General features: G+C 36.4%; 1 protein-coding gene across 15 annotated transcripts; it reads right to left on the minus strand.

Annotated features, from left to right (window-relative positions):
* Window positions 1-35,147: 35,147 nt before the first annotated feature.
* Window positions 35,148-114,495, minus strand: ZPLD1 (zona pellucida like domain containing 1). 15 transcript variants are annotated; one of them, XM_077883741.1, is made up of 18 exons: window positions 114,353-114,495; window positions 113,392-113,538; window positions 109,355-109,422; window positions 108,858-109,020; window positions 106,947-107,168; window positions 99,441-99,526; window positions 99,091-99,238; window positions 78,502-78,552; window positions 78,307-78,420; window positions 63,933-64,153; window positions 60,780-60,961; window positions 59,285-59,357; window positions 55,199-55,296; window positions 53,766-53,846; window positions 45,947-46,118; window positions 44,514-44,622; window positions 38,114-38,143; window positions 35,148-37,702 (listed from the first exon to the last, which is right to left on the minus strand). In XM_077883741.1, the coding sequence occupies exons 8-18, from the start codon at window positions 78,524-78,526 to the stop codon at window positions 37,527-37,529; spliced, it is 1,281 nt and encodes a 426-aa protein (XP_077739867.1). In that variant the 5' UTR covers window positions 78,527-78,552; window positions 99,091-99,238; window positions 99,441-99,526; window positions 106,947-107,168; window positions 108,858-109,020; window positions 109,355-109,422; window positions 113,392-113,538; window positions 114,353-114,495; the 3' UTR covers window positions 35,148-37,526. The 15 variants fall into 15 exon arrangements, 14 of the variants coding, with proteins under 14 accessions (XP_077739867.1, XP_077739869.1, XP_077739866.1 ...); XR_013372091.1 differs by lacking the exons at window positions 109,355-109,422; window positions 113,392-113,538; window positions 114,353-114,495 and having other exon boundaries at window positions 35,148-37,078; window positions 37,471-37,702; window positions 108,858-109,097; XM_077883743.1 differs by lacking the exons at window positions 109,355-109,422; window positions 113,392-113,538; window positions 114,353-114,495 and having other exon boundaries at window positions 99,091-99,202; window positions 108,858-109,096.
* Window positions 114,496-144,179: the final 29,684 nt, after the last annotated feature.

Consider the following 144,179-nt stretch of genomic DNA (forward strand, 5'->3'; position numbering starts at 1 on the left):
TCTAGTCATTTGAGCTTAAAGTCAATGCCTCATTAGGCCATTTCGTGAGTGGTTTATTTATTTCTGTCATCTCCTGTTATGGATGGAAGCGCATTCAGTACTCATTTATAAGAATACTCCACACAAAAAAAAGATCACTTGAAGTTCCGATGCTCCTAAAGAGCACTGTTTATCAAAGTATTTGCCCAACTCCCTGGTAAACCTCTGAGGATTATCAAAGAAAACTATGAAAGCCAAATTCTAGTGGAGGAAGGTTGGCAATGAAGAACCTGCCTGCATCTGATTCATACCCTGAGGATCCATGATTTAAAGTGAAACCGATTCCCAGAAGTTTCCAAAGAAGGGCAACTATTAAAAGGAGGATTTGCAGACTGAGTCCACTCACACTCGGGTAAGGACTGATGGGGTCCAGACACCAGTGACTATGGTAAATGGTGGAACAGTTTAGGGTTAACATGAGTGTGAGATAGAATGTTTTCAGGAGGAAAATTTTCTAGCTTTGGTTAGACACGACTCTTTTGGACAGGATGCTGGCAACTGTGGAATTACCCTATGATTTAGTGTTATGTACCTCCTCAATAAAAAGTAATTCATCATCCTGTAACCACTCTTCAACTTCACACTCCCCCACACCCCATCACACACATATACACACACATAAACACACCAAGATTTGCACAAGGCAACCAAATATCTAGCACTGAGGCTATTGGCAAGCCAAGACAAGATAATCAAAACTAAGTAGAAAAAAAAAATGTCTTAGGAGCAAATAATACAGTATGCTTGGATGAATTTGCCTTATGTAGACTTTCCCAAAATGTATATTTCCAGGCAGATGCTTTGGTTCTCATTGTTTAATAATAAAAGGAAATATAGGAAGAGCTAAAAATGGCTTACAGGGCAAGGACTTCGTGCTAGCAAATGTAGGTGGATTAGTTGCACATCTTGCATATTCCCAACCCCCCACAGAAACCATACTTGTTTTCTCTAATGCCCTGCATGCCCACCAAACCAAGACATAAATTAGATGCCAGAATCCTCAATATATACTAATTTTCTGATTAAATTCATGAGTAATAAATAATTTGAATATACATTTGGATCGGCTAGTTTTTCACCATGATGGATAAAATTATTTATTTCCCTTTGGTGAGTTAAAGGCATACAGTTCCTTAACAGCCTTGCCTGAATCTACTTCCATAAACATTCATTGTAAGTCTTATTTTAAAAGCTCTAGTGTTTTCCTTCCCCTAACCAAGCTATAAAATTTGGCTCTGTCTTGTTTAATGCATCCCCTCATCTCATTACCATATCCTGTTCATATAAACATTATAAATAAAAATTTAAAAAGAAGGAACATTACATTCATGGCTTAAACTTGTGTAAGTTTTTATTTAAACATAGAAAATTAATAAGTATTAAATGAATATGCTATGCCTTGCTTATGTTTGAAAGCATAATTCCTTTAAAAAATTTTTTGCAAGTAGGTAAATACTTTATGTGACAGCTTCTATCCTAAGTTCTAATTATTCTGTATGAAGATAGGTAATGTAATAATTAACCACCTTCAACTCCTGAACAGGAAATCCCAAGTGCTTTGTTCCTTAGTATTGATAGATTTAGGAATCATTAACCACCGTAACTCTTTGTTCCATAAGTAGTGATAAAGCTAGTATTCTTTTTTTGTATTCATTTTTTTATGAATAATCAAACTCTACATCTGAAACTAATGATGTGTTATATATTGGCTAACACAATGATGAATGATGTGTTATATACTGGCTAATTGAATTTTAATTTTTTAAAAAAAACAATATTCTTTTAAGAGCTAAGACATATTTTGTATAAGATTATAAGTGAAATCATTTTTAGGATAAGCATTTAAAATATGTGGAGTGTTTAAGATTTTAATCAAGCACAGCTCTGGACCACAGTGCATAGGATATGAAATATTGATGAAATCTTAGTTGATGAACCAGCACACTTAATGATACATTCCATTCCTATTTAGTTGATTAACTAAAATCTGAGAAATTTGAAGTAAACAAAAACAAAAAGGTGGGGCTTGTATTATACAAACTTTCAGATAACATTTCCCTTTTGATGGATATGGGAAAAAATGAAAAAACCTAAAAGGTACACTTACTTAATCTTTTTATCTTAAGCAAAACAGCAGGTACTGGGGTCTAAATTCCTTAAAAAAATTTAACAAAATTTAGATTGCCCTATTCATATTGAATAAATTCTCTTAAATCCATCTTCATTTCTCTCAAACCTTTATTCCTTTACTGTCCGTAATAGGACTCTTCTTGTGGAAAGTGATACAACCAGGTTAAACTAACTCAAGGAATATCAAGAGTGTTTGTTGGTCAGCTCCAACAATGGCGCTTAACCAACAGACCTCTGAAATATACAGACGTTGGAACAGTTACAGTCAGACCACTGACCACAATAAGGAATCTCTCCCTCTCTCTCTCTCTCTCTCTCTGTCCATCTTCCTCTCCCTCTCCCCATGTTTATGAATGCTGGCCTAATTCTTCTTCCTCACTGTGCATGGCAGAAAGCCTAGGTACCCACAATTCCCATGTTTAAATATCTTACAAGTACCAGTATACCAGTATAGTATCAGTATATAGTACCAGTATAGGACTTATTCTACTTAAAAATAAAAATTTCAGAGGTTCCCCTATGCCCACACCTTTGTAAATTAACTCTCCTCTGATTGTCCTATTTCAACTGCGTTATAGGTTTCCTATTGTGACTTTGTTTTAGACATGCAATCAAGAATCACCATACATTTCAGAAATAGCAATGCCGTGAAAGAGAAAAACAAATTAAAGAAAGAGAATAACTCACTCAGGTCAACAGTTAATAAAGCAAGGAAAACAGGATTTTACTGCAATCCAAGTAAAGGGGATTTTTGCTTCTAGATATGATGAAGTAAATAATACTAATCACTCGCTTCTGTCATAAATAATTATAAAACTGGACACAATGTATGAGGCCACTGTTTGGGCATTAGATAAAAGGAGTGCAATACTACAAACCTCGAGGAAAGGGAAAGCTCATGAGTCCCAACGATCATCCCAGTTTTCAGTCTGGAGATATTTCCTGACCTTGGCACAGTGAGCTGGAATTCAGAAAGAATATGGAAGTCCTACTGAACTGAGAATGTAGAAATCAGGGTTAAGGGTAGCTGAAGCAGCTGGAACCCAAGGGACAAGAAGACAGCTGTGCAAGGAATGTGCAGAACTCTGGGGGATCAAGACAAGTCCTTCATTAAGGGCTAGGCTGCACATGTGCAAAGCAAGACTTCCATAAGACTTACCAGAAAACAGCTAGATAGCACTTAGAATTTAACATTAGAAGTTGAATAGTGCTGGAAATCAGAGTCTGCTTCAAGCAAAAAGACCTTTTAAACACTGGGAGTATTACAGGAATCCAGTTAAGATGTTGTAATCTTTAGTATGGACTACTCTAGACCTGTCCAATAAAACCAAGAGTCAAGCCCTGACAAGAGCCTCAGAGAACATAAAATTTGGAGGAATTTTAATTTGGGCAAGTTGGAGCATCTTGGCAAATACCTTATGCTTTTGTTTTGATCTGTATTAAGCAAGTGAAAATCATGTTTACACAAGTTCAAGGTATTTCATGAATAATTAAATTTCTTTACTAGAACAAAAATCAAGACACTTAGAAGATAAGAGAATCCATATTCTTTACAATGTATTATCTAAATTGTTTAGTACACAAGAATAAATTATAAGATATGCAAAGAAATGGGAAAATGTGATCCACAGTCATGCAAGAAAGCAGCCAAAGAAACCAGCCATGTGATAGCCTTAATGTCGTCTTTAGCACATCAAGATATTAAAGGAACTATTGTAGAACTCAAAGGAAAGATAGGGAATATATTAAAATATGGTATTTATGAACAAGCTGAAAAGGATCCCTAGCAGAAAAATGGAAATGTAAAATAATAAAAGGACCAAATTGAAATTCTAAAACTGGAAAGTAAGTGAAATGAAAAAGAAAAGCACTAAAAGGACTTTAAGCAGATTGGAGATCAATGAAGAACTCAGTAAATTTGATGATAGGTCAATAGAAATTATCCAATCTAAAGAATAGCAAGAAAATTGAAGAAAACTGAAGAGAGCAATAGTGACCTCTTAGATGACAGGAAAACAATCTTTTTTTTTTAAAGGTTTTATTTATTTATTCATGAGAGACACACAGAGAGAGACAGAGACCTAGGCAGAGGGAGAAGCAGGCTCCCCTCTGGAAGCCTGATGCAGAACTTGATCCCAGAACTCCAGGATCATGACTTGAGCCAAAGGCAGATGTTCAACCATCGAGCCACCCAGATGCCCTGATGACAGGAAAATAATCTTAACATGTATGTCCTAGAAGAAATTGTGAATGTAGCAAAGAAGTATTTGAGGAAATAATGGCCAAATTTTTCTGAATTTTGATGAAAAACATTGACCTATAATATAAGCTCAGCAAAAGCCAAGTAGGTTAAATACAAAGAAAATATCTAACTACACCAGGGGGTTGAACTACTAAAAAGCAAATATAAAGAGAAACATTTGAAAAGTAGAGAAAAGAGGCACATTACATGCAGGGGGAGAATAATCAACTGGCAGCTGATAATGACACAAATTATAGCTGATTATTACTCATGAGAAATAATGGAAACTAGAATAGAAGAAATTTTGAAATGCTAAGAGGAAAAAAAATCATCAACCCTAAATTCTGTATCCAGTGAAAATACATTTCAGAAACAAGAATGAAATAAAGACATGTTCAAATAAGGTAAATCTGATGAAATTCATTACCAGCAAGACTGCACTACAAGAAATGTAAAAGCCAATATAACAAGGATACTCAAGGTGAATAAAAATAAAAACTTAAATTATATTAAAAAAAAAAAAAAGGAAATGTAAAAGGATGTTCTCCAGAATGCAAGAGAATAATGGCAGGTGAAAATTCAGGTCTATTGGAAGGAATACAGAGCACTGGAAATGGAGGAGAGAGGGGTAAATATAAAATACTACTTTTTCTTGTCATAAATTCCTTAAAAAGCAACTGACTCTATAGGCAGAAATAACAACATTGGAAGGTGGTGTTTATAACGTTTTCTGAAAAGAACAATGTGAAGATAATAGTACAAAAATGGAGAGGTGGGTAAATGGCATCATACTGTTATAAGTTCACTACATTTATCAAGTGGGAAATGGGAAGTGTCAGAGATGACAAAAATGGGAAGTAGGAAGTCTTGCGATGTTAACTTCATATAGACTTTGGTAAGTTAAGCTGCACATTGTTGGGCCTAGAGAGACAAAAACAAAAACAAAACTAAAGATGTACGGTTAAAAAAGAAAAGGAATAGATACAATAAAATTTTATACTGAAAGATATTGAATTAACCTCAAAGAAGGCAGGAAGGAAATAAAGGGAGAGAAAGCAAAAGGGACAATGGAGAAGAAATGGCAAAACGATGGACATAAGCCCAGCCACATTAAGCGTAAATTGACTAAACACTTCAATTAAGACAGAGAGGTGTCAGTCTGGATACAGAACAAGACCCAACTGAACAATGACTCCAAATGATGCACTTTATATAAAAAGACACATAGACTGAAAGTTAAAGGTTGAAAACACTAAAGAAAGCTGGAATGGCCATATTAATAATAGTCAAAGAGTATTGCAAGAGATAAGGAGGGATATTTGATAATATTAAGAGATAAATTATAAGGAAGACAGAAGTCCTAAATATATATTGATCTAGCAAAAGAATTTCAAAAACAATGGCAAACTAAAGGGAAAAGTAAACAAACTCTACAACACAATTGGAAATTTTCATATATCTTCTCAGTAATGGATAGAAAAAAATAAAAAACAAAATTAAATAAGTAAATATTTAGACAGTCTGAACAAGGCTCTCAACTGTCCTAATTGACATTTATAGAATACTACACCCAAAATCTCCGGAATACATAGAGCTCCTGGAACATCCCCCAAAATGGTCTATATGCTGTACAATAACATTAGTCTCAATAGATTTCAAAATATATAACTTGTAGAATATTTTCTCTGAGACCATTACAATCAAAACAATGAAATACATAGAAAGCCACCCCCAATTTATTTGGAACTTAATTACGATGCTTCTGAATAACATTTAAATCAAAGCAGAAATCACAAGGGAAATTAAAGAAAATTTCAAAATGAAGGAAAATGAAAACATTACATGTCAACTGAAAAAGCATCTAGAAGGAAATTCAGTTTTAAATGCTTCTATTAGAAAAGGAACATGTAAAATAATCTAATAGTTCATATTAAAAAGCTAGAAAAACAAGCAAAGTGAAATCAATTAAATGAGATGAAAGAGGTAAAGGTAACAACAGAACTCAAATAAGTAGAAAACAAAAAAGAAAAGGTGATGAATAAAAGGTTGGCTTTTACAAATAGTAATAAAATTGATAAACTTTTTACAACATTAATTAGGAAAAAAGAAGCAAAAAGTATCAATATCAAGAATAAAAACAAGGATATCATTTTAGGTATTATAGGCATGAAACATCTAACTGAATATTATGAAGAATTTATGACAATAAATTTGATAGATTGAATAGAAAATTTCTTGAAAAACACAATTTACCAATTTCAAAACAAGAAAAAATAGTAAATCTGAATAACCGTATATTTTTAAAATTATTTTACAAATGAAATTTCTAATAAAATAAATCTTTCCCCAAATAAAACATCAGACCAAGTTGCTTTCACTCATAAATATAATCAAACATTGAAGGAAAAAGAAATAATACCAACTAATCCAAATTTTTGTTTAAAAAGAGAGGCAGAGTTTAAAAAAAAAGAAAAAAGAGAGGCAGAGGAAAAAAAAAAATTCTAACCCATTCCATGAAGCCAGCATAATCTTGATACCAAAGCCAGAGAGATACTACACAAAAGGAAAACTTCTCCCACTATCCTTCATGACCTAGACAGAAAAATCTTCAAAAATATTAGAAAATCAAATTCAGCGATATATGTGAAGGATAATACAAAGATAAAGCAAAATGACAGAGAATGCAAGGTTAGTTTCACATTTTAAAAAATCAGTTAATGTGAATAGCCACACTTACAGAATAAAGAACATATATCACATGATTGTTCCAACAGTTAAAATCCAAAACCCACTGCTAATAAGCCTCAAAACCTAAAAAATAGGAACAAATTTTCTCACCCAATAAAGAGCATCTTCCAAGAAACCATCAACGAACATAACAACAGTGGAAGACTGAATATTTTTTTCCTTTAGATTAGGAACAGAAGGTAACAGCACCACTTTTACAGTATTGAAGGTCCTAGCTGGGTGATAAGACGAGCTGCATACTGAAAACCAAGAAGTAAAAAAGAGTTCTATTTGTAGACAACGTATTTATCCACATGGAAAATTATTTTTAAAATATTTTTTAAAATCCTGCATTAACACAATTTTAGAACACTTGCAGTATGAAAGGTCAATATGAAAGACCAATGGCATTCTGTAGGTCAGCAATAAACCTCTGGAACTTAGACTTTAAAACACAAAGTCATCAAAAATGTGAGATATTTGGGATCCATTTAATGAAAGACATTTAAAACCACTACATTGAAAACTTCCAAACATTGCTGAGAGAAGGCACAGAAGCTGTGAACAAGGGAAACACGTTCGTGAATTAGTCAAGTCAATAGTTAGAATGTCCTTTCTCTCTCATTGATCGGGAGATTCAGCACAATCTCTAAACAACCCAACCTCTTCTTTTCAGACACTGACAAGTTGATTCTAAAATTTATATAGAAGTGCAAGGACCCAGAATAGGCAAGACGCTTCTGGAAAAGAATAGTGAGATGAGTTATTAAATTTACTTTTAAAACTACAGAAATTCAAAAAAAATTAAAAAAAATAAAACTACAGAAATTCAAGACTATGGTAGTATTAGCATAAAGGTAAGCATGTAGATGGATAGGCAGGGGTACAGGGTCTCAAAATAGACCTATACGTATAAATCAATTGATTTGGGAGCACCTGGGTGGTTCAGTGGTTGAGCGTCCGCCTTCAGCTCCGGTTGTGGCCTGAGGGTCCCGGGGTCGAGTCCAGCATCAGGCTCCCCGCGGGCCACCTGTGTCTCTGTGTCTCTCACGAATAAATAAAGCAAATCTTTAAAAAAAACAAAAAACAAACAAACAAAAAAAGCAATCAATTGATTTCAACAAAGGTGCCAGCATAATCTAATAAAATTATGATATTCTTTTTGGGAAAACATAGTCATAGTTTTCCAACAGCGGCACCTGGAGACGGACTGTGGAGGAATCCTGCTCGCGGACCCGCTGATTGGGCCTTAAGAACCAACGTGACCGCCCACAGGTCACAGGTAATTGGGCAAAGCTGAGCTTCATTCTGCACTTGCCCAGCTTTCTGTACTTGATTTAATGCACTGAGTCACTTTATCCCTACATTTGATTTAAAGTAGCATATTAAGTTTTTTCTAACTGACATGTACACAATTGGCAGCTAAGCTGCAGCTGTATTTTTTCCTTTTTAAAAAAAATTTATTTATTATTTAAGAGGGAGAGAGAAAGAGAGCAAGAGCAAGGGGAAGGGGAAGCTGGCTCCCTGTTGGGCAGTGAGCCTGATGGGTGGGGGGCTGGGCGTCTGGCTCCATCCCAGGACTCTGGGATCATGACCCCAGCAGAAGGCTGAGCTCAACGGACTGAGCCACCCAGGTGCCCCGTGTTATATTTTGTAAAAAAAAAAAAAAAAAAAAAAAAATACATGGAATGAGCATCATAAAAAGAGGGGTCATTTTGAAAAATCCCATGGACTTAGGTTACACTAGTCTACTTCCTTGTTTGATGATAGAACTTCTTGGTGGAAAAAAAAATAATGTTTCCATTAATTAGATCTAACCTGCTTCAATTATGAATGAAGGACCCCTAACAGAAAATTGATTTTTGTTTTATAGGATAGCTAAGTGCAAATAGAACATATTCTTTTGTAAAATAGGTTGTCTCTTATCTAAGTTATTTTTAATTGCAAAAGCCCTTTTTGGTGGATTCATTTCTTAATGAGATTTAGCTTGATTTGAGTAAGAAAAAAAAAACTGTATAAATGCCTCATTTGTTCCTGCTCATTTGAGTAACGGCCAAAGTAATATTGTCTCAAAGAGACTTTTTTTTCAAATGTGGTTTATGCAGTAATAAGTTATTGATGTCGACGCTCACATTTCTAGTCATCATTACTACAAATCCATTCATTCCCAGTTGACACACAGGATGTGCTCAAGGTTTAGAGGCCCTACATGGAACAAATTACATATTCCCTTTATTTCCAATTTAATTTTCACTGAATCCTTTTTTGACAGTCTGTCAATTTTTCAAAATGCCCTTCTTCCCAAAGAACTGAAATACAAAAATAGGACAGAGAAGGAAAAGTCATGTTATCACCAACTGCCTTTTAAATACAAAAGCTATTATTGGTGGCAGATGGATTTTTGTCCTGAAGAGCTTCATCTTCCTCTTCTTTCTCCCGCCAGCACAAAATTAAGCTTTGGTAATTAAATATCTCAGTGAATTTGGATTGTGAAAAAAGACCAATTTGTACTTTGGACCATTTAGCATTTATTGTCCATGAGAGATAAAGGTGGATGCTTTAGTCTGAACTATGTTAACTGTCTACAAAGCAATTTCAGGAGATGATTGTAAATCCTCCGATATAACTCATACCCTTTCAATCAGGCAGGAATTCCCTTTCTATTTGCACAATTTCACCAAGTATGTAGGAAAAAGCCTTGAATATTTTCATCTTTATTCTCTACTTCGAGCGATTTAATTTCATAATGGTCAAATTTGATTCAGTATTCACGGTTCCCATTATTTTACTTACTTGTCCTTTATAAACAGAAAAGCATGGAGTAGCAAGAAAAAAGTACCATAGAGAGAGACTCCGTTGTATATAAAATTATTCGCATTCTGTGGAAATCGACACATCTTCAAGTTGTGTCTCCTGGCTTGCTCCAACTTTACGACCATCACATAAAGGAGATGAGTCGTCATTAATGTAATTATTCAAGCAGTAAGAGTGGCAGTAATGACCTTCAGAGAAAAGGACTCAACTCTTGGGGTCCCTGAATTCTAAGTTTCAGATATAACAAACATGCATTGGCATATTAATGGGTGCATCATACAATAGTTTTTACTTCTCTATAACTGGATTATACTAGCCATTGCTTCAGAAGAATTTCCTAACTGGAGGGAACATATTGCAAGAGAATGTCGGTGGGAATCATGCATGTATTTCAGAAGAAAATTCTGCCCCAGAGCATGCTTTTTAAAATGACAAACTACCAGAATCTGAAATCTGTCCTTTGCCATGATGATAAAAAGCACCACACTGAGTGCTGAGGGGTTCTTGTGCACTATTGAGCCAGTCTTTTCAGTTGCCAATCTTTATAAATGTCTTCTTATCCCCTTTAATCTGCCCCTGGTTCTGCTGTCTAGTACAACTGGAATCATATATGGTTTGTGACTACAGGGAGCTTGCTGGGCATATGAGAAAGCCCTAACCACCCCTAGTCGTCTTCTCCATTTGAGAGTTCCTTCCTATTAGCCTGAATAGAAGGTTACCTGATTGTATGTTGCTATAGTAAAGTGTGTTTTCTCCCCCAGTATTCAATTACTGAAGTTGCTTAATCAGCAACCGCTATAATATGATGGTTGTTGTATCGTTTCATGCACAATTGAATGTTCTGGGAATCTGTGGATCCTTATCCAAGCGCTTTGTAAATAGCACCACCTAGGGACCTACCCAAATGCATCCCGGCATTTCAGTCGAATTCCTTCCTGGCTGCTAATTGTTGCGCCCAGTATTAGGGCATATTCTTTATTCAAACCTGCGTTACAATGTGGAATTGCTCTCCTGGAGAGGCATCTCCCTGCTTGTAGGTAAGAATGAGAAAGTAGCCTTGTCAGAGCAGGAATATACAATGGCTTGGTTCCAGGAGTTAGGATCTGTATGTCAGCTGTTTACAAAAGCTGTCTGAGAAAGCCGGCTGTCCAACACCTGGAAACCTCATGGCCCATAGAATGCTGGCAGAGTAAAGAAGCCACTCATCCCAAGGGATGCAGCCCCTCCCACCAGAAGAAGGGAAAGAAGCTCCCTGGTGTCCCTGCTGCCTTATTGTCCACATAACCCACACCTGCTGCCTTATTGTCCACATAACCCACACCCAAACCATTCGAGACTGTTTTCTGTTCACTGTACCACACACCTGTTCGGAAGAACAGTCCTTAATAAAGCATTGTATCATGTGGTTTTGAACTAAATCAGCAAAGCTTAAGTTAATTTCAAGACTTTGCTCCAAGAGTTACTCATAACCAAACCTTCAATGATAAAAGTTACACTCTAAGTTATCTCAAAAGCCGGGAGAAAAATCCTGAACTACCAATGTTTTACCATCAAAGTAAGACTGACTGCCTACTATCAGCCAACAGTCCTAAAACACAAAGAAAAATCCCTTAAGATAACTTTGTCTCTGACATACATTTAGTGGACTCTATCCCATTAGACTCTTTAAGAAGGTTGACTAGAGGAACATGTGCTCAGTTGGTTTTTATTTGGTTGCCCTTTTGATCCAAGGGCCAGAATACTCTTAGCAAATCTTCGCCAGCACCGTAGTTGTGACTTAGTCATCTTCTGTGCTATTACAATCATCGATTTCTATACTAGTATATGTGTGTCTTTTTAACCAGTGGCAGCTTGAGCAAAACAAGAAAGATGAATTGTTCACAAAAAAAAAAAAGAAAGATAAATTGTTTTAGATATGAAGGAATTCTAGGTGGGTACACTCCATGCCATTAACTGACACCACACTGGTTGGAAGGCTGCTGCTGTTTTTATGTTTCTGAACACACATGCATCCATCTTACTTCATATGTGTCTCCAAAGGAAACTTGAGTCCTATAGGTATCTCCTTCTGCATGAAAGTAGTCATTCTAGAAAGGCAATAATTACCACCTAGTTCATTTGTTTTACAGATTGGAAATCGGACTGATAATATTTCCTAAAATAAGCACATCGTGTCATAAAGAAGATAAATCACCACCTTCAAAATGGACATATCTGATTTCGAAATAGCACTTACAAGGTCTCTGGGATAGGGTAAGACCAAAAAAGTGCCATTCTAGTAGCAGAGCTTGTGACTGATAGCCACATCACAAGTTGAAAATACATTACAAATACATTCTATGTATTTATGCTTGAGCTGCTCTGCTCCTAAACCAGAGTGTTTCTGTGTCAATATACTGCAGCATGAGTCAGTGCTAAGTTGATGCGACTGTATGTTAATGTTCACAGATTTACTGAGGCATCATATTAGGAGAGTGATTAGGTTTGGTATACATAACACCATGGTGTCAGCAATGTTGATGTTGGCTCAGAAGCCATTCAAATTAGCATTGCTCATGGCATTTTTTATATACTAAGATGTTGCTCATAATGGCAATATTGAAGAAAATACTTCTTCTCTAGGTGTCACACGACACCCCCAACTGTCAGAGAAACAGATTAAGCAGTTTAAAGGCAGGGTTTGGAAAACAAAGGGACAGAGCATTAGGAATTATGCAATCATTTATAAGTGACTGCTCCAAAATTCTTGTGTTTATATTTTTATTGCAATTTTAGGCTGTGTTTACATTATGAAGACATAACTCTCGTGTATGCTGTTGGGTTTTAGAGAGGTTTCTTTCAGACATTTACATTAGGAATTCAGTTTTGAAATAAAAGTCATTCCCACATTAGGCTGATGCTGTTTATTAAAATGAAATTAATGCCCAAGCCCCCAAATTACTCTGGTGGTAATTAGCCAAAATCAAGTACTAGAATTTGTAATTTAAAAAAACCGAGCTGACAAATAATCTTTAAAAGGAGACAGTCACGTAATATAGATCAAATTTTAATAAATTTACTTAGTCTTCTGCCATATCAAGAGCTGTGTGAGACATTTCATATTTTCCCAATAATAGCAGAACAATAGCACATTAAAGAATCTCTCTTTAGAATGAGATTTCTCTGCCGAAACAGGTATTCAGTTGAAATTATTTACATAAACTCTTCATTTCCAAATGCTCCTTGCATTTTATAATATACTCTAATTTTAGTCATCACAGTGGAAAATAGCATTCCCGTTTTCCAGCTGAGTAATTGAAAAAACAAAAGGATAAGTCACTCATCTAAGGTCACTCAAATGAGAAAGGGCATACATATCTAAACAAAATTTGCGGCCAAGGGCAGCCCCTTTGGTTCAGCGGCTTAGTGCCACCTTCAGTCCAGGGCGTGATCCTGGAGTCCCGGGATCGAGTCCCACCTCAGGCTCCCTGCATGGAGCCTGCTTCTCCTCTGCTCTGTTTCTCTCTCTCTCTGTCTCTCATGAATAAATAAAATCTTTTAAAAAAAAATTCATGGCCAAAACACCTACAATTTTTCAAACTCACCATATGACTCCTCTGAGTTTTCCTTTTGTTAGCTATGTGTGAACAAAATCTCATTACAAAACACTTAAGAGTTTACAAGAAACCTTAACATACTATTACATATAATCCCCACAACCCTGAGAAGGTGGGTATTTTTAATCCTATTTTGCATATTAGGAAAATGGAAGCTTAAAAAAGATAAATTGACTTCTCCAAGGTCACATGTATAATAATTGGGATAGAAAGGCATTCAGATTTCAAAAACAGCATTCTTTCTTCTTCACCCTAATTCCTGTTGACTTTTCCTGAGTCCTTGCAGTCTCTGCCAGGAAAAGCTTACTCTGTCCTTCAAGATCTGTCTCAATACCACCTGCTCCGCCAAGTTCCTAATGCCCCAATGTTCCCATAAGGAATGTGCAAATATGTTGCATATTATTTATAATATGTGGCTTATTTATTTCTCTAGAACAAAGTAGTAAAGGGAAATGCCTGCATATAACACTTGTTCAATGTTCAATGAACTTTGACTGAACAAATGGGTGAATTAATGAATGGAAACATTAACTAAGGGAAATAATTACTTTATTTTTTTTTTTTCACATAATGCCTGTGTGGCTCAGTCAGTTGACCGTTCCTCTTGATTTCAGATTATTTCATGACCTTGTTGTGGGATGGAACCCATTCTCAGTGGGGAGTTTGCCTCTCTCTCTCTCTCTCTCTCCCTCTCCTTCTGCCCTCCCCACCCTGCCCATGCTCTTTCTAAAATGAATAAATAAGTCTTAAAGAATTTTTTTTCACATAACAACAGTCATGGGACTGTTGACAGGATGCTGAAAATATTATCTGGCCTCCCCTCCTGGAAAAGGAGTATCTGTGGATCTACTCCAGCTTGCGTATGGGAGGGCTAATGTTCAGCTGTGGCAAAAAGCAAAGTGGGAACTAAGTCCCACCTCCAGGTAAGGGTTGTCTAGGAAGCAAGTTCTGAAAATTCAAGTCTACGGGAGCAGTCAGGGGTGAATACTGGATCTACAAAACTGTATATACTGTAGTTTTAACAGAAATTTCTCAATGAAGCTTTTTTTTTTATTGACTCAAAAGATGTTTCTCCTGTTTTAACTTATCCACACAGGGTCCCAGAGCATCTAATACAACTAAATTACCCTCAGCATTTGCAAACTCAGGTAGAAGTACAGAAAAGGCACTATTTGCTTGTGGCCTTACAAGACTCTAGGTCTTTGAGAGCCAGGCCTGTGTCTTGATCATCATTACTTTCCCGGTACAAAACAAAGTGCCTGACATTTGAGAGATAATTAAGGACTTTTAAATAAAGAAACAACCAAAAGCCCAGATTACTATAGAGGAGAAGGGGTCCTCTATGTTGAGTCAGCTTGTTCTCCTCCCAAAATGCTTTGCAGGATGAGATCAACTTAATAACTTTCCATGGTACAGCACCTGGTCCTTAATCTTGAAGACGGTGAGGTCTTATTTTGTCATCACCCATAGGATGATCTGTCTCTCAGATGCAGACTCACATTAACTTCACAAAACTGATAAATAAAACTAGAATGACCACAGATTTATCTTGGTATAAAATCTACTTGATTCTGTTTCTCAATTCTGGCTGACACATTATCTCCCTAAAGACAAAATATATGAAAAGCCCAATCATAATCCAGTTTCCTAAATGAGAATACAATTGAAAACTAGGAAAATCCTATAAAGTTACCACCTTGACAAAAGGGCAGGGAGAATTTAATTCATTGGCTACAGGTCTTTGCCCACTCACCAGACTATGCCCACATTTACCCATTTCCCTCCCTAATTCTCTGTTTTCTTTGTCTTGGAAGAGGCTGTTAGTGCTCTCTTTGATAAAGTCACTCTTAAAAAAAAATATATATATATATATATATATATACACACACACACACATATATATGACATTAACGTATATATGTTAATATATCTGTGATAATATTTTCACTGGGTTACTGTCAAGTCAAGTAGGCATGGGAGCTACTCTGGCAGTTCTGTGCATTTCTCAGTTCTGCTGGCATTAAAATTTTACTCTTAGAGCAAGGAAGCCTATCGGATTTTTCTCATTTTAAAATGAGAAGCCCCACTGTATCATGAAGTCCTAACAGCAATGGGATGAAAGAACAATTAACAGAAAAAAAAAATGTTTCCCAGTAGAATTTACTGAGGAGAGAGGCTCTTACAATGTCAAGAGAATTGTCGTTGAGCCTTGCTGGAGTCCTTGGTACTCTCCAGACCCCACAGATGAAGCCAGTTGACTTCACCTGCAGTGTAGATCTGCAGGTCTGTGATTGTAGGCAAAGGAGATTTAAGTTCTTGTCCTGCATCGCTTGGTGTTCAGCGCTCTCTGAACTCCTACTAGAGTATGACAACTGAGCATCTCAGGTTGCCTAAGAGACCATGTTCCATCATGTGCCCTAGTATTAGATACTCTGTGAGACAAGGGGCACAGACAGCCTGACATGACCCTATGGGTTGGGACCTGGAAAAAAAAAAAAATACTTTGACTTAAATTTCCTCCCTTCTTCTCTTTAATCTCCCTTTCATCTCCTCCTGTCAGCCTCTTAAAGAGCAACGTGAAGAATCCAAGGGAATAAGGGGTATCTGAAACAATGCATTTTACAAGGTAAAAATGCAAACAAGCAGTGGGACTTTGGTCAAGTTCCTTTTCTAGACTCAGTTTCCTATATTTAGAATGGGAATAATATTAGCTACAGAATTACAATAATAATTAAAGGAGCTAGTTCATGGAAGAGTGCATAGGAAAGCACCTGGTATGTAGTAAGAGCTTTAAATATACCATCTGTCACTGTTGCAGGTGTCGTTTTATATTGGCCACCACCCTAATCCTCCTTCAGCCCCAAACCACTTTGAACAGTCCTGCCTGCTAAGCTCCACCTTCCTGAGGTTGGATTCCTATTCATGAATCCTGGCTTATTAGGCAATCCCTTCTTATCCAAGATCCAAGTGTCCATTGGTGAATCACTGCCTTCCTGCCTTCCAGATTCCCCATAATTAGGGTCCACCTGACCATTATCAACATCTTCAGCTTTTCTGCTAAGAACTGCTTTACTAACCTACTCACTGATGAACCCTGCTGAATATTAGTCTTCTTACCATAGGTTAAGAATAGGAGTAGTCCCTAGGTTTGGGACTTTCTAACTCCATGTCTTTGTTTTCAACTGGCTTACACTTGGTATAATCATGTTCCAAGATATGACAAGGACAAGAGTTTTATTTTTAAAGGCTTGGTGTTATTTAGAACCGTATGCATTTCTGTAGCATTTAAGAGTGACATTTAGAGAATGAAAGGATGCACCATTAGGAATTATGGGTCTATATACAAATGAATACAAATGCAAACACAAAATGCCTTGGTCATTCCCTGTTTCCTTCCTGAGTCTATGGTTTATGGGTGAAGGCTTCATTGGTCACAGAAACCATTTTGGAAGGATCATTACCAATTGCATAAAAGTTTGACAGTCAAAACATATTAGGTGATTGTTGGCCATAACTTACTGAAAATATGAGCATAAGTGGAGCAAAGCTGAGACTGGGGGATTGTTCTGAGACTCTGAATACCAACAATATATTTGAATCCAGTAATTTACTATTGCCAACTTAGTATGGCTCTATGAAGCACTTTATTGCTGGCTAGAGTGATCATTTGATGGGTGAGAGGTTTTCGTTTTATTTTACAACAGGTTTATATGTTTTTCTTTTCTTGGCAACGAGATTCTACTATTGCTTTTCTACTCTCAAAGCCCTACTCTCCTCTGCCCAGCTTGGGGCATTAGGAATTGATATGGAAAATGATTTTATCTTCACTCTAGGAACGTGCCACAGAAATGAAGCAGAAAGACTGGCTTTGTTTTCTCAAGGACCAAGAATCTAATAAAAAAGTGAGCAGCCAGAGGGATGAGAAAGGATGAACCTGAGGGAGTAAGACATCTATCACTTATGCTGGGCACTGGAAAGTGCCTAAATGAACATAATTTATACCCCAGGATTTCTCAGTTTGATTTAATTTCTTTGTGCTCTAAATGGCTTAGTGTGACATTTTCCCTATGGAAGGTAAAAGTACAAGATTGTAATTGGGAGTACATAAATAACGATGTCCGTAATAAAGGATAATCAGAAGATGCGAAATCCTTACCCAGTGCTGCTGATTCCTGGCCTTGAGGCCTTGCACACATATTTGCCAAGCTTCAAATATGGCTTGTGATATAAACCAGAAACAAAGAATGATCATGAAGTGTATTGATGCTATCCATGATTAATAGTAGATCACACCTTTGAAAAATGAGAAATGGCATTATAATTTAAAGTTTCTTTAGTGTTATATAAACAACATGGGGAATTAAATGAATTTGAATATTTAAATCTGGAGGAAAATAGTTATTTCAGCCATTTGTCAGTAACTCGAATTCTGTGGTCTTTCTTTGGTCTGTTGATTGAGAATTTTAAGTGATGGAGTAATCACTTGAAACTGGTAGGATTCCCTTAGATTCATGTAGAAGGGCTGCTCACAGTGGTCTAGATGAAACACAGAATCTAGGGAAATGATGTTTTCCTAGACCACTGGACTTGTCCCTTATAATGTAGTGTAGCACCTAGACAATAATTAGCCGTGAGATTTTAGACTATTCATTTAGACTTAAACTCCAACTGTAAAATAAGAAGTTTGGTTAAGATGATATTTTATTTCCTATTAACAAGTATTAAATTAGGGGATTCTGAGGTCAGATAGCTAACATCCTCTGGAGTGGCAGGACCACCAAAGGAGCTGAAGTTTATTCTCAATCTCATGCAAACAAAGCTCTAATTTTGATAACTACATGATGTATGTTTGGTGGACAATTTGGTGGACAATTTCCTTAATATCTAAGTTCCTTGAAGAACTAAAAAAGAGCTCTTCTTAGAAAGTTATATTTATTATTATCAGTTTCAAATAGAACATAGTGTCAAGTATTCATTTTATGTACTTTTCTCAAGCCATTTGCTCCTCCTTCTCCTCTTAGACATTATATTTCTTTCATGTCACTCTTCATCAATTTCCTGCAATTGTCTGCTCACAATTCAGTGCTCACAAATGAAATGAGTGTCTTCTCTACAATCAAAGATACTTAATTCCAATGCATATGTCATCATGCTTTGGGTCATTTTACTCTAACACCTTTGTTAAAATCGAAGAACCCCTAAGCAAAGGCACTCAACCCTACAGTGACTTATACAATCTCTGATGTATGTCCTAGGGTTAAATATCTATTCATTGTAGGTGCCCTGCACAGAACCATGATCATCTGTCTAGGTGAGATCATTTTCCTGAGAAACTGGAATACAAATATAGAGATACAGTAGCACAGGAGAAGACACATAGAGAATTCGCAATAAACAGGATCCATGAGACAGGAGTAACCGTGAGTAAAGCCTGAGGTAAGCCTGACCTCAGTCAAAAGCAGATACAGAAGTAGAGAAAGAATTGGAGAAAGAAATTGAATTGAAGATTAAATCATTACTAGAATTGTTTTGGACCACTAGGGCAGCTTGAGTTTTTCCTGAGTTCTAGTTCTCCGGGAGGCCTGATTATGTAGCTGCTGACAAGACTTTGTTCCTGACTTCTCTGTGTGAATTCTGACCAAAAGGTGCATACTTTTTGTTTTTTTGTTTTTTTAAAACCTGCAAACTTTCTCTATGCAACCTGAGTCTAACATAGGTAAGCTTGTTGTATCTGGTCCAAAATGGGCTTGTTCCTAAATATGCAAGATCCTAGCGTATCTCAGCAAGGGTACACAGAAGGGAATGACAGTCAGCATTGGTCTGTATTTACATCTTCAGTAAAGAATTTTAATAAGAGAATAAGAGGTAAAGGAATCTAAAAGTAAAAGCTAAAAGTTTTTATGATGTAAGTATTTCATAAGTTGCATTTATCCCTGCTAATCCCATTCATCATTAGCAGAGATATCCAAGATTGAGGTGTAATGAAATTATTTTGTAAATAGAGTTGGGTTAATGTTATTATTGCTTTCATGAATCCCTGGTATCAGCGGTATGGCTTATCATTCTTTACCAGAGAATGTCAAAAGAATTGTATAAATTAGACCACAGAATGCTTACTCTGTCTGCTAGTTGCTGAAGTATTTATCAGTGTGCTAATTAGAGTCCTGTTTATGAGGCTGAAAATGCTCAGGGCCAATTTCTCACGTAGCTCCTGTTGGTGGGCATGGTTTCCAGAAAAGCATGGTTACATCTGGTGTGTACCTTGTAGCTCGGCATTGATATTTTATTCATTTTATAGCTAGCAGCAGTTTAGAGGGAAATATCTTTCTGAAACAGTGGATTCAGTACAAATAGCAATGTAGCTATGATATGGTTGCTCTGTTCTATGAAGTGGAAAACTTTAAAAGGAAAACCTGTGTGATTTGAATATCCTTGTAAACCATGTTTAATGCACCTTTAAATGAAAGGAGAGGGGTTGATCACAGAAACAAAAGCACTCAATACAGCCTTCACCCTGATCTGACTCAAAGTAAAACTCATGGGACGCCATGAGAATTAAACCATTATTGTAGGGCCATTTCAGGAACCAAGGAGCCCAGAACAACATTTTGACATATGGGGAAAAAGAGGCAATGCTGTCTCCACTCTGATTTAGTTTGTTAGTCATGCAATGAGTCAACAACGAACTTGTTTTGCCCAACATAATTGTCAATTTGAGGATGAGTATATTTTCTTTTTCCTTTAGTCTCTCTATTATTTTTCTTAAGATTTTATTTGTTATTCATGGAAGACACAGAGAGAGAGAGGCAGAGACACAAGCAGAGGGAGAACAGGCTCCCCACAGGGAGCCCCATGTGGTGCTGGATCCCAGGACTTTGGGATCACGCACTGAGCCCAAGGAAGCCACTCAACCAACTGAGCCACCCAGGAGTCCTAGTCTCTCTATTCTTATGCTTTAATTGGTATTCACAACAGTTGGGATTAAGATCATGCATTCCTCACAGTAGAAGATGACTAGTTTTTATTGACCATAGGGCTGGGTAAGATGCAACTGTAGCTGCTGACCAATTTCACTCATTTATTTAGAAAGATGGATGGCTCTGGCTGGATTTGAAAATCCGTAAAGGGGCAATGCTATTTATCTAGTTAATTACCCCATCCAAGGTACGGCAAAATCTTATAACAGTATCTTGCCCACAGCCATCAATACTGTGGTCCCCAAATAACCCATCCCATTACATTTTACACACAGTTCACAGTAGTGTCCTGTGATTTGCATGAAGAATGAAAGAAGATTGGAGAAGCCTGAAGGGATCCTCACAATGTTACCTGATTAATAGATGTGGTAAACACTGATAATCCTGAACCTTGGTGGTGATGAAGGCCGAGAAAGTATTTTCTAACTTGGCCTTTCAATCTTAAACATCTCACCCAGAAAAGCAATTTAGGGCTAAAGAGAACCATAAAACACTGGGGTAGAGGTGGAATGCAGAAAATGAAGAGAATGGCCATTGATAAAATGCCTTTTTTTTTTTTTTCTGTGATGAATTTTCACCTTACTCTGAATACCAAGTGGACCAGGTCAGGCTAATACAAGTTGTCATCAAATGGCAAACAAGATTCAAGGAGTTATGGATGTGCCTTTTTGTTGTTGCTGTATGACAGGGGGTATTTTTCATAGGTCTTAGTAAAACACTTCAGAACAAAGACTAGAGTCCACAGTGACACTTTTGGTAGTTTCTCCCTCTGACTTTTATCTATGACCTTCACCTAACATTTTTATCCTCGTGAATTCTGGTTAAAATAAATATCAGAAGAAGGTACAGCCTAAGAGTAGTACATTAAAAAAGAAGAAGAAGAAGAAGAAGAAGAAGAAGAAGAAGAAGAAGAAGAAGAAGAAGAAGGAAGAAAGAAGAAAGAAGAAAGAAGAAAGAAGAAAGAAAGAAGAAGAGAAAAGCAAAGTCAACCTCTCTCCTCTCTGAGTTTGGGGACTTTTTTTAAATCCAGCCACTGCTCTATCTTTAGTTTTATTTTCTTCTTTTAACTATAGCTCAGTACTAACAAAGACACCTGTAAATAAAAATATTTACTGTCTCTTTTTCTGATTTAGGACCTTCCTTGTGAAAGATGTTGCACTGGGCACTATAGAATCAGAGGGAAAATGGTGATCTAGTCCTTATCTCCCAGACTGAGCCTATGTTGTAAATGACAAACTAAGAAAAGAAGAGTGAATATGGATATAGTCTAGAAAATGGGGAAGAGGTAAGAAGAAATTGATTTTTTACCAGGGGGATCCAAAAAGGTTAAACAGATAAAATAAAATTTTAAGTAGGGAATTGAAGAAGAAATTTGAACAGTGGAAAGAGAAATAGGCAATTTGGTACAAAGAGAAAACATATGAAAAAATTTGCGAACATATTTATCCAATTAAAGAATTGCTACCTAAATGAGGCAAAGTTAGAACAAATTTAGAGGAGAGCATCTTTTCCGAAGTGCTGGAGAGCAGGGTATTGGTGGGATGTGAAAGGAAATATTGATTAATAAATGTGTAAAGAGAGACAATGACCCACTTTGATGGAGTGTGGGTCCATGGAAAGAGAGGGACCATGGAAAGAGAATAATCTAAAAAGATATGCTTTAAAAGGTATCTCTGTTAAGAACGGATTGGAAGGCCGAGTGGCAAAGATACCATTTAATTAATGACTAGCGTGTTGGCAAATTTCAATGAAATGTTTAGAGTAACTAATAATTGTTTTGTGTGTTAAAATTTACAAAGTTCTCTCACAGACATTTTCTCATTTGAATACAGCCTGATATAAGGTAAAAGGACAAGACTGTATATAAAGCACGGATGTGAGATATTGTGGAGGCTTAATTGAAGACTCTGACCACTGATTGAATGGACAGTGAGAAAACTGGCCAAGAACCTGAGTCTAAGGCGAGACATCCCCATCAGCAGCAGCAGCAATAACATGTGGAGGACAAACTAGGTATTAGGCCCTGTGCTAAGACTTCATATTAGATGATCTCATTTAATCTTCACAATAAGTCTATGTGCTCACCCTTTGTCACAGATGAGAAGACCAAGGCCTAAGGGATATTAAAAAAATTTGTCCAAGATCAAGTAGCTAGCAAGTGGCAAAGCCAAGACTTGCCTGAATCTGAAGAGGTCGTAATACCGGTCAGTGACAAGCCTAAAAGCAAACTCTGTTTATTACCAGCATGTTTTATGTAGGACATGCAGATCTTATAAAAAGTTTAATTTAAAAAAAAAAATAAAAAAGTTTAATTTCACTTTTTTTTTTCCCCAGGTTATTCATTATTTGATTCAAGGATAAACAGTACTTTCTTTTCAAGTAGGAGCCAGGAGCCTGTCAGATTTTTATTACAATGGCAACAGATCCCATTTAAAGAAACTTGGCAATCTTTCGCCACACTAGATTTTGATTCAAATGGTGTGCCAATAATGGGAAGCTTTTTCTGCCAAGATGCTGTAGCATCATGATAGAGTCACCTTTACTCTCAACCACCGGTTAGATCAAAAATCCTCAAGCCCTGAGTGAAGAAAATAATTTTCCTTTCACCACCTCATCACATATGACAATATTTGCATTCCCAACATCACCATGTGCAGTCACAAAGTCATTTCCAACATGCCTGACTTTGAGCACTCTTGTATGAACTATCCTGGGTTTCTTCTGGAGCCTAACTTAAATCTTCGCGGCCAGTGGGACCACTTAGAAGTTACTGCTTCAGTGCACTAAGTGGGCCCTTGGCGGCATGAAACAATTAATGGCTTGTCCAGAAATGCTTGGTTATAGCTTAAATCAAGAATAAGAATGAGGCTTTGTCTTGCTGCATCTTCTACAATGTATTTTTATAGGAGTGTAAACGTGTACACATCAGATGGATTCCTATGATGTCTATCAGTGCTCTGCTTAAAATCTCAGGCTGCCTAGTGAGTGTTTCTCTTTCTCTATATATTTAATTAGCCAATTATGTTCTCTAGAGAGAGGTCGCATTTGAAAAGACCTATGCAAAGAAAGGCTAAAGGTGCAAAGTCATACTATGATGAGAATTTAGTGGCTCTGGTTAAAAAGATAAAGCCGCCCGGTCACAAAATATTAAAGAAATGATGAGCATCTGCTTCCATAAAGTAAATAACGTTTCTCATCTTGTCTTTCCCTTGTATAGGTGTGTCACTTATTTTATTCATAAATTTTTCCTGTAGTAAGAGAGGAAATAAACAACGGTCTGCGTGAAAACTCTTTCCAGAGAAAGCACTGGCAGGGGGAGATAGTCTATTTAAAGAGTATTGTGTCTTTGGTTAAGCAGGAAATGAATTTGCTACAAAAGGTTGGAACCCGCTCTGATAGAATTGGAGGTAATTAAAATCTAATGGTAGAACTAACCATTTAAATTGCAATTTAAATTGGTCAAATAGGATTGAAATCAGAATACTTGACAAGCTTAAAATGAAACTATAAGAGATTCACTGTGTGCATGCGAAATATTTGCTTACTCTGGATTGAAATGCACATTGCATGGATGAAATGAAATACTTTCTAAATTTATATGACTTTTCATTAGTATAAAAAGATGGTTGTGAGGATTTGCATCTTACAACATATAATGACAAAGAACAACTGGCATAAAATTAAAGGCTTTCAATAACAAACAAAAGATGATTAGGTATTTGCTGCTTATGAGATCTTATTATTTTAGTATGTATACTTTATCATATAAAGTCTGAAGATGGGAATTGCAAATTATCAAATTACATTTATGGCTGATTTAACCTAAGGCCACATGGTTAGGCTTAACAGATATTCTCACTCCAAGTGTGGAGAACTTACACTTACAATGCATATGTTTCCACATGTAATTATACTACTTTTTTTTAATTTGTTAATATACTGAAGTAGTTTGACATATGAAGTAGAAGAAATGTAGCTTTGCATTTCTTACAGGAAATTAATAAAGCATAATAATAAGGAATCTAATGGAAATTTAGAGAGATTCTGATATGCCAAAGTAAATGTAGGCATCCTAACTTTTTACTCAGCATTCTTTCTTTCCGACATATCACTAATTCCTCCCACTTTGCATACTACCTCAAACCCTGGGTACAAGTTACTTTTATTACTGACCACCACAAATTACTTGTAATACCACCACATTACATCCATCAGACTTCTTCTTGTTCCAAATAGCCAGGGAAAGGGTTTTTCAGGCCTCATTGGCCAATAAAATCTAGACCTCTAAATAAGGCTATGAAGTGAAATACGCTGATAGAAGAATAGTGAGAGCACTAACAGCAAAAACACTTAATTGGAATGGTTTTCAAACTAAGGCTATTGTTGTTTGTCATACACTTATGCATACACCTCCCCATGTAGATACACACATGTGTGCACTTTTAAAAAACATTAGATTCCTGAGAATGTTGTATCTCAAGGCAATGAGTGCTTCATTCATAGTAAGAGACTTGACCACCATATAACATAACTGCATAACCTCAAGGGAGATCATTAGCCCAAGAGGGAAAGGGAAAAACAGGGAGGAAAAATGTTTCAATCGAAATAAGAAAACCTGAGTCTCGCTCCATTAGCTTTATTAAAATTATAGACAAGCAGATGTTCATGAAAGGCAATGTATTTATGTATTTTCCCATAGAAACAATGTTGAAATTGAGAGCTGTGTTCTTGACAAGAGACTTGGCATAAAAGTAAGCCTAGCTCAGGCCAATGATGTCATAAAAACAAGCATAAAATTCTTCCATATATTTAATAGTAAAATTATGCTCAGAGTCCAATAAAATGAGCATAAATATCCTATACACATTGATTATACAAGAGGGCACTCTGTGCTATAAAGTATACATGCTGCCCATAAATAAAATTGTGCTATACTATAAATTAAAGCTACTTAAAATTAATATGCTAGCTATAATAAAAATTAAACATTTAATTAACAATATTTTTGCTTGCCTTCTTAGAAATGCTATGATTTGAATGGCTTGGGTCTCTGAAATTGCTGCCTAGGGAAGTTTGAAATGACTTTTTCCTCTTCGAAAGATTCTCTTTCTTGACCCACATGATCCAGGCTGTAAGAGATTCTGAGACTGCTCAGCAGACTACAGCATAAGAGAAGTAAGCTGAGAATAAGCATAAATAAGAGTCCACATGAGCAGGGTCCCCTGGGGTTAGCCAACCATCTAAAATTCAAAATCAAACCTAAAGAGACTTAGACATCATTTCAGCTGGTGTAAAATTCCAAGGCGGAGAAGTGATAGAGGAGAAGAAGCTTCCAATACTGGGGCTTTGGTTAAAGAGCTCTGTAGCTCATGATTCCAGGAGGATAGGACCCAGGGAGCAGCTGATAGGAATAGAGGCAGAGGAAAGTGCTGTGCAGGTTTTCAGAAAAGTAGAGAACTTTTGGGGGATCACAGTCGGGGATTAGAACTGACATCCAGTCACAAGAGGTGACAAATATCAGGAAAGAGATCTTCCTGTTGGACAGATGACCAGAGAATTCCAAGAGATCCAGTGGCAATGGGTCTGAGAAGAAGCAAGACAAACTCGTGACCCTATCACCACCCATGGTGGTGAAAAGGCCCCTAATACTGCCATGTTTGTCCTCCTTGGCTCTCATCTGGGTCTACAGTAACCTGCATTTCTTGCCCCAACCTGGAGCAAGCAGGGACCTGCACTTCACCCAACGCATGGGCACTCAACTGTCATTCGATGCCCCTGACCTGATGCTCATAAATGGAGTTCTTGTTTCCACAGTCTCAGTGGTAAACATTCTAACAAATTACCTTTGTATTATACAGCATATTTAAAGTAATATCTATAGCTTTAGTCTAAGTTTTTGAAGAAGAGCCAAAACCTTGCGAATTTGGTCCTTTTGTTCATTTGTTTCTTACTGGTTAAGTAATTTGCTCTTCTCTCCCGTCTCATTCTAACAAGAGCACTAAGGCTGCCAAAGAAAATACAAATAGGAAGCTGGGGGATATGTTTGGAAAGGAGGAACAATATCTGTACTCCTCTGCCCTGATGCTATGCCATCTAGGGAGGTGTTTATGGTTTGATAATATGCATATGGGTTTGAAGCTTTTCATTTCAGTTTTTAGAATCGCATTCATTACCTCACTTCATTTGCAAGATCTCAACACAGACACAGGGGGGATTCTTATTATCCCCACTTTACAGATGAGAAAACTAACTTGGAGAAGCAGTAAGTGGTAAATGCAAATCCATGTTTTAAAAATTGAGGCAGGGATCTTATATGGCTTCTTTGCTCAAGTCCTTTCACATGGTAGATCCTTAGAAATATTTGCTGATGAATTAACTGACAGCTGATTTTTCCACCAAAGTACTGTGTTTTAGGGTACAAGCAGGATAAAGAAGAAAAGTGAAGGCACAACAGGGCTGAGGAGCGAGGATAATGGTAGCAGCTAACATGGATTGCACGCCTGCTATGTGTCAGTCACTGAGTAAGGGACTTATACATTTATTCTTTAGAACCGCTTGTGAGGGGCACCTGGGTGGCTCAGGAGGTTAAGCATTTGCCTTCAGCTCAGGTCATGATCTCAGGGTCCTGGGGTCAAATCCCGTGTCATCAGGCTCCCTGCTCAGCAAGGAGCCTGGTTCTCCCTCCTCCCCACTCATGCTCTCTTTCTCTATCAAATAAATAAATAAAATCTTTAAAAATATATTCTTTAGAACTGCTTGTGAAGGTAAGTAGCATTTTCTTCCACATTGTACACGTGAGGAAACTATAGGATACGTTTCAGGAAAGACATCCGAACCCAGGTAGGCTGACTCACAGCCCATGCTCTTCACCTCTCACCGCTGTACAGGAACAAATGAAGAAGTCAGAAGTCACAATAACAGCAAAGATCAAGTGCAACAGTAGGGAGAAACCAGGCAAAGTGGACCATCTAGTATCTTCCAAGTGCTAGACCTTTATACAGATTGTCCTCGGCCCTCAAATTAACCCCATTAAATTAATTAAAGAATGAAGTCATTTGACTGAAGTGGCCAATGTGAGCAAACCCAAATCCAAGCCTCTGAACGCTTCAAGATAATGAAATAAAAAAAATAAAAAAAAAAGATAATGAAATCAAAATGCTGAGGACAACCAATCATGAACAGCCAGCTTTCAGCTGAGGTTTTCAGCCACAATCAATGGATATTTTCTTTTCTTTGCTTCTGCTTTTTTTTTTTTTTTCATAAGTCTCTTCCACTGGTTCCTTTCAGTGAACTGTTCCAAACACTTCTAGTCTGGCACTGCCCAGTTCAAATAATTCATGAAAATAAACTCTTAAAGTTTTTTTATACGCCTCCCTTTGTCATTTAACAGCCCAAAGGTTGGTGTGAGAGTCTTCTCTTCGTGGATAAGGAAACTGAGGTTCAAAGAAGTCAAATACCTTCCCCAAGTTCACGCAGCTAACAAATGACAGAGCTATGATTCAAATCAGGTCTGATTCCAAAGCCCATATTTTTTTTCTATTATATAAGATTTCCAGAGACCGAACGCATACAGTCTAGACGATAGAATTGTTCCACGTGCAGGAGCAATCTGTCTCTAAGGAACGTGGTACAGACAGCGAAGGAATTCCATATGTGCATGTCTTTGATCAAAGAACAGTCTTTCTCTAACTGGAGAGTTCATCCCCTTTATCTAAGCACACAAATTACTGGCACCAGAGACTAAACAAGGAGGCATGAGGGAGAAAGCACACACCTGCCCTGTGAGGTCAGCCGAATCAGCCCTGGTGATCAGTAAGTGGAAAGTCTTATCAATCACATTTCCAGTTGTAGACACTACGTAGTGTGACTCCTTCTTCCTATTAGGGAATATGCAGATGGTGCCATATATCTCTGGTGTTCTCCTTTCAACTTTCTGGAATTGCCTTCGATCTTATTCTAGAAACATGGTTCTCACACTTTAGCATGCAGCAGGATCAACCGAAGAGCTTGCTAAATAGAAAATGTGGGGCTCCATCCCCAGAGTTTCTAACTGAGTAGGTCTGCCTTGGGTCCTGAGAAGCTGTGATAAGGCTGACAGTGCTAGTTGGGGACCATATGTTAAGGACGATTAGTTTCCAATTTATTTCTTTTTAATACAGACCAATGTTGGCCATAATGTGATATCAGATATCAGGAAGGAGCAATCTATTCTAAAAGTAAAGTGTTCAATTCCTTGACTCTAAGACCCTCCCAGAAGCTCCAAGTACTGATTTACGGAGCTTATGCATTTCATAGTAAGTTCTACATTTTCCTGAGCACAGAAAGCACATATAGAGATGACAACTAAGATAAAAGTTAAAACCAATTAGTGCTTATTATACCTTTACAATTTATGCAAAAGTCCTCAAAACTCAATTTTTGTCCTACATGGTTTAGATTCCTTGGGTTAGCCCTGGTAATCAATATAATCTGGAAAGTTTCACCTTATCAATATTTTTGAACTTATTTTTTCTGCCAATATTCAGTCTGAAATAAGGTTTTGCTCATGTTTTGCAGATGATTTTCAAAAAAATAATTTTCATAGCTTCACTGTGAGCATTAGACTTTTATAGTTGTCAGGGCTCAGCTAGGGAAAGCTATGACTGTTTCATTTTGACAGTTCCTTTGGAACAATTATTTAATGTGAGCATTATTTAAATGTGAGAGTGGAATGAATATATCTTGGTGTGGTTTTTAAAATTTAGTCTCAACATCTTATCTTCCATCTACATTTAAGACAGCACATTATTCTTTACTTCTTGCCTTCCATTTAGAGTTAGCACAGAGTTTAGATACTGGGGGAAGTAATTTAGACTGAAGAGCAAAAGATATACACATTCATGTGCTATCCTCGGCTCTGTTATTCCCTTAATCCCATCTGAAGAGAGAAAAATGTTGATTTTTAAGCTGAAGCAAAACGTGATATCTTTTGAACGGTACAGGTGACAATTTAGGAAAAAACCACACAGTCTTTAAGGCATTATTTCAAACCTGCTGGGTATGTGTAAAGTTACTCTTGCTGGCTGCCATTTGAGGCAATATCCACTGCTGAGAAAAAAAATTTAACCCAAAGAGTTAATAAATTAGTGGAGGAAAGCTGCCCCAGTCTTTTCCCTCAGACCTGAAGGAGTCGGGCCTTATATTTATAATGAATTTCCGTCCACCCATTCCCAGGAATACTTAGCAGGTAATGGAAGAAATGTGAAGTGTCAGCAAAGTAATTAACAGTGTTCTGAAGGGGAGATGGGGTGAGGCAAAGATGCAGAGAAAATAGTTATTTGTTCACTTCAAAATCCGGGTAGTGTTCAACTGAAGGGGGTAATCTGGAGAATTTCTGTATCTTTTTCATAGGCCATCTCTCTCAAGATTCGGCGGGCAGTGGCATTATACTCATTCTGGAAATTGCCTCTATGTTCAAATAGCATTCATTACAGGCAGCTTTTCTCAGATCTAAAGGGCAGGGGGAAACAGATTATTTGTAAAATAAAAACATAATGCTGGCATGGATGTCTTTCCCTCCCGCCCCCCTCAGGGTGAGAGGGAAAATGCCTGGATGTTGTTTTCAAACATTCCAGCCATCAACTCCAGTGAGCGTAGACAAACATAATTTTCATTGTTGACATAATGAAGATGATGATGCTTTTCAACCATTTCCCAGAGCATAAACCCTTCTTCAGTGCGAGCCCGGCTAACCATAACGAATGCTGGTGATGTGGGAAAAACAAATGCACAAATGAAAAACAATGAGTCGGATAGCTCATTCATTGCTGTCAATAGAAGCCAGAGTCCCCCCAAATCCGCTTAGTATCTGCCATTGTATAATCTGAAGTGCAGTGTAGATCATTTGCATATTGAGTAAAATGTTAAAATTAACAATTGAATAAAATGTTAGGCATAAGCAAAGCATTTACATTCTCACTGTCTCTCAGAAAGTTTTGGGTTTGCTCCCTTCATGTGTATGTTTATTAAAATAGGTACAAATATTTTTCTCGGTAGCTGAAATAAAACACAGTTTTTTAAATTGATGCGATTATCTCAGGAATATATACAAAACATTTTTTTCAACTTCTAAATCATTAGAAAACGAAAAAAAAAATGCCAGAGAGTCATATAAGATTAAAATTAAGACCAATAATTTTTCCTTACTGACCATAGTTGACATTCCTGCCAATTTCCTTCTTATCTTTTTTTTTTCTGTGTGAGCTTATATTATAGATACGGTCCAGTATTCCTTTTCCTTTTCATATTCCAGCATATTCTTATTTGGTAAAGGGTTTTTTAATAACTGATTTTCAGTGTCTACATATTCTTATATCACAGAACAGTCATGCAGTACATCTAAGAATTCTGTATTTGAAAACATCTAGGTGGCATCTAATGCTTTTTTGTTCAAAATAATAGTGATAAACATCTTGTACATAAATCAACGTATCTAACATTCTAAGGTTGTGAGTAAATGAGGACATTATTTGAGTGGCACAGGCTTAAGTCAGACCTCCTGATAATTCTGGGCACGTGGACTCCCACAGTACATTTCCCAGACACCCTTGCTGGTAGTATGACCATGTGACCATGTTCTGGCCACTAGAATATGAAAGTGTCCTGTGGCAGCTCCCAGGAAACTTCCTTACACGACTGATGGTATAGCCCTTTGCCTCTACTTTTGGACCTTTCTCTCTTTGGGATCATGGTATAAGGACCGCAGATCAAGGATGGTGATGTGTAAGAGAAATTCTCATTACATATCCTTTGACAAATTGGAAAAAAAGCATTAAGGTTTTGATAAATCTTTTGATGAGAGCTAGTGAATCACCTTTGTTCCCTGTTGTAGTTCAAGAGTGAGGGTGATGCCCACCCCCCCAAAAAAAAAAATCGTGATTTATCTCTGTAGGATTGAAGGGAGATTCGAGTCCAGTGCGCATGGTGCATTATTCTCTGTCACCTCATTTTAGCAGCAGCAAAATATGTGTTAGCAAAACGATATCTTTTAAAAAGCAAATAATTTCCAATCCCAGGTGGTAAATAATTCCTAAAATGTACTATATTTCCTCTCTAGTAATTTTTCATTTTAGTCAATTGTTCACTACTGGGGGAAAAAAAAAGGTGACAAACTACATACAAGAGGAGAAATAGCTTAAGGGCCTTTAGAACTGAGGCAAAATTGTGTGAACTTGTCAAACTACAACTCTCCCAGGATCTTCCAGTGTTCGTTGATTAGCCAAACCAGCAGGGCTATTCAGTACCGGATTCCATCTTGGGCAATGCTAATGGAGCTCTACTCTTGATGAAAACTAACCTCAAAATTTGGGCTACATTGGGCCATTAAACCTCTATATAATGACGGCACTTCACTTTTCAACATAGAAAATGAAAGAGAAAATTGAGGTAATTATGTTGGCAATTTAAGTAAAACAGAAAATATCCAGATACTTGAGGCAAAGAGAACTGGAGACCTGCACTATGTAGATAACAATCTGAGCTCTTGATTTCACTTTTTGAAGAATAGAAAGCATTTTGCAAATGAAGTTTACTGAGCAGAGATTTCCAAATCTTATGTCAAGGACCTGGAGTAGAAGGCCCCAAACCGGTTCTCTCTCTGCTCTCTCAGCAGAAAAGTGACCTTAACCACGTCTGTTTTTCATTTCTCCTGTGTCACTCACATTTGCAGAAACTGATGCTGTGTACCAACAAGCAATCAGACAAGGTATTCTCACAAACATGGAAAGGTGACATCAGGGAAATACAAATCAAAACCACCATAAGATCCCACCTCACACCAATGAGAATGGGGAAAATTAGCAAGACGAAAAACAACAAATGTTGGAGAGGATGTGGAGAAAGAGGAACCCTCTTGCACTGTTGGTGGGAATGGGAACTGGTGCAGCCACTCTGGAAAACTGTGGAGGTTCCTCAAAGAGTTAAAAATAGACCTGCCCTACGACCCAGCAATTGCACTGCTGGGGATTTACCCCAAAGTTACAGATGCAGTGAAAAGCCGGGACACCTGCACCCGATGTTTATAGCAGCAATGGCCACGATAGCCAAACCGTGGAAGGAGCCTCGGTGTCCATCGACAGATGAGTGGATAAAGAAGCTGTGGTCTATGTATACAATGGAATATTCCTCAGCCATTAGAAAGGACGAATGCCCATCATTTGCTTCGACGTGGATGGATCTGGAGGGTACTAGGCTGAGTGAAGTAAGTCAATCGGAGAAGGACAAGCATCATATGGTCTCATTGATTTGGAGAATATAAACATTAGTGAAAGGGAATAAAGGGGAAAGGAGAGAAAATGAGTGGGAAATATCAGTGAGGGAGACAGACCATGAGAGACACCTAACTCTGGGAAACAAACAAGGGGTAGTGAAAGGGGAGGTGGGCGGGGGTGGGGGTGACTGGGTGACGGGCACTGAAGGGGGCACCTGATGGAATGAGCACTGGGTGTTATGCTATATGTTGGCAAACTGAACTCCAATAAAAAATATACAAAAAGAATAAATTAAAAAAAAGAGAGAGGTGACATTTTTATCCAGTTTCTACTTCCTTGGAGCCTCTGGAGCAGATGGGCCACCATCAGGAGAAATATGGGTAACAGCTACCAGAGATTCTCCTTTTGTCTCCCATTAATGAACTCATTCCCATTAAGAAGGTGTCTCTCCTTCCAGCATCTGGCACTCCCCCTGCTGCATTTGCCCCCAATATCTCTGCTCTGCTGTGTTATGTTCTCTACTGCTTCTGGCGGGTTGTCATGGCTGATGTCATCCCTCACTCTGCTCCAGAGCCAGCCCTGCGGGATGTGGGTGCATCAGTACTTTGATGCCAAGCTTTCCTCTGCCCTCTTTCTCCTGATGCTCAAAAGGATAATTTGGCACAGCTTTGGAGCTCATCACTGCCCATCTACTCAAGGCCCTATCCTTTCTCTATGTGACCCATATTGCTAGCTAACATAAAAGAGAACCCTCTGCTCCTAATTCCCTACCTTTGGACATTGTTTCAAAATCATTGCAATCATAGACTGCCAAATTGTGTGACAGTTTTCTTTTTCCATTCCCTTACCATTATTGGATTGATTAGGACTTTTGGTTTTCAGAAGTGTGATATATTAATGGTGTGTTTGCAAGTTTACCATCTGTGATGTTCATTTTGTATCAACTTGACTAGGTCACAGGTCATTAGACATTTGGTCAAATATTACTCTGGGCGTGTCTGTGAGGTGTTTCTGGATGACAATAACATTTGAGTAAATGAGTCAACAGATTTGCCCTCCCTCGTGTGGGTGGACTCCATTTAGTCATTTGAAAATCTGGATAGAACAAAAAGGCTGAACGTCCTGTGACTGGGAGAGAAATATTTCCACCGGACTGCCTTTCAACCTGGGACACAGGTTTATTCCTGTCTTTGGAACTGAATGGAAATAATAGTTCTTTGGGGGTTCTTAAGCTTGCTTGCTAGCTTGCAGACTGGAAACACACCATCGGCTGTCTTGGTTCTCAGGCCTTTGGACCCAGGCTAGAACTCCACCACCAGCTCTCTGGGCCTTGCTAACTGTAGATCTTGAGACTTGCCAGACTCCATAATCATGTAAACTAATTCCTTAAAATAAACCTCTTTATATATAGTACATATGTCCCATTAGTTCTTTTTCCTCTGGAGAACCCTGGTTAATACAACAGGTAGCCCCCTGGCATTTGTTTTCTTTACTACCCAACTACATTTTTCTCTAAATTACAAATTTGGATTGTTTTATATTAAATGTCTCCTCACTTGTAAATAATTGAGGAACTTCATTCTCAAAGGCAATTGATCTGTGATCGACTTGCTTTTTCCCTTATAAATATAGAATGAAAGCCAACGTGTGCTAGCCTAATAGCCTCCACAGTCATAATAGAAGGCTCTCCATCCTATTAAAATTCTCTCCTGCCAAGTGCTCTGGAAATCCTTCAAATTATGTCTCATATGTGTTCACAAATAAGTATCTCCTAGGACTTCTCCTGCTCTTTTCTCACTTGTAGAAGTTTACTACATTTTCCACGCTGACAATGTCATGAAAGGACATCATTTCTGCGATGTTCCCAAAGCTAAGTGCCAGCATTTGAAGACCCAGAGAAGTACTCACTTCTATAAGATTAGATTCTCCTTGAATCAAGAAAAGTTTTTTTCCTCAACTCTATGTCACTTCCCAAAACAAGGAATGACAGCCAGAGTTTGGTGGAACTGTCATGAGAGCCCATGAAACTCTAGGCAGAAGCTGAGCTCCTTGTCTTTCCAGTTCTGACTTTCCCCTCAAAGTTTTAAACATTATAGGCTCAATTTTAATCAGTGCTCAAATTCAAGGTAAAGTACACTTCTTTACCATCAGCTTCTCCTGAACAGGTCTCCTGACGCAGAGCCATAACCAGGAAGCTCAAAATGGAGAGAACAAGCTTCATCTAACTTCAGAGATCGCTGCCCTTTCCTGTCCCATTAGGTAGCTTCTATTAAGTTCAATACTTCTTAATGCTTGTGAAAGCGGGATGAGTATGTTGAGACTAGGAAGGAGAAATGTCGTTTTTTAAAAAAACCAGATGATTATTTTAAAGATATTCATTTATAATTATTTTATTAACAATTATCTTTTACACATCATCAGACCTTACCCCTGAAGTGCAAAAAAAACAAAAACAAAAACAAAACAGCTTGAGGTATTAAAACTGAAGGAACGTTTGCACATATTTTGTAAGGCTTTCACACTAAAGTAACCCAAATATTCAGTGCAACTAAGTACTACATATAACTGCAGTTGACGAGAACAAAGCTATATATAAAACAAACCTGGTCTGTCTCATTATAGCTCTGATTCTCCCATTTATGATGAAAGGGTGGCAAAGAAATAATGTGAGATGTAAGTGGCTTGCAAAATGATGTGTCCATTACTCAGTTTTCAAAAGTGGTATATAGAATATAAAAGGTCAGCACTGGAACAGCAGTCATCCCCAAAGCACAAAATCAAACTGACCAACCGGTTTTAATGATAATGTTCTATTCACAGGATTTAATCCTCAGATTAATGGAGATTCACTTAAAGTACCTGAAACAGATCTACCAGACTAACACTATCCATGCACATGAAAGGTCACATAGGTAGCATGCATGGTCTTTCCTTTTTTTTTTCTGTAGGATTTTTTTCCCCTTAAAGTAGAAAACAAAATTTTAATACAGATAAAAGTTCAGAATGGTCACTTCAAAGTGATTTTGAAGTAACACAGGGAAGAAGAGGTTGGCTTTTTAAGTGTTACTTTTTAATATCAAATAAATTATCCAAAGACTTTCCAGATCCCATTTCACTTTGACTGTATCCACACCTTGAAAAAGAGAGGTGAGGCAATCATATGGCTAATTATCATAATAGAAACACTTTCTTCTGATCTGTTCAGGCAAATTGGAGAAAAGGTGTTTTTTGATTTGGTGATTGATTTAATTATTAACTTCAGAGCATAACTACTTCATTTGAAACAAATTTAAAATTGCATAATGATTTGCATATAGTATAGTAAATTAAGTTCTGAATAATGGGTCACAAATATTGAATAGAAATTAGTCTCTACAGCAGTTGTAATAGTTAGCATAGCACTTCTGGTAGCCACACATGCTAGGTTTTGATGTTTGTCACTGAATTCTTCTATTCAGTTGTGTAGATAGACTGAACAAACAGAAGGTTGTTTTTTTTTTTTTTATAAGAACATTGGCTGCTTAAACCTTGGCTTTGAAACTTTTTTTTTTTTTTTTTTACAAAACTGATAAAGGATCACATGCTTCTTGCAGTTTATTATTATAGGAAAATACTGTTTATTCCGTGGCAATCATGACATTTTCAAGAAGACACCTTAGAAAGTAGGGCTCCTCCAGATTCTTTGTTTAGCCAGCATCAGAAATTTGTGGGAAAAGGACATTTTTTCAGAGACTCCAACAATGTTCTGCAAAACGAACTTACCCAGTTTCCTCGTTGTCACGGGGGGGAGAAAAGGAAACTAGGTTCTTAAATTCCCCCATGGGAACACTGTACTTATGTGTGGGGACAGTGTCTTCTCCCACAACTATGGTTTGTTTTCTCCTGTAATGGCTCCTGAATGAAGAATGATCTTTGCCTTTGCCTCACTGCTGGAAACACAGCTGCAAAAGCAGCTGAGTTGTTTACCTGGGAGGAGAGTCAACATGTGCTGATGTTCTCACTTGAACCAGGAGAAAACTGATCACATTCATTTCTAACCAAATGAATAATGTTCTAGGGTCACTTAGTATCCTTTAGAGATTAATGACTATTTTTACTGTTTGCTACACAAGTAGATGCTCTAGGTTAAGCTACATTTCCCAAGAGTTTGTTGTTTTGTTGTTGGTGTTTTTTTTTTTTTTTTTTTTTAATGAATGTCATCAGACATGGAAATCAGCCAAAAACACAGGTTATAGAATGAGTAATTAAATCTCAGGTGTCCAAATTGGCCAGTCCAATTAAAACATATCCCCAAGCTGGAATTATCTGGAATAAAACAAAAAAGGAACTTTCATTTTAGGACCACATACACAAATCTAAATGCCATCACATTGGGTTTTAATGCTTAGGGGGGAAAATGCAACAAATGTACTTTTTTCTATGCCTACCTTTTATCTCTATAACAACCATTAATCAAAAGAAAATTAAAATAAAATGAAATATGACTGATCCTGTATGATCTAAGTCCTGAATATTGTTTGCTTCTTCTCATTATACCCACTGGTGCCAAACAAAAAGAACTGGCCACATACATAGTGACAAGAACAATATCACCACAATTCTTTTGCTATCATTAGGCTAACAAGCTACACTGTGAAACCTATCAAACCTACAAATATCAAATGCTGGCTGGCATTCAATTTGGATGAAACACTGACCAGTCACCCATGCTATGGTCAGTGAATCCTTCTTTCAAGAGGAGGGACCATTACAATCAATCAAAGACTGGGTTTCTTATGCCATTCAACACCAAATTGGTGGGTGTCTTCCTTTGTAGAAGGGCCAGTGAGCACAGGAGAAGAGAAAAGCTCATGACTCCCAGAATGACCATTCCCGATATCAGTGCACTGGTGACAGCATTCAGCTGGAAAGGAGGTTCATTTGGAGAGCCTGCAAGCAATAAAACACAGTAGAAAAATCCAATATCAGATTTATCTAGCCTTATCCCCATTTATACCTGAAAAACATCTGTCATTAGTATCTTGTAAAGTAACAGCATGAAGTTGATTCATTCTATAATCTATTTGACTATAATTCAATAACCAAAGGATTATGTGATTTAGATATCTTGTATCCCATAGGCAGGCAAAAAAAAAATCATCTATAAAATGCTATAAAAATTGACCAACAGGTCACATATCAATTCGGAAATCCTCAGTGAACTGTTATGTAAAATATAACACATGCGTAAAATCAGAACTCATTATATTTAGTTGTTTAGAATTTTGCAACTGATCGTCAAAAAATACTAAAATTTTTGAAAATCATACTTTTATTTTCAATATATGTTCATTATCTTACCAAGCTGTGAATTGTTGGTTGGAGTCTCGTCTGGGAGAGAAAAGAAAAAGAAAAGTGATATTGTATCTCTAAATATTTACTTATGCTTATTATAATTCTGTGATTACTTTTTACCTATATGTGCCCTCATCTTCACCCACAAGCTCCTTGGGGAAGACAATAATGAAAATCATCCTAAATCATTCTCTTTCTGTTCCACGTGTCTGAGATTTTATTTTATTTTATTTATTTTATTATATTATATTTTATATTTTATTATTATTTTATTATCTTTCTATTCCATAAGCCCAACCCTGCCACTGCCCCGGGCATACAAATATAATTGCAAAATATTATATTCTTTCCTGCCAACTTTGCTTTGTCATTATCTCTTTAGTCACGTTAGTGGGGGCAGTAATTGTTAACAGCTATTACATTTTTATAGCCCTATAACCTGCCATTTGTTATTTTGTTTTAGAGAAATATTCATTATTTAGTGCCGCTCTATTTTAAGTGTTGCCTATTTGCCCATCATAATCTGCAAAAACATCATTTTAAGTTCCAAAAAGATAAATTCACACTTAATAACTAAATGAAAGGAAAACATGGCTCCTAATCTTGAGTTGTAGGGTTTTTTGCATCTGTTAAGTAAAAGATTAAAGACATCAGTTTTTTACTTGTTCCTGGCAAACATAATAATAGATGCAATGAATGGATTCACCTGGTTTCCCAACCTGTGTTCCTCATTTGGTAGTCATATAGCCATTAACCCCGATCATGCACAATGAGTGGATTTCCTTTTAGTTCTTAAATACAAAGTATATATGTGTCTGTGAAGGTCCATTATTTGAACCATAAAATGTGTGCAGTTGACTGTTCGATTTTGGAGTCTAAATATCATTACAATTATCATGTGTGTAATGCCATACAGTTTACAAAGTGCTCCTTCATGTTATCACATTTTGTCCTCATAACAGCCTTATGGTTTTGATATTATCGCTACCCCCATTTTACAGATGAAGACACTTCCATCTGTCACAGCCTCCATGATAAAGTAAACAGGTTTAAATAAAAACTCAGCTTCGGAATTCTTTTTCTAAAATAATATAAACTAGCCAAGTATGGAAAATATTTTTAGTTATAAAGATGAATATCTTAAGCTATGAAACCCCAGGATTAGTATTTGAAACAATTGATTGGGAGAACCTGATGTGATATTTATAGGCCATCTGATGCCATGTCTTTTAAGACACATGAGTCTTGGTAGAAATGATGATTCTGCTGTTTGAGCCTGAATTACAATGCCCCAAATTAATAAGAGTGCTTATTTATAGTATTCTTTAGAATGGTGCAGTGCACCACTATAAGACAAAAAGAAAAAAAAAGCCACAAATTTTCATTATAGGACACCCTTAGGAAAACCCTAACCTCCAACCAACACTATTTTGTAAAGACATTTGTTTCTCATGGAAATGGATGGAATGAATGAACTGTGATCAATTCTTCCAAAAGATTTCCAAGATAAGTTGCCTCACTGGAACATGGAGAATATCTAATGCTCTAAAGTTCCTTTTTCAAAGTTATTCTTTGTTTACAAGTCACACTTATTTGTTTTTTTTTTTGGGGGGGGGGGTTAAAGAATAGAAACTCCTCCCTCCTATGTGTCCCAAATTAGGTGAAAGTGCTAGGACTTGGGCATTTGGGTAGCTCCGTTGGTTAAGCATCTGCTTTTGGCTCAGGTCATGATCTTAGGGTCCTGGGATATAGCCCCACATCTGACTCCCTGCTCAGCAGGGAGCCTGATTCTCCTTCTCCCTGTCTCATGCTTGTGCACTCTCTCTCTCTCTCTCTCTCTCTGTCTCAAATAAATAAATAAATCTTTAAAAAAGGAAGTGCTAGGACTGGATGCCCACACTATTTTCTGCATCCTGAAGTTAATTAAAGAGGTCAGAATATCCCCTTCTCTCCCACATTACCACAAATGCTTCTGTAGGAACAATATCCCAGGTATCCCTCTCCAGGCCTGGGCTGCGGGACAAATCTTTACGTGAGACAAACTGTCAAATGCGCTATACCAGCTATAGGTTCTGGGACTATAAAAAAATGAAACCATCCTACCTCTGGCAGATGGCTAAAATCAAAGCAGGTAATATTTGAATATTATTTGGAATTATATTTGATAGTGGATAAAGGTAGAGAGAATCACTTTATGTAGTAGCTGTTTCTGGTGTCCTTCAATTTCCATTATCTTGCAACTTGGTCTAGTCCCAAAGGACACTTTCCAGATCTTTTCCACCACACACTCTGTTTTTTTTCTCTTATACCTACTTGGTCTTACCATATACATATATATTAAAAGAAACCTTCTGGAATTGGAACAGATTGGAATACTAAACTTGATGGGCTGTTCAAAAAACATGCAGCTCGCTGAGGACCCATAGGAAGAAAATAATGGTAGCAATACCATAGCTGTTTGAAAGCCAGAAGCAGCAGATAAATTCTTTTTCTCTGCTTTTCTCTCATATAAGTAGTAGAAATAAATGGAAAAAGTAAACATTAGCACAAAGATATATACAGAATAAATATTTTTCCTTTTTTAGCACAAGCAAACTCTTTTTTAATTTTTAGCTATCTACCTATATGGTAAAATGGACTATATATGTCAAATTCAGAACTCCTGAACTTTTTTTTTAGAGAGGGAGGGCTGAAGGAGAGGGAGAGAGAGGTTTTTTAAGAAGATGTATTTATTTTATTTGAGAGAGAGAAAGCAGGGTGGGAGGGGCAGAAGGAGATGGAGCGAATCATCAAGGCCCATCTCCCCTATGGGCCAAAATAGGGCTTGATCCTAGGACCCTAAGATCATGACCTGAGCCAAAGTCAAGTGTCGGAAGCTCAGCCAACTGAGCCACCCAGGCGCCAGAGAGAGAGAGAGAGAGACAGACAGACAGACAGACAGACAGACGGACAGAGAGTGTTAAGCAGGTGCCACACCCAGCACAGAGCTGACCGGGGGCTCAATCTCACAACCCTGAGATCATGACCAGAGCTAAAATCAAGAGTCGGAAGCACAACAGACTGAGCCACCCAGCCACCCTGAGAAGTTCCAAACTTTATCCCTTCCACTGTGTGTTACATTTGTCAAGTCTGTCTCTACTTTTGAATGTTAAGATCCTTGAAAGCAGAGACTATTCTCTAGTGTGTTTGCAGTTCCTAGCAGAGTGTCTGTCCCATGTGGAGATTCCAATGAATTTATTAACTCCCCATAAAACTCAATGACATGGGTTGACTAGCTTGGCTTGGACTTCTCCATTGGAATTTACATAATAAAACAATTAGGTACTATTGTTTCCCGGTACTTGCAGTTGTGAATTTCCAGAACTCTACCCCATGATAAGCATTCCCCTAGTGAATAGTTAGCAGCATGTGAGGGCATAAAATAAGAACACTTCAGGAGGGATGCTTGGGTGGCTCAGTTAAGCACCTGCCTTTGGCTCAGGTCATGATCCCAGGGTCCTGAGTTTAAGTCCTGCATTGGGCTCTCTGCTCAGCAGAGACTGTTCTCTCTTTGCCTGTTACTCCCCCGTGCTCTCTCCCTCTTTCTTTCTCTGACAAATAAATAAAAGCTTACAAAAGAGAATACTTCAGGAATTTCGAGGATTTTAAACTTTGAAGATATGAATATTTTGCTAAATCAACCAACAAAAGGATTTACAATGTTGGGTAAAAATAACCAGAATGTCCTTGATTTCATTAAAACAAAAGTACTGAGCTTTAACAACTTATTAAACTTGACCTAAGTCAGATGTCCAGGGGAAAGGAGTGGTTCAATGAGTAAACAGAGCAAAACTCCCAAGTACCAGAGAGCTTTGGAGAGAGCAAATCAAGCCTGAAATTGGACTTGTCTATATAAAATCGGCCATAGGATCTGAAGAGATAAATTCTAGCTGACTTAAGATAAAAATAAAGTGAAACTTAGAAAAGAAGGTAGCCCTGGTCATTAAGCCAGACATTACGTTTACATAGAATTTTCCTGTGGATGGATATAGCTTGATTTCTGAGTTCTGTATTTATGCAGAATTGAATAATATTTAAATTATGATACTGTAGTATCATAATGTAAACATTGTTATATATGGCCTTCCACACAGTAGGGTCACCATGATTGCCCCAAAATGAGCACCTTCCTATGGCTATTTATCAAAATTATAAAAAATAAGTCTGCAGAGAGAAAGAGAGGAATGAAGAGCATCTGGAAGGTTTGAACATGATTCTTTGGGGGCTTTGATGATGAGGAGACGGAGGTAACCAAGACAATACTACTGTGTTGGAAAATGAATGTTAGGGTGCCTGGGTGGCTCAGCCGATTAAGCATCTGCCTTTGGCTCAGGTCATGATCCCAGAGTCCTGATATCAAGTCCTACATCAGGCTCCCTGCTCAGTGGGGAGCCTACTTCTCCCTCTGCCCTCCCCCGTGCTCATGATCCCTCTTTCTCTCTCTCTCTTTCAAATAAATAAATAAATAAGATATTAAAGATAAAAGGAAAATGAATGTTATCCTTGAGGTGAAAATAGGTTGAAATTGGAAAGGAAGAAATTCAGGCATGACATCAGAGGCACTATGATCAGGGCATTAGCTCTTTAAGGTTTTAGCACAGATATTTTGGGCAACTGGATATGGTGTAGGTGAACCCTACAAAACTGCATGGCTGGTTAGCTATGGTAGTATTAGAAACTTCTAGTTGGTAATCTTTACTGGGATTTGAGGGTCTTAGAAATGTTGGTCTTTATAAAAAATTTATCTTACGCTAACAAATTAATCAAAATGTATAATATTTAAATTTGATTTGACCCGGGTAAGAAAGAAGCAAGGAGGCTAATGAGGAAAAGCCATCTACTCAACAAGGGCAGAGAGATGTCACTTTCAAGGTTTTTTTTTTTTTCTTATACAAAACTGACTCTAGATATGTTCCACAGAAATAAAAATATTTTTTATTGTGCCTACCCAAAAGCATTCCTAATTATTGGTAACAAGAGTTTCCATGCAGTGTAATTCTATGAGCTATTTCTGACAGCCGGACAGAGATAAGAATTGGGCCTTTCACAAACCACAAACCAGTCATTTTCAAACCACTCAAAACACATACCAAACCTCAGGGAGTGCAGACTAAGTCTGAGATTTCGTATTTAATAAATTTCTGCATTATTTTTAAAAACACACTGGCTTGTTTTTAAATAATGCTGTCTACACAAACACAGAGGAGTGAATAATTCAAGCAATTGTCTAAACTTTTTAGGCCCAAACCACATTTTGCTTAATTATCTATTTCAGGCAAAACTTTCTTTTCACCGTGGAACAGGAGTTATGGGAGGAAAATGACGATAACTTATCCAAAACATAATAATAGCCTTATGGCTCATATAAAATTGAGAAAAAACTGTTACAATATAATCCAGACCATAATTCTGCTTTTTTTAAGACAAAATTTATAGCTATAAAGTTAGAATCTTAAGGCCAACTTCTGCAGACCCCTCATGTTAGAAATAAAGAAATATTTGCCTTGAGAAGTGACATAAAATCGTAAGTCACATAGTTTGTTTAGATAAAAGCTGGAGCTAGAACCAGTTTTTCTGAACCAGTTTGTGTTATTTACATTGCACATCTGTTTTATCCAATTGATTCTGAATGTCTCTGGGTTCACACTGATACAAAGCAATTTTCCTTTGGAGAGTTTGTGCATAAATGCGCATGCACACTTTTATTATTTGTGTACATGAGAATATATGTATCAACAGTGTGTCTATTAGATTCATGACTGTGATTGAGTGCGTTGGAAGGGGTGTGAATTATTCAGGATCCTGGGAAGAAACAAATTACTCACATGGGTACTTAAACTTTTTTAGAAAAGCTTAATAGGACTATTTATAAAGATATAGGGAATTCACACAAAAAAGTCAAGTTCCCTGGGCTATGGGTCAAGGGGGGAGTTTCCAGTTCTGTGGGGAAAGTTGTCTGGGAGAAGTTGTGTAGACTTCACGTCCATCCCCTGATTGAGCCACCCTACTGGCCATACCCAATGGATGGCAAAGCAGTGGACGGGTGCAGTTCACATGGGCCCATCTTCTGGGGCTGAGAGCAGCTCAGGAAAGGGGAGAGTGACACACGTCCAGCAGGTATATCTGTGTGTGTGCATGCGTAGCACGTGCATGCGTGAAAAGGGAAATATTGTAAAGACAATTTTGCCCTTTGTGTGAAAGTTGAGTAAACAGGAAACTACTGTGAAATTAAAGTTGCTTAGCAGTTTATCTTGTTTCACAGTTAATTAGTGCTGTTTAGAAACCACTTTGAGTCCTCCTTAGAAGCCAAGTAATAAGCCATTTTGGAAGAATCTATTACTACACACAAAAGGAGGAATGTTCCTACCACTCCGAGTAATGATGGGACCAGCAGAGAGGACGGCGTTTCCAGACGTGCTGGGGGGGCTCCAAGTGGTCCTCCTCCCCGCATCCCTCCTTTCTCTGTGGCCGCAAATCTGAGGTGTTAATGAAAACAAATGAGATTCCACACCGGCACAAAATTGGTTCTTTATGGCCATTTGGAAAGCAGATTCTTTTGGAAGAGATACCACATGTTTAATTTTATTCATTTACTTCTGTGCATTTATTTAATTACTTTGCATATAACTGCTACAGCGTTTCTTATCCTGGCTTGGGCCACATTTCTTATTTCTTCCCGTTATAATTGTGCTTTGCCTCATTAATTTACATAGCTCAGTGGTTCTCCTGAAAAAGAGCTGTGTTTATCAAACTTTTCTACTTTTATCTCTCTCAAGCCTTTAATAAATTTTTTCCAGAAGTGTCGGTCAGCACAGAGTCAAGGTAATGTGGACTCACCATTTAACCCCATCTGACATAGCTGGTTAGGACTCAAGCCATCACTTGTTGTGAAGAAATGCATGAATTTGCACATGAATAAAAACTTATTAAAGCTATTTTAAATAAAAAATGTGGCTTCATTTTTTTTCTTCCGGTTAATATGGATGTGACCTTAGGGGCCTGTTGGAAATATATATATATATTATATATATATATAATATTAAATAATAAATATATATTATATATTATATAATATTATATATATATAATAAATATATATTATATATTTTTTTTACTATTAAATGGATCAACATTTTAATGATGGCTGTATGCAATTCAGATCCACACCTTTTCTAACCTGTAATCCAAGGGATTCCTGAGCCATCAGTCCCAAATCTACCTTTCTAGTGTCAGCCCTTCCCCCTCCATAGGTTTTCCACTCATCCTCTAACTCTAATCCATCACCTTACTGAAAGCTTGGCAGTTCCCTGGTTACTCTGTCTATGTGTCTGTGAATTTGGTCAACCTATGACATAGAGTGTCTCTCACACTCTTGATTTTATCGCTTCAGGGTTTCTCCACCTTCAAAATCACACCCCGGGTTTCACATCTTCCTCTTCCATCAAACCTCCCAATCTCTGGCTCTCTCACAATGGTGAATACTGCCTCTTACCACAACCCATATATTTCTGCCTTTGGCCCATAACATTTTTGTCTTATTTTCTTCCATGACTATGTCATGGTCTTCAAACACAAGCTAAATGAGTTCAGAATTTATGCACACGTGTCTGTATTCCCAGTATTATGTTTGGCACAAAGTAGGCATTCAGTAGATCTTTACTGGATGAATAAATAAACTCTACTTAAAACCATCTGATCTGACACACATGCACTTTTGGTACAGAAATTAGTTCCTAACACTTGACAACCTTTCAGCTTAGATCAATTTGACAATTTAGAATAAAGTTGCTAAAAACATACAGGCATAAGGAAGGGGCAGTCATCAGCTCTGCAGAGCTTGGTAACACAGTGCAGGAAGACGGTGGACATTTTCTGATTCTTGTGTTTCACAAATCGGAACACTTCAAAGGAAAACCGGCCCTGCTGGCTTCTGCCATTTTCAATGACGGTGGTCTGAGGATCTTTGTCACAGCTACATTTTAGGGAATGTGAAAACAGGACGTTACTGGAAATTACAAGCCCAATGGAAATGGTAAACTAATTTCTTGCAGTATTAAGAGCTAACAAAATCATGCCGTGTTACAGATATTTAATAAGAGCATAAGCTAACTCAACAAACATGACGAGTGACCTAGATCGTAAAATTTAAGGAGATCAATTTCTGATTATAATAGTACCATCAAATTTTAGAGGGATTATACTCTCATAAGGTTCAAAAATCCAAACAGTATAAAATATATGTAGTGAAAAATCTCCCTCCCATCGTTGCCCTTGTCCACATCATTCTGCATCCACATTCAAATCTGCCAGAGGTGACCTCACTTGCTGTTGCATCCTCCCAGGGTATATACATAAGTATAGAAGCTGAAGCAATGAATTCCTACTGTTTACTCCTTCTTAAAAAAAAAATTAACACGCTATCTACATTATTTTGTACCATACCTCTTTTAAAAATTTAGCAAGGGATTTTGGGGATCTTTCCCTATGAATATTTATCAAGACACCTCATTCTTTTTGCACACTGTATAGTATTCCATCACGCACATGTGCCAGCGTTTACATTATCGAGTCCCAATTTATATACCTTTGCATTGTTTTGAATCTTTTGCTTTTTTACAAAGTAATAATGAATAGCCTTAAACATTATTTTGAATATATGCAAAAGACTTTGCTACATTGCCCTCTGTAAATCGCATTGCAGTTTGTACTCCCCCAGTAAAGTATGAAAAAAAAAAAACCCTCATTTCCCCCAGAGCTACATTAACAAAGTGTATGATGGAAGTTTTTCTGAATTGTTTACTATCGGGTAGGAAAAATAAACTGTCACCATATAATTTTAAATTTGCATTTAAGTCTGTGGAAATGACTATGTGCATCTTTTCGTATACATTAGAGCCATCTGTATTTCTTTATCGGAAAATTGTTTTTGTCCTTTGCCCAAATTTCTATTTTGTTGTTGGCTTTTTCTTTCTGATTCCTGCAAGTTCTTTATGTGTTAGGAACACTAGTTCTTGTTTGTTATATAAGCTGCAAATTGCTTGACTTTGTTGCTTAGCTTTGGACATTTCTTAAGTGCGGGTGCGTGTGTGTCTGTGTGTGTGTGTGTGTGTGTGTGTGTGTTCATACATACACAAGAGCTTTATTTTTATGTTAAATTTTCAATATTTTATTGTATGGCTTTTAGCAAGTCATGTCTTGTTTCACTGTGCTTTACTTTATTGTGCTTGCAGAGATTGTGGTTTTTACAGATTGAAGGTTGGTGGCAACCCTGCCTTGAGCAAGTCTAGTGGTGCCATTTTTGCAGCAAGACAGCATTTGCTTACTTCCTGTCTCTGTGTCACATTTTGGTAATTCTCACAATATTTCAAACTTTTTCATTGTTATTATATTTGTTATGGTGATCTATGGTCAGTGATCTTTCATGTTACTATTGTAATTTGGGCTTCCTCCACCCCCACCAAACTCTGCCCCTAAAAGACAGTGAATTTAATTAGCAAATGTGTTCTGACTGTTGCACGGACCAGATGTTTCCCCATCTCTCTCCCTCTCCTCAGGCCTCCCTATTCCCTGAGATGCAATAATATTGAAATTAGGCTGCTTAATAGCCCTACAATGGCCTCTAATTGTTCAAGTGAAAAGAAAGGTCACACATTTCTCATTTTAAATCAAAAGTTAGAATTGATTAAGCTTAGTGAGGAAGGCATGTTGAAAGCTGAGACGGGCTGAAAGCTAGGTCTCCTGGACTAACAGTGAGCCAGGTTGTGAAAACAAAGGAAAAGTTCTTGAAGGAAATGACAAGTGCTATCCCAGCGAATGCAGGAATGATAAGAAAGTGGAACAGACTTAGTACTGATATGAAGAAAGTTCCAGGGGTCTGGAGAGAAGATCAAACCAGCCACAACAGTCCCTTAAGCCAAAAGCTAATCCAGAACAAGGCCCTAAGTCTCTTCAACTCTAGGAAGGCTGAGGATGGTGAGGAAGCTGCAGAAGAAAAGTTTGAAACTCGCAGAGGTTGGTCATACATGGATATCTACTGTCCAGCACTATTTTTAAAATCTCTGTTTATCCTACTGATTTGTGATGTCACAGTCTATCACACTGTAAATTCTTACCATGTGTTTTGGAACTATTTCTTATCTCACTACTCTAATTTTGTCTATGTGGCTAATCTCGCATGATGTCACATTCCTTTAATAATTTTAGAACTATTATTAAGTATAATATTGGGTTGGGCCATTTCCACGTTTTGGGGTATTTTGTGGATTTGTTCATCCCTTTTCCTGATTAGGTTAGCTTGGAATTATTTGTTTTTTCAAAGAACTTACTTTTTTCTTTACTTACTGCAAAATTTTGGTTTGTATTTCCAATTCAGATCCAAGTGTTTAAAACTGCCAAGTCATAGCGACTTTCTATTTCCATGTTGTTAAGTATTGTCAGCTATTAATATATAGCTCATTTACTATGTCATTCAGATCTTTTATACCCTTACTTAATTGTTGGCCACCAGAGCTGAGTTTCCTGAGAGAAGGGAATTAAAGTCTCTCATTTTTATTATATTTCTGATTATGTCTTTTTATAGTTCTCCTCATTTCCATTTGACAAAACCTTTGATTTCATCCAGGGCATCCTTTATGTCTGTATTGGATTCCCTTGGCCTACCTTCTATTTCTATTTTTCCTACTCTAATCCTTTTTATCTTTTCCTTTATATTTGTTTCTTTTTATTTGCATTGCCTAGTTTTAGTTGCTCTGTCCCATACTGTGCTTTCTGCTGTGTCTATTCTCCCTGGAACACCTAATTATGTCTTCCTTCTGTCTTATAGAAATTTTTCTGTAGCACATTGTTTTTTAGTTCCATCCATTTCCCTTTACTCATTTTTATAGCCTTCTCTTTCATTGTCCTATCCTTTCTTACCTGAATTCTTATAATTCTATCACCATCACTATGTTTTTTTTTTAAGTTTGTTTGTTTGTTTACTTTTTTTTTATTTTTAGAGAAAGAGAGAGAGTGCACAAGTAGGGGAAGGGACAGAGGGAGAGATAGAAAATCTCAAGCAGACTCCCCACTGGGTGTGGGGACAGATGCAGGGCTCCATCCCACAACCCTGAGATCATGACCTGAGCCCAAATCAAGAGTTGGACACTTAATTGACTGAGCCACCCAGGCACCACCCACCATCACTATGTTTTTTTAAGAGAACTTCATTTATACATTAGAATTTTCTAATAAAATTTCATCTTTTCAAAGTGTTATATAAATGGAATCATGCAATATGTAACCTTTGGGGATTTGATTTTTTTCTACTCAGTGTAATTATCTGGAGATGCATCTATGTTATAGAAATCAATAATCCATTAATTTTTATTTAGGAGTAGTATTTCATGCTATAGATATACTGCAGTTAGTTTAATTACTTATCTATTAAAGAATATCCATTTTTTCCCAGTTTTTGGCTATTGCAAATAGCTAAAAGTTGGCTATTGCAAATAAAGTTGTCATTAATATTTATGTATACATTTTTTGTGTGAGTCCCTTATATAAGCCTCCTTATCACTGAGAAAAATGTCCAAGAATGCAATTGCTAGATTGTAGGGTAATTGCATATTTAGTTTTCTTGCTTATTATTGTATTTTTAAGTACTAAATTTCTCATTTTTTTCTTCCTATGTCTTCCTTTTCCATTCAGAGACTTCCCATTTCATTGTCAAGGCTTCCTATTTTTCCATTTATTAAAAGCACGTTTGCTATTGCCTGTTAAAACTTTCAATAATGACTGCTTTAAAATCTTTTTTTTTTTTTTTTTTTGGTAATTCTAAACTCTGTCACATTTATTTTTGTCCTTTTCCGAATCATCTTGAGATCTTCCTGATTGTTGTTGTGACAGGTGATTTTTACTGAACCTAGGACATCTGGACAATTATCTTATGAGACTCAGAATCTTACTTAAACCTTATATTTTAGCTGACTTCCTTTGCCAACACTTCATCATGGAAGGAGAGATGCTGTGACATTAGTGCCAAATAGGACTAGAATACCAGAATCTTTCTTGGCGTTTCTGGACCCAAGGATTGGGGATCTTGTTAATGGTAGGGTGAGAGTTTCTACTCCCCATTAGGCATCTACTAATATCTGGCTGATTAGCCGAGGTAGGAGTGGCCTCCAGCAACGCCCCGAGGACTATGGCCTTGTTTCTGTGGGGCAGTAAGAATAGTCCTGACTCTCCACTGGGACTTCTTTGACATGAAACTAAAGGGGCAAGTAAGGGTATTTCATTATTGCCTGGTGAGAATAGAAGTACAGAATCCCTACTCAGCCTTCTCTGAAATTATCCTATAGGGGAGATTGGGATGCCTTGTTAAGGCCAGACAACTGTGGAAATTTGGCTCTCCACTCAGCCTTTGCTGGCCGGGGTGGAGATGAAACCACAGTCCATTTTGTGGTGTTAGACTAAGAGTAGTACAATTATTGTGCAAGTTTTCTGCTTACTAGGCTGTTCCTTTCCTGGTCTTTTGGCTTGAGAGGACAGGCTTTATCATCATTCACTTATTCATTCATTTGGACAGGTTTATCACCTATTCATTCATTTATATCTGTGCCCACTAATATTTCTGAGTTACTGACTTCTTCAGTTCTAAGTCTAGGATACATGAAACAAAAAGAACACCCAAGGAACTCACCACAAATTGTCATTTTGACAATTTTTTCCTTGCCTCCTTGCTCTTTTTCTCCTTCTCTTCTTGTCCTTCTCTGTTTTCCCTGTTTTAATTTTTTTTCCACCTTTTGACCTTCATCCATATCTCTCACCCCCAAGTCCCATATCCGGCAACCACTAATCTGTTCTCTGTATCTATGATATCTATAAGAGGTTTTTCCCCCATGTGATATCCATTCACAATTTCTTTATCCATTCATCCATCAATAGACACTTAGGTTGTTTCCATGTTTTGGCTATTGTAAATAATGCTGCAATGAACATGGAGGTCCATATATCTTTTTGAGTTAGGGTTTTCATTTTCTTGCATAAGTACCCAGTAATGGAACTGCTGGATCAAATGGTGATTCTATTCTTTTTTTTAAGATTTTATTCATTTATTCAAGAGAGAGAGCAAGAGCAAGAATGAGTGGGAGGGAGGGGCAAAGGGAGAGGGAAAAACAGGAAGCAGGGAGCACAAAGAGGGGCTTGATTCCAGAACCCTGGGATTGTGACCTGAGCTGAAGGCAGACACTTAGGTGGCTGAGCCACCCAGGTGTCCTGCCTATTTTTAATTTTTTGAGGAAACCTCATAGTGTTTTCCATAGTGGCTATACTAATTTCCAATCCCACCAACAGTGCATAAGTATTCCCTTTACTCTACATCCTCACCAACACTTGCTATTTCTTATCTTTTTGATGTACCCATTCTAAGAAGTGTGAGGTGCTATCTCTATTATAGTATTAATTTGTATTTCCTTGGTGATTGATGGTGTTGAATATCTTTTCAGGTACCAAGTTGGCCATCTCTATGTCTTCTTTGGAAAATACCTATTCATGTCTTCTGCCCGTTCTTGAATGAGGGTGTTTTTCTTTTTTGTTTTTTTTTTTTTTTTGGTTTTTTTTGCTGTTGAATTATAGGAGTTCTTTATATTTTTTTAAATGTATTTATTTATTTGAGAGGTAAGGGAGAAGGAGAAGGAGAAGGAGACAGAGAGAATCTCAAGCAGACTCCCCACTGAGCATGGAGTCCAACATGGGGTTCAATCTCATGATCCTGAGATCATGACCTGAGCTGAAATCAAGAATAAGACATGAGATCTACCACTTCTGAGGCTCTGGTCATTCTTTATCCCTTCATTCTCCACATTCCCCAGGGCTGTTGGCTTGTTGGGTTTCAGCTCTGTTCCTAACAACTCCCACTCAGAGTGGTACCCTCTCCTTCTGGGTGTGCATTTCTCTTGGCTGTTTATGAAATCTGCTACTACCCTAACCCCTCAACATTGACTTTTCTTCCCTGCTTCTCCTGCCACCTCTTCCCACACTGCTTCCTGCAGACCTCCCTCTGCACCATTTGGTCTTGATCTTAATTATTTTTATCAATACAAACACATATTTTGGGATTTCTCAGTTTTCTTTTTCACCTACTTTCACTGCAACTGACATTTGAGAAACTCATTTAGTTACTCATTTCACTCTCTATAGTTCTGATAAGAACAATAAAGAGATTCAACCCTAAGCCACAGTCATACTAGAAGTCTGACAATCATATTCCAGATTATCAGTATGTGGTCATTATAGAAATTTTGGAAAATAAGAAAAACATCAAAACAAAATGATTCACAATCCTACCATGCATAAATAACCACTGTGAGCCTACTGATGTATTTCCTTACGGCTTTTCTATTATATATTATACAAATGAGGTTCATTGTATATATAATTATATATGCTGATTCTCTCACCTCATATTTGATTAATTTAAATTTTAAAGAACTATATATTACCAAGGAAAAAAATACTAAGAAGCCAGAAAGGTAGGAAATAAAATAGAACCAGTCTTATTTTTTCCTGTTTTAGAAGTAACTTTATATAATCTAATGCTTCTGTGAGATCTCAAATCACTAGCTCTCCATAACTCACCTAGCCATTTCCTCATTGCTGAACACCCAGTTTGCCCTCAAGTTTTACTATCTTAAATATCAGTGATAGATCAGAAAATCATAAATATTTTATAATATGCTTCCAAATGTGTGAATATTCAATCAAAGAATATGGAATATTTTAAGGCTTTTGATACAGACTAACTTTTTTTCCCCAAAACATTGCCCAAATTAACACTTCCAGCAATAGGATGTAAGAGTGTCAGTTTGACCTAGCCTCTGACCATCCTCTTAACCTTGATTAACCAATAAAACATATTCTTTTGGTTTCCCATCATATTGCTCCCATCATGTGTCAATAAGCAGCAGTGATCTGAGCCAACTGCATTTTATAAGCATGATTAGAAGCCATTGCTTGACTCTCAAGTCTGCTCTGCTGTCAGATAAAAATGCTGAAAGGAAACTGGGATGATTGAATGTTTTTATGATCAATGTCCCCTTTCCCCAAATGTAGATTACATTCACTCTATCATTGTCTATTGGGGAATGAAGTTGAAGTTATTGGCTCTGATAAAAAAGGAGTAGTAGGCTTATATCATACTTTCATATTAAATACTGATAAATGAAGAAAAGCATTTTGGGGTCTAAATTATCTATACCATTACTTTAATTTTACTTTCCATGACATACGATGAGACTGTCTAGCTGTGAATAAATAGTACCTCCCCCTGCTTTTCTCTGATTACCAATAATATCCAAGCCGTGCTTTTTCTAAGAGAGCGAAATATTCCCATATGTCCTAAACATGAATAAAACATCTTTGATGGACCTAACTTACTTGCAGTTTCATTCAACAATAGCTTTATCAGCATTTTTGTGTTGAAAACTCTTCTCAAGTCTTATGCTTCCAGCTTTGTAAGGACTAAAAGCTCAAAATGTAACTTTAAACTTAAAGCTATAGAAGTACCCTACAATTTGTTTATCTATCTTGGAGTTTTCATTTCAACTATCTACAACTAGGATTTTGCTATCAATACAAGACTTACCTAAGGAAGAGATCATATCGAATATCATCATTTGGGTTCCCTGATGGGGTTGTGTAGCAATAATCCATTAAGACATTCCATCTGCAGAAAGAGGCAAGCATAGCCGAGAGTCAGAACCTCCTTTTGGATATTAGTTACTAATCCAAGGGAAGTAAATATTGACAAATGTCTTACCCCATAGAATAGGATCATATTTTTATTAGTTATTTCAGAGGCTTCTTGATTATTAAAATGTTCTCCTAAGCTCAAGGTGTTTAAAAATCTGCAGCAAACTGCCATCCTATATCAAGTGGGGCTAAGGTTAATATCACACAAACACAAAAATTGTGTATAAGAAGAAACAAAAGCCAAAAGTGAGCTACAGAGATGCTTCTATGTTCACTATGAACAACAGCCTTTTGTTTCCAGAAATTACTATATCCAACAAATGATGGAAGATATTATACTATATACAACAAGGAGTTTGGTGCATAAATCATACACTGAAAATTATGCCAGAATCAGTGGTGGCGCAAGTGGGAGGTCTATGATAGACACTGTTTTAGATAAAAGAAAACCATGAGGCAAATACACAGCCTTCCTCCACAAGACATACTGTGCCTAGGTTTATGCATTATTTCCTTCCAACTCTGCTGTTATAAAAATTACTAGTCTATGGGAAGTAAATGCCAACATTTTTTTTTAAATCCTGCATTTGATAAGATAGTTTTAAAGATCCAAGAACAGAAATACTAAGAAGAAAAAAAGGGAGGAATTAAATTTCCAGAGTATACTGGAGAATACTCTTCAGGATACAAAGTTTATGTAATAATAGGTGAGAAACCCAAAGTAAACCACGTACACATTATAATGTTATTATAGGGTAGGATGGGATCCTCAGCTTTAGAATTCCCTTTCAATGTTGATCATTCTGGATTATCTAAAATGTGATCATATGAAACTTGATCATATGAAACTTCATTGATTTAGGGTTTTTTATGGAGATGTTTCTGAGGATCATTTTAAATAATTTTGGCCCAGATCATTATGGGGAGAGTTCTTTTGTTTTTAATAAATTTTTATTGAATAGTAATATACACATAGTAAAGTGCACAAATCTTCAGTGGTCACAAAATGATTGCATGTGATTCATCATCTTTCAGATGAAAGAATAGAACATTGTGGTATTCCAGAAGATCAGCCCATTCCCTCTTCCAGTAATTCTCCCTCCTTCTTTATGGGAAGACTTGTTATTTTCCAATTAATGACACAAAATAACTGTCATTCCTTAATCTTTGCAATTTGTTATTTCTATTTACTAGCATTCCTAAATGATGTGGCAATGACAGTATTTTTTAAATTAAAAATGAAATGAGCAAACTTTATGATTCATGAGGCTTTACGTGGTCAAAATGTTTTAGCCAACAACAACAAAAAAAGATGTTTGAAAATACCTGCCATCCAGATTAGTGGCTTGTACAGCTGCAAATACTTTGGTTTTCAAAGGTAATCCTATACTTGGGATAATTAACTGCTGACTGTAGGTTGAATCCTAATGGTGAAAAAAATGAGCAATTAATCTGTCATTGTCTTCCAAACAATACATTTACCACTTAAAACAATAATATCATATAAAGAGGGGGCAAGTCAACATAAATAAACAGAATCAACAGCAAAAAGGATCTAGTTAATCCTCTAGTTTCTCAGAACTGTTCTTAAACGATACCCAAGTAACAAATTCATTTCTGTAAATAAATATTTTTGTTTCTATAGCTTATCATATATAATGGTTAATGTTCAGTGTATTTAAATTGCATTCAACAGTTAATAGTGGTTAGTTTTTAATTTAATAATCAATTGTGGATATAGAGTTTATTTAAATTAATACTTCATTTATTTAAATTACATTAGTGGCTAATACTCAGTTTCTTTGAGTTATGTCTATTTTAGTTTAAACCCTTTGCCATTGGAGTCGTAGGTCTTTACACTCTTGATAATCTCTCATTTGCCCCAAATCACTTATCTGACAATCTGAAATTACCAAAATGTATTTGAAAACCCCAAAAAAGACCAGCGTGTCCTGCAAGTTGCCAAAATGTATGCCATGGAGTTCCTTCACCTGATTCCTTGCCAATTACTTATAGAACAGTGTCTCGGGACTTCACTTCCATCTCTTTACCCTTATTTTATAACAGTTCTAGAGAGCCTATTTATATCACTTCCCAATTTACAGTATTAAAGCAATAGTTTAGAATTGAGAAGTGGTAACTTTAAAAGTTTAAAAAAAAACAGAAAAAAACTGTAGAATGCAAAAAAACAGAAAAGAAAAGAACTTCTAAAAATGTAAGCTATTTAAGAAGCTGGAAAGAAAGCAACAGATTTTGAATTTTTTAAATTATGGCTTGCACACTTTATTTTTGAAAGAGTGGCACTTTATTTTATTCCCAAATAAAGACAGATAAATGAGGGATTATATGCTGTACTTTTTTTCTATATTTCTGTGATAAATGGTAATAGCTCCCCAACCATTTCTAATAGGTAATATTTTTATCTTTTTCAGCTCCCTTTGCAAACTTCTCCAAATATTCCACACTTCATTAAATATACAGATCTTTAATCTTATATTTGCATCCGCAGTGTCCAGAAGAGTTTTTACTTTTTTACAAGTATTATACTGCTAAGTCATTTGCAAATGATGTGACTCAGCTGTGGTTTAGTCATGAATCATCACATTTTTCCTCCTAAAATTGCTTCAAAAAGTATTTTTTTCCTTTGGTTTGTATAGTTGCTTTTTTATGCTTGTTAGTGCAACATTGTACCTAAAGTCAACTATATTTATTTTAGACTTTTTCTTCAACTTTTAAGAAACATTATTACTATGATACTATTTCAGACTTAATCTTTCTGTATTTGCTCAGAAGACACTAATATTTAGGTATAATTCAAATTCACAAAGTCATCTTCATTTTCCATTTCCACAGAGAAGAAAACTGATACATTTATATTACAAAAATAAGACCACAGTTCAACTTGAAATAATCCACATACATGGAGATCACATAGCCAATTAAAGTCATCATTTTTTATAAATAAAATTTTCTTAAGTATATTTACTAGCTTCCAGAACACATAGAAATAAACAATTGGATGAATCCAAATTAGGCACAACTTTTCCTTTCCAAAGAATGAGAATAGTAGCTATATAATGTAACTTTTCATCATTCTTATGGATTAAAAATAAAAAACTCTGCATATGAAATAGGAAGATATGACCACTAATGGTTATAAAACAATACTTAGTCTGAAATTCTGCAATAAAATTACATATGGACAGCTAAATGTTAGTGTTCCAAACAATTATAATAAGTATGATTTTGGATCAATATGTGAAAGAAAGGAAATCCATTTTTTTCTAGTGTAAATTACTAGGATTTTTTTCCTTGTTACTACCACACAATTGACTATATTCCCTAGGCTGTACTTTTCACTTTGTGACTTATTTATTTTAAAACTGGAGGCTTACATAAATTACTAGTTTGGTAATATCCTGTAACATGGCACCATATTACAACCATGTTAAAAAAATAGTTGGGGGGCAGTGAGAATCTTCTATTTTGTACATTAATGATGGATGTATGTCATCGACATTTGTCAAAATCCACAAAATGTATATGAAGAGTGAAACCAAATATAAACTACCGATTTCAGTTAATATACCAATGCAGGTTCATCAATTGTAACAAATATACACCAAAATCAAGTTGTAAATAATAGAGGAAATCCAGGTCAGTTTTTCTGTAAACCTAAAACTGTTCTAAAAAGTCGTCTGTTCATTTAAAAATGTATTTTGTGGAGAAATTGTCAAATTTCATTACATAATTGTTCAGTAAATAACTTTTAAAATTCAATTAATTTTAATTCAATCATCAGTGACACCTTTATTGCAAACTAGGTAAAAATTAGATGTGTTTATTCTGTTTTCTGAATTATAGTCTTACAATCTATTCTCGTCAGGGCTCTTAGGATGTTGAATCTTATCAAATATAAAGCACAAGACATCAAAAAAAAAAAAAACATGTTTTGACACTACCTATTTCCTTTACTGTCTGATATCAAACAATTGGTTACCTTTTTACCATAGAATTAAAATCTTAAGGCTATCACCAAATCATAGGCTTTTATTTAGCGTTAAGATTCTAGAAAGTTTTTGAAGGATTATGCCTAGTCATAAAAAAAGAATACTATTTCTAATTATAAAGGAAAGACCCTCAGAGCAAAGCTCTCCCCAAATCTGCACTTCTAAATTTTTATTTTCTGCTTTTCCAGTAAGAGAATAGTTTAATTTCACACACACACACACAAAAAAGGCGTCAATCAATGCCATGTGGGCATATTTTTTTTTTTTTTTTTGAATGAGGAAGTATCATCTTTGTTTCACTCAAATACAACAAATACTGAATCCAAACCAGTCACCTCAATTCTACCCCAGGGACCTTACACATATAAATCAACAGATAGGAATTTTCCAATTTAAAAATATTGCTCAAAACAATAATAACTATCTGGCCATATTGGGAATGAATATTGTCACGTATTTGCTGAGTATTGTGGAACCAAGTAACTTGGCAGTTTCTCCTTGCAGAAGAAAGTTTAGAAATGACAGAAAGGCAATCTTCATTCCAACACATTTTAATTTGTTGTTTAGAACTCAGTGGTGTCAGACTACACACTTATAAACATGATTTTTTTAAATGCCTTTGGAAAATGTCCTACTACAATATTTATAGCTCATTATATTCAAAGTATAAAGCACTGACTTTTAAATCAGTTGCATGAATTATAACTCAGTGCCATGATGACATGAATAATAATGTAAAAATCAGATTCATAATTTACAAAAATGTTGGTTGATAGATTGAAAAATTGATATTTAAATCAGGCATTTAAAATGTATGAATAAAAATTTTTAATCAACATGAAAATATCATTTGGGGGATTAATGTTAGAGTTATAAATAGAAATCCATGTATTTTTCACGTTTTGCTGCCACTGTCGATATTTACATGACAAGAGTTTAGACAATACCATGTAGTCGACCCAAATTATTTCAAATGTGATAGAATTATCATCAGCCAAAGCCCATATGGAAAACATTAACACATTCGTCACCAAGGAAAGCATCATTTGGACTCTTCCTATCTTTTTATCACAAAAATATTACTTCCAAATTCTTGACCCTATGGCTACATACACATGTGTGCAAATAAATATATACATAAAAATGTAGATAGACATTTGGAGTAGCTATGTAGAATCACATTTACAAAAAAAATCTAAGTCATTTATCAACTTTTAGAAAGTAATAGTTTTTAGTATATTTATCACTAAGATATAAAAAAATGCTAGTAAGATGCATAAATGCTACCAAAGTATAACAGGGTTAATGTGGCTCTTGGTAGCCTTTCATATAAAATCCACCCACATAAATGGCTCCTCAGAACGGTACAAGAGAACATGACATCCTTCACCTATCAACTCACATTATAAAGGAGCAGATTCAAAGTGCTGACAAATGTACCATTGTTCTCTCTCACAGAAATAGCCGCTGAGGACCTAAAACAGATTTAGAGAAAGGAAAGCACTGATGAGATTCTAAATTAAAAGTTTCAGTTATACATTAATGTTGGATTTAAGGCACTAAAACTCTTGAGTAAGCTTGACATACTTTTTAACTAGGCCCGGAATACGCACACTATTTAAATCACTGAACAGATAAATAATCAAAAAGCAAGAGAGACCACATAAAGACAGACTGTTCTTTATGGTCTTTTTCTTTACAAAGGCATCTTTCCATTTTGCATTACATATATGAGACTTTTTAAAGAAGAACGTCATTCCAATAGCATTGGAATCTGAAACAGACATGCTTTCATCAATCCCATTAGACGTTTCATGAGATCAGGGATTTTGTTTTACTTTGTTCATTGGTAGAACATTGCATGGCACATAGTAGAAGTATGATAACTATTTATTGAATAAATGAATGAATTTCCATGTACACGGCATCTCAGGAATGTGTTTACTGAGGAAGAGAGGGGAGCAGACTAATCCATGACACCCTAATGACTCACTTCCCTCTACACCTGCATTGTTTTGACTCCAAGCCTTTCTTGCTTTCCCAGCCTTGCTTTTCACCCAGGTATTTATCATCATTGTGCCATCACAACCAGCTGTGATCATTTTTTTTTTTAACTGAAACAGAATGTGGCCTCTACATTCACTCATGACTGAGATTAAACAATAACTACGCCTTTGTGAAAGCAAATTCTAGCACCGAGGAGAGAAAGTTTTTACTCAGCTACCCCATCTTTTCAAAACTATTTGACAAATCCAGATGACTATGTTGTAATGTGAATAGAGCCCTGTCTTGGAGTAGGTACTTTGGGAAAAATAAATGAATGCATGACTATAAACAAAAGGCTGTGGCCTCAGCGCATATCTGAAGCTCTTTGGCTCTGAGTGTTGCCACCGCTCTTTGGGAACCATCAGCACCTGTGCTGTGTCTGCAGCAAGAGGCATGCAGTCCTCAGATTCTGAGGCAGCAGAGTCCAACCACTGAGAGCAGATGGCAGAGACTGAAGCCAAACAGGACATAACAATGCAGTAGCTGTTCTATGCACTGGAAACGGGACAGCTCTTCTGGACTGCATAAGTACACAGAGTTCTGAGCTTCTTGGGCAATTCTGAAGGGTGTGAGGAAAATCCCAGGTAGACATCCAACCAGTTTGAGCCAGCTTTAATTTTGGGGGAAATATATATATATATTTGATCTGTTGATATGGGTCATAACAATGTTGGATAGATGATAGATGATAGATAGATAGATACAAGACTTATTATGGTTTCCATTACTTTGAGTTTGGCTATTCTCAACAAACCCTGCTATCTTTATAAGTCTCTTGAAGATTAAAAAAAAAAAAAAATGACCCAAACATAAACACAGAATGTGAAAGCAAGGATAGAATGTGAACTTACGAGGCAAGCTGGGTATTATTAACCAGGTATTCCAGTGGGTAACTACAACTAAATTTGTAAAGAAGCCCAGGTAGATAGCTGATGATTGTTGGTGGGTCTGGAGTATCAATGTATCCCGAAATATTTCCTATTTGTACTGAAGTTGTATTTCCATAAGCACTGACTCCAGGAATTGTGGATACCTGTTAGAATAGTAGATCAAGTTCAGAGATTTAATAGCTACCTATAAATCTAGGCATTTCGTATGCAAAATAAAACATTAGACCACATTAGTTCTAGGGTCTGTTTCAACTGCAGCATGCCATAGCTTTGAGATTGTATACAAAATAAAGCTATTTATAAGTGATTATATGTGTCTTTTAAATGAAACTTCATATTCACCGAAGACACTTTATTCACATTTCACAAATAAGAAAGGAGAGAGATTACATGTTCAGAGTGCTACAACAAGTAATTCAAAAATGTTCATGAGTAAGGTCCAAATTCTGTGGCTTGTCTTAAAAGATTCCTGTTAATCTTGTTTTTGACTTTGGCTTCGTATCTTTGGACTCGTGCTCTTGGTTAATAATGTCCCAGCTGTAGGACCCTTCTTGTGACTTTGCACATGCTCCCTCTGCCTCTCTCTCCCCCACTTCACCATGACATGTCCTGCTTCTCCCCTGGATCTCATGTTCCCTAGGAAAACTCCTGACGTAGGTAGTGCACATTTGCATCATAGGAGTCACAGTGCATAAGCAGTCTGCTGAACCAGCAGTCCCTTTCCATGTAATCAGAGCTCTTTGTGGGTAGTGACTCCACTTAGCCTTGTTTTCTTTGGCACGGTCATCACCACACAGTGACACCAGCATCTTGGGAACCCTGAGATAAATTCTGAACAAATGAATCAAGGCCATACATTTTCTAAGAGTCAATCTGAGGGCCTTACTCTGTGGTACATGTATGGAGACTCTTCTTTCTTTCCAGGGCAATAGTTCATAGATGGGTTTCAGAGGGATCATGAACTCCCAGAAGTTATATCAAAATATTGTCCATATGTGTATTTTCCCGAGACTGATTAGGTTTCATTGGATTCTTCAATCCCACTAAAATTTAAGAACCATCATTTTGGGAATAGTCAATAATGTTCTCGAGTTTCATAACACCGTAGAGCCTCCCATTATGTCAAAGGCAGTATGACTCTCAATAAATACTTTTAGCAGATATTATGGAAACCTGTAATACTTACTTTCAATAATAGAATAAGCTTTTTGCATAAACTTATAAGCACATGGGCAAAGCTGAGGCAATTTCTAACTAATTTTTGAGCAGAGCTAGAATCATTACAAACGAAAACATGTTTTTATTCTAATCCAATGATGTAATAGTCTACTTAACTTTTCCTATGTAGGATTGTCCTTGGAGCAGACTCCAAAGCTGGTGACGTCCATGCCAAAAATGAAAAAAATAAGCGCATCTTCCCCTTCCTCCCACACTTCCCTGACTGGCTAACTAAATATACTAACTCTGTGAAAACAAAACAAACAACACACACACACACATACGTATATAGCCATTTTTATATCCAAATTATTCAGATTTTTTTTAGATTTTTAAAAAATAAATAGCATGTGCACATGCGAATGCATGTACACACACACACACACACACACACAAACACACACACAGATGCTTTGCCTGGCATCACTCCTGAATTGTTTTCTTGGCAGCAGGGCAAGACTTAAATCCAAAGAAGAAAGTGCCATGAAGGAGAGATCGATCCCAAGGTATGGTGGGAGGAGGGAAAACTTGGGTCTCCATTTAGGCTCCTCCTTCCACCAGGAAACACAGACATGTAATAAACAGCCTGCGTCACTCTCCCTCAGGCCCACCTCATAACCTCTTTGCGCACAACTCAGAGAGATAAACAAATGTTTTTAATAAAAAGAGTCAACAATACTTATGCTACAGGCTTGGAAATGGTCAGGGGCACAATATTCTAAATGTCCTCTGGGAAAAGATAAAGAAGGAGATCAAAGAAATCTTTCTCCTGTCTGCCATCTCCCATCCAGTCTTAGAAATCCTTCCCTTAGAGAAATTAAGCCTTCCCTTTTAATTTCAAACAATAATTTATGAAGAGGAAGAGCCAGTTTCTCCACATTCACTGGGCTAAGTGGTAATGCTCATGGTCTCCTTTTTGCCTGTGTTAGGATTTACCCATAAGATTATATTTAAACAAGCAAAATGAAAAACAGAACTCAATGAATTTCAGTGTAACACCCCTCAAATAACAATATTTATATTTGAGTTAATTTTAATTCCTGGGAGAATCAATTTCTTATTCAATTCCTTTTCTTCTTTTTTCCTTTTTTCTTTCTTTCTTTCTTTCTTTCTTTCTTTCTTTCTTTCTTTCTTTCTTCTTTCTTTCTTTCTTTCTTTCTTTCTTCTTTTTTTTTTTTGGTGCTCAATGCAAGCATAAATAAATGAATAGCATAGATTAGTGGTTCTCATTCAGGGTGGAAATGTTTGAAGCAGTATTTTGATTTTCACAATGACTAGAGAGGTTTCCTTTTTTGAACAATATATTGGGATTTCATGAGTAAGTTTGGGTATGAAAAACATTTGGAAATTCAAAGGACAGTCCCACATGGCGAAGAATATCACACTGGAAATGCTAACAGCCCTCTTCCACAAAACATTGCTGTGGGTCATTCATCCCATGGTAAAACTTGGAACCTGGAAGATTCTGAGTTTCCCATTCTATATTCCATCTTTCTTTCTGAATGAGGTCACTAAGAAGCAACGGGCCAAGGGATCATTGCCAAACTCACCAGAACAAACAAATTTTGTATGATAAGATAGTTCCATAAAAAGCATGAGAAGCATAGCTAATGATAAGCTGTAGGGGCCTACTCATCAATGTCACTCACACAACTAATGCTGTTTAGAAGAGCACAGCTGAACTCATGCCCCTCAACTGCTCAGCTACAGTAAGCAGAACCATTACTGGGAAATAAAATTGTATGTCTGAAGCCTCCAACAGGCAAAGGAAGTGACCTGTTCAGTTTTATTGGAGTTTTTTCTTGAAAGATAGACTGGGTTTCTGATTACTTCATGAAATGGGGAGACTTTTTGTCGTGACCCCAAACCCAGCACATAATTTCACACTTGTCTTACCACTAAGTTGTTTCCACAGCCCTCCAAGGTGCTGAGATTGATGATGAAAATGACCACTGCGGGGAAGGTGTTGTTATTGATGAACCCCCTGCAGTGGGAGTCCCCATGCCTTCCATTCAGTGCCAGATCGGTTTCAGAATAACCCGAGAACAGCACGGTGCAAAAATTAATCTTCATTGTAATGGCCTGCACCCCACAGTAAACACTGATGTCTCTTTCAGCTGAAACAAAAAAATATATATATATATATAAAAACCAGTCACAAAAGCACAGCACAGGGTACAAGAATAACTATAACATCTTCTAATGTATTTACTCATCCTTCTAGTCTGTTTAACTGATTCCTATAGTTAAATGTACTATAATCCATCGCTAAAGTTGTTAAGAAAAGTAGCCAGGAAAAATAGTCCTAGATTTAGTTGTTAAGGAGTTAGCAAATATCTCTGTTTCTTTGTGTCTGGTATACTGTGGACGTGCATTAAATGTCAGTTGAGTATTACAGATGATTAGAGAATCTAGTGGGGAAAAAATCAGGTTACAGAGAAAATTCAGAGCTAGAGTAACTGAATTATTTAGATAACCTGTCCAGAGTAGTGAGACTCACTACAAATGATGCATCTTCCCAAGTGTAAGGAAGAAGCAGTTAAAAATCCACTGTAAGCCGTATTGCTGAGCACTTTGGTATTTTGTAAGCCATCTCATCCAGGATGGAGAAACAGAAGCTGTCCATCAGAATTCCATTTTATTTTGCCTATATTAAATTTACTCTACAGAGAAAGGAATGAAAACAAATGTGCTGATACTACAAAAAAAGAGGCATAGCCTGCTCTAAGAAAATTTTGCTAATGACTATGCCAAAATAAAAGGAATGAACTCGACGTGGAAATTTAAAATAACATTTTCACAGCTTCCTTAACTATTCCATGAGTTATCAGTGATGGGATCCATTCTAGGTCAATAAAGGTGAGTGTGTGTATACACACAAGCTTTTCATATCTTTATTTAGTTATTTTTCTATATGTAATGAGAAAAATATTTGTAGCAAATGGAGAGGTTGGTTGGGAGGCAATGTCCCAGGGGCAGAAGCTTTTACTTTTACTGTTTTTGGTAACTGTTATAAGCTGAATCATGTCCTGCTCCCCTCATAAAAAAAAAAAAAAAAAAAAAAATACACTGAAATCCTAACCCCCAGTCTCTCAGAATGTGACCTTATTTGGAAATATGGTCATTGTAGATGTAATTAGTTTGGCTGAGGTCACGCTGGAATACGGTGGGTTTCTAATTCCACATGACTCGTGTCCTTATAAAGGAATGCCATGTGAAGACACAGTTGGAGCCACACATCTACAAGCCCAAGAATGCCAAAGATGGCCTGTGAAGCACCAGAAGCTCGAAAGAGGCAAGGAAGGATTCTTCTACCCAGAGTGTCAAGGGAACATGGCCCTGCTGACGCCTTGATTTTGAACTTCTAGCCTCTAGAACTCGGAGGCAATAAATTTCTGCTGTTTTAAGTCACCCTTCTTGTGGCATTTTGTCGTGGCAGCATTAGGAAATTAATACAGTAACCTAACCACTTTGTAACATCCCATCTTACCGCTTAGATAAAGAATCAAAAACAAGCATCAGGTTGTCAAAACGTGGACACAAACAAAACAAAAACCGACTGAACTATTTGGAGAAATAAACTCTTTTCTTCAAAACAGGAAAAACAAGCACACTAAAATAAATGTTTAGTAAAGGAGATGATGTTCACCTAAGTAATAAATAGTAATAAATGTCATTTTATTTGCTTAAGTACTTCAAATCTAATCTAAGGGTAACAGTGTTCAACAGCATGTTTCTTTGGAGTATTCACTCTGCATACTGATTTTTGCTGGCAAAGTGAGTCATATTTTGAGAATGTGAATACGTAAAAATGAAAATTTCGGTTTGGGTATGACATTAAACTCATTACAAAAAGAAAGAAAGTCTTTCTCATGGTTAAAGATGGAGAGAAAGATGGAAAATCTTTTTTAAAGCCAAAAGGCAAATACTAGGATAGTTATTATAGAAAACTCAAGCAATATTCCCTTCATAGGTAGAATTCAATATTAAATACATAGGAAATAATAAATCCTACTTAAAATTGGGTGAATATCTCTACTAGCTTTTAGCAACATTAGCTGTTTAAATTAGCAACCGTAACTTTTAAAGATGTTCTTTACTAAAATAATAGAGTTTATTTTAATAAATGTTTGTCCACAAACTCCAAATTAGATCTTATATTTATTGATTGTTCTGCATTGACATGCTATTCCTTGGCTCGTGCCACTGTCATCTCTAACCCTAGAATATTAGGTTAGCTTTTCCTAACTGGTTCCTTTATTTATACTTTTAACCCTCTCTAATCAGTATAGCTATTAATACATGAATCCAATCATGTCACCTCCGCTCGGGTCTTCAACAGCTATTCATTTCACTTATGCCAAAATTCTAAATCTTGAACCAGGTCCTCAAGACTCTCCATGACCTGCCATTCCCCTTAACCACTGTATTCACATCTCTCTACCAACCCCTTACTCCCTACCTTTGTTTCACTAAATTTCTTTCAAGTTCTTTGAAGGCATCATACTGAGCGATGAAAGCCAGAATAGTTGCTACCCCCTGGGGTAAAATTGTTTAAAATAGAGGAAACAAGGAAATATATGGGGTGATAACAATGGTATTTGATCTGGGCAGTAGTTACATGACTGCATATATGAGTCAAAATTGCAAAGCTCTCTCCTTAAAATCAGTGTAAATATATAAAATTATTTTATATAAACGATTCCTCAACAAAATGCTGTGAACGTTTTAAAAAGCCTAACATAGATTTGCAAAGGGCCTTTAATCCGTGCTCTTTGCTCTGTTGAGGCTGCTCTTCCTACCCCTACTCCTCCTGGTCTGGTTAACTCCTATTCATTCTTCAGGTCTCAAATTTCATTGTCCTCTCCCCAAAGACTTTCCTGATCCCAAATCTAAATCATGCCACCCCATTATGCTGTCATATTGCCTTAGAATCATGTATATATTTGTGTATTTTTCTATCTGTCTTCTCTATAACCTGGAAGTCCCAGAAGGCAGGAAGCTATAGCAGTCGTTGATATATTTAATTATTAACTAAGTAGTTATTTTACCATATGAAGTGTTGGAACAATAGACTGCACTGAAGATTTACAAAGCAGTGGTATTTGTTCTCGAGTACATCATAGTCCATAAGAGGAGATAGGTGTGGCCCAGTTTGACAGAAAGACTGGGCAGAGAGCTATGGGGTGGTACAGAAAGCACACCCCACCCAGACCAGCTGGTTAGGAACAGTCTCCTGGAGAAGATGCCATTGACGTGAGTTTTGAAGCATCAGTAGAGTTAGCAATTTAAAGGAGTGGAAATTTTATAACACAGAGGGGAGCATGAGTAAAGACACAAGTGTGAAATAAGCTCAGGCTTGGCTGAGAGCTGGACAGTTCTGTTTTCACGAGAATGTAGGATACAAAGAAGAAAATGGGAGAAAATGAGGCCAAGTGGCAAACACCGTGGCAAAATCATAGGAAGCCTTTTCAGACAGGAAGGCTTTTCGGTCTCTGTAAGGTAACAAAATACCTACCTCAGCCTCGGATCAAATTCTTAGTTACCCATGAGTTTACTAAGAACTCTCTCTCTGTCCAGTGGAATCAAGACTTGGTATCACTGCATTACTTGGACCATCACAAACGTATAGAAGTGAATACGTACCATTAAATATGTTACAAAGGAGAATTATCATTCTCCTTAATTTAAGCCAACTAAAGCCTTCAGCTTCTTTACCTTTGTTTGAGAGGAATTAATGGATACTTAAAATAGCTTCATAAATGGCAAAGATTACTTTGTTCAGATGTAGAGCTCTCTCTAGTTTTCTGCCTCTAACCGGAGACTTGTAACTCCTGAAATGGAACTGAATTTGCTACAAGCTGATCCCGCTAGGAGATATGATAACAAGCTAAAGGCTTTTTGCAGTGGAAGAAAAGAAATCTGTTCAAATCCACCCATAACCCAGTTTTCTTAAGACTTTTCACTATCCCTTCTGAGAAACACAGTTTTTTTCCTGGTTGTAGATACTAAAGACATCCATTCAGCACAACTTTTCCATTTGTGAGGCTTTGAGGAGGGAGAAAAGAGACTTTTAAGTTGCCAAAGGGCAATTTCTGCCAAAAGAAGAGAGTTTTTTTTTTTTTTTTCAGAGCTAGTAAATAACGGTCGCTCTCAACAACTAAATTTTGTTGAGCCTTTTTAGTGTCCAATCTCTGGTCTGAATTGCTCTATCCTTTTGAACAACACCTGAGTATTAAACAACTCAATGCGGACAAGTTAAAAACAAAATCAAGAAATAAATAACTTTAGATTTTTGGCTTTTAGTTTTGTTTAAATATACTAAGCATGTTTATAATGACAGGCCAGCTTACAGAGTTTATGCGCAGTTATACTGCCAAAATAGCTATTTTTCCCCCTGACATTTTAAAGATTTATTTATTTGAGAGTGAGAGTGGCATGGAATGGAGAAGGGCACTGGGAGCAGGGAGAGAGTCCAAAACAGACTCCACGCTGAGGACGGAGCCCAATGTGGGGCTCAATCCTTTGACCCCAAGATCACAACAGCAGCCAAAACCATGAGTCGGATGCCCAACCAACTGTACCACCCAGGTGCCCCTCCTCTGATATTTTAACCAATCTAAGCTTTTCATAAGAATTAAAAATACATAGTATTAAATCAATTTCAGGTAAAAATAAAGAAATGCTCTGCACTTCTCTCACCTACCAATCAGGCCATGAGTTTGTCTCACCTTTCCTTAAACTATGCAAATTTTAAATATCCTGCCACACTACCAGCCATCTATCTCACCACATATTTAAAAATGTGTCCAGATTTGGAGTTTATAGAGTATTGTTACCATATAAGTGGGAGTAAAGAAGAGATGAATCCAATTCTATATATATGAATAAAAACCTCATTCTACTTCTTCATTCCCAATAAAGTTCCATTCCTAGAACATCTTAACTATACTTTTCTCTTTAGACACAATTACTGACAATATATTTGTTGCATATCATTCATATATCTGCAAGTATATCTAACTTTATTCTTTTTTTCAACTATTCCACACTCAACTAGCTTAAATCCAGTGGCATCCAGATGACACTAAAGATCCTGTGCTTTTGATAGACTGAACGATCTCCATTTCATCTTGATACTGTTACATTTGAGACCTACATTTACTTTCCTTAACATCAGAATATTTATTTTAACATTTTCTAATTATTACCTGGAATAATAAGAGCACAGAGCAATACATTATTCAAATAATTTGCATACACATATTCTATGATACAAACGGCAACACCCCCAAAAAATTGGGTTCAGCCCCACAGAGCAGTGGCTCAAAATATTCTTTTACCACTGATCTGAAAATGTAAAAATCTCCACATGAATATCAGGAATTCTGGGGTCAATGCATAATATAAAAAAAGAGAAAAAATGTGATGTACACATGAGTTTAAAACACAATCACCGGGGGATCTCTGGGTGGCTCAGCGGTTTGGCTCCTGCCTTTGGCCAAGGATGCGATCCTGGAGTCCTGGGATCGAGTCCCGTGTCAGGCTCCCGGCATGGAGCCTGCTTCTCCTTCCTCCTGTGTCTCTGCCTCTCTCTTTCTGTCTCTATATCTATCATGAATAAATAAATAAATATTTTTTTAAAAATAAAAGTAAAATAAATAAAACAAAATCAGTGCCATCAGTTTTATACAACCCAGAGGCTACTGTTCCTATTTATTTTCAAGATCTAGACTATATGCTGCTTCATGTCAACAAAGTATTTTTTAAAACTACATATATATATATATGTTACATGTCAGTCTTTTTGCTAGACTCCAAAGATAAAGGCTTTAGTAACATTCCTTTACTTCAAGATGCTCATGTTCAATTAGAGGAAGCAGAAAAACTAGACAATTATAATACAGCCTGATAAAAACATGAAAGAGGTGTATATACCATGTTGTATACAACCATGCCTCTGTAAGGGAGAGGTATTTGGAAGGGATTGTGGAGAAGAAATAAAATCATTCCAGGGCATTAGGCTGCTGTCAGAGGAGCTTGTGGCTCTTGATCTTAGGGTCATGAGTTTGAGCCCCATGTTGTGTAAAGGATTACATACATATATACGTGGAAACGAAATCATTCTAATGGACAAAATTGATAAGAAATTGATTAGATGATAGCACGAAGAGAGAGAGTCAAACTGATAACTCAAATTTCCAGCTTTGGTGGGTGACTTGATCATTCCCTGAGATAAGGAATAAAGGCATGAATAAAGAGGATGAGCTCAGTTTTTGAGAGGCTGAGATATATATGGGACATTTCAAGCAGAAGTGTAGAAAAGATGGTCATAAATACGAATCTAATATTTGGGGGATACAAAAGAGCAAAAAGTATAAATGTGAGAATCACCAAATACTCAATGTATCACAAATAAATGGTAATAATGGATGAAATACCCATGATAGTATTCAGATAAGAAGAGAAATAAGCTGAGAATAGAAAAATAATATCTAAGTTGTCCATTAATGAGATTTTCCCTCATTTCCCAATGGAAGGTAATAATTTGTGCTCTGTTGTATCTCTTTGACTGTGAGGCTACCACACTGCTTACATTGTATCTGGGAATGGATATTTGTTCTCCCAGTAGATTATGAAGTCATTGGAAGCTCTGGATATTCCCAGGTGCCTAGTGAATACACAGCAAATGTCTATTAAAGCATATTTAATTCAATTCCTTCACAAACAGCATACATGGTTTCTAATTTATACCAATAAGTTCCAAGATTCACAAAGAAAATATATGTGCAATTAATATGGTTTCATCTTGACTATTCATCCGGAACTCATATTTCCTATCTGTACTCTGCCAAGTGCCCGAGATGATTCCTGTTTTTAGAGTTTTAGACAGACATCAATATCTTTAATGTCACATATTTTCTGACTTCCAATTGACAAAATTCAACCCATTAAATAATATCAAATGAATAGATTTTTTCTTTTTTTTTAGTTGCTTAACCTTTCAAAATACATTAGTCTTGGTAACTAATTATTTTGCCTCATTACTAATAATGATTTTTAAAAATTATTTTCCCTTTACAGTGATAGATTTTTTTGAAACCTATTGTCATTAATAGCAAGTGCATGACAGCCACCTGGGGTTGACACAAAGCTAGCAAGACATCATGAGTACCATGCTCGATACAGCACTTCTTATGCTTCATGGTGCATATGCATTACCAGATAATCTTATTAAGGTGCAGATTCTGATTCAGTAGATCTTGGTGGGAGGTGGGCTGATTTGTGTGTTTCTCACAAGCCCCCAGGTGACGCCAATGTTGCAAGTCTCTTAGCTGAACTGCTTAGTCACACCTATCTACTTCTGGCAGAAGCTAACCCTTAGGGTAGACTCTATCTGGTAGGATTAAGTACTCCCACCAAATAGCTATTTGTATGATTTACATGTTAACAAGAATGAGAAGTTGGGATGAAAGGGATGAAAGAAAAGGAAAAAGAGAGGAGGAGGAGGAGAAAGAATCATGAAGGAGATGAATGTATGCCTAACTCCTTTCCTTCTCTGAGGAACTAACTGGTTTCGAATCTCATAAAAGAGGGCTCATAAAAAGCTTTGTGAGCTTGAGTCCAAATAAATCTATTTTAGTACTAAGGTGACCGTGGGTGAAACAAAGTTGGGAATAGGTTTGGTCTTTTCCTACCCCCATCTCTCCCCCATTGCATAAACCAAGCAGTTTAATAACTGGAGTAGCACCTCAAATGGCAAGTACACTTTGGACACTCTCCCAAAACCAAAGGAGACATGGGGTGGGGTGGGTATCTGTTGTGAGTAGAGGGAGGCTCTGTGCAGGTCAGATGCAGATATAGGTAATCCTGTGACTATGACTGCACCTCGATTCATGGGCTGGATTACAAGTCCTTCAAAGTAGCATTGGGTTGAAACTGAGAGTATGAACCAAAACCTATTAAATATAATAGGAAGAGGCTTTTTTAAAAGATTTTATTTATTCTTGAGAGACACCGAGAGAGGCAGAGACACAGGCAGAGGGAGAAGCAGGCTCCCCGCAGGGAGCCCGATGTGGGACTGGATCCCAGGTCCCCAGGATCACAACCTAAGCTAAAGGCAGGCCCTCAACCACTGAGTCAGCCCTGCATCCCAGGAGGAGCTTTCTCTATATGCTGAAGAGTACACTGCTTTGTAGTGATATAGTAATCTCACCTGGAAAGAATTTACTTCCTGACCCCCAATAAACATTCCAAAACTAATTTATACCATTTTTAGCAGATTATGAGTAATTTATACATCATTTCCATTTCTATCTCTGTAAAATGAGAGTAGAAATACTTGGCATATATCATATATATGCCATATAATAATTTAAATATATATATAAAATGCTATATAAACTTAAAATTGCTTAGAGAACAGATGCTATGTTCACTGTTTTAACTCATTTTTTTAAGTTACTTTTCCTCTCAACAAGATTTTATACCATGTTGAGATTTGGGTGCTAAAAGAGCAAGAAATCCTAAAGGGGTATTGATATTTCATCCACACAAAGAACCAGCAGCTGATGGAGAATTTAAGGTGGATTAGGAATTTAAGTTTCCTTTCTACGTGGAACAAGTTTCCTTGCCACCTTGGTTTTCCACATCTGTTTCTCGTTAGCAAATACAAGCTGTTGTTTCTAGGGCTGCAGGAAATTCATATGTGGTCTGAGGCAAATTTTGCAGACTTCTCCTCCCACTAGCTGTTCTACAGTCTTTGGAACCAGAAGAGATTGGTCATCTTTTTCAGGCAGGAAAAGGCCTATGGGTTTCACTTATACAAGCAGAGGAAGTGAAAAATTCGTGCAATAAAGAACTTCTTTACTGAAATAAAGAAGGGTATGGACTCGTGGTACCTGCTGACTAATTGCTCTTCCTGCCATTGCATTTTATCACCAAGATTAACCAGAAGTAATCAGCAATAGCTGCCTCATCTGGTCTAGTAATGGCGATCACAAGCTCAAAGCAGAAGGCAGGCATCCTCTGGACAATTTGGACACCAAAACACTACTGCTATGTAGGAAGGCAGGAGAGTTGGCCCTTCTTATCACAGAAAGGCCAAAACATATTTCCTTGAATAATTATTCCATTATCCACTCTTACTTTGAGCACAGCATAATGCAATGGTTAAGCAAAGCCTAACACAAGATTAGAGAGTTCATTTGGCTTGACCCACCCATAAATTCAATTAAATTGGTGATTCTTAATTTTATTTCCTGTGGAACACTGTTGTTTACTGAAATATTAATAAGTATTACTGGAAAAAATACCTCCTTAGTCAAGCAAGTATCCAAAAGGCTAAACATGTTTTTCTACTATGTGATTTTTCAGATGTTTTAATGTGGCTATTCCCATTTTGATTATTTTAAACTTAGTATTCTAAATTCACTTTAAGGCATCATGGCTTGATGGAAAGAGCCTGAGTTTTATATCTCTGTCAATGTCTAGCTTTGCAACATTAAACAGACGCTAATCCTCAATTTCCCCGTTGTAAAATGATGTTATAAGATTTTACACTTTTGTCGTAAGAAATACAAGAAAGAATTAGTAATGTGGGTATCACTCAATACATGGAACCCATTGTTTTCTTCCCTTATAAGTGTTATTTTAAATAGGATGCAAATGACAGGTTGTGTAACACTGACTTATATTCAGTTTCCCATGAGTGCTTAGTTCACTATAAGACAGTGTCAAGTCACGGAGTTTCTGGTGCCATAAACCTAATCTTTCCTTGATTGTGCCTTTATCATTAAAGACTTCTCAGAGGCTAAACCTTATATGCTACCATCTTCCCAAAAAGGGAGGTAGTTCCAAAGGTATTTGTCAGTCACAAAGGCCAAAGGCATTTATCCAGATATTTAATTTAGGCCAAATAATTCTGTGATACTCTAAACGTCAACTATGGTTTGAATTTCATTCTGGGAAGAGCACCACCATAATGTCAGTGGGGTATAAGTCTGTTCCTTGCTATCAGCTTAGATAGCCAAGAGTTAACTACCTTTAACATTAAATTGTGTCCCTTTAAATTTAAAACGAATTAGACCATGGCAGTTCCCTTGGCCCAAGGATAAATGCCATGAAAATTAAAGAAAATAGTTCTAATGTCATGAAACAGCAAAGGTCAGATAGGGTGAGATGATTACTTTCATCATTATTAACATTACTTTGCATTTAGATAGAGCCTCTCCTTTGCCAGACTCATTCTCATTCTATCCCATTGCTTAGTATCTGAGCAGCTTGTGGAGCTCCTGATGACATCAAAGGTGATCCTGATGTGGAAGAGAAGCCACAAGTCAAGAGGGGAGTGAGCAATTAACCTTCATGCTTTATTTGCTCACTCTGGTCTTCTGCAAATGACCTACAAAAATCGGCTTACTTGAAAATAATACCCATTAAAGCCTCTCTTGGGACTTCGGAGTTATATCTAGATCTTAGATTTTTTTTTAAACAGATTTTACATTGCAACAACATGTGTGTGCGTGCATGTGCATGTACATTTGGAAAGTCTGGATATTTGTTATCTAATCCAGACAGTACAAAAAGTGCTAACATGTATAAGGACAAATACAAATTAAAAATAGAAGGTCTAATTCTCCATGTTTAAAATAAGGGAGGAAACTTCTCCTTCCTTTTTCTTAAATCATTTACATCAGAGAACTTGTAATTCTAAGTACTTTCTCATCTCCTTAAGACATGTATAAATCCTTTAAAAACTAGATAGGCCTTCTGTCAGCTTTATAACCCAGCAATTTTTTTTTTCGAGGATCTGGGAACCATCTCTTGGAAAGGTAAACCTCCAGGAAAGTAGCACCCCTCTGTCACAGGTTCCTTGGGAGGGTAGGAGCCTAACTTCTGAGGGAGCGTGGCTCCAAATTACAAAAGTATTTCCTTTTGTAAACATACAAGTTTATTTTTCCTCTAGATAAAGTCAATATGCTAACACAGATGGTCATCCCAATTACCAGGTATATTTAGAATGAACTATATGTGACAAATGGTGCTGTCAAGTCCTCTTATTTGAGGACAAGTTATTGTTTATCTTGAAAACATATGTAATGGGTTGCATCTGCTTAGCTATGTAAGAGTAAGATTTCTTTCTGTCTTTATAATCTCTTGATGGATTGATTATGATAAGCCTCACATTCTGCTTTAATGCTCACTCAATGATAAGTGCTTTCATCTCTACTCTCCTGGTGGAGAGCATTTCCAAATTGGGAGATGGGTTTGTTTTTAATTTTATTCCCCTAACGCATGACTATGCTTTTAATTAGAATAATGGACTAAAGAAAATAATAGTATATACCATGTCAGTTGTTCCTAACCATAAATGTGAATTAGCCTTATCTGCAGGGCTTAAAATACCGACTCCCAGCACCACTATTACAGATTTGGACACTACATATTTGGGGTAAAACAGTAGAGTAAACAGTTTTGGGGAGTTTTAACAACTCTCCCAGATGATTTTGATGCAGGTGGTCGGTGGGCACCATTACAAATAAATGTTTTAACATAATTTTTAAATTTCCCATATGAAAAATACTTCTCTATCCTATCCTAGTCACTTCCTGGTTCATTTACATATTTGATTTACCTTTACAAATAAGTAAGTACAACATCAGATAGATCCTCTCTGCTGAGCAATCTTTCTACATTTGGCCTCCTTTTCCACACATAACAGGGGAAGGCTTGACTACCCTCCCCAGGACCTGACCAGACCCCTGGGCCCTCATTCTCCTGAGGGCCTCTGCCTCCCTTGTCACAATGAGCGTCCCTCAACTTCTCTGCCTATGTCTTATTTCTCCCTCTCTCTGAAATCAAAGAAAGAGCTATCAGTTTTGGGAGGTTAGCACCTCCACCTCTGCCTTTGCTCTCCATCTTTTCTTTCCTCATCACATCAAGTTTTTCTTTATTGGTATTCCCAATCTCTGAATACTTTCCCTTTATTCACGTATACTAAATTGTCTCTAATTCTCTAATCCGTAAATTCTCTCTTCTCATTTAAACTGCTGGCACAGGTTGCTCCTCTTTCCTTCACTACCAACCATATCTAAAGTAGTAGTCTGTTTTCCCACCTTCTATTTTCCTGTCCCCTTCCCTCATTACTTACTCAGCGTTCAGGGATTTAGCCCCTACACAACTATTTTCTGTTTCAACCTCTCTCCCCAGACCAAGATCCATACTGGATAGAGACTGCCATTATAAATTCTAGAAGCTCCTCAAATTCACTTTTTCCAAACCCAAAGTTTCTTTCTAAAACATGCAAGTGCACTATACTTTTGGTGTCAGTTGGCAGTATCGCTATCCAGTTATCCGAGTTCAAAAAATCATCTAAGACATGGTCATCATCTACTCTTTCACCTCCCCAGCTGAACAAATTCTCCAGCTCTGTTTTGTCCACCACAAAAAATATCTCTTAAGAACGGTCTCCTTTTGCTGCTCCCACTGACACTGCTTTCATCACATTTCTCTCTGCCTCTGGTTTCTTCTAACTCGAATCTATCTTTCGCTTTCCCCAATGTTGGCTTTCTAAAATAAAACATGACCAGGTCAGATCCTTAAAAGAATATGTTTAATAGGACACAATGGCTCTTTGTTGCCTACAAACTAAAGACAAAATACTTCACACAAATAACTCACAAAATCTTCCTGGCAAAACAACTGAACCTGAATTTACTCAAGCCTCTCACCCTAATTAGTTTACAGAGTATACAGGAAAAGAGGAACATGTTAAAGGACACATCAGAGCTGCATCAGCCAGATTCAAAGGTAGAATTCCACAAAACAAATGACCATATTACTTAAAAATATGAGGAGTATTTTAGAAAAGCAAGGGACAGAGATAAACTGTTATAAATTAAAATAGACTGACACATGTCAGTCTAACAAATGCATCATGTGGATGTTTTAGAGGCAACTTGGCTGAGTATTAGATGATGTATTAAAGAATTACCATTAAGTTTATTAGATATATACATGAAGTGTAAATATTTTAAGTACTTTTCCATCAGATACACATTCTGAAGCATGAATAATGAATTTACTTTAAATTATTCCAGAGAGGGGGGTGATGATAAGAAGAGAGAGATGAAGCAAAATGTATGTGCTGAAAACTGATGAAGCTGGATGATCAGTACAAATGCTTTTTACTAGTCTCTACTTTTAGATATATTTGAATTTTCCATAACAAAAAAAAAATTCTTAACCCTCCTTTGTGGTATCAAAATCATTAACAACCCTGCCTTAGAACACCTGGCTCGACTTACCTTTAGACATTTCCCCATCCTGACCTCCAGGTCATACTTAACCTGCCAAGCACTTGTGTGCTAGGTTGGGCTCCTGAATACATTCCTAAATACTTGGATCTTTATTCTGGAGCAATCCAGATTACCTCTCTTCAGGTGAATTAGAAATCCCACATCAACACCATAATTACCTACGGAATACTCTGTACAAGTGTGTTGTTGCTCTGGTATGCTCTGAACAAAGGAGTACCGGCAGGTTTGAAAATGTAAAACATGACAAAGTATATCAATTTGCATGACAAACTTGGAAAAGTGGTTTCAGATTGTCTAATCTTTATTTTGTAAATGTTTAACTGTGATTCTATAACTTTAGCTGATATAAAATGATGAATACTTAAATGAAACATTGAATTACTTCTCATTGAGTGCATATTTTAGGAACCTGTAGGACATGCCCATCAATGTGGTGAAAAACTCCTGTCACAATATTGATGGTTGCCATGCCATACATTCTCAAGTTGACCTGTGTACTTTTGTAATGACCGACATGCCATTGAAATAATATTTTTGAGTATACACAATATTTCACAATTATTTTCTCAAGTATTATTCCTAAGTAAATCTATTAGCATATAGGGCAGTTTTGAAAGTCCGAATTAACTTATGAGGAAGAAAAGGGCATCAATTAGGCAAATTTTGATGAAATTAGCCTCTACCAATTCTATCACCCAATAGCCAATATTTTTCACATTTGTGAGCAGCCATTATAATAATATTAACTATGATGAACACTTTGTATGCTAATGTGGATATAAATTACAACTCCAGAAAAATGTCTTTTGTCATTTGCCATTTGTTAATATCCACTTAATGTAGATGGATATCCCCTCCCTCCATTTTCCATATGTATTCAAGTGCCTTACTATTCAAACACAATCACTCTTTCCAGATACAATTAGAGAAAAGACTAGGTTCAGACTTACCAGGAAATCTACTGTGGAGGTTGGCATCACAGTTGTAGCCATTAAACTGAGCAGACCCCAGAAGCACTCCAATTGTTAGAAGCAACAGCAACCATATTCGTTCCATTGCAAAACCTAGAAAAGAGTTCTTATCATGTGTACATCACCAGCCTTCACTCTTTCTTGCTGGAAAGACTGAGGCTGATCTGAACTCACTGTTGGGTGGGCTGGCAGGCTGCATCCATGCAGGCAAAGCTCATTTAAAGCCTAAGGATTATGAGAAATAATTATCAGCAACAAGACAGAAGTTTCAGTTATGATATTTGAAAATTATTTCCATTCTTTGGCATCAGTTTGGTAAGGGTGACAAATCCAGACTTTTGTAGTGGAAGAACTAAATGAAAGTCATAAAATTTGCAAAGAAAGTGTATTATAAATAAGAAGAACTCAAACCAAATATTTACCATATTAGAACAGCATAGCTAGACAAACTGACCAATGTAGAGACAACTCTATACTTTAAAATACCAATATCTGTAAATTAAGAGGGATTTAACACTTGATACTTGATTCTCAAAGAATTTTCCATAGTCTACATGGCTTAATAATGTCAGGAAAAATTTTCCCTTATCAAATAAATTCCAGACTAGTGCTACTTCTCAAAATCAGTAGTTTGTATATATTTTGTTGTTGTTGTTTTCAGGAAACACAGGGATAAAGCAAAAGGAAGAATAGAAAAATACTATGTGTGGACTTACATCATGATTCCACCAATGACTCTTCATTGGTGGGTAAAATAGGACTGATACAGATAAATGAACACCGTGCATTCTTAGGCGAAAGTAACGGAAAACGATTTTTTATGTTGTCATCATGTGTTGAACAAATAAATATGAACTGACTTTGATAATTAAACACCAGTCAGTCTGGTGCTTAATATTTTTTTCTCCTGGATGCCCCATTTTTGGCCAGATCTTCCAGAGCACCCAACTGAGGCTCAGGGCAGTTTGTGCACTGAAAAAAATCTTTTGGGTTGGTGGTTTTGGTCTGTGTGCAAAAAGCAAAAAGAAAATAAAACTGTAAATGGTTTGCTCAAATAATTTAGTGCATTTTAAAAGCTTGGGGTTTGGGGGGTGATATTTTAGCTGCCCTTAAAGATCTGCCCTTAGATGATTAATCAAGTCTTTAGCAAAAGGAAGGAAATACATCTTGCTTTTTTGAACCATCATTTTAGTATAACAAGTTTATGGTGAACAAAGTCACTTTGGTAAGGATGTGGGAAAGGAAGGCATGAGTTTACTCTTAAAAATAGATTGAAAAATATTAATTCAACAGGAGCTTCCTTCCTTCAGCATTATAGCATACTACTCAGGCACCAACCTCATGACTTTTAGGAGAACAGCCATATGTCTGGTTACTTCTAATTCCCTAAGACATTGGGTCAACTAAAAGTTCACACAAATGGCTGACCCAGACCCTGGGCTCTCTTGGCCCCATCTATAAATACCATCATTGTCTAGCTCCTCAAGACATTTCAAAGAAGTATTAAGTGTTAAGAAAGCCTTGCTCTTTTGGAGTCTTGGAAATATTGGTAGGAAAGAGAGCAACTTGTTTCTGAGCAGTACATCCTATCCCGCACAAACTTAGATATGCCCTGCCATGCCCTTCTCAGGATGGGTCCCCATGATTCCCACAAGGCATTGGAGACTCTAGACTCACATTGTTGTCTTCTAATCTAGAAAAATCTTCCATCTCTTGGGATTCAGGGAGTCAGGAATTTTCATCAATGAATGATTTTTATTCTGAAACACTTTCTAGCTTTTATATTCTTTCACAGAAGAAAAATAACACTTACCGAGTGGACACTATTTACAAAGAAGGCACTGTGAGCCAGATCATTTGCTATTATTTCTCATTCATATGTCTTAAAATAATTGGATGAGACTGGAATTATTACTCCATGTGCAGAGAGGGACAAATAAGTCTCAGGAAGTTTAAGTAGCATAGAAAATAAGTGGAGAAACCAGAATTCAACTCCAGGTCTTTCTGGTAATGTTTACTGCACACACTACCTATCATCTATTATTAAATAAATTATTTTGGTTGCTATTTACCATCAGTTGCTTTTCTTTAAATTTATTAATTATTAGATTTTTTGAGAGAGAGAGAAAGCATGAGCAGGGAGAGGGGCAAAAGGAGAGGGAGAAAGAATCTTAAGCAAGCTTCACCCCAACATGGAGCCCAACACAGGGTTTATTTTATCACCCTGAGATCATGACCTGAGCTGAAGAGTCCAGCCCTTAACCAACCGAGCTACCCAGGTACCCTATGAATTAATAGATCTTTAATAGATCTTTTCATCTGAAATGGATAAACAAATTCTTATATAGTTGATGCAATCTGATTAAAAGATGTATTTTATAATATGGGCATTATGAGGGAGAAAATTATTTTTTAAAAATAGAGAAAAGGCCCTAATTGGGAAAACTGTGAGAATTATTACTATAGACTAAATGGGACACATCCACGTTTAGCAAAAATGGATGACAAATTCATGCTATTTGAAACAGCCTACCAATAGAGGTGGCAAAGTCTTAGCTTTACAACTTTTTAAAATTTTATTATCTATTTTTTAAATTTTAAGCTTTACAACTTTTAGATCAGATTTGAGGTTCTCCAAAAGAGGTAGCCTCTCTCCCCTACAGTTTAAATAAGACTCACAGTACTGTTGTGAAGATTAAAACTCCTAATAAATATTTTTGATGAAATGATTTTTGATCATATTGGCATATATGGACTCAACCCTTCCCTAATAATTCTCTAGATTTGTTATTTGAAAATCAAGATGATGGTCACAATACTATAAACTATAGGTGCATAAAAACCATAGCATAGTCTGGACATACAGAAGACACTGAAATATCAGTTTCAGGGTCACCACATATTGATGTGAAAGTTGTACTTTAACAGGTAGATCCAATAAAGACAGTGACAGGGCTTGTGCTTTGGCTAAGCCACATGCTCCAGAGCTAGATTGCTCAACATAAAGATGTTCCATGAGCTACTGGAAGCTCTGATTAGTTGAATGACATTATTCTATTTATAATGGCATTTGTACTGATCTGTGTGTTAATATTAAGGTACATTAAGCCGGAGATTTTTAAAGGACATCTACATCTCCTGTTTAGGTATCCACATTTTGATCCCTAAAAGACTTATCAAGAGAGACTTATCATTGAGAGACTATAGTCCAACTGCACATTAAAACAAAATGATGTACTATTAACTTGTAACCTTCCCACCCTCAATCCCATCTCATCATTTCCTCTGCACACAGTAACCCTGGACATCACCAACTCACAGAAGCAAGCTTAGTAATGCTGTCTTGCCACAGTTCCTAAAGTTCTTTCCTGAAATGGTATTACCTGATATTTGGGACTATTTTGAGATACATTCAAATAGTAACTTTGAGTACTCAAATAGTATCTTTACATTCATTAAAGCATAAGGTCCTGTTTGCTCAGGCTCCCTGGCTCCTAGACAAGTATAATTCTATGGTATGGCAAGTATAATTCTGTACCCCAGTCCTCTGCCTAAAAAAGCTTAGTTGAGCTTCACATCACAAAGTAGAACCTGATTCCTATCATCCACTCTGATGTGACATATGGTACTTGCTGTCCCATCATGGCTCCAACAAACTGCTTGAGCAAAGGCATTTCCCATCTTCTCCACCATAACTAAATGCAGCAACCAATGCCCCAACATTGGTGATGACAACGGTGTGCAGGACTGCCTAACACAGCCAATAATCCAAAACATTAATACTAAGTTCTTAGATAACACAAACCTTGAAGATAAGTGTGCACAAGGTTTTTGTACCTGCTTCTTAGCTTAGTATCTTCATAAATTTAAATTGTGGGGATAAAAGAGGGAGAGGAGAATTACACGAAGAACACTGAATTTTAAGAAATTTAGAGGTGTTAATTTTAAAAAAGAGACACTCGTATCTTTTAAGCTGGTATTAATAGGCTCTGTGTTGTATACATAACAATACAAAGGAAATCATGGGCTGAGTGATTTGCTGTCAAATATATCCATATTTCTCTATTAATTTTTCTTTTTAGAATGGTATCTTCTTCCAAAATAGAAATTCTGATTTATTTGCTTAAGATTGACCATGAGTCAGAAAAATGTAATTTCATTTTCAGTTCTCATTCAATTTTCTAATGTTTATAACAGTGTTTATAAGCTGTGTCATAAACACTGTTCTCTAATTTTGCATATTCAATTATCATTTTTTGACCTTCTTTTCATTGAGATCTGCCATGTGCCAGGAACTGTGCTGTATTTAATATTGAACTACTAACACAAATTTTTTTTTTTTAACCCATGTTACAAATGTAGAAACTGGAGCCTAAGGTTTTTCATTGACTTGCTCAGGGTCACAGATCTAGTAAATGACAGAGTAGAATTCAAAACCAAGCTTTACCCTTGGAATTATTACACTGTTCTGTCTGATTTTACTGGTTTGTCAAATAAATAAAATTAATGCTCTGATAATTTTCAGAAAGTAAATTATATTAATAACATGCATAACATAATGGCTTGAACTAAACAGTTCTGATGATTGAGGCAAAAAATACCTTTAATATCTACATAATTGCCATGACTATTTCACCTAGGCAATGAATGCCTTTAGGATATTATTTTTTTCACGGATTGACTTAATGATAATACAGTGAGTTTTAAGGACTGATTATATGCCACAATGTTTTTTCAAGCACTTTATATATATTATATAATCCTGAGATAGGTAATTTTTTTGTCTCATTCTGGGGATAAAAAACTATGGCACAGAAATGTTAAGTAACTTGCCCAAGGTTAAACAGATAACAATCACATGGTATTTCCTTCTAGAAAGCAATCCTATGCTACTCCGAAGAAAAAATGGCAATTACTTAGTAAATTTGATCAAGATAGATCTATTTCTGCATTCATTTATTAAATATTACTCAATGTTTACATATGCCTGGTACTATCCAGAGAGGAAGACTGCAGAAAATTTCTTGTCTGCCTAGAACTTACATTCTACTAAGGGAAGTCAGAAGAAAACAATGTGCGTAAGTAAAATACAGAGTGTATTTGTGATAAGGACTATGGAGAAAAATAGAGCAAAAAGAATGATAGGAAGTCCTAGGGTAGAAGGATGGGAGTATTGAAATTTTAAATGGGGTTGTCAGGGATATATCAACAACATGTATAAATGAAAAAACTACTTTAGTTATGAACTGCCAGGTCTAACTCTTTTTAACTTGTACTTCACTTTTTTGTACACTGTTTAGGCATTTCCCAAGTAAAACAGACTTTTAGTGCATAAATTATTCTCTGGGAAAAACATGGACATTTAGAACAAGCACATTAACCTTTTCAAATGAATAAAAGTGGCCCTTAGTGCCTGAGAAAAGTAATTTATTAAATAGCACCCCTGTGACCTGAGAAAAAGTGAACGTATTCAAAGTGCTTTTATCTACTCTCAAGAAGTAACTTTTACAGAAACAAGTGGGTTCAACCATTTGTCAGTTTTGTATTTCCTTAATTTTATTGCATTCATGTAGACCATCTGTATGATACTGTTCTAGTTGAGAAGAAAAATGGAAAATTCAAAAACCATCTTTTCAAATGTTTGTCATGCTAAGACTTAGGCATTTTTTCGCTGAAGTAAGGCTGATGGTTTCATCCTACAGACTTAAAAAATACGAAATGGGTCTTTGGCATGAGTGATTGCCCGAATTCTCTCATTGTCAGCCCTCCTCCAAATTTATTGGCCAGCTGCTTTGCACAGGCTTCCTGGCTTCTACAGGGGGCATAACCTCATTCCTGGTGCTTCTGTATCACCTGCCCCTCAGAAAAGATCAGAAACAGTTCATTATACTTTAAATGACTGGAAATAGTCTAAAGAGTTCCCAGGAAAGTGGAGGAGAAGAAATATGTGTGTTTTAGCAGAGATCAGTGTTTAAGTTAAAGGAATAAAGCCCTTTGAAGCAACCAACAAGACCCAGGTAAGAGCTGCCGCAAAAAGGCACTGAATTTGCACAGGTAGGCAACTGTCCTGCTCAGTGAAGTCTAAAAAGTGTTACACAGTCTTGCTTCTAGCAAAAGGACATATTAGTTCACCTTCCACAGCCATCAGTTTTAAAGTGCTGGAAACCATGACTGTCTAACAAGAAACAGATTTTCTGATGGGATGTCTAGACTGAAACTCTGTACTCTTTATTTCCATGTTCCACTTGGACATTAAAGGCAACATAGATAATAAAAGGAAAGGTAAAAAAATAAAACTTCCATCAGAAATATCCATTATGATGTACATATACATTCTTTAACAAAGAGTGTCCTTGTCTTGCTAAACAAAGAATAAAATGTACCATGTAGTTTCAGAATAATGCCTCCAAGAAGGAAATATGTTTAGCCATCAAGAAGATACCCAGAAATTTTATGACTAAAGATGCTGATACATACCATGAGAAAATATGAATGCTCAAGGCTGTTCCTAAGAGAAAAACCCACTCCAATTTTCTCTGACACAGAGTATTCATTCATTTCCCTTTGCCCGCCTTTCTCATTTGTCTTTCTGTTGAGGGTTTTCTTGAGTAATCCATAGAATTTAAATGATCTACAGTGTTTAGCTTAAACATTTATTCTAACATCTTAGTTTTGGGGGTGCTGACAGATTGAACTAAGTCACTCTAAAAGCCTTTTTTAAATAATGCACCAGTTTCATTTTCAAGATATGTGTACATTTTATTCTCCTGAAGCAGCTTTGAAGGCATGTTAGTATATAAACTTCCTCTCACTTTTCATGAAGTACAGTGATAACAAATTAATAGTAAAATGATAATTTATTTATTTTAAATGCCCATTTCCCTGTAATTAACTAAACAATTGGCAATGAGTATGATTATTTCCAAATGAAAATGTTTCTTTCTTAATGGAGATAATATACAAAATATTTATGAAAGGACACAACATAAGAACCAGCCAATCAGAAGAAACACCATACTGACATATTTTGGCTGAATATCAACACACGTCTAAAAAATCAAAAGTATTTGCATGGGTACCAGTAATGATAATGGCAAGATAACTACATATGCTGGTCAACTCTTGCCAAGAATAAGAGAATAAGAATAAGAGCACCCCCACTATTTCAAATTCCTCTTAATTCATTTTTTTATTTATTCATTCCAAACATTTTTATTTTTTTTAAGATTTTATTTATTTATTCATGAGAGACACAGAGAGAGAGGCAGAAACATAGGCAGAGGGAGAAGCAGGCTCCAAGCAGGGAGCCTAATGTGAGACTGGATCCCAGGACCCCTGGATCATGCCTTGAGCTGAGGGGTCAAGATGCTCAACCAGTGAGTCACTCAGGTGTCCCTCATTTCACAAATTTTTATTGAGTAGTTTCTATGTTTCAGACTCAGGATATTGGGAATCCAGTGGTGACCAAAACAAGCATGGCCCTTACCCTCAGAGTTTATAGACTGGACTAGAAAAGGAAATAGTAATGTAATAATTGCATACACAAAAAATATATTTGGTAAGTGCTATGAAAGAAAAGGATGCCTCAAGAAAGCAAAACCATAGAACCTAATTTAGATAGGGGGTGCCAAGTAAAGACTTCCTGCAATGTGCCATAGTTGGTAAGAATTGAAGGAATGATTTGACTTAAGTGAAGTCTGTAAAGAGCAGCACTCCAGGTAGAGCTCATTGCGTAACCACAGGTTCTAAAACGTTAAAACAGTTAATATTTTGGGAATCTGAGGGTTTTTAAAAATTTTAATTTATTTACTTAAGAGAGAGAGTGAGAGTGAACAAGAGAGCACAAACTGGGGGATCAAGGCAGGGGGTGAGGGAGAAGCAGACTCCCCACTGAGCAGGAAGCCTAACGTAGGGCTAAATCTCAGGACCCTGAGATCATGACTTAAGCTGATGGGATATGCTTAAGTGACTGAACCACCCAGGCGCCCCTATTTGGTGGAATTTGAAAGAAGTTCCATGATTCTGAGCAAGGAGGAAAGGGCCAGGAGGTAAGTATAAAGGTAAGGCCAGGAGACAGACCATGGTAAACCATCTTACCTAGATGGAATGGGAAGCCATCGAAGGCCTTTGAGTTGAGAGCAAGGAATGTAATGCCAGGAGTAAAGTAAATAAATTTAAGATATTAATTTGAACAGGAAATAATAGGACTCAATGTTGAATTCTAGGTGCAGCGTGAGTGAGAGAAATCGAGAACTCTCAAGTGTGTGTCTTGGTCAACCAAGTAAATGGTGGCTTTGTATATTGAGATGATAAAAATTTGGAAGAAGTATTTACTGTCATGGCAGCAGGGTGGAGAAGGGACCAAGATATCAGTGGATTAGTCCAAATGCAATGCAACCAAATCTTACGTATCATGAAAAATGGAGCACTAGTAAAAGGCAGTATTTCAATCTTGTTTTAAGTTGCAAAAGCAAGCCTCTATTGGTTATCACAGGTCTTATCTAAATATCATATGTACAGACAGAAGAATTTTGACTATGAATAGTTAACCCCAAAGTAACTAAGTCTTAAACCAGCAGTGACTAAATTTTAAACCAGTTATCTCGAAATGGCAAGATTCAATGTTTCATGCCATAGGCAATAATGGTCTCTTCTGTAATTTAAGTTCACTTGAAAAGAAGTGACAAGAAATTCATTTGGATGTATCTAAGATGCAAACTAATTCTGCATACAAAACCCTGTGTAGAGAAACACGTTATTCTTAAGCTCTTCATGGCTAGTTTTGCTTCTCAAAACTGAATGGATTACTATGTTTGGAAATGAGATCTGTGTAATCAGCCTCATAATCTCAGAAACTGAGGACACCACCAAATCTAACACAGCCTTGAGATTCTAATTAAATCTTGATTCCAATCAGATATTATTTTTCTCATATTTTTGGTTTATTTTTTTATCAGTCTATCCATTTATTGTTGTGGTGATGGTGATTACTGTATCGTTTGATATTAAATTTTAGACATTTTGATTCTTAATATTTCAACACATATATGAAAAAGACCTTTTTCACATAACCACAATACCATTACTAAGCTGAATAAAATTACAGTTAATTCATAAGAGCATCTGATATGAATTCTATATTTGGAATTCCCCAATTCACTGGAAATATATTTTACAGCTGTTTTTCTCCAATCCAAGATCCAGAAAAAAGAGACTAAAGAGATAATATAACTAAATGCAAAGGTTTATGTATTGTATTTGGGTTGTTATATCCCTTTAGACTCTTGTAATACAGAGACCTCAACTGCTCTGATATCATTTCATGTCCATAAGAATTCTATTGTCATACCAGACCAAAATAATATGAGAAAGTACAAGATTCTGTAAAAATCAGAAATATTAAAAAAAAATCAGAAATATTTAAAGCTGGAAAAATTCATTCATATATCTTAAAGAGTCAATAAAGACCAAATGTAATCAAATGTTAAAACTATCATTGGAATTGCAGAGAAAAAAAATTGGGTAATGGGTAACATGAATCTAGAGAATGTTAGAAATGTGGGTTATATGGGCTGGATGACTTATGTGGGCTATAACAACAATGGGACCAAACTCTTCCCTAATTTATCATGTCCTTGTAAAGAAAATAAATAAAGGTATGTTGCATGATGGTTGCAAGTAAGAATCTATCCATTGTCCCAGTCAAAACCTCTGACTAATAAGCAATTGCTGTTAGCTTATAAGATAATGCTTTCTGAGTGGGTTAGTATCTCCTAAATCCAGGAATATGTAGGCATAGAAATATTTAAGATAATCAAAAATTACAGATCATTTCTTTGTGTTAAAGGAACCGATGCATGTTGGTATTCTTTGTAATTAATATGTTAGGGAATTTGACCTATTTAACTAATATTAGTTCTTTTATTCTGACTTAAGATGTGTAACTGAGTAAATAATTTAGACTTTTTATGCAAAATTGACATGCTTCCAAGATTATATATATTATTGAGATACTTAAAATATAAAATTGAACGCATTTAAAAATCTATTTTTTATCTTTAAGCATTAGTTGAATACTTAGGATTTTTTATAACAGATAACTCCTATGAACATACTAAACTTCCTCTGATAAAAATTTAATATATCTTATTTCCTTTTCAGTATGTCAATTAACTACTTTTGCATATAAAATCAAATATTATATTACTCAAAGACATTAAAGATTATAAGGTCTGCTAGAACTTACAGATAAAACCTCATAATTTGCGCTTAAAATCTTTAAGAATAACTAGGTTTGATCATTTGTAACTCATATTGAATGTTAATCTTTAAACACCTCGGAATATATTTTTCAATTATTCAATATACAGCAACAGAAAAAAAAAAAGCTCACACTAAGCACAAAATAAGCAGTTGTTTTGCTTCAGAAGCCATGTTAGACATAGAATTCAAATCTTTAAACACTAAGTTTATATACCACATATTGAGATGCTTACAACCAGATAATTACAGGGGAACAGAGATCAACTGAAGGAAATCAGTTTGATGTAGTCTGTCTCACATTTACACAGTCATAAATCAATTCATTGACTGGAATAACAGAAGATTAAAAATATTATTTAAATTAATTGCATTTTTCTCTCTTTTTTCCCCAAGATTATATAGTGGGATTTGTTGATGATAAATTCCAGTTTGATGTGACTTCACTAAATGCTCAGAATATGCATTTCTGAATATATGTTTCAGTCCTCAAAAAGTTTTTAATCAGAGGGGAAACATTTTAGCTTCAAATAATTACATCAACAATATGAAAACTTCTAGAAGTTAATTTAGAATAATTTTTTTATGACCTTGGGATAATGAAAAATTTCTTAGAAAAAAAATTGCTTTACCATCAGAAATTATAGGCTAGGCCTACCCACAACTTCCTTCTAGAGACTCACTGAGATATTTTTGTTTCCACGTTGCCTATTAATTCATATAATGCAACATTATGTAGCATATGCTAGCATACTTCTGATTAAATACAACCATAGCTTTGGGCTCTGGTTCTCGTTCTATCACTAATTTTCTGTGTGGTCCTGGAGAAGTCACATAATGTGTCTTACTCTCAGTTAGCTCATGTGCGCAGGGAAGTATTTGACGGGAAGAGGACTAAGAGGACTTCCAGTATCAAAAGCCAAAGAAACCATGTTTTAAGAACTGGAGGAGAAAATTGTGATAAATTCATCAGGTCCTTCTTTCTAAAATCACCTCCCTTATCAGAATTTAGGCTTTACAAAATTAGGAGGTGTTAGATATCTGCTGCCTTCCTGCTGTCTCCACATCAACTGATGGGGTATCAGAACACCCTCGTATCTATCTCTTGTCATTTTATAAGAAATAAAATTCAGCAGGAGCCTCGCAGATTAATCTCAATGGTGTTAAGGGAAAGCATTAACCCTTCTACTTTTGGACCTCTCTGTCCTTCTTCTGGTAAAGTAAAATTATATTAAAAAAATAAATAAGTTGTAATCGGTTTTATACTTTTATTTGTTCCTCCTAGCATCTACATTTTTGTTTCTCAAAGGTCTCAAAGGCTTTCAGGAAGCAATAATCACAAAATAAAATAGGCTGCTGATAATTTATAATAGCACTTTGTTCTTTCTGCCTCAAATACATTTTCAACCCTGTTCTCATTAATGTTCATTTTTTTATTATTATTTGCTGAGCTATTTGGGAGAATGTAATATTAACCTTCATGACATCACTCTGAGGAGTACATTGAAACAACAGAGCTGTCTTTGTTTTCTAAGATGTGGGAATTGATGCCAAGTGGCTAAATGATTTTCCCAGGTAATGCATGCTTATTATAGATAACACAAAAGAACATAACTAAAAGCAGCTCCTGAAGTAACAATTTCTAATATTTTTAAGTTAGATGTTTGATAACAAAATCACATACGCAAAATATGATACTTTGACCATGATAAAGTAAGATCAACAAAAGTTTTAGCCAATCAGATCAAGTAGAATGTATACATAAAAGCTTTAGTTAAGAATCAGTGTTGAAATCAGGGATAATCTAAAATTTAAATCCTCATACGTGAACATTGCAGTTAGTTCCATATTAATTGTTCCTATTTTATAAATTAAAAAGACCACTCATAGATCACTGGAGGTGGTCACTATATTAAATCCTTACTCTGAAAATCAGTAATTAAAAGGAAAGAATTAAACATTAGTCCTGATTTCCAAGTAGCAGCTGTATTTCTGTTTTAAAATGATTTCTCACCAAAAAAGTGTGTGTTTGTGTGTGTGTGTATAAGAACTATGGCAAAACATTAAAGCTTATGCTATTCTTTTTATCTCTTTTATATTATAAATTTATCATAACAAAAACTCAAAATCAAGTGACCTGCACCTAATTTATTCTAACTGAAGTAATTTAGATAACCCACTTTGCCTCTCATGTACTCTCCTGTCATCTATAAAGTAAGGACTTGTACAATATAACTGACTAAATAATTATAATTAGGTTACAGAGGTTTTGAAAAATATTTCACCCTTTTTCTAGTAGCATTACAGAAAAGCAGAATTTATTTATAGGATCAAACTCAATGATGTCAAGACATTGAAGAATAAAGAGTTCTGAAGGGGAGGATAGTTATCACTTCTTAAGAAGAGAGCTTATGAGCTTTTGTGTCTTCAATGAGATGAACACAATTCTAACAAAATCACAGCCCTTGCAATAGCCAGTGCTAGGAATATAAGATATAACTCTAGTTATAGCATTTTAGCTTCTGTCTCATAAACCAAAATGGTTCTGGGATCCAAAGCACCAGGCAAGCTGTAGAGATGCCTGCGGGCCACATAGGTAAGGTCCTTATTGTGGATCCTAGTCAACAAGTGAGTGGGAAACAGGTGAACAGAAAGAAGAAGGCAAGCAGAAGGATTACAGATAATGTTGTATCATAGCTAGTAAATCAAGGTCTTTGGTAAAATTAAACATAATTCCTTATGACATGGAGATCCCACTTCTTCAGGAGAGTTTATCTCACACTACTGTGGTAAATATTCCATCAAGACCAGTTTGAAAACTGAGGCTCATCATAACAAAAATGTCTCTGACCCAAAGATTGACACAAAAGATGTCACCCAGTAATACATAATTAATTGCCAAATAAATTTCAATGAGTGTTTCAGTCCATTCATTGGGTGACTCAAAAAAAGGATAAAATATAAATGAGAAGAAGAAATTAGGTCTCATAAAATAGTCTCATTTTTGTGATATTCGAAAATTTAAATAAAATAATCCTCTTCACTAAACACAAATCTTCACTGAACAACAACAACAACAACAACAAATATGCTTTGTTTTCAAACTATCTAAACCTCCTGAGAGTTTCAGCGATACTCTTAGGAGGATGCTACAGTCCACAGACCCTGTAGAAAACCATGAGTTTAGATTAGAAGAATCTTTTTAAAATAAATATTGTGCTAGGATATTAGTTTAGTGGGTTCAGGAACAGCATTTTTCATGAGATAGAGTAGGATGGGATAGTATAGGATGGAATAGAATGGAATAGGGTAAAATGGAATATTTTTGTAAAATGTATATATACTATGTACATGTGTTTCGATTAGTATATATTAGATTACAATGTAAAATATCTGACTGTGAGTCATACTGGAAAGTCTGAAATCCAGTGATTCAGAACAAGATAGCAACATGGTGCCCATGGGCTGAATATCTCTACCCACAAATATGTTTTGATTGGATTCACAGAAGAAGCAAGTGAAAGGAAAAGAGCATTCCCAGACTGAGCTACCCACAGAAAAATGCTGAGAAAAAATGTTTCCCATGATGTAAGTAAGAACTCAAAGTAGGATTATAGAGTGTGATTGATTATTCGTTTGTTTATATTTTAGGAGGATGTTTATTTTTTAAAGTATGTATTAAGGAAGTAGAGGCAATAAATACTTACTTAAGGAAGTTTGTGAATTGAAGGAGAAAATTAGGAAGGAAATTAAGAGAAAATTTTTCCACAAAGGGAATGCTTTGATGACAGAGAAAAGAAATGAAAAAGAAAATAATCAAGAAGCTGGAGAGAAGACAATTTGTAATGATAGTGTTTTCTTCTTTGCTCACTGGTATGATGTTATAAATAATCCATAGGGTGAGAACTGAACCTTGTTTTCTTTTTTGTTTCCTGACAGATAAAAAAAAAATGTCATCCCCTTGCACAGAGCAGGTAATTAATGACTATTTTGTTGAGTTAACAAAGGATTAGGACTGGCATTTTTAGTTACTTTTTACAGAGATGAGCTCTGTCAGTTGCAATCACGGGAACACACTAAATCTCCCATAGCACTTTAGCAAGAAACCCCATTTTTTAAGGCAGTTGTCTAGGATGAGGTGTGTGATCTATAGCTCAAGAACAGAGAATAGGTTACATGAAGATCAAACTCCTTGCCTCACTTTCACTACATCATGCTCATTAGCCACGTTAACCAACCAATCAGAGTCAGGTGGCACAAAATAAGACTGTTGGAAAATGTAAATATCACTGTTCCAAACTCCATGTTCAAATCTCTAGTTATCTCTCTAGCTAGTGAGACTCATCTGTTCTGTGAATTTTACATAAGAAATCATAGATTAGTTCCTCCTTGTTAGAAAACCAGTTTTTAATAGCATATACTCAAAAATTTTTGAGCAATATGAAGATATATTTACTGGAGAAAAACCAAAAAGAAATCATTGAAAGACCAAATAAGAAATATGAAGATATATTTACTAGAGAGAAACCAAAAAGAAATCACTGAAAGACCAAATAAAAAATGTGAGGTTAATATTTTGTATTCATAGCACAGTTCCCTGAGTTAACATAAGGAGTTTTAAGAAATACAGATACCCAAATCTCTCTCCTCAGTGATTCTTTTTTAAAAATTTTTTATTTATTTATTTATTTATTTATTTATTTATTTATTTATTTATTTATGAGAGAGTGAGGGAGAGAGAGAGAGCAGGAACAGGGGGAGGGCAGAAGGAAAGGGAGAGAATCCTCAAGCAGACTCCCCACTGAACCTGGAACCCAATACAGAGCCCAGGGCAGAGGCCCACATGATGCTCTATCCCAGGACTCTGAGATCACAACCTGAGCTCAAACCAAGAGTCAGCCACTAAGCCTCCCAAGCACTAAAATCACCTCCCTTCCCATTTTCAATGATCTTACTGGACATCCAGGGCTGAGAACCACTGAGAGATAAAAGAACAAGGTTTTACTACAGCTGAGATTTCACTTCTGTTTTTTTTTTTTTTTTTGTAAGCAGAATTTTTTTTAAGGTTTTTAAAATTTATTTATTCATGAGAGACACAGAGAGAGAAAGAGGCAGAGACACAGGCAGAGAGAGAAGCAGGCCCCATGCAGGGAGCCCGACGTGGGATTCGATCCCGGTTCTCCAGGATCAGGCTCTGGGCTGAAGGCAGGCGCTAAACCGCTGGGCCCGGGGTGCCCAGCAGATTTTTTTTTTTTTTAATTCATCGCAGTTCCATAACAGAAATCTGAAAACAGAACCTCTAAGAAAGGACAGTGCTAACTAATGCCACAACATGGCAGCTTAGGCCTGCGAGAGTCAGCCAATCAGAAACATAATGCATTTATGGAACTACAGAAATGAAATTAAGGTTGAGTTTTTATTGCTTTGATACAGTTCTGACCAATAAAGTGAAAGGTGTAGAATCAGAAGCAAAACATTGACAGGTAAAGAAGTAGTGATCCTTTTTCCCCACTGGGGGACATTTTCTTCCTGTGGCTCTTCTGTCATCAAATGATGTAGGATTTTGTGTTTCTTTTAATAACCATGACATTTGACATCACAGTTGATGAGTCCTACAAATAGGCCGCCTGATCATGTCATGTCCTTCATCATCTTCAACATCTTTCAGAAGAAAACCCAACTCTATGATGTAGCAAAATAGAACAAAAGAAAGAAAAATCGGGGGATCCCTGGGTGGCTCAGTGGTTTAACACCTGCCTTTAGCCAGTGCCTGATCCTGGAGTCCTGGGATCGAGCCCCACATCAGGCTGCCTGCATGGAGCCTGCTTCTGCCTCTCTGTGTGTGTCTATCACAAATAAAAAAATAAATAAATAAATAAAGACAGCACAAAATAAGAAAATACTTCATTAACATTTAAAAAGAAAGAAAGAAAGAGAGAGAGAGAGAGAGAGAGAGAGAAAGAAAGAAAGAAAGAAAGAAAGAAAGAAAGAAAGAAAGAAAGATCCCTGAGATAAGATTCCTACTTACCTAGATTCCTACCAACCTCAGATCTCTCTACTTCCATACCCATTCTACGCACCCTGCACTTATGTTCCCAAAGATGAAAAGGGATTTCACACGTTCATTCCTTTGCTCATGTTGCTGCCTCAGTATGGAAAGTTCCTCTTCCCAACTCCACACCCTCTTATCAGGAACATCTCTCCATTCAATCCTTCCAGTCAGCTCAAACACAGCTCTTCTTTCAGATATTCCTTTATCAAGACAACACTTCCTGCCCATGGAGTTGACCATTTCCTATTCTATTTCCACCAGAGTCTCTGCACTGTTCTATAATAGCAGTTCTTCAAATGTGCTACGTTGAGATCAAGGTTTATCAGCATCAGCACTATTGACACTTTAGACTAGATAACTATTATAGGATGTCTTAACATCATTGCAGCAGATGTAACAGTATCCTTGGCTTCTCACTACCTGCCAGGAGTACTCTGACTCCAGTCATGACACCCAAGAATATCTCCAGACACTGCCAAATGTCTGGTGGAAGAGGGGGTTCAAAATCGCCCCAGTTGATTCATATGTATATCTTTGTTTTCGAATAAACTTGTAAACTTCATAAAAGCAAGAGTATTATGTTCACCTTTGCATTTAGGACATAGCAAAATGCCAGGTCCACTACAGATTCTCAAGAAATTTTTGTTAAATGAAGAGTTATTTTGTTTTAATAGGGACAATATCATACTACCAAAATATAGAAAATCTAGTATATTAATTTCTAGTCCTGACCAAGATAATGCTTTACTTTTTAAAGATGATATCATTAATGAAATTAAATTTTCTATTTCAACAAAACATTAATTAAAATCCTTAAATTAACCACTAGAAGTAACTTATGTTGATTTTTATATGATTTTAAAACAAAAGAAAATGAGATTGGTATCTAAGATTACATCTATATGTATATAAAACTCTTGGATTAAAAATTGCTTGAATTAGTTAATTGATTCAGTTTTCTTTTAAAAAATGTTTGTATTTTTTATGTTCTCTAAATAGCTTTAAGTAATTGTTTCACTTTTTAAAAAAAAGTTCACTTAGCACATTTTATGCCTTATAAGTAATTTTTTTCAATTTTTATAAATTAAAAAGCATCAAAATACAATCCCTTGCTAAGTCTCCTTCTCATTCCATTAATATTTGATGGCACACATTTCTATGATAGAAATGACAAAGCACAGAATTTTTAGAAACCAGAAATATATTACTTTAATTTGAAGTACTTATTCAAAATAAGTTTCTAAATAGAATCGCTATGCCAGAATTTAAATATATGAGCACAAATGCACATTAAACACAAATACACATAAGTTTTTAAAGTGTATATATTCCATGGTAATCATTTTAAGTCTCTAAAAGATTAGTATTTTATATTATTCAATTATTTTAACTTCTTATATCCAAATTATGATAAATTACATTTGAAATAGAAAGCTAAGCAAAAGTTCTTTCTAATTTCAAGTTAAATCTTATCTAAAAAATTGTTTAATTTGAAAGTAAAATTCATATAATTTACAGAAGGTTTATATTCAGTGGTTAAAGGATGGTATGTCTAACTGAGAGACAGTTTAGTTATATGAGCTCTGGTTATTTATTAGTTAAGCATATTTGAGCAAATATACTTTAAATTCTAACATATGACACTAACTGGTCTTCATTTTTTCTTACTCTTCCTAATGATGCAGTTTCACATTAAATGCCTATAGCCTTAGTGAAAATTTTAAGTTAACTTCATTTTACAGAGAATCTGAACTTTATAAACAAATAAAGCCATTGACATTTTCATTTAACCTCAAGTATCTTTAACAAACTAAAAAAATACCTTTTGTATTTAGCATCTGGATCTTTTACATATATAGCAATAGAAATAACAAAACTGCCGTATTAATCTAACTTTAACTCTGCTCTTTTTAAGACATAGCAGCTTTTTATTTTCCCTCAAATTTGGCATTATAATATTTCCTAATGTTCTTGTTATGTTTTAAAAATCCATAAATATCCAGGCATGTAATTCTGGATTTTTTAAAATATTTCTTCATGTATTAGTATATCTTATTGTGAGTTCTAGAAAATTACTACTTTAAACTAGGGGTCAGTGAACTATATATGGCCTGCCAGCTTAATTCTATCCATCAGCTATTTTTGTATGGACCATAAGCGAAAGCAGTTTTCACATTTTTTAATGGTTGAAAAAAGTAAATTAAAAAAAAAAGAATAACATTTCATGAAGAGGGAAAATTAATGAAATTCGTGTTTCAGTGTCTATAAGTGAAGTTATTGGAACACAGTTACACTCATTTGTGTGCATATTTCTATGGCTGCTTTTGAACTACAATGACAGCTTTAAGATGTCATGACAAAGACTCACAAAGATTAAAAATATTTACTTTGTGGGTCTTTGCAGAAAAGTTCGCCAATCCTGCTTTAAACAATTAGTATGTAGCCCTACATAAAATAATACGCAAATCTGGGGGACAGGACACAATGTGTTTATAGGAGATTTCTTTCAGCCAATCTGAAACATTGGTCATTAGTAATAAAATACTTATGATATTCATCCAATATTTGAAAAAGTATTATTGAACTGGTCAAATCAATCATTTATGTTTTTGAGGTATACTTTAGCACATCATTGAAGTCTTGAGAGTTTGGAATTCCTATAATTCCCCACTCAAAATCAACGCAGATGTCTAGTAACAATCAGCAATGACTCTGGATCTATGAAACTCAGCCTAATATTTACTTCATCATGTCTTGGTAAAGCTGTTATGCCCGGTTTCTAGTTACAACATTTTGTAATGAAGACAAAACACAGCAAACCAGATCAAGCTGAATTTATAGTCTTGACCCAGTTTACATTTCAGCTTAAACACAGAAGGAGGAAAAAGCACAAATTTGGTAAATTAACCAAAAAATTGAATTCCTTGCAAGCAAACACTACTAATAGGTATTTAAATGATACAAAAGATTATCATCCTCTACTAATGATCTTAATGCTATTCAAGCTATTGAAAAAGCTACAAAAACATAAATCTTCAGTAATTCACTGTTTGATGTCATGACTAAATGGATTATAATCTGAGCATCCGCTTATGGTTCAAAAGTTACCTTCAAAATAAGATTTCCTAGCAGAAAAATCTGAATTTTTTTTATCCTCTGGATCATTATCATAGGGCTTTTTAAAAGGAGGGGGAAAGCTTTAAATGTCTTGAAAGGAATGTAGAATTTGTTGCAATATCTAGCATCATCTTGTTATTATATTATGTGAGGCTATTAAAAAATAACAATTACTATATTTTATTTTGAGGACATTGCTGAAAATCTCTAAAATGAAAGTACATACAGTATACTTATAGATTTTTATATTTAGCCAAGTATTATAGTAGTCTGTAAGGAAAAATAAAAAAACCACTTAGGTACATTTAAAACTGTATGACTAGGAGCGATATTTAAATAATAGCTCTGATATGTGTCTCATAAGATAAAGCTAGTGACTAGAAAATGAAATAATAAATATTCTATTATATATTAACATAAATATTTGATTTTTAACTAAATTCAACTCCTTTGCTGTTGCTAACAAAGTTGTTTAAGCTGATAACTTAAACAGAATGTTTATTCCTTGACCTCTAAAATGAATCATAAGAAGCCAGTTCCCAGTAGCAAAACAAATAATATCATATTCCTGAGAACTAAAAAATTATTTCAAATACATGAGCCTAAGAAGTGAGGTGTCTTCCTTAACATGAAAAACAACTGGTCTTACCAAAGGCAGTCTTGGAATGGAAAGAGACTTAGAGATCATCCAAGATATGGATAGAAATCACCATGTTTCTTTCCAGGTTACATGAGTTCCATGTGGATTATAACAATATGAGACTCATCATTAAATTTATTTTAAGAGAAAATCAAACCACAATTATTTTCAATTATCATATTATCTTGGTAATTAGATATGATGCCACTCATATTTACCCAGATTTTTTGGTAAGCTGGATCCCTGATAAGATATCTCATTAATGGAACAGCCATGGGCTGTAGCCGACTGGGAGTGGACTGTGAATGGAGCTCTAGCCTCAAATACAACGGTGTAGCAAAGCTTGTACAACTTTTGACCTCAGACCCTAACTTCAAAGTTGAAGAAGCTGCCAAAAGAGTAAGTCCTTTCTCCAAATCCAACCCAAATGTTTGGAATGAGACTGCAGTTCTTAAAATAAAATTTTCTTTATACTTTTCCTCACTCAAATATGGGAAGATGCTTTTCATTTTGCTTTTGCAATATTCAAGATACTCCTCAGCCCAATCCTTACTTATCACTGGAACCACACCACCAAAAGAATTATAAGGAGATTGCCTTATGACACAAAAAAAATATTAAAGTGAATTTTCCATGGTTACTAAAAAGGTAGCATTTGAGGTCACTTCAGGTGGCTTCAGTGCTGGGCACTTACCCAAGGCCCTGGTTCTGTGGAGTCAGCTGTCCTCCATGTGCCTGGTTCTGCTGCATGTGACTGAGTGTTCAAATGCCTGGCCTTACCAAACTTTTTCAGAAAAGATTCAACCCTTCAAATGAGAGAAGAGTCGCTCATTATGAAAAGCCTTTAAAAAGAGAGAGAAAGAGAGAAGAAAAAAAAAAAACAAACTGGATTTTTGACAAGCAAATTCTTCCACAGTCTCAGAAGGTTTTGCAAGACTAATCATCACCAACATGAAACTTGAGCTCGTCCTTTATAGACCTTTGTTTCCTTCCAACTATATCTCTTTCAATTTTCATTTCATTCCCTTATTCTTTTTCTCCTACCTGCTTTTGATCTTCTATTTTATACTGCACAGAGGTCTTGAGTGGTATGTGTGAAGTGAGCCACCGTCAGCCTGATGAGGGAAAGCCTGCTGGTCCAGGAGAAAAAAGATCATAAAGTAAGAAACAAGGCCTGAGATTGGATTGGGAGTCAATCTGCACGGTTATCAGTGTTCTGTTATGCTTTGTGAAGATGCCTGGCCCTTTCAGTGCTACATTTCATGTAGTGATGAAAATGGGATATGGAATATCATCGTGAAAAATGGTTTGGTTGGGATCATAATGACTAAGAGGCTGTCAATGCAAAAAACCCAACAGGACCGAATTGTAAAGGAGTTAGACACTGAACCTGCTTCATAATCTCTGCTTCTGTTTAGGGGCCTCCAAACAACACGCCCCATCAGCCTTTGGAGGCTTTGGACTCAGCTGGATGTCATCTAAACCTTCCACCCCAGGAACTATTATGATTTCTCACTGGGAAGGGAAGTGAGAAGCTGGGATTCAGGCACCATGGAAAACTTTTCAGGATATTCTGACCAAAATAAAGCTTTATTTTATGCGCTACTGTGCTTAGGGATGACCAAGCAGCAGACTGAAGCCCACTGTGTGGGTTTATATTACTCTGCCAGCTGTTTAATAATGGCTGTCCTGAAAAAGCACATTGCTTTATCAGTAATACCCTGGCATATATCTTTATAAAATTTTATTTTATTCAATTGGCTCAAGATACTTTAACAACATTTACGTTCTCAATTTCTTCCGTACTGAAGCAAGTTGCCCATGGCTACTGTGAACTGAGATTCAAATCTAAGAGTTCAGCCTTTTAGAATCTCTAGTCCATTCCCTGAACCAAATTTTCTCTCTAAGTGGTAAGTGAACTTAAAGCTAATATAACTACTAAAAAAATAATAGCTGGAGGCTACTCACATTGCCTTCTATGTCCTGTTTAGTGTTGAGAGAGAGTTGGTGCTTCCTAGACCAGACAAGTCAAGGTTCACATTTTTCAGAGAAGTGTCAGCTCCATAAACTTTAAACACCATTCTACTCATGAGCAAATAGGACATACATGAATATGCCAATTTTTTAAATACCATTAATATAAATTCCTTTTTTTTTTTTTTTTGGTTAGGAACTCTTATTAAAAACACAAAAATGATTCTAAGAAATCTCTCTTAGGTCTTCCTAATTATGTTGACAGGAACTTCAGCTTTTCTTCATTCTCCAGAGGCTGTTTTATTCTATAATGAAGCTTTTGAGCTAGGTGTTTTCAAGCGATCTTTCAGGTTTCACTTTGAATATATGTCTGCCATGTTCTTTACCATTTTGAAAGTTAAAATAAAAATGCAGTGGGTTTAAGCATCAATTAATAAATCCTGCCATTTCCAGAAAAAAATCAGTGGCCTCCACCCTATGAGAAAATGAGCATTTCATAAATATTGAAACCACTACCCGCATTCTCTATAAGTTGGTTAGCTAAAAAGACAGTAATTCCATTAGAGGCTTTCAACAAGGAAAAAATAAAATAGTTGAGATAAAGTAACTGAAATTATTTGTTACTATTTTGCCATTAAAAGGTAGTGAACAGTAACGTCATACATTCCACTAACTTCTAAGAGAAAATTTTAACAGTTTTCAGAAAACTCTGAGCCCTTTATTAGGGGATTTCTTGTCTTACAAGCTGTGCAACTTAGCTGAATATTTGATTAGTTGTACCTGCAGCATATGCTTGTATCTGGGAATAATTTTAGCTATATAAAATATTCATCAGTATTTGATAGCACCAGAATTGGAAATCTGTGCAGTTATCCCACCCACAAAAAGGATTTACTTAATGTTTCATAGTAAGGCCACCAAATGAATGCCCTTGAGTTCCTAAAGGGGGCTGAATTTAGACCTCAAAGACTCCCTGATCAGTAACCGTTTCTTCAAACTGCCTGGGCTCCTGACTTCCTTTAAAAAATCATATAATGGGGCACCTGGATGGCTCAGTGGTTGAGCATCTGCCTTTGGCTCAGGTCGTGATCCTGGGGAATCCCTGGGATCGAGTCCCACATTGGGTTCCCCGCAGGGAGCCTGCTTCTCCCTCTGCCTATGTCTCTGCCTCTCTCTGTGTGTCTCTCATGAATAAATAGATAAAATCTAAAAATGAAGTAATAAAAATAAAAATCATATAACTAAACCCTCAGTAACTGAATTGCTCCAGCTAGAAAATGAAAGTAAAAAGCCCTCTTTGTCACATGGAGCTATAATAAAACATAGTTTTAGTAAGTCAATACATTAGGATCTGGCTTATAGGACAGGCGCATCTTTTCTATCATTCAATATAAATATCTATCCATGATGAAACATAACGATGAGATTTTGTCTTTTTGTTATTAAGGTCAAACCTAGAAAGGTAAAATGGACATTCAGCAGCAGCCTGTGTAAGGGGTAAGAGACAAAGGTTGACTTCCACTGTCTTCTCACAGTTCTCTCTCAGGGATGGAACTGCCCCCAGGGCTTAGTCCTTGCCCTCTTTACCTCAGTATGTACGTTTGCTTTCCAGATGATTCAGTCTCATCCAGTTGTAAAGCACCCACTTTCTTGCGTCCTACATAATTTACTTACTTCTAGGTCTTCTCCCTCCTGACACATACCTGAATGTAATCCCTCCTGTGGGTTCTCCTGTTCCCTAATGCTTGCCTAGCCCCCAGGGGAATGCCTAGTATGTAGGTGGCATCAATAATATATTCTGAATGAATGAAGGAATTAAAGAAAGACAGTACAGCATTACAGAAAACATCTATGATTCTTTCTTGTAACTTGTAAGTGGTGAAATCTATTTCTTTCAAGATTAAAGGAAAAGGTCTTCTTCACCCTATAGAAATACCTCTTACTGTAGTTTTCTATTAAAGCAGTTTTAGCCTCACACTAAAGAACTATATTATAAAATAAGCATAAGAGCTTTGTACCTCTTAACTCTATGCTTGATGAAGTTTGTACCATGTGAATGTTTAGCCTCACTTGCAAAATTCCTGTTTGTTTTAAAATGGACCCAAACTCAGTGCTATAAAGGAACTCATAACAAACATATATATATATATATATATATATATATATATATATATATATATATATATATATCAATTTTTTACTTTGATATAATCAATTAATCCAGCAACCAGAAAATAGTTTTCTGGTATCATGGATTCTCCCCAGGCAATTTACTTTTCATTTCCTGCTATCACGTGGGCATCACATAGATGCACCCCAATGGGCTTCTTACTGCAGAGCTGAGTTGTAGGAGAGCCATAGGTTTTTCAGGTACTTATAAAATCAGTTGTAGCCCATGTACTCTATACGCAAATAAATTGGCTCTATGTCCTAACGAGATTTCAGTCCACACAGTATTGTAGACAAATTATAAAAGCAGACTTAGCCACACTTGAAAGAGGGCCCAAGCAAGCTTTCTACATAAGTGCAATCGATTTCCCAGCTCAACAAGTAATTTAACCAAATATTTCTAATCTCAGGAGTTTAAAACCTGAATAAATTAGTCTTACTACTTGATCAGCATAAGTTGTTAGTTGATAAGCTAGCAAGCAGCAATACAGCCAGACTAAGATTTTATTGTATCGCAGGCATTCTTGCACCACAAAAGGGGAAAATGTTATTAAAGGAATGTTGAATTTATTACTTTAAGATGCTCAGTAGAAATTCTGATAGATCGTTGCTCTTATATCACATGATTCTTAAAACCTCTGCTTTTTCAGGTATTTCTAGAGACTTCCCTTACATGAAAGATTTACTGATATATCCTAGGTGCTTTCAGTGAAGAATTCATGGTAATTACAGTATTTATAGTAGTATAATTTCTTGCTAGTTATTTATTTACAGATGATCAATTCCAGGAACTAGCTTTCCTAGGTATCTGATATTGAATACCTTTAAGAAAGCTTATAAATCATCCCCACATTTATATGGCATTTCCTTGTTTCTTGGATTACTTAAGCACTCTTATTTCTGGAAACACCTAATCAAAAGCATTAAATTTAAAATAATTGTAAATTGGAGTGCTGAGGGCTATAAAAGTGCAATTACTGTATCAGTTCACCAATACAGCCCTATTTGCCAATAAAAGCACTGAAATTGTGGTTTGTATTTCCAGCAAATCTTGGTTGAAAGCCACAAACTGGATAATGGTAGGAAAAATTGTTCTAATCGTATCTCTATTGTCATAATTAGGCAGACCCATTGCTTTTAAAACCAAAATTTCTAAGAAATTTCTAAGCCAGAAACATAGGATACTATAGTAGTTTCAATACATATTCCAGAATGGTAAGGGTTTGTCCTGAACTTTTTGGTTAAATTGGGTACCACCTCTTTCATAGAACAGGAAACAAACGAGGACTACAAAGGCTGAAAGATAATTTAAATAAGGGATGTGAGCTTCCAGGTGAATGGGCCTAGAGCACGCTGAGTTAATAGCAGGAAGGAACCAATTGGGAGCACAAAGCTTGCCTAAAGACAACAACAGTTAACACTTTTTTCAGGAATTGTTCCCATTCAGAAGTACATTGCACAGCAAGGTGGGAAATTCGAATTTTTCAAGACCAGATCAAGGATTTTATTTGCAATTACTCAACTTTTATGTGCTACCTCATGTTTTTAAATCATTTTCACATATTTGGACTGGATTATAACTTTGAGCTACCAATTTGCTATCGTGCCTAGAAGTCTGAAAAGTCAATGGTATTTCTTATTAGAAAAAAATGAAAAAAAAATGAGAGAGTTTCCTGCTTAGATCTTTTTCTTTTTAGATAGTACTGGCCATTTAGCTGGTAGTGACATTTTCTTGAGTCAGAGAGTGAATTTTGTGCACCCATTTACACATTCATTATACTAACTAACCAAGAGGCCCAACATCACAGTTTCATTGATATATTTTTATCATATAATAAAGTACCACATCTTGAAGGGAGAAAATAGTAAGTCCAAATGTACCACCTTGATATTAGTTTTACTACAGTCACATCAAAGCAGACAGGTTATAACATCACCTTTACCTTTTGACACATTCAGGAAGGTGTTAAGTACCATTACCCTAATGAAACAGAGAATAGAGATGAAGAACAAAATACTATCTAGCTTTTCAAACCTATGGTTTTGACCTATAGAAACATACGTCATGGATGAAAATGCAATGCACATGTAAAAATATTCTCTTTGAAATTTCTTCGTGAATGGCACAATATTAGTCAACTTGCTTCTCCATCATTATCATTTTAAAAAAATGCATCTAATTCCTCTCCATGTGGTCAACATTAAATATGGTCATAAGAGTACGTATAGAAAGAGAGATGACAGAGAGAGAGAGAGATCAGGTGGTAGAGGTGATAAAGTAGAAGGAGAGGGAAAGAGTTGTACACTCTTGGTTCTCTTTCTTTGTAGAACTCTGACTCATAACAGCAAGTTAATGTTATACCTTTTCTGCTAAATTCCATCTCCCCTACCTAGCAACTTTACAGACTTTTTCCTTTTCAGTTTTTATTTGTCTGAACCCAAAATGAAAAAAAAAAAACCTTTTATTTATTCACAACAAACTTGATCTTCTTAGAATCAACTCATAATTATTAATGGCTAAATGATTCTTTTGGAGATCTGATTCTGATGTCCCACATACTCACTGTCTGCCCAGCTTTATCTCAAACATGGAAGATAGAATCATATTTGTTTCATTAAAGTTACTTTGTGAAGTCAGATCAATGTATAAAGTAGTTGGAAATGGTCTACACCTGCCATAGTCAATGTCCATTTTGGAATGTTGTTACTGTTTTTTTCAAATATAAAAGCTAACTTAATAATGCTTCTGAATCGTACTAGACAAATTACAATGCTTAAATTGAACGACATGGTTTATTCTTACCTTATTAATGTCTCAGAAGAGACCAAACTCTGAATAAATAATCCCGAATCAGTATTGAATTGAGCCGATGAACTCCAATGGGATTTAGACTATCTGCTAATTCTCCTGGGTAAAGGATTTCTTTTACATATGCTGGGATTTGGAGAAGTAGAATCTGATTTGCCTCTAGCTCCTATCTTTTCATCCCATAGTTAATAAATATTTGTGTACAATAAACTTTTGCAACCACTTTGTGTTATTTAAATGCCAATATATCTCTTCCCCCACAATGAACATAGATGGGTATATTAAGGACACACACACAAAAAGTATTTTGAGAACAGATGCAATTCTTTCTCAGGATCTGGTGTCTATTAAAAATTACTTTTTGAAACATTTGATAATCTTTATATAAATTATTAGGTCAATTTTTTCCATTTTGCCTAAGAAATATTTTGGAATGTGAATATTATTACATTTTTATATGACAGAAATATACTGGTATTCTTATCTGATCCCCCTTCCCATTCCCCATACCCTCTCCTCTTTCTGAACACAGGCATGTGTAGTAAGCCTTTCACAAACAAGGCATCCATTCAGGACTTGGGTACTTGTGCCAATTTCCATTCAACAGGATTCCTATGCACTTGTAGGTGCCAAACAGCAACTCCTGTGTTTCTCCAAAAGAATTCTTAATAGAGAGGGGATTAAACTCTAAGTGGCTTCCTGATTTCACCATTTCTGTAGTCCAGTGTTAGGTTGCTGAAAGGTTACTTCATTTGTACCATCAGGAGTCTAACAGGCCTTAGAAACTGAGTGAGTGATGTAATGATTTGTGTGTGTGTGTGTGTGTGTGTGTGTGTGTGTGCGGGCGTGCACGTACACAGGAAACACTGGAGTAACTAGCAATCTGTTTCATTAAAAGCACATAGACATTTTTGAGCGTCTCGTCATTTTTTGAAAGCAACTCTTCTGTGATGCTCTAAATTTCAAATGAAAATGCAAAATGTGAGATAAAAATTATTGTAATTGGAATAATAGTCCATATAGTAAAAGAGAGACAAAATTAAATGAGCGCATGTATTTGCCCAATACCGATACTCAACTCCACTCTAAGCAAATATTTACTCATTATCCTAATATAAAAAGTAAAACGTCCTTAGGGTGGCAATGCACCTATAAATGTCCAGTCTATAAATGCCAAAAACCATATTGCAGCAACAGTTCCACATGTTCATGTTCAACTAGATCGATATATAATCAAGAGGAAAAAGGAAACAGAGCTCACACTGAGTGGAGGACTCTCCAAATTATCAAACTTGAAATTAAACAGGAGAGAAAACATTAAAACTATTGCTTTTATAAATATAATCAGTCATCTGGAAAATGAGTTCTATACAGATATAATAAGTTCCCGAGAATAATTTGTACCAAGTCCAACCAGTGCTTTCAGTTTTGTGCAAACCATCTTAGTGATGGTTTCTGGTTCTAAGTATCGTCCAGCATCTTCTGTGCTCTCCATGTGTTCACCATGGGCCTGCTGAAAATATGTAGTTGAACCACACAATCATGCAAGGTTATTTATGAAAAATTTATTTGACTTGGCCCCACACTTGAACTCTTACCTTAAAAATCAAGAAGGTGCATTGCTGGAATAAACAGCTTCACTAGAGTCCGTTTATAATTGCTACTTTCACAAGACATCAAAGGTCCATAGGAAAGAGTTGTTTACTAATATCTGTCCTAAGCAATTTTCCTTCTTTCCAAAGGAGTGTGCCCTCTTCAAGTTTTAAGAAATACACGCCAGAGAGATTAAGAAGGATTAGGAAACAAATAGTCCGTGTAATCTGAAATTAAGGAATGAAGTTAATATATTTGATAGTTTAGCATTGCTTTAAGTTGATTTTATTTTATATAATATTTTTATTACAATGGTAATACTCTGGCCAGTGACACATGTAGGTCTGTTTTTGTCAACAGCCACATACTCTGCTTAACGAGGACTGACCCCAAGGTCCATTATACTAGATATTTGGTTTAGAAAATCTTCTAAAGATCAAACAAACTTTTTCCTGAAACTCACTATATTATTACATTTGTTTATTTTCAGCCATGGCTACAGCGGGTGGTTTCCACCTACTTCGAAACTGATTTAAGGGATATTATAAGTAAGAGGAATAGATATAATAAAGCTATTATGAAAACTTCAAAGGACAAGAATCAAACAGGAAGGAGGAATATAGTTTAAGAATCTACAAAGGAGCACTGACTAAAACCTGAACAGTATTTTCTATAGCAACTTTGTAGAAAATGAAGAACACATTCTTTTTTCTACTGTTTTTATCACTGCTCTTAAAGAATTAAGAAGGAAAGGTTAAGTGATAGGAATTTTTTCTTTCCTGTAAGTCTCTCAGTGGCCTTCTGAGAATTTCCATTTTCTTCCAAGTCTTAGCTCTCATTTTCTACAGAAATCATCCTCGTGCCAGTTGTTTTTAATTGCCATCCTGATATCTATTCATTCCATCTCCCCTTCTAATAGAACACAAATTAATTTAGTGGGTAATGTTTCCGTTTAAAAATACTTAGCTTTCCACAGTCCCACGAATCAGAGGATGGGCTTGAGGTGTAGTTCTGGGCAAAAAATATATTGTAGCAACTACAGTTAAATATTGGGCTTTTCAGAGTGTTATGTCTTCCTAAAAACATGGGCAAACCTCCTCGACATATCTTTTGCTCTTTACCTTTACCCTTTCTTCCTTCTTAGAATTGAAAAGTGATGTCTAGAAGGGTAATCTCTCTCCCTCTCGCCCTCGCTCTCCTTTTTTTTTTTTTTTCAAATACAAGGAGAATGTGCATTAAGGATGACAATTCTAAAAAGCAGGGAAAGTCTGCTCCTCACTGTCCTCCTGTCAACAGCCCTGGAGTACTATCTGCCTCCAGACTCTAGTCACATGAAATGGAAAATAAACAAAATAAGACACTTTAACTGAATTTCCATGACATACAGTTGAATACAACCCTAAATCTTGGTCTTCCTTTGAGTTTCTCAGCCTCACTCTGGTTTAGCTGCCCCCCCCCCTTTCCACAGCATCTCCTACAATCCCAAACACAACCTTTTCTCTCCCTCATTGCCTAAATTTCAGGAAGAGAGAGACCATGTCAAACTTCCAAGTGCAGGTCCCCAGAACCTAGCTCATGTCTACATAGCACATAGGAAGCATCTATTAAATGGGGGAATAATAAAGAAATTAGTGAAAAAGGACAATATCCACTTCTCTCTACATCTACTACAACTAACTGTTACATTTATTACTACAGCTAGGGTTTTTTATTAAAAACCTAGACTGTTGAAGTCGCTTCCTCCTTGCTTAAAAACCCTTCCATAGTTTCCCATTACCCTTAGAGTAAAATTCAAATCCCTCCCACCTTCTGGGAAACCTGGCACTGCTCTGATTGTGTGTCTTTCCTTTTCCTCATTACATTCTAGCCACACTGGCTTTCCTTCCGTTTTTAAAACATTTCAAGATCATTCTAACCTTAAGATCTTGTACCAGATGTTCCCTTTCCACAAATTTTCACATGTTGGCTCCTTCTTGCCTTTCAGATGGCAGCTGAGATCACATCCTCAGAGAGGTCACAGCTGACAAGTCAATGTAGAGGAACTCATCAAGCTCTCTGTCCCATAACCCTTTTGTGCAGCTGTGGAGAAAATATTCTTGTTTCTGCAAAGTTAGGGCCTTCTGGGAACACTTTAGTGAAATTTGGAATCTAGGCTAAAACACAATCCTTACAAGGTAATTTAGGACTGACTAAATAACAAGAACCCCAGAGAGTTTTATCTCTTCAGAGGTATGTGTTTACATTTCAAGGGGAGATGAGACCCAGGGCCATGGACACATTCCAAAAGGAGGACGCAGGATCCTTCCTATTATTTTTCCAAGGAAACGCTCTCAAAAAAAGAGGAAAGTCAGCTGCCTTTCTGTCCTGTATAAATGTCCAGATTCATTTAGGGGAGGAGGTTGGGGGTACTCACCTACCATACAGACTCTGTATATGTTGAGTGACAGCTGGCTCTCACTGCATTGCCCCCGAAGGAAGACACTACAGCACAAGGAAACGGGGCATTATTATTTGCTATAAATAAATAATGATAAATCTGTCTGCTCCAGAAACCTCATGCTAGCATTCAGGATAGCATTGATAAATACATTATCATAAATCTAACATCTCCTAGATTTGTTATAGTTTTCGTCATTATCTGATATTGGGTATCCACATCACTCTATGGCGGTCCACAGGTTCAGTCTTTGCTGTCTTTACAACTAGAGCCTGAAAGAGCTCCTAGTAGGAGATCGATAAACACTAGTTGCATGAATAAATGAATCAATCACTAAAATGACAATTTTTTGAAGAACTGGATTGTGGAGCTTTCTAGTGAAAAAAAAAAACAGAAGGGAGATTATAAATTTTAGAAAAATGATTGCTTATTTCAGGTGGCCTCTTAAAGAATAGCATATGTAACATATATTTGAAAACTTAGGTTTTTATAAATGCCTGGAATGGACACATTTTGTTTTTTTAATGGACTGAGTTCTTAATGACTTAGCTACTAGCTGTGTAGTTGACGAGATGTTTATTTTGGTATAAACATTGAATAATTTATCTGTATTCCTGCCCAGCTGCAGAGCAATTGAATCGAGCAGGACCAAGACTTCTCTCAGAAAGCAGTTTCAGTTCTTGCCAGAGGTCTGAACAAGAACACAATTAAATTCTCAGAGTTCTGCAAATACATTAACTGGAAAACTTTAAGACTGTACTTTAATAATTCTCAATCTCCATCATGTGAATACTAACAATAATTTGAGGAAGACTACACCTTAATGGCATTTCAAGATGAGTTACTCTCAAAATACACTCTACAGAACCTGCAGATTAGACCTGTTAAGCATCATATCCACATGGATATTGAAAAATGTCTTCCAAAAATGATTATTTTCATTTTGGTAGACTTGATAATGAGCTCTTACTTCTGATAATATTTGCACTATTTGTTCAAGCTGATCATTTAATTGTCGAAATAAACATACTGACATTCTAAATATTGTGTAAATATAGTTCTTAAAGATCCACTCAGTGGAATTGGACGCTGTAACACCCAATGCCTTCCGAAAGGTAAAGTCTGGGTAAATAAGAGTTGAGAATTTAATATTGTATAGTTGTGCCTTCAGCATAATCCATAGAACAGGGTGTCCTGATTGGCAGGTAAGAGACTTTAGCCATCTCAGCAGGTATATTCGTATAGTAAAAAAGGATGCATAATACTCTATTAATAGTATTTCTAAAGATCATCTATATACTTTCTGTATGGGTTTTCTTAAAATCATCTTATTTCCCAAATAGGCATCTCTCTTGAGAAGAAAATGTGTTGATACCCCATTATCAGTATTTCCAATTATTTATTAATTCATGAGGCTCTTATAGTTTGGTAGACATGAGCAGCTCTCCAGAAGCTAAGACTTAAAGAGAAAGAAAGAAATCAAGTTCCTGAACCTACAAAAATGAGAATAAGATTGGAAACAACAGGGACACCAGAAGTATCACTACATTATATATTATACATACATTATATACTTTTGTTATTATGCAATATACAAAGTAATATAAAAAGGGTGATGTTCTTGCTAATATCTGATCCATGTAAAGAAAATGTTTACAAAGGCCTAAGGTGAAGGCTAACTATACAATTTGCAGAGCTCAGTGCAAAATGATAATATGAGCCCCTTTTCCAAAGCAGGGGAAAAGCTTTTTCTGTTCTATTGTCTCTCAAACTATCATAGTGACTTTTATTTTCATTTAATGTTGTGCTCCCTTGGGAATGAGGATACCTGCTGGGCAAGTACAGACCCTCACAAGTGTCCTCTCTGCACCCATGCTGAAACTCATGCTGGGAACAGAAGGCAGCAGAAGTCACTGGGTGCAGTCAAGGGAGTGGATGACTTGGCACCCCACCAGGGGAAATAAGGAGATGACAGGAGGCAGGATCGTATGTGAGAAGATGACTTCAGTGCATGCTCCATCATCCCATCAGGATGATTTTTGATTATAGAAGATAAATTTAAAGATAAAATTATTAATAATTTCAAGATGCCCACATTGTAGCAAATCCTAAACATGGGACCCTATATGATTGCCTTGTTCACATATCCATGAACCTGACCCTTCCTAAGCCAATAAAGAGTCTCCCTGTTCTCAGTCTGGCTCTGACTTAATTTGCTTCAGTTATTTCTCTTTTTTTCTTTTTTTTTTTTTTTTTTTTTTTAGTTTTTATTTTAATTCTAGTGAGTTAACATACAGTGTAATATTAGTTTCAGGTGTACATTTCCATATAGCACCATGTGCTCATCACAAGTGCCCTCCTTGATCCCCATCACCTATGTAACTCATCCTCCCACCCCACCTCCCCTCTGGTTACCATGTTTGTTCTCAACTAGAGACAGTCTTACATTTCTTGTACCCAGTTCTAGTATTTTCAAGGTCAGAGAATATCATTGATGAGTATTATATAATCAATAAGGATTAAAATAGTTTTTTTAAAGATGTTGAGAGAAGAATTTTAAAGACGGAAAGAATCTTAAGTTATGTAGCCCAACTCTTTCATCTGACAAACAGAAAACCAAGGCCTCAAGGGGCTAAATACTCAATGTCACCACCAGCTGGTCAGCAGCAGGGCAAGGAATGGAGCCCACCCTTTCTCACTCCCAACCCAGACCTCCTTTAGAAGGGTTGAGTGAGACAAAGAAAGAGAAATTTTATTTCACCAGCAGTTTAGATTTTTAAGAAATATGTTCAGGGGTCTAGTTGAAGCTGACTCTAATGAGGCATGTTAGTAAAAGCTTGGAACATTTATTCAGTACCACAATGCCCACGTGGAGTGGATCATATTATTTGGCCTCCAATGAATTAGGAGGTGACATACTGATAAAAATTTCAGATTTTATCTAACATATTTTACCTTTATTGATTTTAATCTATAAATCCCTGGAAGATGTACCCCTGGTCGTCTGAAATTTTAGGTTGTTGCTCCTTTCACCACACAACCCTATGTCTTCTATTAGCTATCTTTCTTTGTTTTCTGCAATTGAGAGTCAACATTGCTATCTGATTTAATTTAAGATTTTAAGTAACTAAAATTTCTGCCTCCATGAGGCAGGGATTTGGAACAATGAAAACTGAGGAACCATCTTTCTCCTAGATAAGCATGAACAGAACAACATAAGCTAAAAATGAACTTCAGAGAGATGAATGAAGGAAAGGAAGATACTCCATCCTCTCCCTGCATACCAGAAAATGGAATGCTGAATAAGTCTCAATGAGCTATTTGTTTAGAGAAATGTACAGATTATAAAATGTACTCGGTACGATTCTTATTTGGGGATCATCATAAGGCCAAATGCTTTTCTCGTGAGTTCACTCAAGTTTACAATGTTTATAATACAGTAAAATCTATAGTAATAAGTAGCAATCTATGATCATTATCATTGTCAGGTAAAGAAATGCTACAGTGACTGGTACTAGTTTGAAAGATAGTGATACCTTCCTAAAAATATTTTGTTACTCCAAGGACTAGAAAAAGTATATACTACTAAGCCAAGTGGCTCTTGGAAGAAGGGCCCTGAGGATATTATAGCTTTTGATATAGTGTTTTCTGTTATATAAAATGTGACCTCACGTCACAGAAGACCACTTGGTTGACAGAGTTCTTCCCATTGGCATGCTGCTATACTGGGTGCTATCTCTGGGCAGAAAAGAAGCAGACAGCAACTTTCTTCCATCAAAGCACTGAGTTGAACTGGAAATACAGACAATATAGAGGAGATAGATGAACGGTTAATATATTCTGTTCTGTCTTGGTTCTGGTCTCTACTTAGAGCTGTGTCACTGCTTAGATCTAGATCAGTCGAGTTTTGTTTATACCAGCAGGGAAATTCTCCATCATATGTTTTATCAAATCCTAACAGAAACACCTGGAGCGCAAAAGCAAAACCAGATTTACTACCAATTCACACTGACCTGAAACGTTGTTATCAATTCTAACTTCAGTTAACGCGTAGTCCCTGGTGTTGTTCTCTGGGACAGTTCCCATGCCCTCTAGAATTTAGAATCTCTATGAATGCCTCGGTGAGGGTAGAGTACCCAGGCAGCCTGTGCATCAAAAGGCTAAAAATGAAAAAGGCACAGTAAAATAAATCAGTTGGACTACTTAGTGGTAAATGCCTCATTTTCTTGTTGTGTTTACCCTTCTGACCCAACAGAACAGCAATGTATATCCTCTCCCTGCATTCTTAATAAGGTTATTTGCACTGCATACCTAATGAGTTTGTGCCCAATGCAATAAATTCTCAGTTCTGAAATGCGTGCAAGAGTGTAGACATCATTATTGGAAGAATTAACCTTGTAAATGAGGAGCACCCTTATTGAAGCTCTGGATTTTGATTATTCAAGAGTGACATGGGAATACAGGCAGTTTTCTGCAGAATTATGATCAGCCTTGCAAATAGCCACACACTGTGAATAAGTAACAATATCTTGGCAAGAAGTGAAAAAATCTGACTTCATTTAAAAAACATCTCTGTGTTCGTTTGTGATTTTCAGTGCCAAGTGGGGAGAGAAATATTGTGTGTATCTCTGATACATAGAATTAAAGGCTTATTTAGCAGTAGTGATCTGTATTTTGAACTGGTTGGACTGCGCAAAACTACAAAGAGGAAATGTAGGCAGAAGAGAACCTTTTGGAGCCACACTCTCTGCTGCTTACAGTGCCCAGAACACCCCAGATATTTTCCTATGTCCCAGCCTCCACTCAACCACACTACGCAACTTCAACAGTCGCAGCTAAGACATACCTGGATACACTAAAATTTTATCAATATCCTGACTTATTACGAGGTAACAAAATTCAAAGGGTATAATGAAGGTACTAAGTTAGAGCTCAAAAATGAATAATTAGTGATAAAGAAAAAACAAATATTACCTCACTTAAGTAAAAGCCTGAGACAGAGACTTTGACTTTAATTCCTTCCAGTTTTCTAACCAAGCAAAGACACTGAGGTTTAACATGGGACTTGGAGATTTTTCTTCCTTCTCCTCTGATTCATGATAGCTATCTCCTCTTCCTTGTACCTTGAAGGAGCACAAGGGGAGGATATTTCAGAGTCTATAATTGAGAATAATGTTAAAGACCTATTAGCTTGGAAGCAAAAGCTCATCCAACTAAAGTCCTTTAGCCCATGGATAACAATCAACTACCAGGCCTGAGCATTAGGGAGTAGATAGAGGAAGAGTTTCCCTCTCTTCCATATGAGTACCTACAGACTTTATAGCATCCACAATAATAAGTATAAATCCCACTGTTGCTGATGGTATAGGTGGAGTAACAAGGGTGTACTTATTTTTGAAAACTGTACAGCTAAGGTTTGTGCATTTCAATGTCTTTAACTTGTACCTCACACACACAACACAACCCACTCGTAAATTATAATAATTATTATTGAATAAGGTTGGGGAGTGAGTGGAAGCAAAGATAAAACAAGAAGACTCAATACTGATAATTTTTTAAGGTGGAAGATGGGCTCATAGCTCATTATACTATTCTATTTATTTTGTATATGTTTTAAAGTTTCTCATAATAAAAGATAAAAATGCTAATTGTTTCTGTCTTATCACCAATCCACAGCCATTTTTATCATTGTGAGAACCATGATCAAAATCCACTGACATATTTGACATTTAACAATGCAGATGGAAGACATCAAATCACCTTCCAACAACCCAAACTGAAGGAATGAGCTTGACATTTTTTCACTTCTGGGTCTCTGCTTACATAAAGATGAGGAATTAAAGAAGCTTTCCCATAATCATTAAGCATTATTATACTGCCTGAAGGAGTCAGGGATACCAATTAAACAACTCTACCCGGTTAGGGGTCTGCAGTGTTGTATGTACCTCCTTACAACACCTTCAGCGGACTGAGCGGACTGAGCATCCTGAGATTTATCAAAGTCCCTTCACTACTGACTTAGCCTTTATTCACTCTACTGTTTCCAAAATTTCTAGATTGAGAATATTCAGTCTTTGTACCATCACACAGCATCCCATTTAAAGTACCAATATATAGATAATGAAGTCTTTCTAAAAATGTTTACTTGATGCTCAAGCATTGGTTATCATCGCCACCAAAGAAAAAACTGCTTTAATGGAGGCATGTTTTCATATTGCACAAGGATTAGGATTCAATAAATGTATATTGAATGAATGAATGAATGAATGAATGGTAGAGGAGAGATATTGAAATGAGTGAAAAAATTTTATAATGGGCTTCAAAGACAGAACTAAAGAAAAACGCCAAATACTTAACAGAAAAGAGCATTTGTAAAGATTTTAAAATTAAGGTCACTGGAAAGCATTTTTGGAGTTATTGCAGGCCAAGAAATGCCACAATATATTGAGGCTTTAAAAAATTATATATAATACTTTTTACATCTTAAAAGCACAATTGGTTTAAGACTTGCTAAGAGAAGCAGTCAAATCTGTAGGAAAAAATTGCCTTTGTCTACAACACATTTATTACAAGGCGAACTTTAGTGTGTTAAGTTTGACTTTGGTTGAAATTGGTTTCAAAAGATCTAAACTTCAAAAGCTAAAATGAGACAAAAAGATTTATGGAGCCTAAATTACCTGAATAATTACTTCTTATTTCTACCTTCACTTTTTATCTCCCCTTTACTAAAGCTTGTGTGTCAAATATTGAATAGCAACAGGATGAGAACTAAAATAATCCCAACTGCTCATAAACAAGAGGCTCCATCAAATCCGTACTAAGCATGTACACAATGTTTTTTTTTTTTTCACAACAAAGAGCAGTAGTAGGTCAGTAGGTATTAGCATCAAAGGCCAAACTTAATAAGTAAAAATTTAGGCAAAAGCAGATGGTTTTGGTCCTCTCATGACTCATGGCACCTAGCTGCCCAAGCCTTTATTTCAAAGTGCAGTAGACACAGTCAGTGCTCTCTTCCTAGAAACAGGGCAAAAGTACCTGTAGTCTTTTAAGTTATCTTGTGAAGATACCCTGTCAATCAAATGGACTGAGTGCCCATAATATGCAAAGCATTCAGAAAAAAATCAGAACAAAAGCTTCCTCACATAGCTGAGACACTTAGCTTTGCCCCAGCAAAATTGCAAAATTGTGCAGTCCTGTCAAATGTTACTATGCCGGGACGTGAAAACATCAATAATAACTGCATCTAGAAATTTGATTTCAGCAGTCTTTTGAGATCTATATATATAGATCATATATATATGGATCACTGCATAGCTCATTACAGAGGAAGCGTACCGTAGCTGACGTGGCATGTAGACTGACCATATAACCCCAATTTTCTCTCACTGGCAACTTTCTGACGCTTTTTTTCTCCCCTCCAGGGCTATAGTTTGTTTTCTTCTTGAGGCCAGCTTAACAATGAGTTGTAATGGAAATTTTGCCCTAAAAATGTTTAGTCATGGGTTCAGTTGGTTAGAAAACAGCTAATGAAGCCAAGGTCATAGGCTCTTACTGGTAGGAAAATCATGTGGAAAGAAAATATTCCACATCTGAGATCAGCTCCTGCTCGGGATCAGTAGTCTCCCACTGGAATATCACAGGCCAAAGGGGGACTGGTTGGAGAGTGGGGAGGGTCCACACCCTGCCAGCCGTAGAGGATAGCCAGTCTCCTGATCCTTCTTGTGTTTGTATTAGGAGGTATGAGTTCTAAATTAGGTTTAGAAATAAGAAGAGGGGTGTTGCAACATCTCTGCCCTTTGAGTTCTACACACCCCAAGTGAGGGAAGAAAGACAAAAAAAAGAGATAAGTAATAAAGTATAGCATTTTTGAGCACCAAGTAAATAGTGCAGCCAGTAAGTGTGGATGGAGCGAAGAAAAGAGAAAGATTGCATTTTGGCACATAGTCAGGGGAAATTTCTAGAGGAGGTGACCTTGGTGCCAGCCTTTCTGAGCATGGAGAAAAAGCAGGAGATGGGTATTCAGTAAAGGAGACCTCTTGATTCATCCTCATAGAGAATCTTGGTACCCTCCTTCTGGGAAAAAAAAATACAGCTCAGGCTTTTCAGTGTGCATAGCAGGAGGTCAATTCTTATACTTATTCCAGTACTTCAAGCCTGTGGCTCATCCTTTAGTTAGCAACAGGGAATGCAGGAGGCTGTATTCAGGAAAACATTTCATATCTAAAGACCTGCTGAGAAAAGTGCACATCAGGGAAAAGCATTCAAGACATCCACTCCTGAAGGCTTTTTAAGATGTATCCTTGGATCAAGTTAGAGCTTTATAAAGCTGCATGTCATGACTACCTTCACTGACTTATGCTTTAAAATTAAACTCTCTGAGTAGAACAGGGGTTACCAAGGGACTGAAGGGTGAGAAAAATGGGGAGATGTTGGTCAAAGGGTACAGACTTTCAGTTATACGAGGAATAAGTTCTGGGGAGCTAATATACAGCATGGTGAGTATAGTTAATAATTCTGTATTGTATCCTTGAAATTTGCTATGAGAATAGATCTTAAGTGTTTTTAACATACCAAAAAAAAAAAAAAAGGTAACTATCTGAGGTATCTGAGGTTATGGATGTGTTATTTAATTAGATTGAGGTGATTATTCCACAATGTATACAAACATCAAAACATCATATTGTACACCTTAAATATATAAGATTTTTATTTGATAATTTTACCTCAATAAAGCTGAAAAAAAATAAAATTAAATGCTCTGGCTTGGCAAAAATCTATCAAAAAATAATCCCATATCTTTTGATCTAGTTATTCCAATTCAGACAATTATTTCTATAAATAATCTCCTTTCAGTGTGTTGATATGCATATGTGATCATTCGTATTACAGGGAGGTTTTGTTTTGTTTTTTTTGAAATTGTGAAAGACTGGGAAGCAATATCATGCATATTGGCAGGCACGAGTTAACTAAATTAAAGTGAACCCATGTGATAAATACTCTGAAGCCCTTCTAAAAGCTCAGTATGAGAATGGCTACATATACTGACCTGGATCTAGCAAACTAGGAGCTGATACCTTAATGAGGAGATGCTACTCACACAGAGATCCAGTGTTAGAACGTGCCAGGTTGGGGTGACAACTGAAGCAAAACACCTTGGGCCAGATACACTATTCTAAGAAAGCCACTAATGAGGTGGATGAGGAAGGGGAGAAGGGTTGAGATCTGAGCATGAAGCAGGTCACTTACAGCCTGAAGGTCATGCCTTAAATTGAGTGGGAACAAATAGACTATTTTAAGCAGATGCCCAGGTTCGTATTGTAAAATGGTCACTCTACCCTCTGTATGGAAGATGAATTCTGTAGGGGTAACAGCAGAAGGGGGTGCAGGATAGGTGGCCATTGCAATGGTCCATGCAAGAGACTTTGAGAGGTGACAGTACAAGCAGTAAACGGTTTGGAGAAACATTCCAGAGATAAGATGCCTGTTTCCTCTTCCTTTTCATATTCATGTTTTTGTTTATTTTTAATGTAGTGGCGCTGTGGTCAACTTCAAACTCATCGTCCCACCTTACATCTTTTTTGAAGGCACGTGGGGCATAAATATAAAGTTCTAAATAAAAGAGCATGTGCCTGTATGCTCATGCACATAAAGGTACGTGCTAAGTAGCAACAGCTTGACTATGCATGTGGAAGGAGCAAAAGCCAAGGATGCAAAAGACCTGCTCTCATACTCATACTTTTAAAGATTTTATGTTCTTTATATTTAAGATGGTATGAGCATAAATAGCTATGCTCACGGTGGTATAAGAGTTAATATTAAGAGTGCCCGGTACAATGTCTAGCACTTTGAAGAAGGTCAGCAATTGCTTGGGATTAAAATGGGGAAGACATGGGATATTAAAACGGAAGATGTACCATGAGGAAGATGTAGGGAAATCTGAACATGGGGCCGGAATACAAAGCCGCATTTTAGGAAGGTGGTATCCAGTTAGTTTCAGGAGCTGGTACATATAGGGGAAAAGCCAGTTGGGAGATTATTGCATTCTTCACAACATCTATTTTAGAAAAGGAAAGAAGAGATCTCATTATCACCATTGACAGACAAAGACGAGAATGACTCACCTCAGGTCAAACAACAAATCGGGGGCAGAAATGAGACCAGGCTGGAAAATCACGCTTCCTAGTCTAAGTACACTCATTCTCTGGCCCCCCCGCTGCCTACATTATTCAAATACAGTACGTGAATCTGGCTATTCATGTGACCTTTTCTAAATATGAAAGCTTGCTGAAACCCACTAGATAAATAATATGCCAAAGGTCAGAGAATAGAGAAAACAGTGGTTTCGCTCAAGTTCTAAACTTGTTTTCCTTTCTTTGAGTTTGTCTCTAATTTCCAATTGTCTTCCGAAATTAAAGCTTTTAGTTAAATGGCATCAAACTATTCCTCTCTGTTCCTGCTGAATCTACGTGTATAAGTGTCTAAGGAGTTTGTGTGCGTGTATTCACACGCATTTATCTCAAGGGTGAAAGTAATCCGTCACCATTAACTGTGCAGAAAATGCTTCTAAAGAGAAATTATCGTTTAGTTTGCCATATCTGTAGAATAAGTAAAGGTTTTTACAATTGCCTCAGAGGAAGTATTGTATTCAGTAAATGTGAGAATTTAAAAGCCATGGTGATTAATGAAGGGAACGCCCTACCCTATGAAAACAAAGCACCAAGATACTTTAGTAAGAAATTGCTACAATTTCAACAAGATACAGTGCATATTCGGATGAAGGAAATGTGAGTGAAGAGGATGCAGGACAGGTAATGGGTAATGGCATCTTCCAGATTCATTCAACCGTTAGGAGTAGCAAATCACGTGGGCTCACTGTATTTGTGCTTCCCCAGACCTAGAGATGTACCAGCTGGGACAGGATACATAACAATGACCAAATATGTCAGCTTTTAAAAATTTGGGACTTTGGGGTGCATGGGTGGGCCAGTGGTTGAGCATCTGCCTTCAGCTCAGGGTGTGACCCCGGGGTCCTGGGATCAAGTCCCACAATCAGGCTCCCCGCAGGGAGCCTGCTTCTCCCTCTGCCTGTGTCTCTGCCTGTCTCTCTGCATTTCTCATAAATAAATAAATAAATAAATAAATAAATAAATAAATAAATAAATAAATCTTTTTAAAAAATTAAGACTTTATTCTTTCAAACACCTCATCAGAGTTCTCCTACTCATTTCCAAGTGACAACCAGTAGAAATATCTAGATTATTTTTGAGTATCACGTTAAGACTAACTGACACATTGATTGGAGAGTCTCTCTCCCGTCAACTCTCCTTCTCCAAACAACATTTGCTTGCAAAAAATGAACCTATATGTCTAGTCAATGAAGGTCTGCCATTAAATATTACACTATCTAGGGGCACCTGGTGGCTCAGTCAGTTAAGCATCTGATTCTTGATTTCAGCTCAGGTCATGATCTCAAGGTCATGAGTTTGAGCCCCACAGTCAGGCCTCATGCTCAGCATCAGGAATCTGCTTCAGATTCTCTCCCTGTGCTGTCCCCTCTGCCCCTGCCCCCTGTTCTCTCTTTCTCTCTCTCTCTCTCTCTGTCTCTCTAAAATAAGTAAATAAATCTTTTTAAAAATATTCACAGTACCTAATGGGACCCACAGTAATGGGAAAGAGATAATGGAAAGGAAAAGAGGACTTCCCCTCACAGTTTGTCATTGATTCCCACTGACAGACTCTCTCCTTGACCAAACTGCGATGAAGCCCTTCTGAACCTTTTTGTCAAACAGGTCTTGATTTTCCGTGTCGATCCCTGCCAAACCCATTTTCAGCAAGAATCCTGCTAAGTCATCCCCATACCCTCAATATCTGATCACACTTGATACCTGACCAAGTTTCTCTTGCCCTACTTTGATATCAGTCTGGCCATGTTGCCTTCAGCAAGAATCTTACTAAATTGGTTTAGCAAGAATCTATCCCTAATGTTTCCTCTTAGAAATTTTCCATCCACTGACCCCCTCACTAGGTTCCTTGGCTATAAAATCCTCACTTGTCCTTGTTATAGATTAGAAATTGAATGCAGCTCCATTCTGAAGCATCTTTCCCCTATGGTGATAACACTGAGTCAACTGTTTTCACCGCCTTTACCTAGTGTCTAGTTCTGTTCCTCTTCAACACCATATAGGACCTCTCGCCATCAAACAGCATTCTTACATTTCTTGCAACAACATTAATTCCTTTGATGATAGTAAAAGTCGGACTAGGCATGCACAAAGCTGATGGTCAAAAATTGTTTTCTGTCTACAATAGAATCGAAGAGTATGAGACATATGCTGTGAGAAGTGGCAGGAGTTGGAGAGAAAGTAACACATGTATCATTCCTATTTCCTCCCTCTTCTTTTTCTCATTAAGTATAATTTCTTAATGTGGTTGTCGCTGCTGGGAAACACTTTACCTGCATCACTGTACTTAATCTTTAATACAAACCTATGAGATATGAACTAAGTAATATACATTTTAGAAATGAGGCCACAGAGGCTTACTTTGTAAGTGGGGGGTGGGGGGCAGGATTCCAGTCACTTGAGTCTAGAACACTTTCCTTTACCATCCTGCTTAGGGAGTTCGCCGGATGGAGAAAGAAGAGCATATATGCCCAACCACACAGAGGCTGGAATGAGAACAGTGTGTCCTTGGATCACCAAGGAGTTTAGTACAGGTTGTGGGAACAGGAGAAGGGGTGGGTAACAGGGTACAGTGTTTAAATACCCAGACTTTAGGGAGATAGCCAGGACCGCTCCCTCAGAACGCTGCTTCTGCTCGCCTGCTGATCTTGGAGGAAGTTATTTATCATCTGCCAGCCTCAGTTTCCCCATCTTGCCTGTGTTGTATTAGCTATTATTCATATTATTATCTTATTTCCTGGACCCCCAAAGGTCAAGTTTTTCTATTTTGATGTCTCTAAAAATCAAGATATGTCATATCATCAATATAAAATAATCTTTTCAGCTCTAAGGCAGAGGAGTAAGTTGCAGCCCAGTTGTTTTCATCCTGCATAGAGGAATCTATCTGCCTAAAATGTGTTTGTTCATTAACTTGTTTGAGTTCTTTGCATTGGTAGCATTGCATGCAGTTTAATTTTCACTGAAATATGGATCTCTAATTGTCACTTAAATGTCTTCAAAAAGGGGCTATAAGGCAGCTTGAATATGCAGAAGACTGTCTGTCGCATCCAGGTAATGCAATTAGAGACAGAAGACATTGCCAGTGTTTCAGAATAAATCATAAGACTTTTAAAGGTAGCGAAGCATAGCAGGGCTGATTCATGCATCGTGAAGGACTATCACTGGAGCGCCAACATCTGCCTGACAAATGCTTCTACTAGGTTTTTAAGAGAAGCTATTAAACTTCCAACAACATGTAATTCAATTAAGAAAAAAAAATGGAACTATGAATTAACAAGAAGCAAATGCAAACAAAACACCTTGAAACGGCAATGTCTATCTCTAAAGAAATTGTGAACATGAGTTATGAAAAGCAATGTGCCAAGATCGAACTATACAACTTCCAGCAGCCTAAAGAAAATCAAAAGAATGATTTGATTCTGAGTATAAGGAAAACTTGAGGTCCAAGTTCAGTTGTCATATTCAAAAAGATAAAAATATGTAATTGCATTAACATAATCTGTTATTAACTGATAAAACAAATATTTGTCTTTGTACCCACCTCCAAGTCTCATGAAATTAGTTTTAGGTCTTATAATAGATGTCATCTTTGAGACCAAGTAATATAATGCTATCATTATGAGTGTGCAGAGGTATATTAGTTTCCTTATTGCTATTGTAACAAATTACCACAAATTTAGTGGTTTAAAACAACACAAAGATAGTATCTAACAGTCCTAGAAGACCAGAAGTCCAAAATGGGTCTAATAGGGCTAAAATCAAGATGCTGGTAGGGGTTGCCTTCCTTCTGGAATCTTTGGGGAGAATCCATTCCTTGCTCTCCTGGCCTATAGAGGAGGGCCTATAGAGGCCACTTTCATTCCTTGGCCTGGGGCCACTTTCCATCTTCAAAGACAATAATCGCATAACTCAGATCTTTGCTTCCACTGTGGTGTCTTCTCTGACCATCCTGCCTCCCTCTGTCACTTGTAAGGACCCACTAGGATATTCCAGGATAATCTGCCCATCTCGAGATCCTTAATTTAATCACACTACAAATATTTTTGCTATGTAAAGTAAAATGGTTTGAGGCCAGGACATGGACGTGTTTGGGGGTCTGTGATTCCAGAGGGAAGCTAGAAGTGAATTGGGAAGGATTTTGTTTGCCATGTCAGCCATTTGGACTTTTGACCCTAAGCCGTGGAGTCTCAACAAAAGTTGTCATCTACTTCCTGAGTTCTTCCTTTCCCTATCCTATTGATGTTTTTGCTATCATCAATTCTGTCATCATCAATTTAAACTTACTTTCAGTGTCTAATCTCACAACCCAGGTATTTTTTCTATTACTGTCCTCTGTAAGTCTTTACCCCTCCTCTTCCTTTTCATTGTTCTTTTAAGAGTTATCTTTGAAAGGGAGACTCTATCTTCTGAAAAAGACTTCATCAAATCAAAATTTATCACTACTCCCTATTCCTTTTCAAATCGTACTTCATAAAATTAAGAAATCTACAAATGTGGCACAGAGATTTGTTTAGAGAAGGCAGCTCCATGTTTAAAATGAAAGGGCAAAACCACAATACTGGGTCCAGGCTCAGAGACATGGAAACCACATCCTGAGGACTGTGGGCATCACTCTGGTTAATTTTACAAGTTCAATTTTAAAATCACTTCAGAAAGCTCTATGGAGACTGAGGGTAACTCTTAACACTGTTAACAACATCAGTAATCAATGAACAACTTTTTTTTTTCATTTTCTTCAAAAATAAGAAGTAAATGAAAGGAAATGAAAAACAAAAATTTATGTCAATGAAACTTTTAAAGTTTCCAATTTAAACATAAAAGCCAGGAAATGCAAGTTAAGTATCTCAAGGGAACATTAGCTTGTTCATATTTCATGTGCTTCATTTTAAGGTATAACACTTAACAGTATAATTAGCAATCAAAAATATTTTATCTGTGCACTGTGGGTGTTTGATGTTATTACGAGATCCTTGTTTTTTGCATTTCCTGACTCCTGTGCTTAAATGAATAACCTTAATGTTGCATTATTGTCGTGTCTTGCATTAGTTATTGATGGCTTGTAAATGAAATAGATGCCCTAGCAGGTCTTTTCTCCCTCCAACTTCCGTAGATAATTTCTGCAGACACACATTTTATGAACCAATATTACAGAAGCTCTATAAAAACCATAATGGAAAACAACACAATTCTTGCTGAAATGTATGGGGGTTCTAAAAGGTTTTTTACTTTGTAACAATTATGTTGAATCTCTTTGAAAGGTTGTTACTTGTTTTGCTTCTTTATGCCATCACATCAATTTTACCTTGTGCTGAAAACATATTTCAAAAATTAAAGCTCCACAGCAATTTCCAACCTATCAAGGGCTTAAAGGCAGCCTTGTAAGACCAGCATTATGCTCTTTTCTCTAAAAATCACCAAGATCCCTGGTAAAGGACAGTGAGTCAGTACCTAACGATATGATCATTACAAAAATTTTGTAATTCATGATTTTCATGAATTTGATATTTGATATTCATGATTTCATGAATCATGATATTCATGATATTCTTTGATATTCATGATTTTTCATTGAAACATTTCATTTGCAAATCATGATTTCATGATATCATGATATTCATGATATTCTTTGATATTCATGATTTTTCATTGAAACATTTCATTTGCAAATGGCTAAGTGATAATAGTTAAAATGCCAAAGATATTTCTACTTAAAAATTTTACCAACTCAAGACTCTAGTTTTCAAACATAATGAGTCAGTTTATCAAATATAAAAAAAATAAATTCCACAAAACAGAGGCAATGTGTATGACTCCAACTCCTCACGTCAGGTAAGAAAGATCTCTGACACATCAACTTGTCCTCAGGTAGCTTCTTGCCTCCCAGTCCCTAAATCGATGGAGAAGAGTAAGCAGGATTCAAAATTCCCAACTTCCATTATTATTTATCCTGTCTAAATCCAAACTCTATTATACTTAAGTACCCTTATTCTTCATAGTTCATGGATAAAAATTTTATTATTAGCAGTTGTTGAATCTGAAATTAGAGATAAGATGAAAATATCTGTTCAACATAAGAGCAGCAATGAAAAATGACCTTCTGGCCAGATCCTGTGATTTTACTGGCACAGCAAGCTCAAGGAAGAGACAGCTGCTTAACATGATTCTGGGCCGGTAGTTGACTCGGACAAGGTCTCTTAATGTATCAATCAGTCAATGAAGAAAAAAATGCTAAGATTTTTGGTGTTAAATGTTCACATTTCTTAGTTCAATTTTGATCTTGAAAATCTTTAATCCACTGTGTAATTATAGTACATAATATAAACGTATACAAATATCCTTCCCCTAAAATTCCTATTTCAGCCTCAGATAAGACATTATAGATGTGTGTGTTGGAAGGCAGAGGAAAAGGGGGTAGTATGTCTATTTCCAGATCTCAAGCAAATGTTTTCCAAAAATTTCCTGCTCAACAGTTTGTGAGTTTAATGTATATGTACAATGTATATGTATAATGTATATAACACCTTAAATGTATTTTCTTGAACTATAGTCTATTGTATCTTAATAGGGAAATCAACGTGCTGGCATGAGGGTATTCAATAAAATGTGCAACTGCTTTTGAAGTTTAAGTTAGTTGTGGGAAGACAGTTATGATAGAATCTTTAAGGAAAGATTTCTGGGATTTCTTCTTGTTGCCCAATTTTTCCTCCAGCACAAAACCAGGAGCCCTAATTTACACTACTACCTGAGAGAAGATGGGCTATCTTAGAGTAAAGAACACCAAACCTTTCCCATGAAGGGTCAGATAATAAATATCTCAGTCTTTGCAGGCCACATATAGTCTCTGTCACATATTCTTTGTGTTTTTGTTTGCTTGGAGTTTTTCTTTTCCATAATACTTTAAAAGTAGAAACCATTCTTAGCTATGGGCCATAATTTAGCCTACAGACTATAGTTTGCCAACTCCTGTCATGGGGGAAAGGAACACACTACTGAATTTAAATCAGCACAAGGTTAAGCATGATTCCCTAATACTGTAACTAGGGCACAAAGGCCCAAGAGCACCCAGGCCCCAAAGATCCCAAACAGACCAGGTGGGGCACTCAATGCTGATAAATTCAGATGAAGAGAGATGAGTGGTGGTGAAAACAGAAAGGAATTTAATTCAGTGAGGTCAACGCTGGGAAGACAGTAAGTGTTCCAAAAACTGTCTCCAAACTGCTGGAAATACCAGGTTTTTGTTTTTTTTTTTTTTTGTTTGTTTGTTTGTTTTGTTTTGTTTTGTTTTAAATACTAGGTTTATATAAGGAAAATGTGGGACAGAGGTCAGTGGGTCCATGCAGCTGGGCAGTAAAGGTCAGGTTGATCACTGTCGTGAGGTCAGTATGCGGGGTCTTACTGGTTGTTACTGCTTGGATGTAGTTTCAGTCCCCATCATGGATGCTATGCCCATTGGGTCTTTTGCCTGAGTTTAAGAGATAAACTGGGAGAAAAAAGAACTTACTCAGTTAGAAAGTAAGGGCTGGGGCCAAATGGAGGCAGTTAAGGGGATAGCTGGGTCCTCTCTCAATACAGTGATCCCTCACTGCCTAAGAAAGCACTCCAAACTTCAAAAGGAAAATAGCATGACTTACTTTGTTCACACATTTGCAGTGTGTCCTGGACTCAGTGGGGACAGCCATTGCTGCTGGGACTGAAGCAGCAGCTTCTGCAAGGGCCCACTCACATCTGGACAGAAGGTTCAGACTATCAGTTCCTTTCCAGAGGGCTTCTCTGTGGAGTTGCTGAGGCTTACTCTAGCATGAGGACTGTGTTCTAAGAGGGTATGTTCCAAAAGAGAGCTAAGGAGAAGCTGTTTTGCTTTGTACAACCGGCTGCACTACATCTTCTCTGCTGTAGACACAAGTCCACCCAGAGTCAATGGAGCAAACACACACTTCCACCTGTCCAAAGGAGGCGCACCAAGAAAGGAGTGCCAGATGGAAGGCGGTGTTGTGGCCATTGGGGAATGTGTAATCTCACAGGACCCAAGCAGATTTTGAAAGGTATGCTTGTGAGGGGACCTGGGTGGTTCACTCAGGTAAGTGTCTGCCTTTGGCTCAGGTCATGATCTCAAGGGCTTGGGATCAACCCCAAGTAGGGCTCCCTGCTCAGTGGGGGCGTCTGCTGCTCCCTCTCCCTGCCCCCACTGGTGCTTTCTCCCTCTCACTCTCTCTCTTTCTCAAACAAATAAATAAAATCTTCAAAAAAAGAGAGAGAGAGAGAGAGAGAGAGAGAGAGAGAGAAGGTACACATCCCTTGGTACCTGCGGATTAACTTTCTTCTCCTTACTTCTCAGGTAGGGCAATTTGGGGCTGAGTTAAGTCAATAGAATATACCTTTACAGTCTAGTCCTCCAGAAGCCTTTGAAGTACTCCATAAAACTTTCTGCAAGTCTAATGTATTTAGTTGCAGGATTTAAGTTCAGAAAATAGACTCCATAAGCTTCTTTCACCCAAGAACCAGCAGAAGGTCAGCCTTCCACTTGTGTAACAGGAGTTAAGGAAGTCAAGATACATCAGTAAACCAAAAGAGAAGTATATGTTAGATGGATTCTTCCCCTCCTGGATAGTTTCTCAAAGAGACTAAAAATTGATTTAGTCTGTAACTTTAAAGGACATGGGGTCTCTTTCTCACATTTTTATTTGGGAATCTAAGATATTACTGGGGTTACAGGTATATTATGTGAGGTGTTTTTCAATTTCAGCAGCTTAAATGTACCTCTAAATTGCTTCACTTTGCAACATTCTAATACTTTCTTACATGTTGGGATATTGATCTGGACACATGTCTATGAGTGACCAGTTAAGCAGTGTGTGGCAAGGAAAAGACAGGTTGTGGTGTGCACCACTGCCCATTTCAGCAATAATTTAGGAGACAACAACTTTTTCAATCGTTTAGAGATCTATATCTGCTGTGCAGCAAACCATGCATTTCATGTTTGTTGAGCTTTGATTTGATGTTTTCCTTCTCAAGGGGGGAAGCTGACAGGCTTAATGGACACAACTGTATCATGTTGAATTATTAGGGTAATGCAAACACCTTAAAAACTTGTTTGCTCTAAATATCTGAGCAAGCCAGTCTTCACTGACTTAAGAATTTTAATATTTAATTACTATTGTATTTTCTAAATAGGAGGAACTCGAGTAAAAAATCAGATTGGGGAAAGAAGTTGGGGGCCTGCTTTGAAGCTACTTAATATAGAAATCCCATTGTTTTTATTTTGCATGTTTATTGCTAAGTCTTAAAATTATCTTTCTGAGAAAAACACATGACTTTAATATAGATTGCATGCTTATTTGGGAAGGAGTAGGGAAGTCTTTGGAGACCCAACTGCCCCTTCCATCAGGTTATGACTTGGTATTGTAGGGGAGAAAAAGTAACTTTCCTACTACCCTTTGAAGTTCTCACTGGGTCCCTTATAACAAAAGACAGATTAACAAGAGAGAAACAACCAGAAATTTATTAGCATGTATACCTTATGTATCAATAGGAGATCTCTAGGGAAAAAATGGGTAACTCTTTGAAGGAGCTTAGAATTCAGGCTTATGCACCATCCTAATAGGGAAAGGGGCCAGGGGATAAAGACCTCTGGAGGAACAAATAATTTTTAAGAAAAATAAATGAGCCCTTAGAAGAATAGTTCTGAGTTTGTGACAAAATTTGTCTGGGTGAGTTTGTGACAAAGTTTGTCTGGGTGACATGACTTCCAGTCTCCTATTCCAGTGATGAGTCAATGATATATGACTGGATGATATAAAGATATATCATTATATAACTGAATGATATAACTCCATGGGGGGATTAGTAACAACTGAGTTTCCTTTAGTGGATCTGTCTTTAGAAAGATAAATGGGGTTGAGAGACAGCCTCTTTCTGCATGTGCTGCTTTCCAAAACTCTGCAGCTAAAAATAATTAACATACCAAAGCAAAACTATTTTGGAGGTGGTGTGTCCTGAACTGCTAGAATCATATTGTGGGTTGACATACTCTGCCATCCTTCAGAATTAACTCTGGAAACCGATAAACTCGCCAATATAACAAGGAGGGTGTGACAAATTAAATGACCCTTTGGCCTTTTTTTACAAACATCCCTTTAGAGGCCTTCAAGTCTAAAACACATTTACATTTTTTCAATATCCAGTATGCTATCTACCCCATCTCATCACATAATGCAAATAATCCTCAATAATTCTTCCTTCAATCAGCATCAGAAAACCATGACACTCAAGATCTCATCTCAGAATATAATCATTAAATTTTGTTGCATTACCTAAAGGCCTGGCAAGAGAAATGATATTAAAAGTGACCATCTGAGAATATGTCATCCATCTGATTCATAGGTTATACATTAAACTCAATCCTATCTTTGGATCAAGATATAGAACCAGAAAGCTATAGAAATGAACCACATTAACCTATACCCGTGCACAATCATTTTCCCTGAGTTATGCCTCAATATTCAGCCCTAAATTTATACCTAGGGTCCAAATGAGAAAAAAAAAGTGAAGCATGCTGCCATGGTACTATAAAATCAAGGTAGAATTATTGCCTTTTAGATTATTCAGGGCTTCTCATGTTGAAATTTTTAGAATAAGAAATACAATATTTCCTTTTTGATATGGCTTGAGGTCACTTGGGCATGGCAAGGACATGGTTCAACCCAGAACCATGTTCATTTAAGGTAGCTTGGAGAAGTCTGATGGAAGGTAATATGATCTAAATCCCCTCACTAAAAATAAGAATTTCTTTTAGAATTTAGTACATAGGAGAACTTCTGAATCAAGATGACAGGCCAACCATATGTGTTGATCATTTTTACCCCTGAAACATTTACTTAATTAGTTATAAGGGAATAAAATATAATAACTGAAACTGAATAGTGGCAATCCCAGGGGATACCAGCTGCATTGTTATTTCTGAAGGACCAGGCTTCTTCATTTACTTAACTACCTGCCTGAGCCATATGGGCACTTCTGGGTATGGACTGTCCACAATAAGGAAGGAATCACAAAGGGGAGGTAGTGCAACAAAATGATGGTGCAGGGAAAAGAAGCAACTGCTCAGAAAAGTAAGCTTGGGAAGAGATATGGCTAAGGTGGAGGTTGGGGTTTCTAAATGCCAAGACGAAGATAAGACATGGGGGTAAAAATAGGAATGTTACTTAAGAGTCAGGCTCTCGACTCTTTCTATTATCATCTGGCACCAAGATATCTGTGGCTTGGACCAAAAAATTAAGTCTCTTCTCTAAAGAATTTCCCAAGCACCAGAAAATAAGGTCTCAAATTCTGACTTTTTTTTTTTTTAACAGTTGTAACAGTTGCATACCTGCCCAGTTGCTCTACAGTAAACTTACTAAAAGCTCCAACTGAACTCTGATGTGCTTTTTATGGTTTTAGTTTAAAATATAAATTGACAGCAAAGTATAAAAAGATCTTTGAGGCAAGTGTGCCACATGAAACTAATGTTAAACAGAAAAATACTATTCCAAAGAAATTAGACATAATTTAGAGGATAGACGAGAACATTAAAATAATGGAAAAAAATGTCCTCTGAAATAAATCAATATACATTAAATAAGGATGATAGGTGAAAGACATGCTGTAGCAGGAGAAAATCCAGCAATATCTCTTGAAATTCGAAAAGATAACATCTTCTTAAAAGTTAACATTACCAGAAAACTAAAAAAAAGAAGATGGAAAATGAGAGAATATATAAAAGATATAGAGCGTGTATCAGTGTGTCCTTCAAAAGGCCCAATCTCTAACCAACTAGAGTTCAGATGATCAGACCAGAGTAGACAGAGATAAGAAAATCATCAAGGGAAAATAAGTGAGAATTTCTCAGAATCAAAGGAAAGATCTCAGGATTCAAACAGTAGACTAAGGACTCAACATAATGAATGGAAAAACACCAATATTCTAGACACTTCATTGTGAAATTTTGGAGTGCCAAAGATAGGAAATTCAAAGAGCTTCCCAGGGGGATTAAAATTTACCTCTAAATGAAGGAAAATAACAAGTGGACTTATCGTCAGTATTAGATGCTAGAAAGTGGTACAGCAATGCTTTCAAATTTGAGAAAATGACTCCTAACCTAGAAGGAAGTCCCAGATTATAGCTGTGAGTCAAGAGCCAGTCTAGATTGTTAGAGCAAGAACACCAGCTAGTGGCTAAAGATCATGGTCTCTGAGAAAGGAGGTCAAGAAAGAATATGTAATATAAATAATATTTCTTAAACAATGACAGGATACAAAAGAAAACAGTGAAGAAATAGGAGCAGGGCATTTCAATGTACAAAAGCCTAATGGATTTTTCAATTTACTATTTTCATATGGTCAGAATAATGTGAAAATGCATAGTAGCTATCAAAATTTAAAACTAATCTACAGGCAAAATACAGAAAATATGTATATTATAAAATGGAATATGTTTCCATCAACCTTGATTATGTAAAAGTAAAAATGACAGAAGTTGTAAGATGAGGGAGAGCAGGAGAGAAGGGCATGGGTGCTAATATCCTCGTCTTATAAAGTGTGGAGATACGGCTTACAGTTAATGTACAAGAAAAATGATGCAAAAATATAAATTAAAATTAGAAAAGTAGCCAGTAGAGGACTGAAAAATAATAATGTAATGTAATGAAAGGATGGAGAAAATTATGGGGTGGAGTGGATGGCTAAATCCTTGCTCTCATGGCAGAAAATAAATAGAAGATGTCAAAAAATCATTCATCAAGAAATAACAGCATAATCATATTAGTTAGAAATGCTAAGATGACAACTGGGACAAGTAGCTGAAAGAATTAAAAATGGATACTTCTGGAGAAGGAGACTGGGATATAGTAGGTAGGTTATGTTTTCATTATAAACAATTCTTTTTTCTATTTAATTCTATTTTATTTAAACCAATTTAATTAACATATAGTGTATTATTAGTTTCAGAGGTAGAGTTGAGTGGTTCATCAGTTGTGTATAACACCCAGTGCTCATTACATCATGTGCCCTCCTTAATGTTACCCCATCCCCCCATTCCCCAGCAACCCTCAGTTTGTTATATAACTTTATTTTTAAATAGTTGTATTTCTTTAACAACTAAAAATATGACTAATTCAATACTTGTAAGTGCCAAGATGTAATAATAAAGGTCCTAACAACATACTAAGCTCTTAAATGCAATGGTTTCAATTTATCTGTTTTGTGCCTATTTACCTCTGAAGTCCAGCTTCTGGATTTGAGGCTTACACACTATTTTTTAGACAAAATTTTATCCAGCACATTTGTAAAATATCTAGGAAGACACAACCTCTTAGGTTCTGAAATTGCTGTTCAAAAATAAGTTTCCAACAGTAAATATATCCTCTCTCAGGAATTTTACAAACGATTTCAGAGAATACAAAAATAAATTCCCCTACAATGAAATAATGAGAAATACTTAGAAAGGTATTCATAGAATTATAGAATGGAGAGTAACCCTTTGAGTAGTTCCTAAGGGAGAAGTTTTTAAACCTAGCTACAAAAGGGAATAGCCTATATCTAAAAATATATACCTTATGAACTTCCTGGGGTCCCATGTGCAGGTTTTAAAAAATGACATCTAAATAATTTGCAGTGTCACCAAGATTGAGAACCACTGTCCTAAAAAGAAGGGCTATCTCTCAGTGTTTCCATAAGGAATTGCTTCCCAGCATGTCTGGGATAATTTACATGTTTCTTTGAAATCAGGAAAAAAATCCATTGAGAAATGGGGAAAACTGGAAAAATTATGATAATTGTAAGAATCAAAATGTAACAATCTGTGTAGAAACACTAGTTCGGGATCCCTGGGTGGCGCAGCAGTTTGGCGCCTGCCTTTGGCCCAGGGCGCGATCCTGGAGACCCAGGATCGAATCCCACATCAGGCTCCCGGTGCATGGAGCCTGCTTCTCCCTCTGCCTATGTCTCTGCGCCTCTCTCTCTCTCTCTCTGTGACTATCATAAATAAATAAAAATTTAAAAAAAAGAAAAAAGAAAAAAGAAACACAACTAGTTCTAAAGAATCTACTAATCAAGTGGAAAGCAGGAGCAGGAAACAGTGACAGAAGACTCCAAAGTTGAAGTTGACTTTTTGAGACCCACACAGCAACAGGAGAGAAGTTCCTGACCTACTCCACGGTACTGTTCATGGCCATCACCATGGTATAAGTGTGCTTCCATAGCCCTGGGAGCTACTAACAGTGAGTCATGCTTGCAGATTAAGTAAATACTAATCAATTTATGTGCATAGTATAATTTAAACAAATCTTATGAATAATCTAAGAGATAGAGAAGCAAAATAAATCCTTATGTTGCCAATTTTGGCAGATGATGCTATGTAGTGAGTGATGTTCAATTTGCTCGGATTCAGAATGTTACCTTATTTAAATACAAGCCAATATTCTTCACTGGTGTTTACCCATCTTTGAATATGTACTATGGCTACAGTGCTTTATAAATGCTACTAAATTCAGGGTCCCTGGGTGGCTTAGGTGGTTAAGCATCTGCCTTTAGTTCAGGTCATGGTCTCCAGGTGCTGGGATCCAGTCCCACATCAGGTCTCACATTGAGCTCCTGTCTCAGCAGGGAGTCTGCTTCTCCCTCTCCTTTTGCCCACCCCCTGCCACCAGCCCTTACTCATGCAGTCTCAAATGAATAAATAAAATTTTCTTTAAAAATGCTACTAAATTTATTTTATTTGCATTTGTAATAATTTGATTACATAACCATAAAGACTGTGAAGAATGTTGGAAATACTTTAAGGATCACTTCGTGATTTGTAGAATTTCCAAGAATTCAAATTTCTCATTGGCAAATCCAAAAGATTAGCATCTGTCAGGAATTTAGAAACATCACACCTTTCCTTTATACTAAAAGTCATTATAGTACCAACTGCAGGTGAGTGAGTGCTTCAAAATATCAAGTCTTCAAGTGAGACTTCTTTCAAGTGAGAAGGACTTATTGACAGATGAGGACAATGGGTTTTGAGAAGAGGGGTGTGTGTGTGTGTGTTGTGGATGGTGGGGGTTGCCTTGACACAGCCTTGGCATTGAAACAGCTCCACAAACTGTCAGGAAAACTGTCACCTTCATTAGGTGTAGTCCCTAATGAAGAAACTGAGTCAGGAAAACACCAGTCTGTCCTCCTGAATTCACAGAACTGAAAGAAAACACGTGGCAGCCCTTACCTCCTGGTGCTTCATTTAGTCAGCTTTTCTTTTCCCATCATTTCTACAATAAAATAATCCCTTTATCTGCTAAGAAAGAGGTGACCATACCTGTTGCAAAGAAATATCCACTCCTTCGATGATGCTCCCTCCTCTCTGAGTTTGTAATTAACTTTTAATTAAAATTTTAATGAAATCTGAGATAGAGAATAAGAGTAGAGGTCATTAATATTTCATATTAAAAACATTAGTACAGAAAAAAGTTGGTGAGTCTTATTTTCTTTTCTCAAATATTGGCAATCCTATAACCTACTGTTTATCTTGTCACCTTGTCCATCAAGAATCTGAAGGCTGAGTACTACAATTAGTCACAGTAAACAATGTTAGGCATTTGTTCAGTGTAATTGATTTACTCCTCTTTTATTATTCATATTTTGATAGTTGTGCTTCAAGTGTTTATCACAGTTCTGTGCTTCGTGCTAAGGCACCTCAGTGGAGTATTAAGGAGTAGATGAGAACACACACTTGTTGAAAACAAAATACTCCATACTTTACTTAATACTTACAATAACCCTATGAGGTTTATATTATTATTCCCATTTTATGGATGAGAAAACAGATTCAGATGGGCTTAATGACTTGAAAAACAAATAAAAGCTAATTATCTGTAAATCCAGAGCTGGAATTTAAACCTCGGTGTTTCTTACTGCAAAGTCCATATTCTTTCCACGGAAACACAATACCACTTTCCTGTGGTTACTATCAGAGAATTGATGAAGGATATTTTACCCATTTGTGATTATGGTATTACTACAGTAGACAAACGTTCTCTCTCTCATCTCTCTGTCTCTCTCTCGCCCCCTCCCCGCCCCCACGCACATCCTCCCACACTGTCATATGCACACATCAAAACATACATGAGCAAAAACAAACTACAGGAAAAACAAAACATTACACAACTGGTTCTTTGCCCCTGCTTGACATGTGCTGTAATGACAGTTTTGTTCACTCTCAAATCAACCTAGGAAAGGATAAATGCACATTAGGCCCAGGGGACCATGCAAAGCAAGAGAGAGGAGGAGGGTCCCCCAATTTATGCCCTCTGAATCAGAGGAGGAGGACAAGGGTATGAGGTAATAACAGAGGTTTCCCCAATATTGTGGTGTATGTAAAGACTGAAATCTTTTTGAATTTTCTCTCACAATGCTTATGGATCTACCCCCCCCAAAAAAAAAGCAAAAATCGGAAAATTTACCTTCCTCTTGCTATCCTGCCAAAACTGAACATGATTATTAAACTTTGTGAGAGAACAATTAAAATGGGCGAAATGTGCAAAATAAAACTGTTAGAAAATAAGCCCAAAATGTAAGTTAATAAGGGACTATGAAATATAAATTTTACTACAAATGAAACTTCAGGTTCTGACTATTATGGACTCTTTCTAGGGACAGAAGAGGAAAACACATTCACATAGGTACAATTATCCTTCACATTACAAGGAAGATACCGTAAGGTAGATACTAGAGCAACCTGCTAACTATGATAATGATACCATCAAAGCAAATGCTATTAAACAAAATGAAATGTTATAAACTACTGTAGAGAAGCACATTTTAAATAATCCATAAAAGTTTTTAAAACGATCAAACTATTCTTATAGGATTTACAGCTCTATTTGTTCCTTCCCCCCTGCCCCAGCTGGTAAATTCATCTAACTACTTCTTTATTTATTAAAGTGTTTTAGTCTAGGGAGCTGCTCCACTGTCACATTTCATTAAAGGTGGTCTTGAGCCGAGCACAACAGAAGGAGGTCATCATTGTGCTGCGGAGCTCCCCTACAATTAGACAATCACTAAAATGAAATGACTCTGTCACTGATTAAATAGATTTTTATAATTAAATAGGCTCTACTTAAACTAGTAAAACTGATGGACAAAGATATGTTCTTCTGCCTTATTCAGCATTAGTAAGTCCCTGTTTGCATTCCAGATTTGTCATGTAGCTGTTTTTAAACATTTTTTTTAATTTGTGTGATTTTTTTTTTCTATATCCAGAGCAATTGCACATTTTTAAAGTACTCTGTAAGGAAGGCTCTATCATTTTTTATTGGCTCCTCTGAAAAGCGGGTCAAGACTATCCTTTCATTTGCAGGTGGAGAAGAGGGCATACGAAGTTTAAATGAATTGATCAAGGTCCAATCATAAGAATAATTTATGAATGGATGTTCTTAAATTCCTGGATGCTATCAAAGAGTTTAAAAGAAAGCAAGGTGTAAAACAAAGCTATTTGATTATTCCTTTAATGAATATGGTTAGCATGATGTCTCAGAACCAAGAGCTGAAGATGGTCAAATATATGAAAATATGAAAAATTATAGGGTTAATAATCAAATCAACTTTCAACAAATACAAAGACCAAAACTAAACTAAAATGCAGTCCCTACCACATGTCCATGGTTTGATTTAGAAGCCGCATACTCACATGGCTCCCATATATGTATTTACTCATTTGCTAGTTTTGTAAGTCAGCGCACAGAACACATATAACTTACATTGGTCTACCGAGAATATCAGCTAAAACACATAGAACCAGGGATTATTTTTTTAATTATTTTTGTTGCCAGGAATAATTAATAAAAATGTATACAGTAAAGGACCTCACAGGAGCATCACTCATCCACCTATATATGGACTCCCTATTTCAATACAGTCTTCATTAAACATCTCTGAGAAGTTTTATTGATGATATCCTGTAAGTCACTCTCTTAAACCAAACCAGTCCCAATTCTTCTGTAAGCAATTAAAGGCAACAGAGTTGTGTCAATTATTGATGAGGAGTTTTGAATTACTCTAATCCAGATGCTGTTCACTAATTCTTTAATGCAGTTAAAATATGCATAGAAATTGGAAAGACAAGAAAAAAAATAAAGGTCACATAAGAAAAAGCAATTATCAGTTTTTTTAGATTGTCCATTCACCTATTTTGTAGTAGGCACAGACTAGGTGCCAGAGATACCATGGAGAGAAACAACAGGTTGGTCTTCCTTTGGTGGGGCTTACCATTGAAAGTCAAAGAAATATTCCTTAATTCCATTTAATTGTTTTTGAAATCAAGAATAGACAACAATATGTTACAAAGGCAAAATTTCACTTGTGAGTCATCAGATGCTGAGGCTCTGAATCCAGTCAGCATGACCTCTGGCAAGTCACTTCACTTCTATATGCCCAGGGTACTCGCAGTAAAATGAGAGAAATAATTACACCTATCCTAAAGGGTTATTATAAGATTAAATGAGTTAATCAAGTTAATCAATTATGAGTTAATCAATGTAAAACACAAAGTAGAACAATGTATGGTATATAGTAGTACTTAATAAACGTTAGCAATTTGGTATTATCAGAGTTAGTATGATTTTTATTATAATTTTTCTGACTTGTATCCTTAAGTGGTTAGAGCAAAATTCATTAAGAAATAGTAACAACTTCAATGTTATAAAGCCCTGGTAAGTAAACAGCAAGCTCATTAACAGAAACCCTAAATCGGGGCTCTTTACCATGTACGGAGTAAGTTTTACCCACTATAGGACCAGGCAAGTCTGCTCTGGAAAACTGGTGGCACTTAACAGTCAAGAGTTATTTGCCTAGGGGACAGAGAAGTACTTTTGGGGGTAAAAAGTGACTGGTCATTGGAAAAGTGAGAGCAGGGCCCACAAATCTGGTGCAAGGCTAACTGGGCTAGGAAGAGAATAGTGAGGTGATGCTGCAAACTGCAATTATCTTCTCAAATTGCTTCTCGGTTTTATCCTCGGACTCTTACTCCAGTCTTATAATGGGGTATTCTAAAAGGAGGAATAAAAAGTGAATCTTCCCCCAAATTGAATGTCCATGAGCAAGGTTGAGGTGTGAGTACCATCAGCATCAGCAAATCTCTCTAAGACATGATGGGCACCACAGACAATACACAAGTCCTGATGCTGTGTATTGGGACACAGGGAAGCTCCTCCGTCATAAACCAGAGCTGAACAGGGCACCCACAGCAAGTACCAGAGTGTGACCAAGAGCATTGGTTCCCAGAGGCCGTATGAAACATCATCTTTAAGAAACCCAACACATTTGAGTGAAGAATCTGAGCACTTCTAGATTTTCTACAAAGCAGGCATTAGCTTATCCACACACATACTGCTTTTTATCTGTTATTTGATGCTATTGTTACCCCTCAATTCATGTGGTTTAGGGTATTCTAACTCTATTGCTATTTAAAAAGCACTTTAGAATTTTTTTAATGGGCAAACATTTTTTAAAGTATTATTAAAGTGTTTCAATCTCTACCTTTAGTTTGGAAATAGCAATATTTTTCTCGCTTATTTTCAATAAAGAATAAACCTTACATCCTTTCCTGGGAAGTAAAAAGTGTTTTATAGAAGATAAGGTTTACCGTCACATAGTGATTCCCCAACCTGCATCATTTTTGGCACACTGATAATACTACTTTTAATTTGGGTTGTGGTTTAGCAACCATAAGCATGAAAGATGTTGCTTTCTAATACTTGCCTCCTGGGTGATATAAATTAATCCAGGAGATAGACTCCATCCTTGAGCAAGAGATGGCTAATTCTAGGCTAGGAAAGTTTGAAAGTTAAAATTAGATACTCTCAGTTCAGTGCCTTGCTTCTGGTCTTCTGCTAAACTGAATGACTTTTAAGTAAGTGAATTTTTAAGAAACTCGCTGAAACACGGTTCTCAGGGAGCACTGTCCTTCAAAACAGCTCGTATATTTGAGAACTAACTACTTATTCTAATGAAGATTTTCACTTAAGCCTGGATTAGAATTAATTTTGGAAATTTTTTTCAGAACTATTTTATAAACTATACATAACACCGGACCCATCAGTATAGGTTATATGGTTCCATTCCGATCCTCAAGCTAATAATTCTGTTTAGTTCAGAATCGCTTTTGACCTCTCCTAAAGCACAGAACCCACCAAAGTAAGAATAACCTTCTCTGAAGTTTTTCAGGAGGAAATTCCCTCAAGAACATACCTAATGAAAGTTGCAACAAGGTCTTGAGCAGTAATAAAATAGTTATAAATGTTATAATCTCCTGATTAATTTTAAGAGACCAGGTTCTCATTTGTACAATCTTAAAAATATGCATTACGGAATACATGTAATTTACAATTTTCTGTCAGAAACATGAGTTTCAGCGAGGCTACAACAAGAAATTGTATTTTGGAGTTGGTCATTTTGAAAATTATGGCCAAACAATTCTACAAATAGCCAATTACCTTATACTAGCCCTTTATAAAATCTTTTTCCTATAATTAAGTTTTAGAGTTGGATATTTTCTGATAAAAGAAAGAGTCAAACCAGTAGTAGCCTTCTATCAGCTCTATTGTTCTCTCCACAGCCCTCTTGGTTTCAGGTTTGGTATATTGGATTTTGTTAGTGGGTTCTCAAGACATGGTGCTCTTTGCAACTTATTTCCTGGGTAGCTTGAGTTAATTTTAAAGTTTTTTATTTTTCTAAAAATCTTGACACAGATAAGCTCACATAGACTAAAAATCCAGCTATGAAAGTTATATCTTATCAATATATTAGATGAACTTCCCAACCAATCTTAATGGGAATGTGATTGCCTCAACTGGGATACAAGGTACATACTGATTTGTATCAGTCAGTAAATTCAGAAAGTCACATTTCTGATGAAAGCCACATTTTCTTTAAAAAGGGGCTATTCACAAAGAACTTGAAAAAACATTATTCTGAAGAAGATACACAAATGGCCAACAGATACATGAAAAAGTTGCTCAATATCACTAATCATCAAAGAAAGAAATGCAAATCAAACCACAATGAGATATCACCTCACATCTGTTAAAATGACAGTTACCAAAAAGACAAGAGATAACAAGTGCTGACAAGGCTGTAAAGAAAGGGGAACCCCTCTGTAGCCACTATGGGAAAGAGTATGTATAGATAAAAAAAAAAAAAAAAGTATCATATGATCCAGCAATCCCACTTCTAGGTATATATGCAAAAGAAATTAAATTATTTTTCAAAAGATTTATTTATTTATTCATGAGAGACACAGAGCGAGGCAGAGACAGACGGAGGGAGAAGCAGGCTCCACGCAGGAGGACCGATGTAAGACTTGATCCCACAACTCTGAGATCATGCCCTGGGCCGAAGACAGATGATCAACTGCTGAGCCACGCAGGCGTCCCTAAATTATTATTTCAAAAAGATATGTGCACCCTCATGTTCATTGCAGCATTAGTCATAATATTCATGATATGAAATCAATCTAAATGTACATCAGTGGATGAATTATATATATAAATATTCATATATTATATATGATTCATATATATGATATATATAATTCATATAGATGTGAGATATATATAATCCATATGTATTTCATATACAATCATATATATAATATTATTCAACAATAAAAAAGAAGGAACTCTTGCTATTTGAAAAAGAATGGGTGAACTTAGTATTATATAAAGATAAAAACAACTACTGGATGATCTCACTTGTATGTGAAACCTAAAATACACACACACTTATAAAATCAAATTCATAGAAACAGAAGTTATATTTGGTGGTTGAGGGTTGAGGGGGTTGAGGGTGGGGAAAAAAGGTAGTCAAAGGGTACAAACTTCCAGTTATAAGATGAATAAGTTCTGGGGATATGACGTACAGCATGGTGACTATAGTTAACAGTACTGTATGATATACTCTAAAGTTGCTAATAGATCTTAAAACAGATCTTAAATAGAACTGGAAAGTTCTTACCATGCAAACAAAAAAAAAATGGTAACTATGTGGGGCGATGGATATGTTAACTAACCTTATTGTGGTAAACATCTCCCAATATATATGTAAGCAAGTCACCAGATTGCACACCTTATGTTGATGCAATGTTATATGTCAATTATATCTCATGAAAGCTGGAGGAGGAAAGAAAATAAGAAAGGGGAACATTCATATACAACAGGGGAGAAATAATGACTTGATCATCTGGCACAGTCCTTGTATCATACTGTCTGTGATAAAGTTTTATCACAAATACCAAACTTAACCACCATCTGCCCAGGAAAGTCTGTGGATCCTGGCTGCACACACGAAAGCAGAGGATGGCCACATCAGGGCTAATCTACTATTGACATATGGAAGATGTATGAATGCAGCCCCCTGATGATCAAGAAGGAAGCAGGAGCTGGAAGGCTACCAAAAGCAAGCAGCTCTCCTTCTCTCTGCAGGCATATATGCAAAATAAATCACTCCTGAGATGGTGATTAATGTTTTATATTTCTCTACTTCTTCCAATAAAATTAAATTAACGTACATCTAGTTACTTATGAGACCGAGTTCTTACTGCCTTCTTCAAGGCTAGTTCACTATTTATGAATGTGGTTAGTTGTTGTGCTTTTTACATCTCTTTAATGGCCTTGATAATGGTGAAGACATTAGAAGTTATTGTGTTTCCTCCATTTACTGGTCTTTATCTTAGACTCCCCTGGGGTTGGGGGTGTGGTGATCCGACAAATGGATCCACTCCTATGCTTCCCACTCTGTTCTCTCCCAATGACTGGTAAGGATATAGTCCCTACGGCTTCTAACTGAGCAGTTCCATGTGAACTGCTCTTCTCAGCTGACATGTTGGTCTGGAGTTGAACTTGTATGTGATCTAGTGTAGAGTGTCATTGGCCTCGCACCTTTATGTGGCTTCAAACACTCTCATTTCACCCACTTGATATTGGCATGGAATCACAAGTCACTTTCGCTGATTGGACTTTGTTTGCATATTTCCACACTGAAATGGTGATGTGTGTGTCCTCAATGTTAGTAAGTGGTCATGAGCCTTATTCCTTGGTTCTCTGTCTGGGGTGTTGGACGTAATGATGCAAATACTGTGGAAAATGATGTTAAAATACAAGTCTGGCAAAGTCCCAGGTCCTTTCCTCCTCATCTCTGTGTTCTGGTCATGATGTTTAATCTCTCTAAATCTTGGTTTCATCAACTGTAAAATGATCATCTGCCTCAAAGTATGGCTCTGGGATGAACTGAGTTTATACAGATAAAACAGCTAATACAGGCTAAACACTTGACAAATGGCAGCCATCATTAAATATTTTTAATTTCACAACTCCTAATATATCAATATTGACAAATTCTATACAATTAATTTCATTACTCCTAATATATTGATAAGTTTGTAAACTCTTTAACTTTAGTTCATTATGCCAAGTATATGATAGATGAATTCATTACATATTTCCTCAACAGTCACCTAATTTAGACAAAAATTAACTAAGATCACATTTTCCTGAATGTGCTTTTAGAAGATAACCAGTAGTAGGTATAATGTAGCAGAGAGTAGAAATAGTTCATAATAGAACATAATTTCCAGATATATCTAGGGTTTATCAACACATGAGTCCCCAAAATGCTCAGTTTTATAAAATCCAACCAAGACTTAGAACCCATTATGGAGGCAGTATATGCATAGCTACTGTAAGCAGAGGATCAAGCTTCTAATCCCATATTAATTCTAATATGAGTTTGCTTCTATATCATCTTAAGATATATTTTTATATTTTCAGGTACCAGATTTCAATAATATCAGGTTTCACAAATTTTCCTATTTTTATCCTTCTGTAATATTGAGATTTGCATGTGATATTGTAAATAAATAATGCAAATAAATATAATTATTATATATGTATATATAACATATATGATAATTTGGGCTAATTGAAACATATTGCAGACTTTGTCAATCTAATACATGTACTGGAAGTAATTTTCATAAATTTCTGAAATTGTAAAAAATAATATTTTTTGTACAAAAGAATGAAGCACTCAGTAGGTTGATATCCAATCCCTTCTTCCAGCGTATTCTCAGGGCTTCTGGAATAGGAGATTGCTGTATTCCTCCAGAAAGTTTTCTTTTTTTGTGATATCTTTCCACCAACTTATGTGGCAACACAGCTAAAAATGTAAGACTACAGGCCTGAATTTAAAGAATGACCATTTAGTAATAAGATAGTCTGAGATGATGTTCAGGAAGATCGACAATTCTCCTGTTTTATTTATCTGTTTTGTTTTATTTTGAGTACAGTTGACACACAATGTAATATTAGCTCCAGGTGTACACCATAGTGATTTGGTGAGTCTCCATGTTATGCTGTGCTCATCACCAGTATAGCAGCTTTCTGTCACCACATGCTACTACAGTGCCATTGACTGTATTCCCAGTGCTATACCTTTTATTCTCATGACCTATTCATTCTATACCTGGGAACCTGTATCTCTCATTCCCCTTCACCAATTTTGCTCATCTCCTAACTCCTTCTCATTTGATAAACATCAGTTTATTCTCTGTATTTATAG

The sequence above is a fragment of the Canis aureus genome, chromosome 35 (assembly GCF_053574225.1).
Source record: "Canis aureus isolate CA01 chromosome 35, VMU_Caureus_v.1.0, whole genome shotgun sequence".
Taxonomy (NCBI): Eukaryota; Metazoa; Chordata; class Mammalia; order Carnivora; family Canidae; genus Canis; species Canis aureus.

Coding starts and splice junctions, on each gene's coding strand:
- ZPLD1 (XM_077883741.1), bottom strand. CDS start 78,526: ATGCAGCCTGCCAGCCCACCCAACA. Junction 64,154..78,306: donor CCTCCACAGTAGATTTCCTG/GTAAGTCTGAAC, acceptor TTTTTGTTTCAG/CTGAAAGAGACATCAGTGTT. Junction 59,358..60,779: donor AATAATACCCAGCTTGCCTC/GTAAGTTCACAT, acceptor AATCTGTTTTAG/GTCCTCAGCGGCTATTTCTG.